The 140224-nt window shown below is 48.1% G+C and overlaps 1 protein-coding gene across 1 annotated transcript; it reads left to right on the forward strand.

The window, feature by feature from the left end:
• Positions 1-58178: 58178 nt before the first annotated feature.
• Positions 58179-121489, forward strand: STUM (stum, mechanosensory transduction mediator homolog). The gene is made up of 4 exons (XM_065936752.1): positions 58179-58569; positions 108853-109032; positions 114343-116801; positions 117047-121489. The coding sequence occupies exons 1-3, from the start codon at positions 58371-58373 to the stop codon at positions 114375-114377; spliced, it is 414 nt and encodes a 137-aa protein (XP_065792824.1). The 5' UTR covers positions 58179-58370; the 3' UTR covers positions 114378-116801; positions 117047-121489.
• Positions 121490-140224: the final 18735 nt, after the last annotated feature.

The raw sequence follows: 140224 nt of genomic DNA on the forward strand, positions 1-140224 counted from the left end.
GTTACCAGGCATGGGGTGGGGAAACTGGAGAGGGGGCGGCAGGACCAACACACAAATTGCTTCCTACTCCCTCATTCTGTGCTTTATCAGAAAAGCCTTCCCGTGCACTCTATGAGAAAAGGCAGCTCTCCTGTATGAGTCTGGGTAGCCTGGGAAACAGGAGGTCCATTCCATAGGGATTTTGAAGAGCATTAATGAAGAGTTGGGAGCAGGGAAAGGAAAGTAACCAGTGACAGTGAGGCACCCGGGGACGAGCATCATCGCGAAGCAGTTCCCAATCCCAGGCCTGAAGCGGTGGTAGAAAGGCACGAGAGTATCAGCATCTCATTGAAGCTGGGGTGGCCCGAGAGGCACTGTTGTCTAGAGCTGCAGTCCTGTAGGGCATGGTGCAGCCCCTGCCAGGGCTGAGGACAAGAAGAAGCTAAGAAGATGCTCCCACGCTTCCCTCTGCTCCCATCAATGCTGTGTTGAATCCAGTTAATATTTCATGAGGGCCCACTGTATTCAACTCTTTTAAGCTCTAATATTAAGCTAGTTTGAAATCTCTCAAGGTGGAGTATTTGCACCACAGAAATGGGCAAATGCTACAAATCAGGATGTTTTTCTTTAGTGAGCTGGCCGATAAACATTTGCTAGACTCCACTGCCTCCTGCTTTCTCATCTCCTTTTTCGGTCTAAGCCAACAGGAAGGCAGAGGGTGGGGGACCTTGGGTGAAAGAATCCCTATTGGCCAGTTCATGGGGCATGGAACAGGGTTGGGAGGGAGGGTGGTGCAGGAATTGTATGGGAGGAAGGGGCAGCAAACAGAGAATAAGCAGCACATCCCACTGTCACTTAAAAAAAAAATTGGCTGTGCGGGGTCTTCCTTGTGGGGTGAAGGGGCTTCTCTAGTTGTATCGCATGAGTTGCAGCCCACCAGGCTTCTCTGTCCATGGGATTCTCCAGGCAAGAAATATTGGAGTGTGTTGTCATGCCCGCCTCCAGGGGATCTTCCCAACCCAGGGATCAAACCTGTGTCTCCGCATTGGCAGGTGAATTCTTTACCACTAGTGCCACCTGGGAAGTCCACTGATCCTCTTATCCTGCTCTAATTGTTTTAAGAAACTCATCTCCATCTGCCATATTACAGGCTCACGTTGACCCGCCCCCCCCCCCCGGCTCTCTCACTAGAAGGGAAGCTTTGGAGCGAAGGGAGGGTTGCTCTTGGAGAGAAGGGACTTTGATTTTTTTCCTACCAAGTCTTTAGTACGTCAAACAGCTAGCAGATTCTCAATAACCTTTAAAAAAATTTTCAGATTATTTATTAATCAGTGTAAGCCCCAACACAATACACCAAAATGATTTTGTGCATTTAAGGGGATATATTCCCTGGCTAAGCAATAAATTGTGCAGATGGCTTCTGGAAGACCTTCATTCTAAGCAACTTTATAGTGAAACATTTCATTTAGGAATCTGGACCGTCTATCTTCAGGTTGCTGTAATCTACATTCACTGGGTGGAACTTGTACTGATCATTGGGACCCAGTTTGTTCCAGGGTTCTGGGTTATTCTTTCTGTCCCAACTGACATCTGGATTGAGCAATGCCAGGTGCAGGATATCTGCTGCTGCTCCAGTACCTCCTGCTCTAGTAAATATGAGAAAGGGAATCAAACGAGGATGCTCCTTGACCTAACTAATCTGAAGATGAAAGTGAAAGTCACTCAGTTGTGTCCGACTCTTTGCGAGCCCATGGACTTTACAGTCCTTGGAATTCCCCAGGCCAGAATACTGGAGTGGGTAGCCTTTCCCTTCTCCAGCGGATCTTCCCAACCCAGGAATTGAACTGGGGTCTCTGCATTGCAGGCAGATTCTTCACCAACTTAGCTGTGAGAGAAGACCAATTATCTAGTGGAGTCAATAACTTTTGTTGAATGAAAGAGTACACGGCAGAATTTAAGTGACTTAAGAGAAGTGCTGAGCTGTACAGAAGAGAGATTCCACATAATGTGGCATGTCAGGTACCTGTTCAACACCCAGGAGGAAAGGTCTAGCAGACAGTTGGAGAAACAGAGGTTGGAGTGGAAGATTTGTTGTTGTTGTTCAGTTGCTAAGTTGTGTCTGACTCTTTGTGACCCCATGGATTGCAACACACCAGGCTCCTCTGTCCCCCACTATCTCCCAGAGTTTGCTCAAATTCATATCCTTTGAGTTGGCAATGCTATCTAAGATACAACCTGATTATGTTCTATCAGATTGACAGCCTAATTGTGGAGGACACCAGTCTGCTGATATCACTGGAAGAATGTCAGAGAAGGGGACAGATGCCAACGACAAGCCTTGGAGAGGGGAATGGAGAATGAAAGAAGCAGACAGAGATAGCCCAGACAGGGAAACAGGAGAAGGAGCATGAGGTGTGGAATCTAAGGAAAGGGGCATATCAGGGAGAAGGAGGTGAGTGATGCCCATGGAAACTGGCATTTAGTTAACACTCAACCCATGTTTGTGCTGAATGAGGTCAAAGTGAAGCCTGAGAAATGACTGCTATACTGTATAATGAGGAATCACTTGTAGCCAACACAAGACATTTTAATAAAGTGATAGATTTAGAAGCCAGATTCCACTGAGTTGAGGGATGAATGGATCACTTTAAAAATTCAGTGTATAATGCTACAACACAGATGAAACTTGAAAACACGCTAACTGAAAAATGTCAGTCATAAAGGACTGTAAATGGTGTGATTGCATATCTCTGTGAATATACCATTGAATTGTATACTTCAAATAGGTGAATGTATTGTATGTGAATTATATGTCAGTAGAGATGCTACTTTAAAATATGCTATGCTCATATAACTGAATATAAAAAAAACAGAGCAAGCCAATCAAAAAATGGGCAGAAGACCTAAATAGACATTTCTCCAAAGAAGACATACAGATGGCCAGTAGGCACATGAAAAGATGCTCAACATCACCATTAGAGAAATGCAAATCAAAACTACAATGAGGTATTACCTCACACTGATCAGAATGGCCATCATCAAAATGTCTACAAATAATAAATACTGGAAAGAGTATGGAGAAAAGGGAACCCTCCTACACTACTGGTGCAGCCACTATGGAAAACAGCATGGAGGTTCCTTAAAAAACTTAAAATAGAGAGCTGCCATATGATCCAGCATTCCCACTTCTGGGTCTGTATCTGGAGAAAACCCTACTTAGAAAAGATACATGTACCTCAGTGTTCATATCAGCACTATTTACAACAGCCAAAAAGTGGAAGCAGCCCAAGTGCTTGAGAGGGTAACAGGCAGGAAGGCCAGGAGTCTCCAAACAGAGGAAATAGACTGCAAGTGTCCGACATTTTTTCCTTTCTCCCTTAAGATGCAGGAAGAAACAAACTGCAAGTGTCAGATTTTTTTTTTCCTTCTCCATACAAAATTAAAAGTAGGTTTCTCTATGGAAATGTTTTTCTTAAACATTTCTTAAACATTAATGAAACTATGTATTTGCTTTGGAATTTGTCTTTCTTCAAAATGGTTCCATCTAAGACTAACTTTTTTTCTTTTCTCAAACCTTGGGCTAATAATAGCTCAACAAACCAGTATTCATATCAATTGTTTTATGGGTGGGGGATGACACACCTTGTACCATCCTATCTCAAAAATGCATATTGTGGGAGAGGGGTCTGATGAAACGCTGTCAGCCTTGAGGTGTTTCTCTTATCTGATGAACAGCTTTCTAACAGACATAAAACAGCTTGGTAAAGACTAGCAGGGGTGCACTCTCCGTCCCCCTTCTGATGTCTATATCAGAAGCTTTCTCTGTTCTTTTTCATACTTTAATAAAACTCTGCTACACAAAAGCTCTTGAGTGACCAAGTCTGGTCCCTGCTCCCAAAGCTAAATCTTCTTCAGAGATCATGAATCCAACATCGTTCGCCATATGCTATCATGTTCATCAATAGATGAATGGATAAAGAAGATGTGACATATATATATGCTTATATATGCCATAAAAAATGAAATAATGCCAAATCCAGCAACGTGGATGGACCTAGAGATTACCATACTAAGTAAAGTAAGTCAGACAGAAAAACCAAATATCATATGATATAACTTACATGTGGAATCTAAAATATGATACAAATGAACCTATTTACAAAACAGAAACAGACTTACAGAGATAGAAAATAGATTTTTGGTTACCTAAGGGGAAAGGTGAGTGATTAAGAATAAACTAGGAGTTTAGGATTAGCAGATACAACAAGGACCTACTGTGTAGCACAGGCAACCATATTCAATATCTTGTAATAAACTATAATGGAAAAGAATATATACATACATACATACATATATATATATAACTACCTGAAACTAACACATCGTAAATCAACTATGAAGTGAAGTGAGGTGAAGTCACTCAGTCCTGTCCGACTCTTTGCGACCCCGTGGACTGTAGCCCACCAGGCTCCTCCGCCCATGGGATTCTCCAGGCAAGAATACTGGAGTGGGTTGCCATTTCTTTCCCCAGGGGATCTTCCTGACCCAGGGATTGAACCTGGGTTTCCCTCATTGGAGGCAGACGCTTTAACCTCTGAGAAACTAGGGAAATCAACTATACATCAATAAAAAATAAATAAAAATTTATTATGAAATATTTTTGCTTACATACCCTGTATTTCATCTACTCTTAGGCACCATCATCAGAAGTATCTTTTTTTTTATTGGTCGTGCTGTGTCACATGCAGGATCTTAGTTCCCTGACCAGCGATTGAAGCCATGCCCCCTGAAGTAGAAGCACGGAGTCTTAACCACTGGACATCCAGGGAAGTCCCAGAAGCATTATTGTTTTACACACCACAGAGAAAGATAATAGCCTACCATGTAAACTATGGCACAAAGATATTTTTCTTACCACATTGATTATGAGATGCATTTTGATTTCAGAGAGATTAAATTTTTTAAGATGTGTGCTTTAGAACCCATGAAATAAGGTGCATAGTATACATGTGTGGTTGCAGAGGAGGCAGGCAAATACAGGCAATGTATATAGGCATATATAGGCAGGCTGGATATAGGCAATGTACTAAACAAGTATAACAGTCTGAGTACCTGGGTACTTGCCCTTGGTACAGTTGTAGCCCTTTCTAGCCCTTTCTTTTTTCTCCTCCTGTAGTGGTCACCATCTTGTCTTTTGGTTTTTTTTTGTTTGTTTATTTTTTTAATGTGGTACAATATACATAACATAAAAGTTTCCATTCTAATCATTTTTAAATGTACAATTCAGTGTCATTAATAACATTCACATTGTTGTGCAACTATTATCAGTATCCATCTCCAGAACTTTTTCATACTCCCAAACTAAAGTTAAAATAACTGAGTTAAACAATACTTCTTCATTCTTCTCTTTCCTAGCCTTGGTAACCACTGTTTTACTTTTTTTCTCTATAAATTTGGCTACTCTAGGTATTTCACATAAGTGGATTCATACAGTGTTTGTCCTTTGGTGACTGGTTTACTTTTACTCAGCATAATGTCATCCAGGTTCAATCTTGTTGTAGCCTGTGTCATAATTTTCTACTTTTTAAAGGCTGAATAATATTCTATTGCATGTTTACATCTTATTTTACTATTTATTTATGTATTCACCCATTGAAGAATGTCTGGGTTGTTTTCACCTTTCACTATAGCAAACAATGCTGCTATGAACACTAGTATATAATAGTTGAGTCCCTGCTTTTTTTGTGTGTATATACCCAGAACTGAGAATTGCTGAATTAAATGTTATTCTAAGTTTAATATTTTGAGGAATTGCTGTATGGTTTTCTGCAGTGACTGCACTATTTTACATTTTCACCAGCAACACACAAGGGTACCAATTTCTCCACAGCAACATTTGTTTTTCTCTGTGTGCTTGTTTTAACAGCCATTCTAACGGGTATGACTTCCATCCTGATTTTGAGTGTGCAACTCTTTGGTTCTTCTTTATCATCGTACTAAATACATCTACCTCTAAATAATACATTGTTCAATTTTGCAAGTTTTAAAACTTCATTTCCAGAAGAGTCAGGCGGAGTAGGATGTAAATCACCGAGTGCAGGCCCCAGCCGCAGTGATTCCTGCCTTTTTGCAGGGAAATTGGAGGGGTGGCTTTTGGAAGCAGGAGGCAGTAGGTGGTTCTCAGGATTCTCAGGTGGGGGCCTGAGAATCCTGCGCTTATTAGCCCTGCAGCCTCACTCCCAGGGGCCTTTGCGGGATCTCCTGGAACTCAGAAAAGGCAGACCGTGAATGAAGACGCTCAGCTGCAGTGGACTGAGGGATGCAGGGGAAGGGAAGTGGCGGCATCCACAGCCGGAGTCTCTCACCACCGCTGAACACGACAGAGGAGCCGCTCCACCCACGCGTGCCATCTGCCGCGTGGTCACCCTTCCGCCTCGTTCTATTGATAGGCTCGGGGAGAGTGTTCCACCTCAGTACAAAACAAGTTGAGTCCAGTAAAAATCTGGACTCAAAAAATCTGGAGTTCATGGCACTCAGAGTCTTACCGTCAGGGCAGGAGTTAGGGCCAGGGCTTCCCGGCCCTTCCAGTGTGCCCCAGAGCCTAAGGCGTGGAGCTAGAAGGGAAGGTCAAAGGCATCCTGAGACCAGGTGCTCAGAGGGAAAACAGCACGTGCAGTATAGCTCAGTGGAGGGAGAGTTCAAATCCTGACTCCTCCACTTACCTGCTGTGTGACCTGTGACAAGTTACTTAACTTTTCTGAGCCTTGCTTGTCTCAGCTGTAAAGTGGAGATTCCCATTCTATTTGCAGATCAATTTGAGGACTAAAAAAGATAATGTATGTGAATTCATTAGTACAGCTCCTGCTGCATGTTGTTGTTTAGTTGCTAGGTTGTATCCAACTCTTTGCCACCCCCATGGATTATAGCTGGCCAGGCTCCTCTGTCCGTGAGATTCTCCAGGCAAGAATACTGGAGTGGGTTGCCATTTCCTTCTTTAGGGGATTTTCCTTTTCCAGGTATGGAACCCCCATCTCCAGCTTTAGTAGGTGGATTCTTTACTGCCGAGCCACCAGAGAAGTCCTTCTGGTGTTTAGGAAATACTTAATAAAAAATAATTACGTTCCTATAATGGAATGCCACTCAGTAATAAAAAGGTATAAACTTAATATAAGCTGCAACCCTACTTCCTGGGAGACGCTCCCCACTCCCCACCCCCAAGTCCACCCATGGTTGAGGGACAGACTGCAGGGTACTGAGGAGTATCATTGCACCCCTTTGATTTGGCAGTTTCAAGCAGGTGTGGGAGTTCTCTGGACCTCCTTGCAGCTGTGCTTCACTTGCTTTGTTTATGTTTTGACATACCTGTCGTGACCATGGCCACCCTGCATTCACAGTGGTGGTCACTGAAGTCAAGATTCTAAGGCAAGAGGGCATCAGAGAGGGTGGGAGGCAGAAGGGACCTATCTGATTCAAGCTCATTTTTGCTCAAGGGGGAAGAGGCCCAAGAACTGGGGAGCCACTCATGGTCCACGGCTGGCTCCTTCTGCTCCTCCTCCAAGCAGAGGCTGAGCCCCCAGTGCTGTGAATGAGCATGGACCCTGGGTTTCTCCCTTGAAGACTTTTGTGTGAACCCTTCTTTCCCTGGCTGGCCACTGTTCTCCCTGCACTCATCCTTGCCAGGTGAGAAGGGCAGCTGGCCCCTTGTTGGACTCAAGGGCTCATGTAAAGTCCCTGGAGTGCTTCCAGAGTCATGTGTGTGTGTGTGTGTGTGTGTGTGTGTGTGTGTGTGTGTGTAGGGGTGTGGGACACAAGGAGGTTTGGAAGACTGTCACAACCATGTTCCTAATCCCCAGAAGTCACAGGATCCCTGGCACAGAGCTTCTGCTGCAATCTCCAGGGCTGAGCACGTAGGTCTGAGGGTGGCCCATGACTGATTTCATCTGGTCCACGCAGCCATCGGTTTTTGTTCTAATTGCATTAGTTGCCAAATGGAAAAAAGGAGAGATTTTTAAACAAAACTCCAGATTTGCAGCTTCTTTGACAAACTGGTAAATCTAGCATCACTACATCTGCCTTGTGGAAGGACAGTGGTTGTCTGGGGTTGAGTCACAGCTGCTTCTCTAATAATAGTGATAATAATGCTGATGATGATCTTAATAATAATAACAATAACTAACACTTGGGGAGCTCTGCTGATGTGCCAGGCATACTTTGCATGCAATTCATTTATCACGTCCCCCAGGACCAACTTTGCCTATTTAGAGTCTTGGCCTGACGCCTACAGGCTTCAGTTTGTAGCCCTGCTCCAGAGAAGGAGGAAGAGCTTGGAGGGAGGAACCTGGGGCCCTATTGCATCTTTCAGGCTGCCGCCCTGGGTTAATGGGAGAGTGTATCTCCTTACCGCTGTACCAGCCCCTTTCTGGGCCCATTTTAATCTCATTTCTGCCACTTGGCAGCAGCCATCACACTTCACACTACTTCGTCCCACTGCCCACTGTTGCTTCCAAACCCCACCAACCTTTTTGATTTGGTTTTCAGGAGGGTGGAGGAGCACCTTGATCAGGGCCAGGTCAACTTGCTAGATATAACAGCACCAGAAGACTCAGGGAGGGGTGGGAAGGCTTGCTGGGTGTTGGTTTATTATTTTGGGGAGCCTTGGGAGGTAAAGTCTTGATGAAATTTCTTGTTGGAATGTAGCCTTGATTTTTGCAAAGCATCTGATGAAATGCCTCAAGTGCTTACAGCCAAGCTGAAGAAATGTGGGCAAGTTGATAGTGGACTAAGTGGATTTAAAAAAATATAGTTGATTTACAATGTTGTGTTAGTTTCAGGTAGGTGTAGAGCAAAGTGAATCAGATATATATATATATATATATATATATATATATATATATATATATTGCAGGCAGATTCTTTATCGTCTGAGCCATCAGGGAAGTCTATGTATATTTATAGGTAGGAGACTGCCAGTGACTATCACTCTGATGGAGATCAAGTTTATCATGGTGCATTGTTATGGAGAAATGAAGTACGAAGGCATAGTCTTTTCCCCAGTTAAAACAGGTGTGTGCCCTTCTCACGGGCAAACACTAGACTCTGTTACCTCCTGGGTCAAAGGGAGATGGCAGGTGGAGGGTCACAGGGTCTCAGCGCCCCGTGGACACTCAGGGATGTGGCTAAAGCCAAGATCCCTGGATGAGGAGAAGAAAAGAAGAAACAATTGTGATGAAGGAAAACAACTTGAATTAGAGGAGGAAGGGGGCAGTCGAAGGTGATGTCAACTAAAAAGATGCACAATATGAGAGGTGCGAGCTCAGTTTTATTTGGGGCAAAATGAGGACTGCAGCCTGGGAGACAGCACCTCAGATAGCTCTGAGAGACTGTTCCAAAGAGGCAGTGGAGGAAGGTCAAAATATAAGATTTTGGTGAAAGGGGAGTTCAATGCACTCAATCGCTTACTTAACAAAAGATTTTCTGCTAGTCACGGGGAGCTGATGTCACTATGAAGGGATTCAGTGCTTTTTTAGATATGAAGAGATGCAAGGATTAGGATCAAGAGATCAGTTCCTGAAAATATCTGTCTGAAGACCTGTTCTACCAGTTTCCCTAAAGCACAGAGTGCCTCACCCTCCACCCTGAACTCCTTCGGAGGATGCTAAAGTTCCACAGCTGCAGCAGCACAAGAATCAGTCTCTGCAGAAGCAGATGGCAATTGCCCTTGGCAAGCACCAAATTGTAGTTGACAGTGAGGGGCAGGGAAAGAGGGAGGCATGGAGGGTCTCTCTAGCTTTGCCTTTTTATGGGGGGTGGGGGAGGACATCAGGTGACAAATGGGGACCTCCAGGGGGCTGGCAGTGTTCCAGAAGTGACTGCTGGGGCTGCAGAGGAAGGAGTGGGTGACTGTGACAAGGGAAGCCGCGGGCACTGCCCCTCACACCCGCTGGAATGTAGAACTTTAACAGCAAACAATCCCCAAGCTCCCCAGCGTGGAGGTGGCTGCTGCCCGCATTCTTCCTGCAGTCTGGAGCAGCTCTGGCTCTGGCTGAAGGGGCTGGAAGCCCGCTTCTCTCTGAGAGCTCAGGAGAACTGTGTGCCTGCTCACTCTCATATATTAAAAGGGGCAAGTGGAATATTTTGCCTGGAGTGAGAAGTGGAATTTTTCTCTGGAGCTCCAGTCTCTGGGTTCTTGGTATGCAGCAGATGCTCAATAAGTGCGAAGGAAGGAAAAGAATGAAGCCTGAGTGGGAATAAGTACTGGCAGCTCAGAGGGACTTGGAAGCTTGTTCTGAAGGTCGCGAGGGCAGGAGGAGCCTCCCATGGAGCCAGCCTCACCCCTCGAACAGATCACACAGCCTTCTTAAACAGTTACCCAGGTAATATGTGCACACGGTTAAAAAGATCAAGTGGTACACAAGGCTTAACATGAGATCAATAGATCCCTGCCCTTTCCTGCCCCACTCCCCACTCCCCAGAGGCAACACTATCAGTAAACTGACCTCCCCTCAGAGGTCATTTTTAAAAATATTTAGGAGTTACTTGGACTGCAAGGAGATCCAACCAGCTCACCCGAAAGGAAATCAGTCCTTAATATTCATTGAAAGGACTGATGTTAAAGCTGAAACTCCAATACTTTGGCCACCTGATGCGAAGAACTGACTCATTTGAAAAGACCCTGGTGCTGGGAAAGATTGAGGGCGGGAGGAGAAGGGGACAACAGAGAATGAGATGGTTGGATGGCATCACTGACTCAGTGGACAAAAGTTTGAGTAAACTCTGGGAGTTGGAGATGGACAGGGAGGCCTGGCGTGTTGCAGTCCATGGGGTCGCAAAGAGTTGGGCACGACTGAGTGACTGAACTGAACTGAACTGAACTATTACTATTTTTTAATTAAATAATTTTTGGCTGTGCCGGGTCTTCGTGGCTGTGCTCGGGCTTTCTCTGTGCGATGCGGTGGCTTCTCTCATCGCACAGCCGGGCTCTAGAGGGTGCGGGCCTCAGTAGCTGCAGCACGGAGTCTCAGCAGTTGTGACGCAAGAGTCAGTTGCCCCTCAGCAGGTGGGGTCTTCTCAGACCAGGGATCGAACCTGTGTCCCCTGTATTGGCAAGTGGGTTCCTAGCCACTGAACCACCAGGGAAGTCCAGTCCTCAGAGATATTTATTGCAGCATTAGAAATATCTAACTTCACAATAGAAAAGCACTGGAAATGACCTTACTGTCCATCAAAGGGTCAATGAATGCTATACCACAGCAGAAAAAACAATGAAGAACCTCTTCATGTACCAATTTAAAATGATCTCAGGGTATATGAAGCATAAAAAGAGATACAGGTGTGTTTGTATAGCATCCTACCAGTTACGCAAAAAAGGGAAAAAAAGATATGTATGCATCATCATTTTTATAGAACGCTTAGGAAAGACCTGGTACATTTGAGTAAAGAGCTGAAAGAGTGAGGAATAAAGTATGCATGTGTGCACACTTTATATACACAGAATCATTTGTTAAGTTATGAGTGAAACTGATTATATTTGTTGCCTCCCAGGGAAGAGACAGTGTTGGCTAGGAAATGGGTGGGAGGCATTCATTCATCCTCTTTTATGTAATTTGCATGACTTACTTATCAAAAAACATTTAAGAATCTCTTTGCGGCAGATAGAATTTAGGGTGATCCCAATGGTCTCAGCCTGCTGGAGTTCACATCTCCTGCCTCCCATGGCAAGATGATGGGAGATTACTCCCATGATTATGCTGTGTTATATAAGACTCTTTCTTGGCAGCCTGGAGTCAGAGTCTCTCTTTATGGGTTTGATAGTCAGTGGCAATGTTGGAGAAGCCCTCATGGTAAGGAACTGTGGTCTCTAGGGATTTTAGGTGGCCTAGAAGCCTGAGGATGACTGCCAGCTAAGAGCCAATAAAAAGCAGGGGTTTTTGGTCATACAACCACAAGGAAATTAATGCTGCCAGAAACCTGAATGAGTTTGGAAGATGATTCTTTCTTTGTTAAGTTTCAGATAAAACACAGTTCCAGCTGATGCCTTGATTTCAGCTTAGTGAGACTCTATAGAAGATTCATGCCCAGACTCCTGACCCAAGGGAATTGTGAGATAACAAACATGTTGTTTTAAACTGTTAAGTTTATGGTGATTTGTTATGCAGCAATAGAAAACAAATATACTCTTTGAGCTGTTTCTTCTGGTATTTATCTTCATATTTCTAAGTAATGTGCTTATATTTCTTTCCTTGATCTACCAAATTTAGAATTTATTCACTGATGTTCTGATATGGCAAAGATTTCTTCTCTTCTCATGCCCTTCCTTCCCCTTCCCCTTGCAGGATAATGGCTTCGATACTTTCAATTAATATAGGTAGTCAGTGTTTAATTATTGTACTGTGTAAATATTGTTTATAGCAGATCAAGTAATATACATTGATTATATTTCCTATCTTCCTTTGTTTATCCTGGGATTAAAAATGATCTCATTTAAAAATTTTACCTAGTGCTTTTTTCGATGGAATGGCCGCTCCAAGCGCTACAGCAAGAAGTGTCTTGGCTTGGCTGCCTTGGGCACAGAGGGCAGCTGCCCTGACTGCTCCATGGGTTGCTTGGAGGTAAGAAACTATGCTTAATGGATATTCATTCATCATGGCTTAGAAAGATGGAATGTTTTCAGGCCATTCTTATTGGAAAAAGACAGTGAACCTTTAAAGTCAAAAGTACAGACCATAGTTTCAGGTGGTACTACAGTTTTGTTTTGTTCCCAAAGGTGATTTGACGAAGCAAGGTTGTTAAAGAAATTTAAAAGTATATTTTTAAAAAGCAGCACAGTAAAATGTGCCACCCTAACTCAGGAAAGCCCTGTTTCCTGTCACTGGCCTAGACTGCCACACTTGGCTATAGTTGGCCCCTGAATATAGCTACATTCTGCTAACCCAGTTCCTGCCATGGGGATCAGCTGAGATTTATCTCTGGGATGCAAGATAGTTTGTTGTTGTTGTCCAGTCACTCAGTCATGTCCGACTCTTTGTGACACCATGGTCTGCAGCGTGCCAGGTTTCCCTGTCAGCTGCAACACAGTTGGCTTCCCTGTTCTTCACTATCTCCTGGAGTTTGCTCAGACTCATGTCCATTGAGCCGATGATGCCATCCAATCATTTCATCCTCTATCGCTCCCTTCTCTTCCTGCCCTCAAGCTTTCCTAGCATCAGGATAGTTTAGCATACATGAATTAATCAATGTAATATGCTGTGTTAACAAACTGAAGAATAAAAAACATATGAACATCTCAAGAGATGTATAAAAAGCTTTTGACAAAATTAACATAGATTTATAATAAAAATTCTCAACAACATGCATATAGAGGGAACATACCTCAACATAATAAAGTCTGTATAAGACAAGCACACAGTGACTACCATACTCAAAGGTGAACAGCTGAAGGTGTTTTCTTTAAGATCAGGAACAAGACACAGATGCCTGCTCTCATCACTTTTATTCAACATCGTATTGAAAGTCCTAGTCACAGCAATCAGACAAGAGAAAGAAATAAAAGGAACCCAAACTGGAAGGGAAGAAGTAGAACTGTCACTGTTTGTAGGTGGCATGATATTATATACAGAAAATCCTAGAGACACCACCAAAAAACTACTAGAACTCCTCAATTAATGTGGTAAAGTTGCAGGATACAGAATTAATGTATATAAATCTGCTGTATTTCAATACTCTAACAATGAACTGTCAGAAAGAAATTAAGAAAACAATCCCACTTATAAAACACTATATTATTAAAAATAACTTTATTTTTGTAATTATATTTTGAAATTAAGAAGTATGATTCCTCCTGCTGCATTCTTCTTTCTGAATATCACATTGTGTGTTCTGGGTCTTTTATGGTTTTATATGAGTTTTAACATTCATTTTTTAATTTCTGTAAAAATTGCCAGCATGGTTTTTGATGGAGATAGCACTGAATCACTTTGGGCAGTAATAGACATTTTAATAGCATGAAGTTTTTCAACGCCTGAACACAGAATGTGTTTTCCTTTATTTCTGTCTCCTTACCTTGCAGGGGAGATTGAAGCTGTAATTCTAGGGGGAAAAATCTGGCTTTTTAGGTGACATAAATCTTACTCAAATCCCAGCTCTACCAGCTAGTATTTGTCAGTGAGTATTTGTCAGAGCTTGGGCCAACTCTCCTCTTAGTCGCAATTCTCCTTTTTGTAAAACAAGGATGATAATAACTAAAAAGGATTTAGAGGAATAAATTGAGATAATACTTGCCAATGCATGCAAAGTAGTATAGTGCTTGACATACAGCAGGCAGTAGATATTATTATCATAGTTCAACAGATGTTTTCAATGCCATTTAGCTCTGTATAAATACTTGCTACTCAAAGTATGACCCACAGACAGCAGCATCCACCAGGGGACTTGTTTACAATGCAGTATCTCAGGTCCCACCCCAAAACTACTGGATCAGAGGCTATGTTTTATGCTAAATGTTTCATATGCATATTGAACTTAGATAAGCACTGGTCTAAACCACCTTAGATTACAAGTGGGGTTCATGTTTATATATTTATCTTTTCCCTTATAAAAAAATATCCATTTACCTTCTTTCTCCCATTCTGGACATGTAAATGCTTAGGACAATATTGTCAGGTAAAAATGTTCATTTTGATGAAGAAGCATTCACCATGGCTGTGAAGAAACTTGAATCTGTGGAATGAAATTGGATGGAAAATGTATAAAGTGAGTGTATATTAGCTGTCTGCCTCTATTAAAATATACCTGCTTTATTATCCACTCCCTAAAAAAAAAATTCACCTACTTTTCTGTGTACCTTGCTCCTTCAGTTCTGGCAAACGCTTTAACAGCGTAATTTCTGACTGGTAAGACCTATCACTTAATGCATGGATCCCGTTTTTCCCCTGGTGGGTTCCCTCCTGGAGCAGCTCTTCCTCCGTCTCCAAACCACAAGCTTGCTCTCCAGCCTGCTGCACAGCTGTCATCCAGGGCCTTGCCTTCAATGCTCTTCTCAGTCCCAGCTCTGCTGTGTCCTTGGGCCCATACCTTCTTTCTTGATTTACCGACTAGTTTCCAGCAGCTTCTTATGACAGGGTACATGGGAGGCCAATTTGGTTGAGGCTGTTTACATCTGAGAAATCTTTTGTTCCTGCCTTCCCACTCCCTGAGAGTGGCTGAACATAGAATCCAGGTTGAAAACAATCTTTTCACCCTGAGGATGCTAAAGGCATTGTTTCCTTATCTCCTGGTTTCTAGTGCCGCTGAGAAATGGGTGCCATTCTGATTCCTGTTTCTCTTATTACTGTGTCCTATTTCAGCTTTCACGTCCAAACTTTTGGAATCCTCTCTTTATCTTTGGTGTTCTGATATTTCAAAATTGGTTGCAGGTATTTTTTTCACTTGTCATGGTAAACTCTTAAGTGGCCCTTTCAGTATGGAAATTCATGCCCTTCTGTTCTAGGAGTATTTGTATAGATATTTTAAAGTTCTTTCCTCCCACTTGTCTTCTTTATCGCTTCTTTGATTCTTTAAATGTTTAGAAAGTCTCATTTGTCCAGTTTTCTCTCTTTGTCTTTTAGTTTTCTTTTCTGGAAAGTTTCCCTTTATTGAATTTTAATTTCAACTACTATGTATATTTTTAATCTCCAAGAAGTCTTTCTTGTTTTCCGATTATTTCCTTTGCAAGCGCAATGTCTGCTCTTGTTTTTCAGAATTTTCACTAGACTTCGTTTTGAAATTGCCCTCTGGCCCTTGCCTCATCTCTGAGATGCTCTGATACCTACTTTAGGCCTGCTTTTGTTTTGATCTCTTTTTCATGTTGGAGTCTTTCCTCAATTCTTTCCTCCACTAATCCTTGATTATCTGTTCATATTTCCAAAAGGCTCTATAAAGAGGATTGAAAGTTCTAAATGCTTGGGTGGAACGTGAAGACCAGTGGGGCTTTTTACATTGGAAATTGCCAAATGTCAGTATTTAGAGATCTTTTTCTCTGGGGTAGTTCAGCTACTCAGGAGGAGAATCCTCTAATCACTTGCCTGGGAGCAGGATGTGTGTAGCAGGACCAGAAAATGGACCCAGAAACCCACTGTGCAGTGTTTAGACTGCAGTTCTGAGCCCCTCTCCACCCCTCGCTTTGCCTGGCCTCCCCAAATTTGGAAATTTCCCTCTGCTTCACCAGAGAGCAAACCTTGGACATCTTGCTCGGGTAGGGGTGAACAAATCATGTGACCTGCCCAGTTGTACGGGGCAAAGGAGGGTATCTAGGGAGTCTTGCTCAGTGGAGATGCCCACACCAACCTCCTCTTCCCAACCCCACTCTTGTCCATAGCTTTCTGTCCCTGTTTTCTCCACGTGCTGAACATCCCCAGTTTTCTGCTGGGCAAATGTATTCACTTCTCATCTGGAACCTCCTTTGCAGGCATTTCAGCTTCTATTTCCTCTGCTAATTTTCCTTCTCCATCTGCTTTCTGTCTTCTAAACTTTGTAAAAAATCTGTCTATAATTGTCTCCTCTCAAATCTTCTAAGTCTTTGGGTTTATACTTTCAAAAAATGCATTTGCTTTCATTTCAGTGGGGTTTTCAGAGAAAGACAGGATAAACATTTGTAGTCATGTTTGGGAGGCAACACATTTCTTGTTCCTTGGCCTGGGTTCCAGGGCTTCTCTGTCACCACCTGGTAGCCGAGCTCTTGGGGGGTCAGGATAGCTGCTGGCCCAGGACCAGAGTTCTTCCTTGCCTTCTGGATGGTATCCTGTCTTTGGAGTCTCATGTCAGAGTGTTAGAGCCTGTGGAAAATAAAATACCACCTCTGCTCTCACCCTGGGGACATTGTGCCATTGTTTAGCAGAAGCCAGAAGCTTTTCTCTGTCAGGACCACTTTTAGGTACCCTTTTGTCCCACAGCAATGACAGGGTTGCTCGGGAATGTCCTAGTCTGGGCTTAGGGTGGCAGGTGGGGCTGGATGGGGGAAGATGGCCCCAGAACAGGTGATGTGAGGGACCCTGGCAGCAGGTGGTAGCGAGGCTGGGGAGGCAGGAAGCTGACGGCCCTCAAACACTCAGCTGTCACAGGGAGGCGGGGGTCCCAGACAGCAGGCACTTGATACGGAGTCAGGCACATACGGCAGCAGGCAGGACCAGCCGTTTGGGCTGACAGTTGTTCCTGAGGAGGTCCAACCTCTGGGAGCCAGCTTTTGCTAGAGGACTGAGGTTTGAGTTGGGTGAAGTGGGAAGCCTGTTCCCAGGCGATGGCTCAAGGCATGGATACTGAGGCAGACTGTGTTAACAGAGGGGACAGTTCTTGAGACTGAAGCTGTAGGAAGGGGAGGGACAAGGGGACAAGTGACGAGGGCCCTGGAATTTGAGCTGAAATAACAGCAAGTCAGGCAATCAGGTCTTCTTGGGACAGACCATTCCCGAGCACATGTCCATCATGACCCTGGACGTGATGTCAGGTGTGTACAAGGCCATGGGAGCCAGTAATCACAGAGGAGTTTCATTCACCAGCAGGACCTAGATGCAATAGAATTTGCCCCTCACAGTGGACCATTCTCCAAGTGGGAGCAGACTTTGACCTCTCACTAGCTCCGCAGCAGAGCAAACAGGTGGGAGACGCACCGTCTTCTTGTCTGTCAACCCCGAGAGCAAGCTCCCTGGGGTGGGCTTGAGCCCGGCCCCTCCCCACTGCACCCCCTGGAGCGGTCCCACCCAGGTCCTGCCACCCACCAGCTGCCCCAGTTACGGGGCTAAGCATAGCCGAGTTCCACGATCTCACACTCTGTCTCTCTCTCCCCACAGACCCTTCCCTGTAACCACATGAGTCCTGGCAGCACCCATGACTGCAGGACCCCCAAGCCATAATTTATAATCCCTTTCAGCAGGTTTCGCTGCCCTTAGGACCTCAGAGCAACAGAAAAGTAAAAGGATGATCCTCTTCAGCGATACTTGGATGATGGGAGAGAGACCCTGGGTTTCAGCTTTCCTGAGTTCAGTGGTGGTCCTGAGAGCCTGGCCCTGGCCCAGCCCACCACGTCTCCTACCTGTTGGGGGGGAGCGAGTTGCCTCTGAAGCCCCCTCATGGGCACGAGCTGGGGGAGGAAGCCTCAAAGGGAAAGGCTGAGAGGAACGTCGTCACCAGGCCCTGCTGGGTGCTTCAGTACATCCTGCAATTCTAGAACCAGACCGGCTCTGTTATTTCCTTTGATTAAACTTCTGTTTTCCCTCAACCCACTGGATCCATCTTTCACTTATTTAATTCCAACTGTAATAAAAAATCTATTGAACTGCACACGAACACAATATGAGGCTGGGAAGCGAACAGCAGGCCTGTGAGGGTGGTAATGAGCAGAGAGGAATCCACAGGGCTTTGTCATCTTTATATGCTCTGGTGCAGAGCATATGAAGTCTGATCACACTTTGACTCAGAATGCAGGGATGGGAGACGCACTCAGTACAAGCTGGGGGCTTGGGGCGGGGGCAGGGGAGAGGCCTTCAAGGACCTTGCTGATAGCAAAGTGTTGTCCTTTTCCTCAGTCACAGCTCCCGTCCTTACAGCTTGGCTTGCGTCCAGGTCCTGGGCCTCCACCCAGCCTGCGGGCCACATACCAGTGCCATGTGAAACAGGCCTCAGGTCCCTTATAATATTTATATCGTTAGACTGAAATTATACGCTCTTGAGAGTCCCTTGGACAGCAAGGAGATCAAACCAGTCAATCTTAAAGGAAATCACCCCTGAATATTCATTGGAAGCACTGATGCTGAAGCTGAAACTTCAATACTTTGGCCACCTGATGTGAAGAGCCAACTTATTGGAAAAGACTCTGATACTGGGAAAGATTAAGGGTAGGAAGAGAAGGGGGTGACAGAGGAAGACGGTTGGATGCCATCAATGACTCAATGGACATGAGTTTGAGCAAATTCCAGGAGATAGTGAAGGACAGGGAAGGCTAGTGTGCTGCGGTCCACGGGGTCGCAGAGTCAGACACGACTGAGCCACTGAACAACAACGACAACAGCACGTGCTCTGACCCACCTCCCAAGCCTCTAACCGAATTGTCCTTACTCTTCCAGCTTCTGTCTTTGAGGCTCGTTTCTCTATCTGGCCTTGCCCCACACCCACAGACCCACACGCACAGCTGATGCTCCAGCTTTGACTTCCTAAGTGTTTGGTCCCTTCTGGGCCACCACAGACTTCTTCCCTGGACCATTCTTCCAACCCTCCTGGTTCACCAGAATCCTGCAGTTGGTTCAGGCATGCTTGACTGTTGCTCAACCTGGTTGTGTGGGTCTCTGAAGGAGCGATGGCTGCCTTGGTCAACTCTTTACCTTGAGGGCCACCCTTCTGTGTTGGCAGAGCCTGACCCCTGCCATCCCCCACCAGATGCAGCTTCCCTAGGGGATCTGGGTAAGAAGGACTGTTTTATTCCAGGGGCCTAGGAGATGCTGAAGATGCCCTTTCAGACCAGCAGTTCCCAAGAGAGGACAGAATCCAAAGGAGAATTCCCAAATGATGAAAAGTGGTATGCACAGGAATGGACCCCACATTGACCAAGCCCCTCCTCTGGAGCAGGACCTGGAGACCCCATGCAGGGCCAGGCATTAACCCTGTGGGATCAGGGGACGCTTCTGGGTTCCCATAGGGGCTCCCGAACCATCGGGGTGATGTGGCCCAGGCAGAAGGCATCAGCACAGAATCTATTTGCCAACATGTGTGAATGTATTTCAACATTTTACCAACAGGTACAGCTGTACCGGTGCACACCAGCTGGTTAGCAGTCCTGGTTGGTTCTGCTGAATGACAGTTGGGTAGAAAAACAGGCCTCAATCATAAGACTCCTTTGTGGAGGCAGATGCTTTGTCTGAAGCCTTGGAGCCACGTTCCCTCAAGGCTTTCCCAGGGAGTGGTTACGTTGCTGACCTCAGGTTTCTGGTCTTGCCCCTGTTTGTTCTTTTCTGAGAGGGGTGGGGGTGTGAAGGGAGAAGTACATCAGAGTCAGAAACTCAGGTTCTGGGCTCAGACTGCCCTGGGTTTGACAGTATGTCATAAGCTGTGTGACCTTGGGAAAGTTGCTTAACCCCTCTGAGTCTAAAACATGAGACTTAGAACATCTTTCTTCCTAGTGGGTCCATAAGGGTTCATCATGTTAAAAGTCAGTATAGAGTCAGTGCTTGATTAATGGTAACTAATATTATTTTAGAGAAATTTTATTTATTTCTGGCTGCAGTCTTTGTTGCTGTGTGCAAGCTTTCTCTAGTTGTGGCCAGCAGGGGCTACTCTTTGTTGTAGCATGGTTGTTTCCCACTGTAATGGCTTCTCCTATTGTGGAGCACGGGCTTAGTTGCCCTGAGGCACATGCCCATACCAGGGACTGAACGCACGTCCTCTGCATTGGCAGGCCCATTCTTAACCACTGGACCACCAGGGAAGTCCAGTAACTAACACTATTGTTATTAATAGGACTCTGATGGATCAAGCTGACAGGTTACCCCCTGCCCACCTGATCATGCCTACATTCAGGCCCAGCAACTCCTGGGAACTTGCCACATGACACGCACTGTGCTAGGCCCTAGGCTTCAGAAATGAACACTACAGGTTACATACTAAGTGCTATATGAGCTTAAATAAACGAACGAGGTACTGGTCATTCACCCCTCCCTCTCCTCACACCAACCCCTCTGCTATCTTGCGTTGGAATACCCCTACCTATTATGATTTATGACCCTCATTCCCACATAGAGGCCTAGAGGAAAGAGGACCCGTGTCACACATGGCAGATACCTACACAAAAAGGCAAGGGCCTGTTGCCACAGAGGGGTCTTTGACCCTCCTCGAAGGTTATCCATCCTCAGGGAGAGGGCTCTTCACGGCTGAGGCAGTGGTACAGTAGGGTTCCTGAGCAAAAGCCAAGGATAGACCACTAGTATTCGTGCAGGGTGGGGGCTAGCCTGGGGGTGGGGGCGAGCAGGCTCTCTCTGCCCTGAGGACAAGAGGTCTATGGATCTTTGGGTGACAGCCAGACATTCACTACATGGAACAGGCTCTGTCCCTGGGATTCTCCAGGCAAGAATACTGGAGTGGGTTGCCATTTACTCCTTCAGGAGATCTTCTCAAGCCAGGAATCAAACCAGTGTTTTCTGTGTCTCCTGAATTGCAGGCGAATTCTTTACCTGCTGAGTCATGGGGGAAGCTGTTTCAAATGGACACTTATGTTAGAGTTCATTTTTCTTTTTTTAAAGAGTTTTTCAAATGCATGCCCTTTAGTGGACCATCTCATCTGTCTTCCCATCTACTTACCTATCTAAGGTTCAAGTAGGGATCATGACTCAGATCTGGTCACCCTGCTGAAACTGACAGGGTACGATCTGCCATGTCTGAAAGAATAAAAACCATATGCCTGGCAGCACTGCCCTTATAAACTCAATGTTGTTGTTCGTAATAGGGATGAGAGGACTTCTCGTACCTTTGAAATGGAGATAATTACTTGATTTTCTAATACTGATAATTTGTAAAACAAGATTTGTACTCATTGCCGGAGGCTGATGTCACAAGTTGACCACATCATTTTAGAGACGCCCTCATCACGGCCTGCCGGTCCACCTGTGTCCTTGGTGTGGTGCACCTGCAGGAAGGCAAGCCAGATGGCCCACACGTACACAGAGCCGGTCTGCTTCTCCCATGAGGAATGTAAATAGATGAGGCTGCATCTTCTACTTGTCAAGCACTAAAGCTTAATTGGGCCAGAAATACTCTCTTGGTTCTTGATTCTCGGAGACAGATCTCAGCCTTCTCTAAGCATCTGTGGTGCCTGGAAGGGACGAGTGAAGTTCTGTGGGCTGGAGGCTTTGAGAAGGAGATTTTTACCTCTGTGCCAATTATGTGCATGGCGTTTGGTTTTCTTTGTCTGAACCATCACGTCTGAACCTCTGGCCCTGGGGCTGACATTCTGTGTACATCTTAGTCCCCAGCACTGCTACTGCTGTGTCCTAAAGGGAAGCCAGTGATTGTAGCCTGGTCCTGCAGGCATTAGAGTGAAGGTGGGGCTCAGAGCTGGGGAGGCCTCCAGAGGCAGGTGAGGGGAGACCTGAAGAGGTGATGATCTTGGATCTTGCAGGGGCATGGGGGCAACAGCGCAGCCATGAGCACTGAGGCACGGGGTTATCTGTGGAGGACTCACTGTGTGTTGCAGTGATCGGGGTGGACCCTGATCCTGCCATCTGAGAGGTGAGACAGGCGGACAGCAAACTCATAGACTTGGTGGTGTCCGGTGGTGAAGTGGGCTTTGAGGAAAAATAGAAGAAGGTAACGGGGGAGAGAGGGAGTAGGAGGCTGGTTTGGAGGGGGCAGAAATAGTGGCAGGCCTGAAGGGGGGCTGCCAAACTAGCAAGGTGTTTGGAGGACAGGGGAGGGGGTGGTTAGCAGGCTGTAGTTCTGGGAATGGGATATAGGCTGGAGAATTATGGGCTTGACGGGCAGTGTGGGGTCCTTACTGATGTTACCCACAGGCCAGGGAGGGTGATGCCAGCTGTTTGGACTGAGCCCTCTACTCTGCGAAGGAACTGTTACTTTATTCCACCCAAACCCTCCAAGTCAGCCCAGAGGTGTCCATCTGTGACAGCATCCAATGAGCCCACCACTATTTAATGGAGGAGGGACCTGAACCCAGAGAAGGGAAGTGACTCACCCAAGGCCACTGGCTCAGAGAGCTGCCCTTACCTGGGAGGAAAGGTGCTGCTGGCCTGGCTCATCTGCTGAAGAAGGTGGGGAGCGAGGGGAGTGGCTGTCTTGGAGCCTGGGGACAGTTCTGGGTGGGGTTACAGCTTGGCGTTGCTTGGGGTGAGCTTCCCCACTGGACCAGAGGACCTTCCCCAGTCCCCTGCCCTCTGCCCTTTGCCTTCCTTAATTCTTGCATTTTCCTCTTCTCTCTAAAGCCTCTTCCTGAATTTCCCACCTGAGGGCCCATGGGTATGGTATGGTGGGTCCAACACGTGACTGGATTCCCTTGGCCCCTCTGTGAGGAAACTCCCAGATTCTAGGACTTCTGAGGGGAGGGTCTGCCAGGAAACGCCAGCCCCACCCTGGGCCAAGGAGGAGCCTGTCCCTGGCGAGTCTGCAGCCCTGAGTGAATGGTACAGAGTTCCAGGGGTGTGCATATTCCCAGCAGGTAGAGGATCAGACTTTTTCTCTTTATTAACTCCCACGGGGGCCATTGAACAGAGGACCTACTCTGGTAGAAATTGCTGATGTCTTGAAGGGCCTATTAATGCTGCCACAGGCCTAAGGCAGGTGGTCACTGGCGTTGTAGCCGCCCACTGCGGCGATCCTTCAATTCACATGAAAGTCACAAAGCCTCTCCTTCGAGACATTCATTAGCCTTCCATTACTGTAAGACAGAAGCTCACTCCAGGTCTGGAGCCTGTCCCTCACCCGCCTGCCAAGGGCCCAGCGAATCATGACGAGGTCTCAGTCCTTCCTTATCAAAACAGCCAGATAACTGAATGCCAAACTGAAAGGGCCTTTGGACGTTCATTTACGTCTTAGGTCTGTCATCGGAGAGTCCCATCACTGTGGGCCCAGCCGCGCCTCCGGCTTTATCCCCGCTCCTCACTATGGCCTCACCCCAGCATGCAGACAGCCCTCATGTGCAGCAGCTCAGGGCTCTAAATAGCAGTTCTGGAACTAATTAACGCAAGGGACATGGCAGGGTTTCCCTAAGAATTATCCTTAGCGGGTTGTACCAGAGTATCTGAGGCGAGCGGGGCTGTTGTGGTGACCACTCTGCCCCCAAGAAGAGGACCTTGCTGGCCAGTGCGGGCAGCTGGGATGTGAGTGGGGAAGAGAAACCAAGACGTGGTTCCTAAGTGGGCTTCCATTCACACCTCAGGCAGCCCTGGGGTTGTGAGTGGCTGGGGCACGAAACAATGAATCAAGTTGCCAGTTGAGGAGAGCCGTCAGCCCTACACAAAAAGGACATGGGGGAGGCAGAGGCTGATGGCAGAGCCTCACACCACCTCTGCTCTGGGAGGACAGGATGAAGTTGGCCAGCTCACTCAACCCTTCTTTCTCTTTATCTCACCCCAGGACTGTGCTGTCAGGACCATGGTCTCCTAGGGTGCAGGGAAGAGGGACAGGAGCCGGAGATTCTGTCTCCACTGTGGACAGAGGTGCAGCTCATGTTCTTTCCCACCTGCTCCCGCCCTAGCAACCCAGACCGGAAGAGGCTATGGGGCAGGAATGGGGCAGGGCCTCTAAACACATGAATAGTTAAAGGCACAGAAGTGGGAATGGGAAAAAGGAAAAGGTCAGGACAATGAAAGGACAGGGTGTGTGTGAGACACAATCCTCCCTCCCCTGACTCTCACTAGCACTCCAACATGCACACGCATGTCCCTGTGTACACACTGCATACACGGGCGTGCACACGCGCACATACTCAGATACAGAGGCGGGGAAGGGAGGAGTGCGAAAAAAGACAGAGAGACAGGAGGAGGATGGAAGGCAGAACGACGGGATAAACACTCGTTCCTCAACAGTCACTCAAGCTCTAAAAACACAGTAAATGTGGCCCCTTTATCAGTGTTTTGAAATATGACTATAGGTAGCAAGCATCAAGAGTCTTCTGGGCTGGCCTGCTAAGAGCTGGGTAACAGAGAGCTGCCCTGAAGCCATCTGCAGTCTCTCTGGGGGGGAACTGTCCGTGGAGAGCTAAAGTAAGTCCTCTACATTCGAACAAGTTCCCATCTGAGTCCAACTTGTTTGTAAGTCCAACAAAGTTACCTTAGATACCCAAGTAACACAATCTACTATATAGTATGGAGCTGTAATAGGTCTATAATCCTTTTCACACAAATAATACATAAAAACAAACATAAAAATTGAAGAAAACATTTTAAACTTTACAGCACAGTACCTTGAAAAGTACAGTACAGTACCAGTTACATCACTGATGCTTTCATGCTTGCTTCCAGACATTCTAGGCTTGAAATAAAGATACTGTACTCTATCCAATACTGAATAGTAAGGTACACAGAAGCACGGCCACTTGTAGAGGATGCGTCTATGTGACAATGTTCGCCAGACACGTGAACTGACTTACTAGACTGGACATGCATCTTTGAAAGTTCTCAACTTGAAGGTTCGTATATAGGAAGTTTATTGTATGTACAATCCAGCCCATGGTGAGTGCTGAACAAGTGAGGCTTAATCAACTAAAAACATGACTTGTGCATTGAAAAATAGCTTGTCTGTTTGCATTTTAATATTTTTGGCATTTAGTTTTGAATTAGAGATTTATTTTTCAATTGAATTCTAAAGAAAGGTTTGGGTTTAGGTAGTTTTCTTGGGCTGGGAGGGCCTGGGTCATTTTCCTCCTTATCATGACACTGTAGGTGTCTCAAAGCCAAGGACAGGGTGGGGGAGTTTGGAGGGGGCTGAGTGTTCCCTGTCACCACCTTTAGGGTTCAGGTCATTGGTGGCCCCAGAATTGGAAAAGGGAAGGGGAATCACCTCATTTAGAATTACTTCCACTTTCTTTCATCTTGCACCCAGGTAATTTAATCCCCCCCAATTATTTCATCTCTTAGAATACTGTTAGCATGGGAATTCCAAACAGCTTCTCATCTTACAAATACAGATCCTGCAACACTCAGGCAACCAGCCTCATTGCTCAGATGAGGTGTGCCAAATCTCTTCCGGGCTGACTGGAGAGCATTTCTACTCTTTAAAAAAAATTGGGAGTATGTAGTGATGCTGCCTGTGCAAGAAGCTATGCGAATAAATAATAAGAGATTGCAGATTACGAATATAATACAGATTAATACATACATTTTAAATAAATATAAATACATTTTATACAAATGTAATAAAACACCCTAGTTAAAACTAGGATTGGAACAAGTCTGTAGGGGATGCTCTCATACCTCACCACGCACCCTCAATCATTCCAAACAAGAAGAGATGTACACTTACATGTCCCACAGGAATTTCTTGACTACTTTACTTTCTATCAGAAAGAAGACAATTTCTCTTTATTGGAGGGCAGTCAAGCCAATCAAAGACTGCAGCAGTCCAACCAATAAGAATCCTCCATACTTTGGACTCCTGGCTCCTCCAATGGACTCTTTGGTTATTACAGTCTCTTCTAAACTCCTTCCGCATTCTGTATAAAAGCAAGTTCCCCTTTTTGTTCTCTGGATTTGTATGTGGTCCGCCATAGTTTGTATATCCAAGTTCCAGTTCCTCTGGCTGTTTATGAATAAGCTCATTTTTCCTGGTGAAATAACTGGCTACTGTATTATTAAATGGGGCAAAAGCAATGCAACATTATTCTAATACATATTCAATGATATGTGGGTGTGTGAGCGTAATAGAAACTTTCACATGCTTAGTTTAGTACTTTAACCCTCACCCTAGGGGTCATTTAGTCTCCGTCACAGGCTCCTGTCATGCCCTACCCTCTGGGCTTGATCTGTCTTGTTCTGGGTTGGGGCATGTCCAGAGCTTGGATGCCAGTGCAGGAACCCCCTCCAAATTGGATCTGGGTTCTGGAATGTGCCCCTGCTGTTCCTAAGCTTAGGAGTCTCTTGTAACGTGAGTTAGTAGTTAATTTTCATTATTGATGAAATTGTCTGATGATCTTGTTGTGTGGCAGTCCCAGGGCAGAAGCCTTTCTGTTTTTTCTTTTTTTTTTAATTAATTTATTTTTTTAATCGAGGGTTAATTGCTTTACAGAATTTTGTTGTTTCCTGTCAAACCTCAACACGAATCAGCCATAGGTGTACATATGTCCCCTCACTTTTGAATGGGAGGAAGCCTTTCTTCACTATTGCCAGCCCCTTGTTTTGTCCTTAAACACCCCTCCTGCCCCCTCCTCAGGCCTGAGACCCTGCGGCCAGTGGAGGACAGGTTTCTTCCCCAAGGATGTCTGAATGTTGCCTTATCTCCTGGAGGGAACCCCATGACTGTTCACCTACACCTATTTGCAGTGACATTATCTTCAGTTTCTTGCGATCTGCCTGTTTGCGTGGGCTCTTCTCTGTGCTCAGCAGTTGAGCTGGGCTTCTTTTCTCTGCCTGTGCTTTGACCACTGGGCCTAGTCCAGTCCTCTTGGTTAGTACCTGATCCAGTTTTTGCGAGTCCTTCCTTCCCAGAGAATTAGATGCCACCTTCCTCCTGCTTGAGTCTGTAACTCGGGTCTGATGATGTTAATGATGGCAGCTACCACTGTGCATACATCGATTCTTTTTTCATTCTCTTATGAAAAAAATTTTAAAAGAGAGAGACTAGTGTAACAAGCAGCTGTGTGTCCATTACCTAACTTCAACAGTCATCAACTCATGGACAGTCTTGTCTTTATTCTATTGACTTCGGTTGCTTCTTCATTTGTTTACTGGCATATTTTAAAACAAATCCTAGGTGTCATGACATTTCAGTCAGAAATAATTTTAGTCATTTTGAACTGACTTTATTTTTGTTCAGACATGAAGTTGTGTTTGACTCTTGTGACCCCATGGACTGCAGCATGCCTGGCTTCCCTGTCCTCCACTATCTTCCACAGTTTGCTCAAATTCATGTCCATTGAGTCAGTGATACTATCTAAACATCTCATCCTCTGCTGCTCTCTTCACCTCTTGCCTTCAATCTTTCCCAGCATCAGGATCTTTTTCAATGAGTTGTCTCTTTGCATCAGGTGGCCAAAGTATTGGAGCTTCAGCTTCAGCATCAATCCTTCCAATGAATATTCAGGGTTGATTTCCTTTAAGATTGACTGGTTTGATCTCCTTGCAGTCCAAGGGACTCTCAAGAGTCTTCTCCAGCACCACAATTTGAAAGCACCAGTTCTTCAGTGCTCAGCTTTCCTTATGGTCTAATTCTCACATCTGTACATGACTATGGAAAAAGTACAGCTTTGACTATTTGGACCTTTGTCAATAAAGTGATGTCTTTGCTTTTTAATATGCTGTCTAGGTTTGTCATAGCTTTCCTCACATAGCGTCTTTTAATTTCATGGCTGCAGTCACCATCCAGTTATTTTGGAGCTCAAGAAAATAAAAGCTGTCACTGCTTCCACTTTTTCTCTTTGCATTTTCCATGAAGTGATGAGACTGGATGCCATGATCTTAGTTTTTTGAAAGAGATCATTATATAATATGAGACTTTATATATACATACAAAAATATATCCATCATGTTCTTATCACAGCTAGCATAGTTAATTACCTTTCTACAATTATCTTTAACCAGTTGGTTTGTCCAAATCAGGAGCCACATGGTCTGCATATTCGTTCATTTAGTTACGTCTCCTTAGATGCCTCCATTCCTCTGTCTGTAACAACCCCCCTTCCCTCCCTTCCATGCTTTTGATTTTCTAGAGAACCTGGGTGATTTGTCGAGTAGAACGCTTCTTATTCTAGATTGGGATGCATGCTTCCTTATGATGTCATTTAATTTGTTCTCCCATATTCTGTATTTTCTGTAAACTGTTATTTATGTCTAGAAACTTGATTCGTTTCAGGCAGTGGTGTATCAAGGACAGAGAACCATTAGGAACAGACAGCTGGGAGGAAAGGGGTATTTTATCACTGACATTGTTTTGAATTGCTGGTGTCTGGCAGTAACAAAAAGCAGGTTGACTTTTAGTTGGCTTTATTATTGATTAAAAATTCTCTTCAAATTAACATTGCACACAGGTGGACACTTCCCTCTCCCAACCTTTTCTTTGACAGGCCACTGGATTCCTTGTTTTAGGCAAGAATATTTCAAAGGTGGTGCTCTACACTTAAAATTGCATGACTGCATTAAGGCATCCGGTCTGGTTTGTTTCTTTCTGTTACCAAGTGGGTTCAAGTGGTACAGCCTGATTGTTGTAGCAACTCAGATTCATTATTTGTAAGGGTTGTGAAGTAGTGACTTTTTAATTTTATCATCTCTTCTGATTTATTATCTAATTGTTACCTTCTATAAAGAAGAATTTCTCTCCTTTAAGTTAGTTATCTGAGTAAGGAGTTGGCGCCTTGAAAGTGAATGTGTTAGTCGCTCAGTTGTGTCCTACTTCTTGTGATCCCATGGACAGTAACCCGCCAGACTCCTCTGTGCATGGAATTCTCCAGGCCAGAATACTGGAATGGGTAGCTATTCCCTTTTCCAGGGGATCTTCCCAACCCAGAGATCAAACCTAGGTCTCCTGCACTGCAGGTGGATTCTTTACCATCTGAGCCACTAGGGAAGCCCAAGAATACTGGAGTGTGTAGCCATGCCCTTCTCCAGGGGATCTTCCTGACTCAGGGATTGAACCCAGGTGTCCTGCATTGCAGGCAGACTCTACCATCTGAGTCCCCAGGAAAGCCCTGGGCTGGATTAGAGAGGCAACAAATTCTTAGTTGCTCTCCCCCTTGAGAGATGCAGTGTTCTCCCCCTCGCCTTGAACTTGAGTTGATCCTGTGACTGCCTCAACCAATAGAACGCAGGAGAAGTGACCTTCTGCCAGTTCTAGGCCTATGAGGACTGGCAGCTTTCATTTCTTCTTGGCACATTTACCCTTGGGATTTAGGATTCAGGATTCAGTTGCCAAAATATAAGTCCAAGCCAGTTAGGTGGAGATTGAGAAGTCCAAGCCTCTCATCCATCCCTCCAACACACCAGACATATGAGTGAGTCATCTTGGACCATTCAGCTCAGCAGCCATTTGACTGTGGCAGCATGAGAGTCCACCTCTCCCCCCACCCCCCCAACCCAGGAAAAAATTACAGAAGAATCACTCAGTGAACTCACAGATTCATGAGAGATAATCTAATGTTTGTTGATGTGTTAAACCATTAAGTTTTGGGAGGCTTTGTTGCACATTAGTAGATAACCTCCTTGGAAGGAAAGTTATGACCAACCTAGACAGCATATTAAAAAGCAGAGAAATTACTTTGCCAGCAAAGGTCCGTCTAGTCAAGGCTATGGTTTTTCCAGTGGTCATGTATGGATGTGAGAGTTGGACCATAAAGAAAGCTGAGCGCTGAAGAATTGATGCTTCTGAACTGTGGTGTTGGAGAAGACTCTTGAGAGTCCCTTGGACTGCAAGGAGATCCAACCAGTCTATCCTAAAGGAGATCAGTCCTGAGTGTTCATTGGAAGGACTGATGTTCAAGCTGAAACTCCAATACTTTGGCCACCTGATATGAAGAGCTGATTCATTTGAAAAGACCCTGATGCTGGGAAAGATTGAAGGCGGAAGGAGAAGGGGACAACAGAGAATGAGATGGTTGAATGGCATCACCAACTCAATGGACATGAGTTTGAGTAAACTCTGGGAGTTGGTGATGGACTTCCCTGTCCATCACCTGTCCATCCCTGTCCCTGAAGCCTGGTGTGCTGCAGTCCATGGGGTCACTGAGTCAGACACGACTAAGCGACTTCACTTTCACTTTTCACTTTCATGCATTGGAGAAGGAAATGGCAACTCACTCCAGTGTTCTTGCCTGGAGAATCCCAGGGACGGGGGGAGCCTGGTGGGCTACCGTTGATGGGGTCGCACAGAGTCGAACACGACTGAAGCGACTTAGCAGTAGCAGCATGCTGTGCATGTATGCTCAGTCGTTCAGTCGTGTCTGACTCTTTGTGATCCCCATGGACTGTATCCCACTAGGCTCCTCTGTCCATGGGATTTCCCAGGCAAGAATACTGGAGTGGATTGCTGTTCCCTTCTCCAGGGGATTTTCCCAACCCAAAGATCAAACCCGCATCTCCTGCATTGGCAGGTGGGTTCTTTACCACTGAGCCACCTGGGAAGCCCAATGAATGCTAGATATCACTATGTATCACATACATTGATTCTTATCTTTGTGATGACTCAACTTGTGCATGGAGATCTGAGGTTCTGACAGGGTGAGTGACTTGCCCGAGGCTGCGCAGCTGTTGTATTAGTTTGCTAGGGCTGCCATGACAAAATACCCACCAGCCAGGGTGGCTAAACAACAGCAATTTATTTTCTCACAGTTCCAGAGGGTGGAAGCCCAAGTCTGAGGTGTCAGCAGGTTTGCTTTCTCCTGAGTACTCTCCCCTTGCCTTGCAGATGGTTGCTTTTTCCCATGTTCTTTCCTGTGCGTGGGCACATTCTGGTGTCGGTGTGTGTCCAGACCTCCTCTTCTTATAAGGACATCAGTCATATTGGATTTGGGCTTAAACTAATGACCTCATTATAACTGAATCACCACTTTAATGGCCCTGCCTCCAACACAGTTTCTTTCTGGGGAACTGGAGGTTAGGAATTCAACAGGTGAATTTTGGGGGGGCATAAAAATCTGTTCAAGAATTTGTGCCCATCTTCAATCTGCCACATTGGGTTTAACTTGCACATTTGCATAAGACCTGCTTTTTGTGAGGCTACTGGAGATATTAGAGAATGAAATTGTAAACTCTCAAAATAATATGATTATGATGGGACAGAAGTCAAATAATAAATAAAGAATTGATTTGGAACGCATGGGAAGAGAGAGCGAGAGACTCTCCCCTCACCATATGATAATAGTTCAAGAGAATGAATTTCAGGGAAAACTTAGCTGGGAGGTTAATAAGGATAGTTCCTTTACTAAGAATACCTCTATGTTGTGATAATTGCCATTTTACTTAACACCTGTTTACCTCTATCCTCTTAAACCAGAAGTAAAAGATGTTAAGTGAGGCATACGTGTTCCCAAAATATTAATGTCAGTTGTCTCTGAGTAGTCAAACTATGGGTAAATTCTTTCTTTTTAAAACTTTCCTGTACTTTGCCATGCCTTCTTTTATAAGGGAAAAAAAAAAAAAAAAAAAAAAAACATCACAGACATGTTTTGAGACCAATGGGACCATTCCCTTTCCCATTCTTTTGTGCTGATGAAGTCTGCTGAGAGACCCAAAAATAGCACCTGGCCCACAGCTATCATAAAACCCCAGGGCAAGGGGTGTCTGTGGTGATGGGCAACCCTGGTCAGGAAACAGGGCCGTGATGGATGCTTTCATGGGGGAGCTAGTCGCGCTCATCCAGCACAAGGCAGCCTCAAGGCTGTGTGCTCGGCCGTCCCAGGGAGGTGTCCAGGGCCCCCTGATTTGTGGCAGCTCAGGGCGGCCCACGGCCAGGCGTGGCACGTCCACATAACATAACAAGCTGCCACATGTTAACTGGCTTCGACCCCCGCAGCCCGCTTGCCTTCCCACCCTCGGAGCTGCCTCCATTTCCTCACACTACCCTGACTCCTGAATCTACTTCCTGTTTTCATAGGAACTCAAGATGTGGTGTTTTATTCGCTTGATGTTTTCTCCCTCCCTTCCTTCTTTCCTTCCCTCCTTCCCCTGTTCCCATTCTCCTTTTTCCTTTTCTTCTTTCCTTCTAGTGGGGAAGGAGGGAAAGGGGGAAAGAGAATGGGCAAGCAGGCAAAGCACCAACCCTTTCTCTGTAAGGAACGGGCCACCTAAGCTCACGATCCCTCTGATCTGGTGCTCAGACATCCCTTAGGGTCTTGTAGAGAAAGTTTCCCTGTGTTTAATCCAGAGCAGGGCCTGGCTGGCCTGTCCAGCAGAAGGGGCCTCTGAGACTTTCCACGCAGGAGCCAGAAGGGGCCCCGTGTGATGGCGAGGCAGCCTGTCTGGCTCAGGCCTGTGCATCCAGAACAGGAAAGAAGCAAAGGCAGGGATGCTGTGCTGGGAGGCAGCAGGCACACAGGATTTCTTACTTTTGAACTTCGCCGCTGGACCTTACCCCGAGGGGTTGCTGGAGCCCACTTGCTGACTGCCGGGAGCAACAGAGGAGCTGGGCTGGGAGGATGAGCAGAGCACGCTGATGGAGGCGAGGCCCTGCCGGAGGGGAAAGCTGGCCACGAGACGCTCCTGCCAGCCGTGACAGTGATGCCTTGCTCCTGAGTGGTGCTGCCTGGCCACCAACAGCTCTCACATTGGGCTGCCTGCCCAGAAGCCAATCTAGAAAGTTCTGTTTGAATGACAACATGAGAGCACTCACCAGGAGCCTGCAACTCATGATGCCTTTGATGTAAAATTTTTCTAAGAAGCTTGGGAACCTCTTAGGCTGTGTAGAAAGCACATGTCACACACCTGCTGGCTCTTGGGCTTCTCTGGAGCCATGTCCTGGGGCATGAGGCAGGGTGATGGCAGCACAGGTGTGCTGGAGGCACTGTGGTCCAGGTCGTGAGGCAGGGTAATAGGGGCACAGGTGTGCTGGCAGCACTGTGGTCCAGGTCGTGAGGCAGAGTTGCAGGGGCACAGGTGTGCTGGAGGCACCGTGGTCCGTGGACCCTGAGGAATGACAGCAAGCAGGGAAGGTGCTGGAGGAGTGGAGCTGGACAAACCCATCCAGCTCTTTTTAAAGGGAACAGGATGGATTTTAACATCTACATTGAATACGATGTCAAGCCACAAGAAAATGCTACCAAATATTGCTAAGTTAGTTGATTTTTTTAAAGTACTTAGTGGGTTAAAATCAGTCCTCTCTAGGTACCACTGATTAATAAAAATGAACTTCAAAGATTTCTGTGTAAAGATATTTAAGCCAGATTACAGCATCTTCCTCTTCCAAAACTGATACCAAAACCAAAGATTTTAATCAGGAAAGAAAATCATGGTCCCAATTCACTCATGAATACAGATACGAGAACACTAAAGAAAATATTGGCAAATAAAACACCAGCAGGGCATTAAAAAATACCACATTTAGTTAGGTAAAATCCCAGATGTTGAGGATGTCTTTTTTACTAGAACATGGCCTGTACAATTTATCATATTAACAGATTAAAAGAGAAAAACCATCTAAGCATCTCAAGGGGTGCAATAGATTTAGTTTTGATGAATTTGAGCACTATCATGCTAAAAATTGTTTCTAAAGTAAAGACAATTTTTTTCCTGAAAATAAATATCCATGAAAACTAAACAGATAAAATCTGAATACAGAATATATAAGAAGCACTTCCTTTTAAATTGAAGTATTGTTGATTTATAATGTGGTGTTAACTTCGGCTGTATAGCAAAGTCACCGAGTCCACTTCTTAAACATCTCTCAGAGCTGCCCTCCCCAGCTTCTCCCCCTTGCCCCTCCTACTCAGGGCTGTATCATCTTTTACCTGGATTGCTGCAGGATCCCTTACCAGACTTCCTGGCCGCTAGTTTCTACCTTTACATTCTCTTCCCTGCATTGCCATCTGAACTTTAAAAAATGTTATTTTATTTTATTTACCTACTTGACTCCTTTGGGTCTTAGTTGCAGTTCATGGGCCTTTGCTGTATCATCTCAGATCTTTTGTTGTGGCACATGGTCTCTCTAGTTATGGCATGTGGGCTTAGTCACTTTGAGGCATGTGGAATCTTTCCAGACCAGGGATCCAACCCTGGTCCCCTGCCTGACAAGGTGGATTCGTAACCATTGGACCACCAGGGAAGTCCCACCATCTGAATTCTTTTAAAATGTGCATCTGGTTAAGGGCCATCTGCATCTATGGAGTGGGGATTCATTGTACCCAAAAGGGACAGGGAAACATGCTGGGGAAACACTACAGTTCACAGCAGAGGGAAAGAGTCCTATATATAATGGAATATTACTTAACCATAAAAAAGAATGAAATAATGCTACTTGCAGTAACATGAGTGGACCCAGAGATTATCAAATTAAGTGAAGTAAATTAGAGAAAGACAAATATCGTATGATGTCATTTATATGTGGAATTTTAAAAAATGGTACCAAAAAACGGTACATACTTACAGAACAGAAATAGACTCACAGAAAGAAAAAAAACCTATGGTTGCCAAAGGGGAAATGGGGCAGGGAGGGATAAATTAAGGGTTTGGGATTAGCAGGTACACACTACTATATATATAGTAGATAAACAACAAGGACCTACTGTAAACCACAGGGAACTATACTCACTATCTTGTACTAACCTATAATGAGATAAAAGGACATGCAGAGATTGTCAATAGGGAGCTCTCAGAGACTGGAGACCCACGTGGAGGTGTGAAAGTCAAGGAGAAGCCTCCTGCCTTGCATAATAAATACAGAGAATGACCTATGATTTTATAACCCTTTCTTTTCTACCTCCTTCTTTGCTATTTCTATCGGCTTCCTAGATGGCTCAGTGGCTAAAGAATCTGCCAGCAATGCAGGAGATACAGGAGACGTGGGTTTGATCCCTGGGTCGGGAAGACCCCCTGGAGAATGAAATTGCAACCCATTCCAGTGTTCTTGCCTGGAAAATCCCACGGACAGAGGAGCCTGGCAGGCTACAGCCCAAAGGGTCTCAAAGAGTTGGACACAATTAAGCATGCAGGCACCGCTTTGCTCTTTGTTTCTGAGACATTCAATTCTAGTTAACCTTTCTGCTGGGTGAAGGGAAAGTGAGAAAAAAAGGTGGGGAAGAAAAAAGAATTAATTAAGATAAGTTAACTAGGATAACCATCATTAGAGGGGTTTTAGAAGAGTTACTGTAGTGGCTGTTGCTGGATATGGAGAGCTGGAGAGTACCAGTCCCCGCTTTGCTGTGGACTCTGTGGCCACCAGATGTAAAGAGTCCACTTGTTGAGAAAGACCCTGATACTGGGAAAGATTGAAGGCAAAAGGAGAAGGAGTTGGCAGAGGATAAGGTGGTTAGATAGCATCACTGACTCAATGGACGTGAATTTGAGCAAACTCTGGGAGATAGTGGAGAGAGGAGCCTGGCATGCTGCAGTCCATGGGGTCGTAAAGAGTCAGACAAGACTTCACAACTGAACAACTACAACTGTGGTCTTAGGAGGGTGCTCATCCATTCCTATGTCACCTCAGATACTCAGCGCTTCCTTGATCATCAGTGAGTCCATGAGAAATGAGCATAGATGGCTGTTACAGTTTTCCTACGAGGATGTTTTTGAAGCTTTACTTTCAAAAGGAAAGCATTTGGGAAAAAAAGTTTGACTCTTATTTTTTTAGTAAAAATATTGTAACATGCCTGGGGCTGGGACTCAGAAGAGTGAGTGTAGTTGTTCACGGGGACCTTTTCCAGGTAAGGACAATGTCCTAAAATTCAATTGCGGTGATGGTCGCACAACTGTTATTCAAAGACACTGAATACAATGCAAATGATACTTCAACAAAGCAGTTAAAAATGATGACAAAATTCTGGAAACATCTACCCTGAATAACCCAGTTGCCTTACAGATAAGGCAGTTTGTGGCAGGCATTCTGGGCAGGCAGTGCAAGCAGACTGTGAAAGAGCACCTGGTGACCCAGCTGGAACAGATAGGCCCAGAGTGGCCACAGGGAGGGTCACACAGTCACTGGCCATTTGGAGTGCCTGCAAGGCTGGGCTTCAAAACAGGAGGGACCAACACAGCATGCCTGCGTGCTAAGTTGCTTCAGTCGTGTCCAACTCTGCAACCCTATAGACTGTAGCCCACCAAGCTCCATTGTCCATGGGAATCGCCAGGCTATAATACTGGAGTGAGTTGCCATGCCCTCCTCCAGGGGATCGTCCCAACCCAGGGATCGAACTCACGTCTCTTATGTCTCCTGCATTGGCAGGCGGTTTCTTTACCACTAGCAGCACCTGGGAAGCCCAACCAATGTAACATTTTAAAGCAATTACCTTTCAATAAAAAAAAAAAACTGGGGAGGATGAGGTTTTGCCACTTACTCATCAGCTGCTGCTGCTGCTGCTAATTCACTTCAGTCAAGTCTGACTCTGTGCAACCCCATAGATGGCAGCCCACCAGGCTCCCCCGTCCCTGGGGTTCTCCAGGCAAGAACACTGGAGTGGGTTGCCATTTCCTTCTCCAATGCATGAAAGTGAAAAGTGAAAGTGAAGTCACTCAGTCGTGTCCGACTCTTAGCGACCCCATGGATACCACTTCAGTCAAGTCTGACTCTGTGCAACCCCATAGATGGCAGCCCACCAGGCTCCCCCGTCCCTGGGGTTCTCCAGGCAAGAACACTGGAGTGGGTTGCCATTTCCTTCTCCAATGCATGAAAGTGAAAAGTGAAAGTGAAGTCACTCAGTCGTGTCCGACTCTTAGCGACCCCATGGCCTACCAGGCTCCTCTGTCCATGGGATTTTCCAGGCAAGAGTACTGGAGTGGGATGCCATTGCCTTCACCACTCACCAGCTAGTAAGTGGCAAACCAGGATTTGGATTCTAGAAGTATGGTTCTCGCCCTTGGCCTTCAACCACAACCCCATGTTGTCTGTCTTACTAGACAGGAAACCAAAGCTCAGAGAGGCTGATTGAGCTACCCAAGGTCACACAGTAGAAAGTGGTAGGACTGAGATCGAGCCCAAGTCCTCCAGTCCCATTGCTGAGGCTGATCCCACTAGTCCCATCTTCCCCGTGCCAAGGGGGACACGAGGACTTGGCTCATCCTGCTTTCCTCCCGCCAGGACCATGGCTGCCTGAAGGGGACTATGGCGCTGAGGGGGAGGGTCATTCTTCCAACTGCAGTCAGGGAGCTGGGGAGGGGGTGAAGAAACCCTTGTCAACATGGCTCTCTATAAAGAGGAGACTCAAATCTCCTTCAAATACCCCTGCTAGTCATTCTCCCAGCAGGAAATGACTTGACAGGCGCCTGTTCAGCATCTGAAAAGACTGCCAGCTGCCTGACCAAGAAGAGAGCCTAGGCTACTTCAACCAGGGAAAAGCTTTCCATTTTCCTCCTCCAGGCTGTTCTTTCTCTTATTTGCTTAAAGAATTCTCGTTCCCTTATTTAGTGTGACAACACACATTGACTACATTCTAGAGTCAATGTTCAGTCACGGCTCGAGGTTCACACTTAGCCTGGAACTGGTGAGGGTTCCCAGCCAACGGTACCAGCGTTGGGCACAGCATCCCTCTCTCCTGGGTGTTCTGGGGAGACAAATGGGGCAGTGTGTGAGGAAGGCCTCGGACGACCCCACAGGGATCCGGAGAGCAGTGTTATCACCCCCGCTTCATATGAGGGTCACGATTCGTCCCTTGCTCATCCTCAGGTCCCTGGTACCTGATGCAGCACACCTGGAACCTCTCTGAGTGAAGCAGAATGGCCAACGGGAGAGGCTGGTTCAGCGAGATGCCCCCACCCCATTCATACTCCAGAGCAGCTCAACAGCTGTCTCCTGGGCTACATACGCTGCTCAGCTGGCACCAAAACAGAGAAAATTCATCCCTGCTCTCTGCATTCTAAAATCCTATGTCGGGAGATGAAACTCAAAATGCAGGCCATTCAGTCCTCTTCAGGGAAGTTTCCATGGTGACAGCACTCCTTGCCGAGTCGGGGCAGCCCGCCTCACTGGAGCAGGCCTGAGTCCCACCTGTGATAACAAGGGCCCCCCGCCCTCTCTCCACTAGGGCAGGTGTTCACCTGTTTCCAAGTCTCTCGTCTCCTACTCCACACGCTGAATAGCAGTTAAGACCGTGAGCCTCCCCACAGAGTCGAGAGCTTGGGAAAGGCTGGCACTAACCTTGAGGGACAGGCGTGCCGCCATGCACCCTAGACTCCCTTCAACACCACGTGAGCCGGGTGGAGCCAGGGGCCGTTCAGCCTTTTCTTCTGTGATGTGGTCTCAGGGAGATGTGTCAACATAGTTGTCACATGTTTCTCACCCCTAGCCCACCCCTCTGGGATACGGGTGAGCTCTGTGGCCAAGAACTGGCCCTTTGGGGTCTGAATGGTCTCATCTGAACCCTGAAAGTGTCAAATGCAATGTTAGTAAATTGTAATTACACTGTATTTCCATGTCTGCCAGCTCCCTCTCTACCTCCCTTCCTCCCTACCCTCCTCCCTCCTCTTCATTCTCCCCGCTTCCCCGTGCCCAACCTTCCTTCCCATCCCCCTTTCCTACCCTACTGGTTGCAGGTGGTCCAGACCTTCCAGTTCTGCCCACTGACCTCCCAGTTTCTCGGGAGTGAAGTCCTGGGAGTCTCTTCGTCTTTCTCCTGGGTGTTTGGACCCTAGTCCATCCTCAAATGAAGAAGAGGGTAAGGGAGGAAAGTGAACAGACCAGGCTGGTACCTGGCCAGGGTGCCCACCAAATTATAAAGAAATCTCTCAGGGTGCCCGCCCCTCAACCCCAACTCAGCTGCACCTCTTTCTCTTGCCTTTCCCCACCATCTCCTGTCTCAACATGCCCTGCCTGCAGGCTCTCTTGATGGTCATTAACCCCGCAGGGGCCAGCTCAGCACCCCTCTCTCAGGGATGTTTGTCCTGTGAGTCTGGGTGCTTTCGTTCCTGCCTTATATGGGCTAAGAAGGTTAAATGAGATGATGCTTATCTGGTGCCAGCTCAGGGCTAGGGAATGGAGCTTGGCACTCAGTGGGCAAGAGCTCTCACTATTTGGCATCCTCTTTACAGGTGGGTTTAAAGCTTTTGTGGAAGAGCGTGTCTCAGGCCACCCTGTCCCCCCCACCCTCACAAGGGTCAGGAAGCCCCCCTTGAAGACCGTTTTGGGGATGGAGGCTGAAAGAGAAGCGAAGGGCCATGGGGCTGGGGGGCAGGGGACAAAAGCAGACACAGTCAGGATGCCTGAGATGGGCTTGGGCTGCTCTATCTCACCATGGCTCTTTGTGACCTCTTAGCACTGTATCTTCTTCATCTGTAGAAAAAGCAGATAATACCTACTTCACATGGTTGTCTAGACAGAGACTTAACAAGATGACAATGAGAAAGCACCAGGCATAAAACCAATGTCTGAAGTCCAGCTTTTAAACTTCTTCTCCGAGGGGAAGATTTCAGAGAAGACATGAGCCAGAGGACACCCTCAGGTGCTCAGCAATTTCTCCAGCCCCAGGGGATCCTCCAGCCCACATAGAGACCCTGCACAAGAGAGAGTGGCAAAACAAAGGCCAGTGGCCCTGGGTGAGGACCAGAGTGGCCCCCAACTTGGGAATTCACAGCCTCCCTGTCATGTCATGACTGCTCAGCTGTCTCTTGTTCAGGTCTTGTCCACTCTGTAATGATTGGCTGCTCCAGCCTCTCCCACTCTTATATCCCATTTCATAGCTGAGCAAACTGAGGCACAGAGAAATTAAGTAACTTGCAACTAGCAATTGGCAGAGCTGGGATTCAACCAAGGCTGTCTGATGTCAGCACTGACGATCTTAACCACTATGATATTTTGCCTATGCTGGGAAAAAAAATGGCTAAAAAGAAATTCATTTTCCCCAGTTTCATTCTCGAGTCACCTTTCCTTCTCTGACTTTCCTGCTGGTTCTCTCAGCAGAGGATGGCTGAACTTTCCCTCCTCCAGGCTTTGCAGTTTGGGGATAACCCATGACTTCTGGAGAAGTATATGAGAACTTACTCCAGTATTCTTACCTGGAGAATCCCATGGACAGAAGAGCCTGGGGGCCTATAGTCCACGGTTGCAAAGAATCGGACACGACTGAGTAACTGACAACCAACAATCAACATGACTTTCCTGAACCAACTCCCTTGAAAACTCCTTTGATATCAGCTCCTTTAATATTCAAAGTCTTTTAAAGTCTGCAAACTACAAAACCCAATGGTTTTGCTCAGTTCTCATCCTTCTCAAGGAAGTGGCATCTTCTTTGCCTCACCCAGCATTGTGTAAAAGAGCTTGTTGGACTCCGAGAACATGCCCACATGCTTTCTGGAATATTCTTGCTGCTATTCCCTCCCATGCATCCCTCACTCTCTTCAACATGGTGTTGTCTCTGGAGGACCATATCCTAAGAAGCCCTGCTTGCTCTGCCCTGCAGAGACCCCCACAGCTGACCAGCAAGGACAGAATAAATTGTGGTTCCCAGTGCCGGAGTGGAAAACTGCTGCTCTTCCTGTTTCCATGACATCAGAGTCATCACAGACTAAGCTCCTTCTCCTCTTCATCCCCCTCCTCCTCCTCCTCTTTCTTCTTTAGCATCCTGGGATATATTTACTCAGAACAGGGTGGTTTCTTTCTATCCTTATCTCCTCCTTGAGTTTTCCCTTTCATTTTTCAGTTTTGAAATAATGAATTGGTTTATTAGCATCCTCAGCGGATAACCAATGAGTTTCTCTTTTTAAAAAGATATCACTACAGACTCGAAGACTTAAATGTATTTTACTTGTTTCAATCTCTCAAGGTCACTATCCTTACTGATACAGACTGTTGTGCCTCTGGCCAAGGAGAGCCTTTCAGCCTGACTTCCAAGTCCTTCAGCCCTGGTTCTCGTGGTCTTTGATCCCTTCCTTGCTGTCTGCTGTGACAAGTTGCTCAAGGCTGCACCGTTTTCAGGGGCCTCTTCTGCCAGTGATGGTGGGCGGTACCTAATTGAGTTTTCAAGAGTTCCTTACAACATTCTTTCCCCCAGGGCAGGGAGAAAGGATTGAAAGGTTGGAAGAAAATCTCTTTTGTGACTGAAGCTTACTCAGGATATTCAAGCTGAGTTCCTTTGGGTTGGAGGAGGGGCCAGAGCTGATGCTAGGAGGGGTTGGTCCAGAAGGAGGTAAGGAAGTTTCCCCAAGGAAGGTGAGGGACTGTTTGGGGATTTCTGAGGGTGGCAGGGAGCAAGGCCTGCTCCCCTTGGAGTCTGGGCACTATCAACCTCTGCAGGGGAAGCTCATGGTTGCAAGAGGCTGTTGACAGTGAGCTGTGGCCCTGGGCTCCTCCATGAGCGTCATTGTTCCCAGGCTTTGCTGGGCAGAAATGAAGCTGCCCGTGGACCATGCCAGCCTGGCAGTGGGCATCTCAGATATGCTACCTCAATGGAAGGCAGGAATTCTTGCTGGTTTTCTGCAAGTTCTGATCTCTAATTTTTTGCCTCCCTTGGGAAAGGGAGGTTGATGACACGACTCTGGAAAAGGGCTCGGAGCCACACTGAATGCAGCTTAGGAGAAGTCACGAGGGCAGTCATCTGTGTCCAGGTCTCCAACTTTGAGACACACTTTGACTTAGGACATTTTGTTTCTGAGAAATGGAACATTTCCTGACATATCAGAAAACAAAGGGCATCACATGTGTGTGTTTATGCTAAATTGCTCTAATCGTGTCTGATTCTTTGTGACCCTGTGGGTGCATCAGCAATTGCAGTCACAACAGAAGGTGAGCTGGTGAGCCGGGTGGGGGGTTGAACTCAGGAAGGAAAGAAGCCCTGTTATCTAGCAGCCATCAAACTGTAGCCATTCCCCAAGGCAAGTCCTGAGGAAGCTCAGAATGTGAAAATCACAGGATACTGGCCCCAGATAGCTGAGGTGCACATCAAAGGAATGACTTCAGTGAGTCCAGACTCTTGCATCTTCCATATCGGTTAGGACTTGTTATGCTGCAACAACATAGCCAATAAGTAGTTTGAATATGGCATTTATTTCTCTTGCATGTGAAAGAAAGTCCATGGGAGGCTCTCCAGGGCTGGCCCAGCTGCCTCACAGTTGTCAGCGACCCAGACTCCTTTTAACTTTCTGTTCTACCATTCTCAGCTGTTGGTTTTCATCCTCAAGTTTGCTTGATGGTAAAAAAAATGGCTGCTGGGATTCCAGCCATCAGGTACATGTTCTAGGCAGGTCTTAAGTGAGACAGAATTCCTTCCAAGAATCTGTATAAACTTCCATTTATATCTCATTATTCACTACTAGTGACAAGGGAGTGTTTTAGCTGGACACGTTGCCCACCATGACAAGGTGATAGTCTAATCATAAGGATGTGACAAATGGATATTGGACAGGAACTAGTAATCTTTGCCACCAGTAGTCTTTCTCTTTGTTCAGCTATTCTATTGACCCTTTGTTCTCAGCTTAGATAGAGCTTCTTTAGGAGTCAGGCTTCATCTAGGTGCTTCCCTAACCCCAACCTGTTACCACATCAAAATGCTTCTGCTGGTTCACCTGTCAGTCTTTCCCCTCGAACAGAGAGCTCGGGGAAGGCAGGGACTATAGATGCTCAAATAACGCTTATGGAGTGAATGCATGGAGGTTAAGGAAGTGTTCATTCTAGAACATTTTACACTGATTTTCCCTATTCAAAATGCTGTTATAATCCCCAATTGATCTTGCTGTTTTTTCCACTTCTAAGTCATTACCACAACATGTACCCAAATTGCTTTTTTTGAAAGAGAAGGCATTTCTTCCCAAACCACTGGGGATGGCACATGATTTGCACCTTCACAGCTTTGGAAAGAAACTGGCGTATCCAAAACAACATTCAAGCTGGGCTGGATGGCGGTTAGGAGGGTAATAAAATGAAAAGCAATTTATAAGTGGCAAAGAACTTGAGCTGAAACATAATTCCATTTTGTGCAGAAAGCCAAGCTGCTCTGCATAATTTGTCATCCAGCCAGGGCTCTCTGACTTGTTCAAGCCAAAGGCTCCTAATTCCTCCCCTTCTCTGACCGGTTCCTTCTAATTTAATTCCAAGTGGCAGGACTCCCAGTGTTCCCAGTGAAGACGCTTGTTATCTCCTAGCTGAGCCAGCTGGTCTCTGTTCTTTGTAAATGTCTGACCTGGGATGAAGACTCATGGCTATTCTATCTCAGAAACTTACTCCCAGAAAAAGCCTGTTGGTGGTTTTCAGTTACCTCTCACTGCATAACGACCGCTCCAAAAAGCAGTGGCTTAAAGGAATGCGTTATTATTTCTCACGGTTCTTTGGGTTGGCTAAGCCCAGCTGGGCAATGCTGCTCCATGTGTATTGTTTAGGTCACTTGTGTGGTGGCACTTAGGTGGAGGCCCACCTATGGCTGGAACATCCAAAATGGCATCCTGTCCTCCAGAACTTCTCTCCTCACGGCCTCGCATCATTCAACAACCTATCTTGTGCTACCGTCAGCATGGTAGCTGACTTCTAAGAAGGAACTTTGTCAGAAGGCAAGCCCCAATCAAGCCTCAGGTGGCTAATATCTCAATTGGCCAAAGCAAGTCACATGGCCAATCTGAGAGTCAGTGAGACAAGATATACAGACCACGGATACTGGGAGTCATGGTTCCTTGGGCCACCAATGTACCAGTCTATACAGAAGTCTCTGAAGAGAGTGGTGTAGGAGAGGAACAGACTGGCCTGAGTGAGCTATGTTCCTTTTAGTAAAGGTTACATAACTTATTCTTTGAGCTCCAGATGCAGGGCCATTGGGGGAGTGGTACAGAGAGACCAGCTGGAGTTTTAATAGGGGCTGCCCAACAGGGAGATGCCTGCTTTGTGAGAATAGTGAGCTTCCCATCATGGGAGGTGTCCAAAGAGAGTCTGGCGGGGATGTATAGTGAATTCTTTCCTGAGTTGGGAGCTGGATTAAGTAATCATATGCTTCCTTTCAACGCTGAATCTATTTAAAACTGTCCTTGGGAGGTCAGGAAGAACATTTGTCTCATAGGTAACAAGTTCAGGTGTCAGGTCACCTGTGAGGCAGGTGAGGGGACAGGGATCATAATCTTCCACATGAAAAATATCTTTTTTAAAAATTGAAGTATAGGTCATTTACAATGTTGTGTTAATTTCTGTTGTAAGGCAAAGTTATTCACTTATATATGTGTGTGTATATGTACATTCTTTTTTCATATTCCTTTCTATTATGGTTTATCCCAGGAGACTGTATATAGTTTCCTGTGCTACACAGTAGGATCTTGTGTTTATCCATTCTAAATGTAATATCTTGCATCTGCTAACCTCAAACTCCCAGTTCTTTCTTCTGCCTCCCTGCTCCCCCTTGACAATCACAAGTCTGTTCTCTATGTTTGTGAGTCTGTTTCTGTTTTGTAGATATGTTCATTTCTGCCATATTTTAGATTTTACATATAAGTGATATCACATCTCTTCCTGACTTACTTCACTTAATATGATAATCTCTAGTTGCATCCTTGTTGCTGCAAAAGGCATTATTTTGTTCTTTTTTAGGTTGAGTAGTATCCCGTTGTATATGTATATTACCTCTTCTTTTCCATCCATTTGCTGATGGACATTTAGGCTGTTTCTATGTTCTGGCTGTCGTGAATAGTGGTGTTATGAACATAGGGTGCATGTATTTTTTTGAATTATAGTTTTGTCCAGGTATATGCCCAGAAGTCGGATTGCTGGCTCATATGGTAATACTATTTTTAGTTTTCTGAGGAACCTCCAGAGTATTTTCCACAGTGGCTGTACCAACTTACATTCCCACCAGGTGGAAAATATCTTGGTGGCTGTTTATTTAGGAACTCAGTCTTTATGGACCTGAACATTCTTTGTGTTTATTGATTGACAGTTGTGCTGGGGATGAGAGGGTGGAACTTCCTGTCCTGGCCAGCCCTGAAGAAGACAAGCAGGAAGTCCTGACTGGGTCCTGGGCAGAAGGGTCTAAACCACCTTCCAAGAAGCACTTCAGCTGAAGTTGGGGAGGGGACAGGACTGTGCATGGCCTCTACCCACTCACCTCCCTTCACTTAACCAGACTTGCTCCACTTTTGTGTCCCTGCAGATTGAGTTTTCTTGTATGATTTTGTGTATGTGTGTGAAGAAAGGATTCTAAGGCTAAGAAAATAAAAGCCTAAAAATCACTCAGAGAGATTTCATCCATAAGAAATATGAAGTCAGGTCAAGGGAAATGTTGCCTGCGGGGACACAGGATGGGGCCGTGTCACATACAGGGTCCGGCATGGGAAGCAGGCTGCACAGGTCTTTGCCATGGAAGGAGGGAGGCAGACAGCTGAGGTGAGCAGGGTCCAGTGTCAGCTCCAGAACCAAGTGCTTGGCTACTTACCCAGGGGTGGCCTCGTGTCTACCTAAAGGAGGTGTGAGGTCTCAGGTGACAGAGCCCCAGGCCAGCAATGCTAGGATGACCACTCCTTGGGAGCACGGACACAGAGAGAGGCCCACTGGCCTGGGACCAGGTCTGACTTGGAGAATCTGTAGCTCCCCCTGAACCCCGGCACCTCCCTCCCTGGGTTAGCCTGGCAGTGCGGGCATTCTACCTCAGAGCATTTGGCTTTCCCTCAGGGCAAGAGGTATTGGCAGTGTGACTCCAGGGGCCAATCTCCTCATAGCAGATTCAGGAAAGGGTCCTTAGGGGGGCAGGCCACACAGACACGGTCCCTTTTCACCTCAAGTTAAAAATAGAGTGGGGCCAGGAAGGTGATCAGGGTTGAATATTTTGGCCCAAGCAGGCACTTCTTGGAGTCTTACAGTTGGATGCTGTCTTCAGCTCCAAGACATTTCCCTCCATGATATTAGTTTTCTGTTAACTATCACAGATCACACAAGTTTAACAAGATGAACAACACACACTATTCTATCACAGTGTTCATGGCTCAGGAGTCTGCGTGTGGCCTTTCTGGGTTCTTTGCTCAGGGGCCCATTGGGCTGCAACCTAGGTGTTGGCTGGCCTCATTCTCCTGTAGAGGATCAACTGGGGAAGAACCCACTTCCAAGTTCACTTGAACTGTTGGCAAGGTTTATTTTCTTGCAGTGATATGATCAAGGCTTCCTGCTTTTTGCTGACTTTGCAGCCTGCAGGCCCTAGAAGGTCAGCTCCTGCCATGACGGCCTCGTCAACATGGTCACTGACTTTACCCCCCAGGCTGCAGGGAGAGCATCTCACCTCGGGCAGGGCCCAGTCCCCCTTTAAGGGTTTCCACCTGATGAAGTCAGGTTCGCCCAGGACAATCTTCCTTTTATTCAAAATCAACTGATTTGGTACCTTAGTTCCATCTACAAAATCCCTTCACCTTTGCTTATACCTTGAGCTAGAATAAGTCACAGTTCTCATCCAGGTTCAGAGAGTGTCAACAGCAGGGGGCGGGAATCATGGCGGCCACCCTGGAGTGTGTCCCCTACACCCTCTTTTGGAAACCCCAGGCTCCATGACTTAGCTTGCTGGGACCCATACTCTCCCCAACCCAACTCTCCCCCTGTCCCCCCCCACCCCCTCCCCATGCCCAACTCCAGACCTGGTTCTGGTAATCAAAGACTGGTAATCAAAGACTCAACCCTCATCTTAGTCCAGCACAACTTTTCTCCCTGCTGCCAACCAGGCATCAATGATCAGATCAAAGATGAAAGGGCCCCAAAGATGACTCAAGGCCTTTTCTTTGTCCGGGGATCTGCCTCACCCCTAAGAAGTGACCTGTGATGGACATTTTAGGGACCCATGACTGGTGAGTGATAAAGATGGTTTATTGAGATGCCAGGAAGGTCACTCTTAATTATATTGCTTAGGTCACCACCTACTTTGCTACTTTATTGGGTTATCTCTTATAGGGTTCTAGGGTCATGTCTCCCTCCTCCCACTTCTCAAGAGGACAACGGGCATGATAAATCACCTGAACTTGTGAGCTTGTATTTTGGAAATAGGATGACTAACACTAATTGGTATCTGTCCCTTCTAGAAAGTGTCAGTAATGATAATAGTAATAAATACAATTTATCGAGCACTTGCTATGTGCAGGTGTTGCGCTAAGCCTTCTCTCTGCAGCCCTCGGGGCAACCTTATGAGGTGAATACTATTATTGGCTCCGCTTTACAGCAGAGTCTCTGAGAGTGTGTCTCTTGCTGCGAGTTGCACAGTGGGTAGGTGACAGAGGTAGTGTTGTCCCTCCCTGGAATGTCCAACTCCAGAGCCCATGCGACAGTGCCTCTCAGGGACCCTAGCATGTCCCCTCCTGGTATCTGGTGTGTGTGTGAGCCTCCCCTGGGCTCTTCAAGGCTCCCCGGGGACCCTGGGAGGCTGGGGTGGGGAATGGGGCCCAGGCCTGAGGGCCTCCTGGGGGTGCTCTTTGTAGCATGATAGCCCCTGCAGCCCTCTGAAGCCTCGGGGGCGCTGCCATCAGTGCGGGGTGGTTTAGGGAGAAGCAAAGCAACCTACGCCCGGGAACGAAGTGCAGAGGGAGACCAGCCTGTGATGTCTGCCAGGACAAGAGCCTCTTGTCCCCATGTGTCATCACAGGAAGCGTGAGACCAGGCAACTGTGCGAAGCAGCCTGGGCCCGGGGAGGGGCCCCTCGAAAGGGAAAAGCGGGCAGTGGAGAGCGGGAGCCAGCCAGCTGGGCTGCCGGTGAGGGGCTGCTGGGCTCGTCCTCCCCGCTTTAGGGCTGAGGGAATTCAGTTGATGGGCAAGGAAGCAGCTCAGTAGAAGACACAGGTCTCTGCCTGGCATCCAGTGTGCGTGGTTTGAGGGTGTCCAGGCTGATAGAGCCTGCCTGCTAGGTTGGCTGGACTTTGAGGTTGTGTTCCTCTGTTTTGTTTTCTAGTCTGTTACTCTCTTAGTTGTGAGTATAAGGGCACATGATTCACCCTTTGTCCTGGCTCAGCCCACCTTTTAGGTGAAAGGCAATATCTCTCCATCTCTGTCTCAGCTTTCCTCTCCCAAACCCTCCTCTCTCTTTCTTTCTCTCTCTTCTTCCCTTTTTCTCTTTTGATTCCTCCTGGTTTCTCATCCTGTAGCGAGTCATCAGTCCTAGGACTCCCACTGCTTCCGAAAAGACATCAGTGAATTGGGGGATGTCTAGGACAGCTGAATAATAAAAACTGCATGTGGATATATGAGTTGATCAGCGCCTGAATGAGTAGGCAATTCAATTCACATTGATTGAACACCCAGGATACGCCGGCCTCTGTGTATGGGTGTGGGAGGGTATTGCAAGTAAGAGGAGTTGTGGGTTGGGGAGCGGGGCGGGGGAGGTGAAGGCTACAGAAGTCTAAGTTTGATGGTGAGGAACCTCACAGGAGGGTGAGAAGAAAGGTCAGCATCCCTGCCTGGACCAAGTGCTCTTGCACCAACCCCACTTGGGTCCCTGGAAAGAAAGGAGAGGCAGATGGATTTTCAGTTTCCAAGGCATCTCCACCACCTGTCATCCTAGCACCCCTCCCCCATCTTTGGTCTCCACTGTCACGCGCCCTGCTGCCTACCATCTCCTTCTGATTCTGTCAAAAATAGCCAAAATCAAGTGTAGAGTTTCCAGATGACTTGGGGGATTGACACTTCTCAAAAAGACCCACTCTCTTCCACTTCTTTACCCAAGTGGAGGGAGAGAAACCCCAGGAAACTAAAGGAGGGAGAAATCACCCAGACCCACAGGAGGAGAGAGGATGCACAGCAAGATGAGAGCTCTGGAAGATTCTGGCCCATCTTGGAGACCCCTTTTCTTCTGTGACCTTCAGGATCTTGACCTCCAGCCCAAGGTCAGAGTCTGGTCTGGCCCTCACACCCTCAGCCTTGGGGATGGTGGGGAGGGGCACAGCACTGAGGAAGGTCATCTGTGGTTGGGGCCTGGCCGGACAGACCACAGGAGAGGAGATGTAAGGTGTTTTGAGGTAACCCCATTTTTTCTGTCAGTCAATTTGATTCATTGCTCAGGTCTTCAGCTATAATTACAGAGAAACGCAAACCTAATCCCCACCAGGTTTCCTCAGGAGAGCTGATATATAGATTGATTACAACTTAACAGATTTATTAGGAGCTGAGTGAAGCCAGGCTGTTACACTGGAAGACAGAAAAGAATAACAGCCTAAAATCTGAGGGAGGGAAGATGGGTTAGGTGGGGAAGAGAGAGAGAGGCAGAGAAGAGAATCTGGGAAGAAGGAGAGACTTGCGCTGAGGGTGTGGGGGGGAGAGGAAGAAGCAGGTGAAATTTAGTGACTATGGGGAGAAAGCTTTCAGGACCAATCTAGTCCAGCTCATTATTCAACTTTCCTGAGTCACAATGTCTTCATCTGTCATATAGGTACAATTAATACCTCCCTCACAAGGCGGCTGTGATGGTAAAATGAGATTGTGTATGTGAAATTGGGGCATATGGGGCCTGCTGCATAGAAGGGGGTGTCACAGGGAGTGGGGTAGCAGGAAGAGGGAGGAAACAGGAAGGTAGAAGGATGGAGAACAGAGAGAAGGGTTACAAGAAAGAGAAAACTGGAAGAAATGGATTTCAGGGCTACATAACTGCCATGGAAGAGATGGCTACATGCCCCCAACATCCATACACTCCTTCTCCCATAAGAATAAACTTCTAATTTTTGACTAGAATAAAATTTCCCAGCTTCCCTTGTAGTTAGGTGAGGCCATGAGGAAAAACGGGGCCAATGGATTAAGTGGAAGTGATAGACGCTGGCCGAGGTGATGCCTTTGGAAGGAACAGGGATGCTCACCCCCACTCCTCTTCCCCGGCTGGGGCACCAGTCTCAACCCTGTGGACCAGGTAACACCCTGCTGCGGCAGAACATCAAGATGGAAGAATCCTGGACCCTTGACTCTGTGGATACCACATGACCATAACCAGTCTTGATGACTCTGGGTAACTGAGCTACTTTACTAACATAGAATTTTATAAAAGAGGGAAGTAAACTAATATCTGGTTAAGCCACTGGGTGTTGCATCTTTTAAACCTGCAGCTCAATCCTATTCTAACTCAAAGCTGTCCAAACTTTCTGGGATGAGGAAAATGTTCTCTAGCCACATCATCCAGGTGGCCATTGGGCACCTGAAAGGAGACTAGTGCAGCTGAGAAACTGAAGTTTAAGTTTTGCTGAATTTTAACTAGCTTTAAGTAGCAACAGGTAGCTACAGCTCCTATTTAAGCAGGATGTTAGCTTTTTCATGTCTGAGGTGGGCTCCAGGTTGCTCAGTCCTCTCTGGAGAAACCCTTTTTACCTTTACAACTACTTCCCCATGTATAGAAGAGGTCCCTGGGGTAGGGTTCTCTCCACCTCTTGTGGTTCAGAATTTGGTCCATTCTTCAGTGTGCAGGAATCTAGGAGTGCTTGGTTATTAAGAGGGTGTAGATCTGTCTACTTTTAGATCAGGAAAGCCTTTGCTAGCTCTTCTTGTTTCTCTTAACAACATTCTGCATTTTTCTTAGTAACCTGGCCTGCAGTACAGCCTGACCAACTTTAGAAAACTGTAAAAGTGTTTGCACAAGAAGTAGGACTTGCCAAGGTAAAGCTCTAGATACAAGTGTCTGCTGAAGACTCTTAAAGAGATATAGCAGTCTCCTTAGGACTTCCCTGGTGGCGCAGTAGTTGGAACTCCACGCTTCCAATGCAAAGAGTATAGGTTTGAACCCTGGTGGGGGAAATAAGATCCAACATGCTGTGTAGTGTGGCCAAACTTTTTTTTTTTTTAAGAGAGATAGCAGTCTGTCCCCTCCCCAAGTCTTGCTCGAGTTCATCTTAACATGTTTGTTTGTTTGTTTGTTTTTTCAGATCATCGAAACTCTAAATTCAATATGATAATAATTCTTCCCTTGATCCTTAAAGACTGTGTGGGGCAAGGAGCAAGATTGTTTAACAGTAATTCTGACTTCCAGGTCCTTCTTTCCCTACTTGGAGATGCTGTACCCAAGCTCACCTTCCTACCTGGGAGATAGGTAGCTTCTGCCATGCTTTATCCTTCCCTGGAGAGGGTGACTTCCTAAGAGCACTAGTTTCCAAATTCTGTAAACAGTCTCAAATCTAAACAGCCTGGTCTGGTTATCCCTCCATGGTCAAACTTGCTACCGTTACCCTATTAAATAAAAAAGAATCCCCATGATGGAGAGGACCCCTCCACTAGAACAAGAACCCTCACTGGAGTCCAGCAGAGAACACTGCCTCCAGCATGGCAAGATGGGAGAGTGGGGAAGCCCATACCTCCACTTCTCTGTTTGACCTTGGCATTATAAACATTCCTTTTCTCTCATTATGTTCCTCTGCAAACATTATACTATTATGGGGCTTCAGAGGAGGAGTAGGGAGGGCAAATATCACTTTAGGAAGGAGGATGAGAAGTTCCATATACAGAGGAAGCAGAGAAGTGATCCACCTGACCCCAAATTTGAAATAATACTGCTGTTCTAATGTATGATTTAGGGTCACATGCCTGGTCTTTTAGAATAGAAAATTCCTATTCAATAAATGGGTAAATGGAGGCACAGAGAGATGACTTGCTCGATTGACAGCACACAGTTAGCTAGAAGTGCAGTTATGAGTAGAAGCCAGGCTGGGCTCTGTCTTTAAGACCACACTTCACAGGAGTGTATAGTGCCTGGGAAAAGCAACAAGAAGTGTCAGTGGAAGTCCGCGTGTGGATGGAAGTTCAAACACATGACTCGTGTAGATCAAGATCAGTGATTTAGAAGGCTCATCACCAAGAATTCCACTAACCGTCTTTGTGGTAGACTGTGGTCACTACAGCTATGTTTGTCTAATAGGCATCCCGAGACACCTGTTTTGGTTACAGTAGTGCCTCTTCTGGGGGAGGTGCTTCTACCCACTCTTTAAGGCTTGCTGGGGACTGTCAATCACAGAATCCTACCTCTTACAAGCCTGGTCAAATTTAACACAGTATCCTGGCAACAGTGACTAATTCAAGAGATGGGCCAATCAGAACGCCTTCTCTGTGGGAAAGAAAGAAGTCTCTTTCTGCTTGGCTTGATTAGGAAGATGTGAATCTAAAGTGTTCAGAGGCCATCTTCCTCACCACATGGGAAGCACCAGCCTACAGAATGAAGCCACCACACACAGAAGGAAGCAGAGCTGAGAGATGGAGGGGGGTGGGAAATTGATTTGATGACTGATTGTTATAGTCTGAACCCTTCCCTGGACTTCCCAGACTCACAATCCCATTGTATCAATTGGGGTTCAACCAGAGAAGTAGAACCAGCAGAATCATAGATGATTGATAGATTAAGGATGTAAATATGGATTTATTACAAGGAATTGGCTTGCACAGCTGTAGGGACTGGCTAAGTAAATCTGGTAGATGCAGGTTCAACCCCTGGGTCGGGAAGATCCCCTCGAGGAAGAAATGGCAACCCACTCCAGTATTTTTGCCTGGGAAATCCCTTGGGCAGAGGAGACTGGCAGGCTACAGTCCATTCAGTTGCAAAGAGTGGGACATGACAGAGCACACACACATGCAAATCTAAAGTCTAGGCAGACAGGGTGAGAAGATCACAAGCAAGAGCTGAACCTTGATGTTCACAGGTTTCAGTCACAGAGGAAGATCTAGAAGGAAGGGAGTGCAATTGCTGACCTAATAGTCACTGTGAGTTTCTCCTTCAGATAAGGCCTTAAAGCACTTGTAATTGATGAAGTCAGGCCCACCCAGGATACTCTCTCATAGATTAACTTAAAGTTGACTGATTAGGGACTTTAATCACATATGCAGAATTCCTTTAACACAAAACATCTAGATTAACATTTGATGAAATACCCAAGAGAAGGTGCGTGTATGGTATAAAGTGGCCACTGACTACTGCTGTCCTTCAATTCTTGAGAGAGATCATCACCTTTAGTCCACTCTAAATGGAAACAAATTAGAAAGGGAATTCTGGAAGCTGAAATTCAGCTTTGCCAAATTCATATATCAAAAAGCCATCATATCCATGAATTCCTTGTCTTCCCTGTAAGTTATTTTGAGTTAGGATTTTCTATTTTTGCTGTTTAGTGGCTAAGGCATGTCTGACTCTTTGTGACCCCATGGGCTGTAGCTTGCCAGACTCTTGTGTCCAAGGGATTTCCCAGGCAAGAATACTGGAATGAGTTACCCTTTCCTTTTCTAGGGGATCTTCCCAATCCAGGGATTGAAACCTTGTCAGCTTGGCAGGCAGATTCTCTACTGTTGAGCCACCAGATTACTCCTTGGAATGAAAGTCTCCTGACTCAGTGGCCATTTATTGAGTAGCTTGCACATATTTTCTCCCTTAATCCTGACACATACACCAATGAGATAAGTATTATTTACAGTTCTGGAGACTGAGGCTCAGAGAGGTTAAGAAATCATTCAGACACAGAGCTCCAAATAAGGTGTTTTTCTACTGCCAAAGCTACAATATAATCTTTGCCAAAAGGAGCCATCCTGGTTGATATATGAATTCCTTGTACAGTTTGGAAGCTGACTTAAGCAACAACAAAAAAAAGTTTTTGGCTAAAAAGAGGTCCAAAGCTGAAGTACTTTATTCAGCTGATGACAGAACAAGGCCAAACCACAGATTTTATCTTTATGACCCAATGCATGGCCCAGATATATTTGGCTGATGCAATCACTGATTTGATTTTTTTCCATTGTTATATTTGTGTCTGATTTTGGGGGGAGATAATTTTTTAAGGTTTTAACTTTTTTGGAGACCTCTTCCTATGTGAAATAACTTAGATCTTAAACTTTGCTTCAAATACCAGTTGTGGTCACAATGTCAAGCAGAAGAATCCCTTGCAAGAGGGATTAAGAAGAAAGAGAAAGCACAAATATCAGGACTGAAAGAGGAGACATCATCACAGATTTCACAGACATTAAAAAGACAATAAAAGGATATTATGAATAATTTTATCCTAGCAAATTCAACAGTTTAGATGAAATGGACAAATTCCTTGAAAACAGACACAGTGGGTGAGATGTTTGAGTTGGGATTCCAGGGAGCTGAACCTCCTAACTGCCAAACCCCATAGGTAATTTTGAGGTCTTCCTTGGTCCTTCCATGGCATTTGACACTGCTGACCACTCCTCCTTAAAAATCTTCCTCTTTGACTTCCATGAAACACTCCTAGTGTTTCTTCTTTAAAACCTCCTCCTTCCTCCTTCCTTTCTGCTTAATTTCAGTAACTTCTGATGGCTCTCCTAGACCTCTACTGTTCTTAGTCCATGTCTGTTTTACTCCACAGGGCTTTAACTGTTATTCATACGCTGATAGCTCCCAAAGCTGCAGCCCAAATTGCTTTACTGAGCCTCACAATGACTGACAGTTAAGACAACTGGTTATTTAATCAGCAAGTGCCCACTACCCCTTGGCTGCCCTCAGTGCTTCACACTCAACTTTTCCTTTTGGTCTATTAATGAAAACCATCCCTGCCTTGTTCCCCATAGTGGGAGGTCAGGAAGAGGTTCCCCTCTCTTGAGACCTAATTTTACACAATCAAGTGAAAAAAAAAAAAAAAAAGAACCTCAACCAACCAAACAACAACAACAACAAACAAAATAAAAAACTTCACAACTTGAAAGTTGAGTTATGTTGTATTAGGGGACTTTCCTGAAGACTAAAGCCTAGGAAATAGCCTCTCAGATAACTCTGAAGAACTGTTCCAAAGAGGTAAGGAAGGAGCAATGATATATAGGATTTTTTGCTAAATAAATAAGTGTAGTTGAATATCAAAAGATTATGGCAAATCACAAAAAACAGGCATCTGGAGTTAATAACGGAGTTAATAATTTTAGTGCTTATCTATGTATGGAAGATGCAAGAGTCTGGGCTCTTTGAAATTATTCCCTTGTTATGCATCTTAACTACCCAGGGCCAGTATCTCACTTTTTCTTGATCCTGAATCCTCAGGGCGCACCATCAAGTGGCTGCAGTAGCTGACCACTTGATGGAGACTAGAGTTTGTTGTTGACTGAAATGGCAGGCAACATTTTTTTTTTGTCCACAACCTCCTAGAATCCATCCTCCACACTGTTGACTGAGCAGTACTTCCAACAAACCATATCTCATTTGTTACTGTTGTTGTTTAGTTGCTAAGTCATGGCCGACTCTTTGGTCTGCAGCTTGCCAGGCTTTCCCATCCTTCACTATCTCCTGGAGTTTACTCAAACTCATCTCCGCTGAGTCAGTGATGCTATATAACCATCTTACCCTCTGCTGCTCCCTTCTCCTTCTACCCTCAATCTTTCCCAGCATCGGAGTTTTTTCCAATGAGTCAGCTCTTCGTATTAGGTGGCCAAAGTATTGGAGCTTCAGCTTCAGCAACAGTCCTTCTAATGAATATTCAGGGTTGATTTCCTTTAGGATTGACTGTTTTGAACTCCTTGCAGTCCAAGGGAGTTGAGGATCCCTTTGGAAGTGGATCCTTTAGCCACAGCTATTCCAGCTGTCACTGTTTGAGTCCTCTCAGCTCCAGACATATTTTAAAGCAATGAAGACCTGTCTCAGTTGTGTTCTGTCCAATCTGACCCAAAGAATTTGTCATCTTAATAAAATAGCTATGTCTGGGGGTAGTTTGTTACATAGTAACTGTAACACTCAGATCATGCCACATGCCTGCTTAGAATGTTGCACTGATTCCATATAATCCAAATTGTTCCCAGATCATTACTTAGTTCTTGCCCATCCCACCACTACCATCTCCAGCCCCAGCCCACATCAGTCCTAGTCCTGCCATACTTCTATTTCTGGACTGTTCCTACAAGTCTAGGTTTCCATACCTTTGTACATGCTGTTGCTCTATCTATATATCTTTCTGACATCCAGATATTAAGCACATCATTTAAAAAATTGGAAGATGTAAATCCATTTCTCTCCCTGAAATCCTTTCAGTGGCCCTAAAACCACTTAGGTACTCCGTGAAAGAATGTTCAGAGAATGCTTACTTAACCTTTCTGTGTACCCATGGCCCCACTGGTAAAATGGGGTAATGAATAATACAGGATAGAGTGTGGTAAGGCTTAAATGAGTTAAAATGTGTAAAGTGCTTAGTGGCTGGCACAGTGCTTGGATAAATTGTGTTTATTTAAAATAAAATAAATGTCCTGCAAGCAATTAACTGCAGTCATTTTGCAAGTCTCATTCACTATCACCATCTTTGGGAGACCTTCTGACGCCTCCCCTCTCTAGCTGGTTTCACAGACGGGTCCATGTTCTCTCAGCACTTTCTGCTTACCGCAGCTACAGCACTCATCACCATCTATAATTCTGTCCTTGTAGTTGTTAGTATCTGTCAGTTCATCTATTAGACCCTTGAGGTCAGAGGCTGGGTTTTACCCCTCTCCAGAATCCAAGTTATATTAGACCTCTGATAAACGGATATTAAACTGAATATTGATTTGAATCACAGTAACTCAAGCCCATAAAAGGCTTGATGAGTTCTTTTGAGTCATACAGGTAGTTAGTGGTCAGAGATAAGTATTTCACTTTTGTTTACTTATGACTGCCAGTCCTAACTAGTTACTAGTATGTGCTCATAGTATCACCACTATCCCCTGCTGACCATCTACTTTTAAAATTATTCTATTCAGGACCACCACCCTGGTGGTGGTCCAGTGGCTAACACTCCTCCTTCCCAATGTAGGGGGCCCGGGTTCCCTCCCTGGTCAGAGAACTAGAGTCCACATTCCACAACTTAAGATCCGCTCCACCAGCCCTCCCCACCACCCCTCCCAACCCCCCACTCGCCCCCTCATCCACGCCCCACTGCAACTAAGACCTGCCCCAACCAAATAAATATTTTTTAAAAATAAAATAAAATAATTTAATTCAGATACCCCCAAAATAATACACGGTTTTTTAGTATCCTTCCCCAGAGTCTCTGGGCTGTTTGGGGATTATTCAATCACCATTTTTCCTGGAGAAAGAGGGTTGTTGGGAAGGAAGTGGGTTTGCATCCTTCCAATTATTCAGACGATTTGCTGAATATCAGGATAATTCTGATGCCTTGAATCCCTCCCTAACGTAAGTAGCGGTTGCTTTCATCCCTTCACTTTTTCCGAGTGTGGAGGTGAAGGCGGCGTTATTCAGAAAATCTGATTAAATATGGGGTCTCCTGTTGACCGCTTGCACTCGGCTGGCCAAATCCTTCTGCTTCTACCAACTGCGGCATCATCAACAGCAGAGGGCGCTGTGTCTTCGTTGGCTTCTTCACCAGGCCAGCTCACAAAAACCCCAGGTTTTCCCCAGGACTGCTCGGGGACAGTTCCCAACAGCCCCCCTTCAGAGCAACAGGCTCATTTCTTTTAGTTTTCGCGTCTCAATCTCTCTCTCTCTCTCTCTCTCTCTCTCTCTCTCTCTCTCTCTCTCTCTCTCTCTGTGTGTGTAGGGAAGGGTTCCATTTTAACTAGCTTCATGGAGACCTGTTTGAATAGCTGGGTCTCCTGCTTTCAGCCCGATCGATCCTAAAATCGCTTTTTCACTGACTTGAAATCCATTCAAATCAGAATGAATTTAAAGCACAGGAGGCAGCAGGCGCGGCGCGTTCCTTGCCTCCATCTCCCTAGCGTTAAAACGCAACCTCCAGATTAGAAGACTCAGTCTCGAAGCCTTTCCCCTCGGTGCGAGCCAAACGCACGCGCCCAATTCACTGTCCCCGGCGGAGGTCCCCGCTCGGTTCACCTGTCTGGGGAGTGAGAGGTGTGTCCGTGCCTCCCAGTATCTGGACAGCCAGCTCCCTCCACGGTCTTCTTCTGCTGGCTTCCCTCCGCCCAGGTTTGTAAGTGGTATTTGGGGGGCGGGGGGATGTGGGGGAGCGGAAGGGAGGGCGGGGAAGGGGCCTCGCGGGGAGGGGCGTCGGAGCGCTGTCACCGGGTGTCACGCCGCCCTCCCCGCCCCTCCGCCGGGGGTGTGGGAGCGCAGCCGAGCGCGCGGCAGAGGGCCGGGCGCGTGGGGACGCGGGCGTGCGGGGTTCCGGGCGAGCCGCGCCGCACCCGGAGCGCGCTGGCCGCCTGAGCTCGGCGCGGATCCCAGTGCCCGGAAAGCCGCCCGCCACCCGCCCCCTGTGCATAGGGCGGCAGCACCGGCCGCGGCAGCCCGGCTCCCGGGGAGGGGAGCGCGCCCGGCCATGGAGCCTTCGCACAAGGACGCCGAGACGGCGGCGGCGGCGGCGGCCGTGGCGGCGGCGGAGCGGGGGGCGTCCTCGTCCAGCGGGGTGGTGGTGCAAGTCCGCGAGAAGAAGGGCCCCCTGCGCGCCGCCATCCCCTACATGCCCTTCCCGGTGGCCGTCATCTGCCTCTTCCTCAACACTTTCGTGCCGGGACTGGGTAAGACGCGACGGCCGCGACCCCTTGCTCCCCGGACCCAGGGAGCTGAGGGCGGCAGCGGAGGGGTTAGGGAGGGACCCTCGGGCCGCGCCCACGGGCTGCAAGTGCCGCGCCGGCGCTCCTAGCGCCCTCTGGCAGGTGGCAGAAGCGCGTGGAGGGGGCGCCCGGAGGGAAGAGCAGGGCTCCCTGACACGCCTTTCACCTTCTCCGACCTGGGAGCCAGGTGATCCGGCCTCGAGGAGCCGGAAACTTTGACGGGAATGTTGGAGTCTGCCCGCAAGCCGCCCGGGCGGCTCTCTCGGCCCCGGCTATCCTGCCTCTTCTCTCCGCCGGGCGCGCCCTCCCACGAGCTCCATCCTCCGAGGGGCGCGGGGCCCCAGCAAGACCAGCGTTGGGGCCGCGGGTGGGGATGACCAAGCTCCTGGGCATTGGAGAAGTCTGGTCGAGCTGGGGATAAAAGGGAGATGAGTTGGGACAGAAGACACCCCTCAGCCCCGCCTGCCTTCGCGCGGTGAGGGGCGTGTGGGGGCGAGAGCTCTTTAGCCAGAGTCTCCTCCACCGCCTTCCGGCGTCAGGGCGATTCCACCAGCACCCCCGCAGGACACAGAGGCGAAGAGGGACGATTTTATTAGTTTAGATGCCTGTGGCTTTGAACCGCACTTGGCCAGAGCTGACCCCATAACTCCCCCCATCGCTTCCGTTCCTGAGAACGTGGAGCGCCCGCGGGTGTCGGACTTTGGCGGCCTGGACGGTCTCTGATGGCACCAGTGTCCCAGATTTTAAAACAGAGGCCCATTACAGAGATAGGAGTGCCCAGTGGGGGCATAAAGGGAGGAAATGCGAAGTTTTCTTGACCCTCCCTCTCCTAACCCCACACCCAAATCTGTCTGCATCCCCTCCCCGCTCACTCCCAGCTTGCCAACTTGGCACTGGCTGTTCTTCCGAGCTAAGAGCACCCCACCCTCCAATTCCGCGCGGGACTGGAGAGGCAGGCACCTCTGTGCCCAGGAGAAAAGCTTGCCGCTGCAAGGCTCCAAGTTCCCAAGAACAGAGGTCAGCTAGAAGTGGCTTTCTGTTTTGCTTTGGCCTTTCTCACGGCCCCGCTCTTAACCAGCTTTGCAGGGGTTTCTGGGGGTGCTGATAGCGAAGATCACACCCACCCACGCAGGTCGGGTTCACTTTCCCCTTCCTGCTCATCTTTCTGCCCCCGAGGGGGAGGTGGGGGGGGATGCTGCTGGAGAAGTGTATTTGTCTGAGCAGATGGCTAGGTGGCCTTCAGTTGGGAGTCCGCTAGTCGCTGCCTTCAGCAGCCTGGTTGGTGGCATCAGGCCGGCTCTCTGTGCACGTGCAGACCCTGTGAGAAGGCAAGCCGAGACTAATTTAGCTGTGTCAGAAATTCCCACCTGCTGGAGTGAAAAACACACTGCCAGTCCATCTCTCTGGGGATGTGAAGATCACTGGCAGGGATGTGTCTTGATTCTCCTTTTCTTTAAGTGGTGAGGTAAATGCCATCCTATGGTCTTTGAGGAAAGAAGCCCATTGGTGCCAGGTGGGCAGAGCTACATCGAGTCTCTGCTGGGTCAGGCCACAGCCCTGTTCATCTGGGCACCTCCTGGGTCTGCCTGACTAGGTCCCCTTCCCACCCTTAGGCCCGCTGCCACACCCCCTGCCCTCCTGCCAACTCCTCCCCCCTTTCCCCCAGTTTTTCTATCTTTACATAGGTGACTGGGTGATAAAAAATCTTACCTACCAATGCAGGAGGCACAGTAGATGAGGTTCCATCCCTGGGTTGGAAGGATACCCTGGAGGAGGAAATGGCAACCCACTCCAGAATTCTTGACTAGAGAATTCCATGGACAGAGAACCCTGGCTGGCTACAGTACAGAGGGTCACAAAGAGTCAGACATGACTGAGCATGCATGCCCGTGCCCTTGATAACATTTTATTGCTGTTATTGTTAGATCAGAATCCTATGGGATTTTTGTAAGAAACCTTTCTAAGAAGCCAGAATAAAAGAAGGAGACAGAGAGAGAGAAAAAGCAAACTACAAAAGTAATAAAACAGGCTGAGGTGAGCCATGGGTACACAGACTTCCGAATTTTCAGTGACTGAAAATCCAGGCATTTTATTGTTTTGTATTGGCTGTCACTGTACAACTAACTGGGTGCATGGGTCCCTGCCCCCCCCCACCCCCCCACCTCCCCCAAACACACTGAAGGGAATTCTTGATCTTTGCTGGTATTTCTCATCTGTCAGTCAGGGATGCCTGTCCCTCCGGGATGCTGGGAGGATAAAATGAGATTACATAAAGCTCGGGGGCTGGCCATTAGAGAGTGTTCTGGAGACCGTGGGTCCCTCTTGCTCTTTGACCCTCTGCAGAGCTGAGCACTGATCCCATCTCTGGTGTATGGGGGGGGGGTGCCCTCTGGGACCTTTCTTCTGAGTATTTATTGACCTCTCTGCTTCCCTTGACCTGCAGTGGAATCCTGGACAAGCACAAGCAAAATCTCCAGGCTTTTTTTGTTGTTGTTTGTCACCCCCCCCCCCCAACTGACCCTGTTGGGGTTTGAATGTCCCCAGTGCTTAGAAAATTTTCCCTTAGCTCAGATCCACTTCTCCAGGTCCTCCAGCTTATCTGATGCTCCTGTGAAAACTGAATATTCATGTCTGGCCCTGCTCTTTGAGGATATGAAGCTTCTTTTAATCTGTTCACTCTTTCATTCGACAAACACAGAGAACCCACTGCGTGCCTGACACTGGGGATGTGATGATGACTAAATCAGTCAAATGTCATAGATTGTTGAGGAAAACTGATGCAAACGTTGTTTAAATTTGTTATTGCTATAATGGCAGCAGGAACAGCATTTGAGCAGTAATTGATTCTTCCAGGGCTGGGATGGGGGTTCAGAGGATGCCTCCCAGAAGGAATAGTATTAGGTTAGACCCTGCTAAGAGTTTCCATCGTGTGGCTCCAAGCATTTGCCATCCTCACATCACTCCTGCTCTCTGGAAACTGGTAGCAGCACGGGCCCGAAGAGCTCTTCTTTTTTCTGGAAACTTCCTTGCCTGCAAGTGTTCTCCTCATTCACAAATGGGATGGGTGTGCCAGTGCTGGGCTGAATGAAGGCACCATTTTTCTCTGACAGCATTTCAGGCTCATCCAGTCTGCAGGACCCACCATGGAGAAACCTAGTCCTTACAATTCCCTGGTGCTGCCTTGGTCCAAGCAGAAGGGCTGTTGGGGTAACATACCATCAGAGGGATGTTTCCTCTCTTGGGGAGTCAATGGGAAGGGGAAGTGATTTATGGTCATTCTGGATCCTCATTGGAACAATACAAAATGAATTTGAAAAGTGAATGATGGTAGTTTCCTGTTCAGTGAAACTCTACTAACAAAGACCATGGCCAATACTTCCATAGTCCAACAGGTATGGCATTTATAAGTATACACAATTGCTCATACATGTAGTGGAAGTTCACTGTTATGCCCCAAAGTGGCCAAAGGGTTTATCTATTTGTTTATGAGAAAAACTATACTTTCATATTTGAAAATTGTTTCTATCTTGATTGACTTGGTGAAATGAAAATGTTGATAACTCTGTGGCAGGGAAAGTGGGACAGAGGAGAATTTTCACTGTTAACTATTCCATGAGGTTAATGTTGGCTATTAGTCTACTGTTGAATATTCATAAATAATTAATCCCCCCCTAATATATTGCCTGCTCTTTGGCACTCAGCTAAGATCTCCTTTTCCTGGTCATCACATCACAGGCTGGCTCAGCTTCTCTCTCTTTCCTTTAAGTTTGAGCCTCTAGTTGATGATGAATCAAGCCCTGCCTTGCGGCATCTTTTGTGTTGTTACCTTTTTATTACTGTTACAAGAGTTTATTCTTTGTCTATCCAAGTAGATTGTAAGTTCCTTAGAGCAAGAACCATTTAAAGTCTCTCCTTGATATAGTATACTATTTATAGAATGCACACTGACCAACCAGAATTATATTCCTTGAATAGGCATTAGAGATCATCTGGTTCAAGGCCTTTATTTTATATAGAAGTGAGGCAGTCCCAAGAGTGAAACAACCAAGGAAATTTACATCCTAGTCAATCTTTTTAAGGAAATCATTTGAGGATGTATCTCAGCAAAACAAGAGAGTAAACCAAAAAAGAAGGTATGAGATCCAGGGAACAGTGTATCCAGCTGAGAGCAGCTGTGAAAAGCAACCCAGGATAAAATTGTTCAGCAAGCCTGGAGGGCAGTCCATCTTCACTGCTGTAGGCGAGCAGAAGGCTCCAGGAGTGAGGTTTCTGAGGAAGATGGGAGAAGGGGACATTCCACAGAGTAGAGAGTATCATTGGTACACTGTCAGAGATTAAAGTGATGATACAAAACAGAAAACAAGAAAAACAGAAGGCAATTAGCAACTGCAGGAAAGACAAAAAGCTATGTAAAAGTATTAAGATCTCCAAGTGAAGCAACCTACCCAATTACATCAGGAAGTCAGTAGGCTTCAAAAAGAACAGAAGATTCCAAACATGAAATGAGAAAGAATTTGAGGATATTAGGGATATGATGTAGAAGGCAGATGTTTCTTCTATCAACAATTAAAAAAAAAAAGAAAAAATAACAACTTTGGGAAAAACATAAAACACTGTATTAAAGGTATAGCTTAAATAGGAAGCAAATCAAACTGTGACCTGATTTTAGGCAAGTGGTGGAATATAAGAAAGGCTCTTTTAAGTGCATAGAGTCTGTCTGTGAACAGTGGTGCACAATATGGGTCTCTTTGATTCTGTAGTGACGAATATTTGCTTAGTCATAATGATATAAATGCATCTCAGTGGTTTTTAACTTCTAAAACCAACCACAGGCAAAGCCCTGAAGGCTACTTAATAATAGCTATAAAGGTGGATGTAAGATTTTTTCCCTTGGCCAATATAAAATTAAAAAAAAAAAAACAGCTTATAGAAATTGACAGGTAAACTGTGATAGAATCAATTGTTATTTCCATTTATCCACTGAAAGATAAGCTGTGACTTTATGGATAAGCTATGACCAAACTAGACAGTGTATTAAAAAGCAGAGACATTACTTTACCAACAAAGGTCCATCTAGTCAAAGCTATGGTTTTTCCATTAGTCATGTATGGATGTGAGAGTTGGACTATACAGAAAGCTGAGAGCTGAAGAATTGATGCTTTAGAACTGTGGTGTTGGAGAAGACTCTTGAGAGTCCCTTGGACTGCAAGGAGATCCAACCAATCAATCCTAAAGGAAATCAGTCCTAAATATTCAATGGAAGGACTGATGCTGAAGCTGAAACTCCAGTGCTTTGACCACCTGATGCGAAGAACTGACTCATTGGAAAAGACCTTGATGCTGGGAAAGATTGAAGGTGGGAGGAGAAGGAGATAACAGAGGATGAGATGGTTGGACAGCATCACCGACTCAATGGACGTGAATTTGAGTAGGCTCTGGGAACTGGTGATGGAGAAGGAAGCCTGCCATGCTGCAGTCCATGGGGTCGCAAAGAGTCGGCCAAAACTGAGCGACTGAACTGAAAGATGATGTCACATACCCACTTAATGCCATGATTCCTGTGGGAGGAGACTATTTCCTTCCCTGCCCAACGTTATCAGGCCTGGCCATGTGACTCACTTTGGCCAGCTGAGTGAGTGGAAGTGACATATGCTGGGCCTGAGCAGACATTTTCAGAGGCATTGTGAGGTTCTGCCATTGTTCTTTTCTTTCTCTCATGAGAATGGCAGGTCTCAGATGTGCTCTTCTACCTGGTTCTCAGAATAAAGAAGACAACGGAAGCAGGGCAAGACCTGTCGCACGAGTGAGAAATAAACCTGAGTCACTGAAATTTTTCTGCTGTTGTGTTAGTGTTGTTATTTCCCAACACAACCCACCACAACTGACTAATGTGTAGAGGGTAGGGTAGAGGTGTGAATACCCTCATAGGAAGTAAGTGATCAAGACATGCTGTCTGAAGTTGATAGGCCAAGAAATAAAGGCTACCAAGGAAATCAGCAGATGCACTGAAATAGGAATGTATCAGGACAGTGGGGTCATGTTGAGACAGGAGTGGAAAGGAATAAGGAATGATAAAAGTAAGCTAGCTCTTACACATCATAGCAGAAAGTCAATAAATGACATCTATAGTTGATAAGGCAGAAAATGCAATATAAGCATACTTCGGAGATTAGGAAAACACCAGAAGAGTTGCCACTCTTTCTGATATCATCAATTTTCTTTTGTTGAATGACTCATTCTTAGCACATATACATACTGAAATTGTCTCTCATCTTTTAAAAAGAGGCTCTCTTGATCCTACCCTCACCTCTGCCCTTTGCCCACCTCTCTGTTCCCCATAAAGGGGTGCAGTTCCCTGGAAGGGTTGTCTAAATTTGTTGTCATCAATCCCCCTTCAACCCACTCTAAGCATGTTTTTACCTCCATCACTTGCCTAAACTGTGCTTATCAGGATCACCAGTCTCCTCCAAATTTGCTGAATCCGGTGGTCATTTCTGTCTTCATCTTCCCACACTTTGCAGTTGCATTGGACACAATTGCTCACTCCCTCCTGGAAAACACTGTCTTACACTGTCTTTACTTGGCTTCTGGAACACGACACTCCCTAGTTTTCTTTATACCTTGTGAATCCGTCTCCGTTTCCTTTGCTCATCTCATCAGCTTTTAAACTTGGGAGATCCCCAGGCACTCGATCTTCTTGATCTTGATTTTCTCTTTGATCTTGTTCTCTTTTCCGCCCCCACTCACTCCTCTGATGTTCTCGCTCAGTCTCCTGGCTTTAAATTAAATCCTCATGATGATAACTCCCAGATCCAGATCTCCAGCTCAGACTCTCCCCTGACCTCCAGGCTCTTATATCCACCTGACTTCTTCTCAACGTCTCTCCTTGGAAACCAAAGGGCATCATAGACTTAACTGATCCAAAACCAGCCTTCTGATTTTCTTCCCCAAATCTGCTTCTCCCTCATCTTTCCCCGTCTCAGCAATGGCATCCTTCCAGTAGCTCAGGCCAGAGTCTGGGATTCATCCTTGACTCCTCTTTTTCTCATACCTCACGCCCAGTCTGTCAGGAAATACTTGGCTCTGCTTTCAAAATATAATCAGTATCTGATCACTTCTGCCTACCTTGTGTCTGCCTTGCTGGGCCAGTCCTCCATCTTCTCCAGAATGCAATGGCCTCTTAATGGGCTGCTTGCCTTTACTGACCTTGTTGATAGTCTGTCCTCAATACGGCAGTAAGAGCGATCCTTTTAAAAATCCAAGTGAATCAGATCCTGTCACTTGGAAACCCTCCAATGGCTCTCATATCATTTAAGTAAAAGCTCATGTCCTCATCATGAGCCACCAGACCCTAGGCCAGAAATTTTCAAAAGAAATACAACATGAGCCACAAGGATAATCTAAAATTTTCTAGTACCTATGTTATAAAAAAGAAAAAGGTGAAATTATTAGTATACTGTACTTAACTGAGTGTATCCAAAATTTTATCCTTCAATGCATATCAATATAAAAATTATTGACAAGATATTTTATGCTTCTTTTTTTTGTGTACTAGGTTCTCAAAAATCTGTTGTGAATTTTACACTGGCATTGAATCTCAGTTTGGACTAACCCCATTCAAGTGCCTACTAGCCACGGTGGCCGTCATATTGGATAACACAGCACCATTGTGGTGTGGGGACAGCATCTCTCCCATTGTCTTTCTGATTTCATCTCCTTTTTGCTTACTATACTCCAGCCCATTGGTCTCTTCATTATTTCCCGATTACTTCGGAAGCATCTTCTCACCTCAAGGCTTTTGCATTTGTTGGAGTACTTGTTCTACAGACATCTATGTGGATTCCTTGTTCATATCCTCTATCTTTGCTCAAATGTCACCAGCTCCCTGAGGCCTGTATTGGTTTGTTCGGGGTGCCATGACACATACCTTGGACCGGGTGGCTTAAAGAAGAGAAACTGTCAAAGATCAAGGTGTTAGCAGCACTGGTTTCTCCTGAGTTCTCTCTCCTTGGCTTGTAGGTGACCACTTTTTCCATGTGTCTTCACAGGATCTTCCTTTTGTGTGTCTTTGTGTCCACATCTCTCTTGTTACAAGGATACCAGTCATATTGAGTTAGAGCCCATCCTAAAAACCTCAATTTCAGTTATTTACCTCTTTAAAGACCTTATCTCCAAACACAGTCACGTTCAGAGGCACTGGGAGTTAGGACTTCAGAGGGGACACAGTTTAGCCCATAACACCTTCCAGATGATCTTAAGAGTGTGGCTTTCTCTGTCCTCCCCAGACTTCCTTTCTTTGGAGAGCTTGTGTTCCTTAAGAGCACTGTCTCTATCAAACATACAGCGTACAGGGACCTCATCTCCGTTGACTTTGCATCTCAGCTGGAGCACAGACCTGCCAACAGCAGGAGGAGCATGCTGTAGAAGGCACCGAGTCCGTTCTCCTCTGCTCGGCGCGCTCCTGGGTCTACACTTGAGTCTAACACAGACTTCCTCAGGATCACCTGCTGACTGACCATGTCTGCTCCCCACAGCAGCTCCGATTCTTGCAACATCTCAGAAGAAACGTGGATGCAATTCATGTTGTTGAACCTGACCTGGTCACTCCCCAAAGTGTCACTGCCCAGGCTGTGACCCCACCCGCGAAGGGATATGTCCCACCGGAGACTCGCTGAACAGGTGTCACTTGCCACAGTGACTTTTATACATTGGCTTGTGAGCGGTCCTGCAATGTACAGGTCAAGGGGAAGGGCAAATACAGCGGGCACTGGACTAAGTCACATCTCTGGTGCGTCAGAGACACAAAGCCCCAGGGAGTGAGGAGGCCCCGGAGCTAGATCTGGTTCTTCATGTGTGTGTTGTTCTGAGCCCCTTCCTGTCTGAGCCTGTCTCCCAATCTGTGAAATGGAAATAACCCCTGCTCTACCATCTCACAAGGCTATTGCGTTCTGTCTAACCACGAAGCACTCCATGGTCAGAAAGGGGGTTATCACTACCAGCTAACATGAACAAAATTTCCTTTGTTTCCAAGATCAGTCCTGGAGTTTTCCTCTCAGTGTCATTAGGGCGGGCAGCCGAGCCCTAAGCAGGGCAGGCTTTATCAACCTCTGGTCCCATGTAGCTCAGAGCCAAGACCTGGGACCTCCTGCTGGGCCCACACTTGACATGCTGGAGGCGAGGGAGGAACAGTGCCTGGCCTCTAGGGCTTGGTTTACTATTTATGAGAAGGTTCTGCCATTATAACCCCCACACCCTGGGCCTCTGCGAGGCACATGTCTCTGAGGACAACTTTACCATTTGCTAAGAGGCTGTGGGACCATCAGGTTGGTGTGTGAGTGTGCATGCAAGTGTGCACACACACACAGGCACACACACAAATTCCCCAAAAGTTTTACCTGATTATCTTACGATAAAAGTTGGGCAGTTCTTAGGTTTGTGCTTAAACTTCCCAGTTCATGAGTTCAAGGAAACCATTCATTCATCTTGGAGGCCATATTGGTGGTTTGTAGCCATGAAACCCCATCACCTGGGCAAGAGGTAGGCTTGGCCTTGGGAGAGTGTATTTTTATTGAAGTATAGTAGATTTATAATATTATATTAGTTTCAGGTATGCAAAATAGTGATTCAGCATATTTATAGATTATACTCCATTTAAAGTTATTGCAAAGTGTTGGCTGTATTCCCTGTGCTGTACAATACATCCTTGTAGCTTATTTTATACATAGTAGTTTGTATCTCTTAATCCCCTACCCCTGTCTTGTCCCTCTCCCTTTCCCTCTCTCCACTAATAACCACTAGTTTGTTCCCTCTGTGTTTCTGTTTTGTTATGTTCATTTCTTTTTTTAGATTTCACATATAAGTGATAATGTTACAGTATTTATCTCTGACATTTCACTAAGCATAATAACCTTCAGGTCAATCCACACTGTTGAAAATGACAGAATTTCATTTTTAAAATTAACTTTATTGAAGTATAATTGATTTACAATGTTGTGTGAATTTCTGCGGTACAGAAAAATGATTCACATTCTTTTCCATTGTGGTTTATCAGAAGATACTGAATATAGTTCTCTTTGCTATACAGTAGGACCTTGCTGTTTATCCATCTTATATTTAATAGTTTGTATCTGCTAATCCCAAACTCCCAATCCTGTGCACACCCCCCATGAAATCACAAGTCTGTTCTCTGTCTGGTGGATATGTTTGATAGATATGTTCATTTATGTTGTATTTTAGATTCCACATATTAGTGATATCATACAGTATTTGTTGTTCTCTTTCTTACCTACTTCGCTTAGTATGATAATCTCTAGGTCCATCCATGTTGCTGCAAATGGCATATTTCATTCTTTTCTCATGGCTGAGTAATATTCCATCGTATATACATACCACATCTTCTTCATCCATTTGTCTGTTGATGGATACTTATATGCATTTATTTTATGAAAGGTCTTAAGTTCATTGAATAAGTCATTTTTCTTGCAAAGAATAAAATGACATGAGACTAGGGCTGTCCTAGAACCTGGAATGTGTAGGGTCCATGGCCAGGCCTTCTGTAGGCTTTGATCTTTACTGAATGAGTTTAACCCTGAAGCCGAGAATGATTTGGTGTTTGCGGAGAAGAGCCTGTCACTTGTCCTGAAACTTCAATAAAGAAAATGGTCCACCTTTCCCAGGGTCAGGAAGCTTTAGGGCCATCTGACCACTTCAGTTTACAGAGGATAGGCCTCCTCCAGGACCCGAGGTTTTTACCCACAACCTCACATCACTTTCCCCAGCCCCAGGCCTTCCTGCCCACCTTGGTGCCTGGCGCACGCACGTGTGTGTGTGTGTGTGTGTGTGAGCTCACATGTGTGCTCAGTTGTGTCCAACCCTGCAACCCCATGGACTATAACCTGCTAGACTCCTTTGTCTATGGAATTTTCCAGGCAAGAATACTAGAGTGGGTTGTCATTTCCTTCTCCAGGAGATCTCAACCCAGGGATCGAACACACGTCTCCAGAGTCTCCTGCATCGGCAGACAAATTCTTTACCACCGTACCACCTGGGAAGCCCTATGCTAGAGGGTTAATTACTTATTTGTCAAATTAAAAGAGTGTGCAGGTATTATAAAGACTTGATGAGGGCTGCAGGGGACAACACGTGACTCGTCAGTGACCACATCCAGTCCCATCACCCAGAGTCCCTTCTCACTGCCCCAGCCTTTCCCCCCATAAGCTTTACTGAGATATAGCTACATACCATGAATATCACTTTCAGCATGGACAGCTCAGTGCTTTTTTAGCAAATTCAGAGCCTCTTGCTCCTTTCCCTGCCCTGCCCTCCAGTCTCGTCATTTGGCCACTTTCTGTTTAGAACCTCGGAAGCTTCCTGTGACAGGAACACCTTCAGGCAGGTGCTTCTGAGGAAGGGAGATTGTTGGGGCACCTTTTGGTCATGACTGCCTCCAAGTTCTGCTAGTCAGGCATCCGCGTCTCAGAAGGCGAGGCCCAGATGGGCGAGACGCGAGCCACCTGGAGGCTTCCGGAACAAACACTGTTTGGGAGGTTGTCGTGTTTTATTTTCTGTTTTGTTTTAAAAAGAAACATCTCACCAAGAAGGAAAACTTTCTCAGTGAAAACACAAAAACACCGCACCGGTGGTAGAAGTTGAAACGTGGGCCGTTTCTGAGGTGGAAATGTCCCCGCTCCCTGGGGACACATGGGCTCTGGCCCTGGTCGTGGATATTGCACGGGCCTGAGAAGAGTCACCCTTCGGCCAGGCGGCAGAAAGGCACGCCCATAGCACCTCAGATGGATGTGGGTCTTCCTGGGCTACAGCCCAGTGCGCCAGTGGTTTTAATAGAATTTCTATGTTAGCAGATTAAGCCCATCTCTGCCCGTAGCTCAGCTCTGCCCATTTCCTTCTGCTTCTCTGAAACCTGCAATAGCTCTCTATTGTCCATGGACTAAGTTCACATTCCACCTTGGACCCACCAGGATTCAACAAACTTCACTTCTTCTTTCCCTCCCTTTAGTCAAACTGAACCACATGGTTTTATGGTGCCCCTCTGTACCCCTGCCTGGAGCATCCTCCCACACCATCAGGTCTAAATCCTGCCCACCTCCCAGGCCCATCTCCAATGCCCTGCTCTTCCAAGTCCTTCTTGACCATTCCCATGTGGGGTGCTCCTCCTTCCTGGGACTGTCAGGCCATTTAGGACATTTCTCTTGTTTTCCTTAAATTCTGTTCTTCTGTTGTCTTAATCTTTGTACCTGAATCATCTCCCTGAAGAGTGGGGCCATGCTGTATCGCCTTCCACCTCCCACAGCACCTGGCAGGGTCCAGTAGGCACTTGTCGGAGGGGAGATGTGTGTGCGGCTGACTTCTGGGTGTGAGGTGGGGTCAAGAGCACATCCTTACTCTCTTAACCTGGTAAATGTGTCCCTTACCCAAGGGGACACAGGCATTCATGTCAGTTCTTAGCCTTCCTGGCTCAGAAGGAAGGGATTCAGTTCCCAGGTCTGAGACGGGACTAGAGGAGGGCGGTCCCACAGCAAGTGTGTCTCTTGAGGGTCCTAGGTATTCCAGCTACTCAGGAGAGGGATGTAGGGCAGAGGCAGGATGTTGGCCTCCCCATCACTGGGCCAGAGGGCTTGCTCTGGTGGATTCATTGAGGACAGCCACCATGGGACTGGGATGAGCCGGGTCAGCAGCCAATGATGGCTACGTGTAGGTGGGGAGGGAGGGGGGAGCAGGGGAGGCAGTTAATCTTAGTAAACCATTTTAATAAAGATTTGTTTGGGCAATAGCCATCAAATTAAATCTAGGGGAATATTTTGATGAGAAGCAGGATATCTGCATGATCTTAGAGTGTTTCTCCACAGAGTGCTTCTTAATTGCAAGAGGAAGAATCATACAGTGGAGAAACCAGACATCCTCTTGGCTGGGTGAACAAAATAACATTACCTGGACCTTGAAAACCTGCTAGATGAAAGAAGCCAGTCACAAAGGACCGTACACTATGTGATTCCATTTGTATGATATGTCCAGAATAGGCCAATCCGTAGAGACAGGAAATAGTTGTGGGGGAGGAGTGATGTGGTTGGGAGGTCAGGGGCAATAATTGGTAATGAGTATAGGGTTTCTTTTGGGAGTGATAAAAACGTTCTAAAATTGATCAGTGGTGGTGGTGGCACTACCTGAATATGTTGAAAGCCATTGCATGATTAAATGGGTGAATGCCACGGCATATGACTTACATCTCCATAAAGCTGTTTAAAAACTAGCATCATCAAGGATGGACAGACAGACATTGCATGCCTCTGGACGTGATATCCTGAGAGGGACGCAACATTACTTTTGTGGTATTCTAACCAGGAATGCATAATCTGAATCTATTCATGATGAAATATCAGATAAAAATGTCCCAAATTGAGGGACATTCTACAAAATACCTGTCATGTGGTATTTCACAATATCATCATTGTGAAAGATTAAAGGATACAAAAAAGCATGATCATTAAATATAAGGTATAATTTTAAGGGTATTTGATTCTGTACTGGAAGGAAAAAGAATACCAATAAGGACATTACTGGGACAATTGACAAAATTGGAATATGGACTGTAGATTAGAAAAAAACATTGTATCCATATTATGTTTCCTAAAATTGGTAACAGTGCTGTGGAAACCTAAGAGAATACTTTGTCTTTGGAAACATACTAAAGTATTAAGGAATAAAAAACCATGATGTATGCAGCCTGTTTACAAATGGTTCAGAAAAAAAGATAATAATATGTAAAGATAAAGAGAGAGAAGGACAAAACAAATCTAGTCCAGTGTTAAAAAAACTGGTCATCTGGGTAAAGGGTAGACAAGATTTTTCTGTATTATTCTTGAAACTTTTCTGTTAGGTTTGAAAATATTTTAAAATAAGAAGTCAAAAATTATACGGTTAAAAGTCGAACGTTCTGAACTCATATAGTTTGGGTATAGCAGCTGCACCTAAAGCCAGGTGGTTACACCCAATGTGAGTGCTTTCCTTCACTTGAGGTCTGCCAGCTCTGCCTCAGTCAGGGACCACCTGGGGCCATGGGAAAAACAGTCATGGTACGAGGTGGGAGGTGGGGTTGGCTTGCAGGCCCCAGAACTCCAAGAGGGATTTTCTCAGGAATGCCAAACATTAAAACCCCAAGGTGGTGCAGAAGCTTACTGCAGCCATTTGGAAGTGCGAGTCATCTCTGCTCCACCAGCACATCAATCAGGAAATATAGGCTTGGTTATAATGAAGTGAGTTTCTGGGGAGGCTGGGGCCGGTGGGCAGTGCACATGACCAGCCTGCCCTGCAGTGGCTCGTTGAGACTGACCGGCTGCCTTCCCAGCCTTCCCTGGGGGCCCGTCAGGCATCTGAGTGCTTCAGCCGGAGCTGGAGTAGGTCCCAATGCTGCAGAGCTATTTTGGAGAAGTCTCTCTGGTATTGGTAATTCCTCTTTTTGACCTCTCAGTGTGAAGTCCAAGAATCACTTGTGGACCTCAAAGAAACCAGCCTCAAGCCAACAATCAATGATTGCACCATGCTAGGAGGGCATGGGAGAGCCGCCCTTCGCCCTTCAGCCTGGGCTGCTCTGAGAGGTCATATGGATTGAACGTAGAAGTGGAATCTTTCCAGGGATCGTGCTGTGGCCTGACTCAGGAGGAGAAAAATAAACATAACCATCTTAGGCCCTACAGCTGGGGTTCTGTGGTTCAAGGCAGAAAGGGGGACAGTGGCTGATGTACGAAAACTCCCAGGTTGGGCGTGGTCAGGTTTCCAAGGTCTGGGGCCTCAGTGCCTGTGTTCTCTGGGCACTTGAGTCCATTCCGAGGAGAGGTGCCTCACCCTGGGGCTTGGGAATCGATTTGGGGTAAAGGAAAGCAAAGAAAAGCCATGACCTTGGCAAGATGCCTGATTGCTTGGGCCCACACTTGGGTGGGATGGCTGTGTGTTTTATTTTCCCTGCCGGCTTCTCCTCTGAGCTTAACGCAGAACCTCCCACAAGGTACCATCAGTGTTCCTGAGGACTAAGAGCTGGTCTGCCCCGTGCCAGGATGTAAGGACTTGGAGGTAGACTCACGCACTCCTTAAAGGAAGACCCAGGAAGGAAGGAGTGAGCAGTTACGTCTCCCAGGGCTGTTTGCATCCCATCATTTCATATTCTGCATGGAGTCCGTCACCCACCACTCCTAGGCGTCAGGGCATTGGCACTACCACCAACCACGGGGGAGATGCACGTGGTTCTTAGTGTAAGTCTGAAGATGGTCAACACAGACTGGAGGGGGAGGATAGGGTTGACGGGTAGAATATGCATTAAAATTGAGAATTTATTTACTCTTTTGGACTAGCTGGCCTACCCATCACTCAAACTTTGGGTTTTTTAATCTATCACGTGCCGACATAGTCAAAGCTGTGGTTTCTCCAATAGTCATGTATAGATGTAAGAGTTGGACCGTAAAGGAGACAGTGCTGAAGAATTGATGCTTTCAAACTGTGGTATTGGAGAAGACTCTTGAGAGTCCCTTGGACTGCAAGGACATCCAATCAGTCAATCCTAAAGAAAGTCAACCCTGAATCTTCATTGGAAGGACTGATGCTGAAACTGAAGCTCCAATATTTGGCCACCTGATGCGAAGAACCGACTCATTGGAAAAGACCCTGTTGCTGGGAGAGATTGAAGGCAAAAGGAGAAGGGGGAGGCAGAGAATGAGATGGTTAGACAGCATCACTGACCCAATGAACATGAATTTGAGCAAACTCTGAGAGATAGTGGAAGACAGAGGAGCCTGGCGTGCTGCAGTCCTTGGGGTCACAGAGTCAGACATGACTTAGTGATTGAACACCAACATATCTATCACATGGATTAGTCTTGTCTCCTCAACTACTCCTCTCTTATGTCCCCTGGAGTGTGGCCCAGCCCACAGCATGGAGCAGGATCCCAGCCACACCAGCTGACTGATAATGAGCTGGGAAGGAGCATGGCCTCTGCCAGGCTGCGATCCCAAATCCTGGCTTCTGGTTCCAGATCTGTGTAACTACACCCTTGGCCCAATGGTGTTCCCCCACCCCCACCACCATGGGCCCCACTTTGTACTCAACCAAAGGAAAGTGATTATTGTTCTTGCCTCTTTGTTTGTGCCGAGATAGTTAATGAAATAAGATCAAGCTCCCACGACATGTGCCTGTCAGTCAGGAAGTGAATGGGGGCTCTGTTCCAGCAGCCTGTCTGGCTCATCTCACTCCTGCCACCTGGCTCATCTCCTGCTTTCATTCTCGGGGGACTGAGTGAGGCTTGCCTTTGCCGAGGTGGGCAGGACAGGAGGCTGCCCCCTCCTCTTCCCCCACCCGCCACCCATTCTCCACCCATCCCTGGCCTGGAGGCTGACCTCCATGTGACCTCACCTGCTCAGGTGTGTCGGCCAATGGGAGGCACTGGCAGGGGTCAGGGGAAGAGAGCGGTTGGGTGTTGGCCCTTCCAGCGCCTTCTGACTTGGCTGTGACCGCAGCTTCAGTCCAGCACTCCCTCTGCCTGTACCCAGCCCTCTCCAGACTCAGAGAACACCCCCTTCTGCTCCTTCTGTTGCAAAACAGCAGCATTTCACTCTCCCTGTTGGTCCTCCTGGTCCTGCCCAGACCTCTGTCAATAGGCCCTGACCCCGACTGGCAGAGACCCCCACCTGGGCTGTGGGAACCTGAGCCACCAGCTTGGCACCACTACCGCCTCTGTCCACATCCCGCTCCCTCCACAGCCCAGTTTTGCTAAGAAGTTGGTTTCTGACACAGTCTTCCTCCTGGAAGCTCTGGAACAGCCAGTACACGAAGCCAGAAAAGCGTGGGCGTCCAGCTTCCAAATGGCTCTCGTGCTCGTGAGATGCCACATTCCTGAGAGTGTCGGGGGAGGGGGTAGGCCAGGGAGGGGGTGTTGACACGGTGCTGAGTGGCACCCCCACCCCCCACCCCAGGTCCAGCAATCTGCCTTCCGTGTTTTCCTTTATGGGTTTTCATCAACAGACACCAGCCCCAGCTCCTCCCTGGACAGTCGCGGGCCCTGGCTCAGAGATCTCTGGGCTGCCCCGCCTTCCCCAGCAGCAGAAGCCACGGTTCTACCTTCCCCTCACCCCCACCTCCCACCCCTCCCTGCTTTCGGTCCCCTCTGCAGACTCTGATTGCTGGAAGCATCATCGCTGCCTCGGGAACCACCACCCTCCTTTACCCTGGAGCCTGTTGGCCACTCAGCCCACTCTCTCTCTCTCCCTCTTTCCCTGATGTGAGTCTGAATACTGTCCGCCTTTTAAGAACCAGCTTCCCATTCACAAGCAACTTTTTGCTGTTTCTCCGTCTTTATGATCACTTTGGAAGATGCAGCGTCAGGCCAGGCTGTTGGAACAGCTATTCTACCTTACTGTCCTGTGTCCTGTGAGAGTTGCTCAGTCGTGTCCGACTGTTTGTGACCTCATGGACGGGTAGCCCGCCAGGTTCCTCTGCCCGTGGAATTCTCCAGGCCAGAATACTGGAGTGGGTATCGGTTCCCTTCTCCACCTTTTGCTTCTGGCTATAAGTGGAAGACACGGAGAGCAAGTCATCGCTTGAATCCAGTGTGTGTTCTGCTCTGGAGGACCCATCATTTTGCTTTTTGCACCGCCCCCCACTCACAATTTCATTTGTCTATCCCTGCTCCCCTCCACCACACTTTGGAGGATGAGACCAGCTAAAGAAAGAAGTTGTCAGGTACATGGTTTGATTGTTCTTCCTCCACTCTCAAAAAGAACCTCCACTGTTTGAGTTGTTAAAACCCTCATCGATTCCTTGTTATGAGAAGAGTCATCAAAATACGCCTATTGCGTTTTAAGTCTTTACGAAAGTCACCAAAACTTAATGCATCATCTACTTAAAAGGATCCCCTTTGATAGCCATACCAATTACATTTTTAAAAAGAAAAAAGGTTTTGGTTGGATACCTCTGAATATGGTTTTTTTTTTTCCCTCCTCCTCTGTGATTTGTGTGCAGACTTTTGAGAAGCAGGTTTTATAATAGAGATTCAGCCAGGCTAAATCACAGCAGCAGAAGCTTATGCAACTGTTAAAAACCTATGAGTTAAAAATGGAATAGTCTTGCAGAGTGGGGAAGGTAATAATATCAGTGATGTGAAAATAGAAAGTAAGAAATTAGTATTTCAGCAATTCAGATCTGTTTCCCATATTTTTCTGCACCAGAAGATCTTGGTGTTATTTTCTAGAATATATCCAAGGTGCAACCTCTTATTAGAAAAATCAAACTTAGCTCTCACAGATCCAACCCTCTGTCCTCAGTTAATCCAAGATCAGGAGCACTTTTTACAGACATTCGGCCATTATGTCACAAAACACAGTTGGTATTTGTTAGAATCTGTGTGTTCACTAATGCCCATAAAGGAACAGATTTTAGATTTTTATGAGTGGGTTTTGTTAATTTGCTATTTTAAAAATACTTGTGAGACCTTTACAGTTGCCATGGCGATATAATTTCCATAAACATGATTTTTGTGGAGATTTTTGCACATTGAAGGCTGAGGTTGATATGGCTGGGGGAAAGTAGGAGGTGAATTTGGCAGCCACCCGTGGCTGCTCCCTCAAATGCTACAAATCTGATTCCAAGAATCCATGTGATGGCAGAGACCTGGGTCTCTAAACAATGCAATTGACTTGAGAGGCTTCTGGGAAGTGGATGTGGTTAGCGGAAAAGCAGGCCAGTCTGCTCTCCAGATGAAACCAGTGCAGTGGTGGACTGTGGGCATGGTCTCCGCTGGTTAGTGGTCCTGTCCGGGTCGCGCTGACCTGCAGTCTCTCTAAATGTGGATTTCATGAAACCTTTAAGAACTGGGCACTCTGGAGCTGCCCAAAGATTGGTGAAGAGCCTGAGGGCTCTTTTATTCCTTTTATAAAATCAGATTTGTTAAAAATAAAAAATCCCATTTAATGCACAATACTGTTAAAATGCTGAAGTGTAATGGAAAATAATAGAAAGTCAAAACAAAGCAATATTCCTGTTAAACAAAAGAAGAACATATTGAACCAGAAATAGTTTTATAGTCATCTTGAACACTAGCAGTTAAGGAAAAGCAGATTTAATTAGAAGAAGAGGTAGAGGGTCCCAGTGGCACCCAACTTTTTACCAGTAATGCGAGATATTTGTTCAGCTCACAAATGGAGGGGCTTCTCAGTGAAACTTCATCTCCCAGAAAATGAAATATACAAAGCCATCAAGGGAGAAGCAGAATGAATAAGAGAGGATTTTCTAGAAACTAAAAATATTTTGGAAGAGAAATGACCAGTGAGAAGAGTTAAAAGTGGAAGTGTGTCAGCGTGAGATGAATTCCACTGAGGGCTCTCTAGTGAGCAGGCTGGGCACTCGGTGCCAGGAACTGCCTAATCGAGCACCTGGACACAGCCGAGGGGTTTGAATCACACAGAATTATGAATCACAAGGAATTATGAATTACTAGAAAGCCATTGTGTTGACTGTTATTATTTGTTTAGCGCCGGAAATACGAACAGGGCCACCCAGGGGACGTGCCAGACTCCCTGTCTGGCAGAGTGCTGATCTCCATTCCTTGAAAGTCGAACTGTGATGCCCGGAGCGGGCTGTGTCTGCTCATCCGGTGTGTGCACCGTGAGCCTGCACAGGGGTGCCCCAGTGTGCAGAGGACAAGGGCACGTTCAGTTTGCACAGGCTGGGAAGGTGCAGAGCCCCAGCCACACCACCCATCGTCTCCCCCTCGCCCAGCGGGCTGTCTGTGTGCAGACTGGAGACAGCAACTGCTGCTCCCTTGTTAAGGGTGTTTATTGAAAAAGAGTGTGAAGGAGAGATGTGAAGTGCCCTTTGGTGCTTCTAGAGTAAGCGAGGCTTGGGGCAAGGCTCGTTCTGGGGGGTGACTTGGGCTGGGTCCCCTTGTGGATGCCAGGCGGAGAGCTGGCACTTTTGTGGCTGGGACTTCCCTGTCAGGTGCCTGGGATGTGCCTAGCCGTCAACCGTGGGTGGAGTGACTTGTTTAGGACCAGGGGACCCTCCTGCAGTGATGCCTTCCAGGACTGCCCAGAGGGCTTCCCAGGCATTCTTATTTGCCCTGAAATAGCCCAGAGGAATTTGGTTTGGAGAGCTGCTGGAAAGTGGCTCACTGCCCCGTCCAGAGTAGGAATCAGAACCAGGACGGTGCCCGGAGCACTGTTCCAGCCTCTTCCCTTAGCACATATTTAATTTAGAGGTTTTTTTTTTTCCCCCTCTTTTCTTTTAACAATGCATCAGTAGCAGGCAGCATGGCAGGGGCTGGTGGGCGGCTTGGAGAGGGTAGGAGCCTGCTGAGCCAAGAATGCAGCAGCCGCGGGACCGGAGCCTTTCTGCCCCTGGCCCCCTCTAGCGGCCGCTGCCCTGCTGTGGGGCGGAGGCCCAGGTGCGCACTGCAGTGGGGAGCTTTGCCCTGGGGCTTTGCCATCTGAGATGCTCAGGGTGCAGGAAGGCCAGGCTGGCCCTTACTCTCCCTGCCAGGAATAGGGAGATTTCACTCTCAGGCTGCGAAAAATAAATTAGAAGCAGAATCATCTGCTACACTGCCCAGAAATAGGGGTGTGGGAGGGAGAGGCCTCTTTGGATTGGGGAGCAAGAAGGGCATTTGATGATGGGGAGTTGGGGATCCCCAATTCTTTGTGTGTGCTTTCCCAAATCCTGGTGATCCTTTTCAGGGTATTGCTTCTTTATTTTGCTGAGGGCCAAGATTCCACTCTACCATGTGATACCTGTGTGACATTGAGCAAGTTACTTAACGGCTTGTGCCTCAGTTTCTTCATCTGCAAAGTGGGGATAATAATAGTACCTACTTCGTAGAAGATGAAATGAGCTATTACACATAAAGTCTTAGAACTGTGCTTGGAACACAGTGAGGATTACATTTTCCCCCAAGCTATAAAGGGATTAATGTTTTTTACCTCTCCTTTTCTCCTATGTGCCAGCCTTTGGTAACTACCATTCTCCTCTCTTATTAGGAATTTAGTTTTTAGTTTTTTATGATTCTGTGCATAAGTGAGACCACACAATATTTGCTTTCCTGTGTCTGGCTTATTTCACTCAGCATAGTGCCTTCATGTTCCATTCATGTTGTCACAAATGGCAGGATTTCCTTCTTTTTTAAAGGCTCAATAACATTCATATGTATATGTATATATATATGACATTTTCTCATCTATTCAGTCATTGACAGACATTTAGGCTATTTTCATATCTTGACTATAATCCTGTGATGAATATGAGAATGCAGCTATCTCTTTGAGATAATGATTTTGTTTCCTTCAGATAAAAACACTGAAGTGGAATTGCTGGATCATATGGTAGTTCTATTTTTAATTTTTTGAGGAACTTTCATATCCATAGTGACTGCACCAATTTATATTCCCACCAAGAGTGATCAAGGGTTCCCTTTTCTTCACACCCTCTCCAACACTTGTTATCTCTTGTCTTCTTTATAACAGACATTCTGACAGGTGTGAGATGATATCTCATTGATTTGCATTTTCCTGATAATTAGGGATATTCAGCACTTTTTGCTGTACCTGCTGGCCATTTGTTTGTCTTCTTTGGAGAAATCTCTAGGGTTTTTTTTTTTTTTTTTTTTTTGCCTATTTTTAAATTGCTTAACAAAATAAATATTATTGTCCTTGGAATTTGTACTGGGATGAAGCCAATCCTCCCATTCCAGCTCTGAGAGGACTGATGCTGTGTGAGCCAGCAGGCCTCTAGACTGTGCGCCTACTGAACACAGGACCCGTCTTCACTCAGCTCTGACCTCTGGGGCTGGTATAATGCCCGGCTCCCAGCAGGTCCTCAGTAATTTAATATCAGAACAGCCAGCTGGCGACATGGCTGGTGCATGGTCTTACATGGTGGTTCTTCAACCTCAGGGTGTATCAGAAACCCTGGAAAGCTTGTGAGCTGTCACATCCCAACTCTTGTCCCCAGAGAGTTTGTGTTAGTATTAGTAGGAGTCGGGTGGGGCTGGAGAAGTTGCATTTTTAAAACAGAACCCCATTTGATAAACTCCTGGGCAGCCTCAATCTGTGGTGTCCCTGGAGCCAGGCCTGGGGGAGAAGAAGGGAACTGGGGCGACCATTACCAGCAGGGCCTGCCTGCAGGACCTTCTGCCTTTGGGATTGGGAGGGGAGGGTGGTGTCGTCCCTGTCTGGAGCCCTTGCTCTGCGCTGACTGGTGGACACACCGGGGAAGACTGGAGCCTTCCAGGGAGAGAGATTGTGGTTGAACTCTGTCTAAAGCCTGTTTGACTTGGGACCGCTCTGCAGGAAATGGTGAGGTCAGGGGTTTCTAGAAATCCTAAAAGAAGCCCCCAGATGTAGGTGGGTATATGGGTCCCTCAAGGCGTTTCTGCACGTCAGGGCCCTGTTCATCCCCTCAACCTGTGCTGGTCCCTCCAAGGAGACCTTTCTTCACCAGCCACCAGCTCGGAGTCTGCAGACAGCTTTGGCCAGGGTGGTGCCTTCCTTTCTGTCCAGGGCCACCACCCTGAGCACTGAAAGCAGTTCCCCTGTTTGGGTCATTGGAACAGTTCAAAGGGTTATCCTTGAGGCTCAAAATGAGGCCTTTGGAAAACAGCTGCTAGTTGAACCTAAGCGGCCCCGAGAAGAGACACCCTGGAGTCGAGCGAGGAGGAATGTGCTTTTACGGGGCCGTGTGTTTAAAGATACCTCTGAGGTTTGTTTCTTAGCAACAGGGCTCATCCAGAACATGCTGGCAGTGTCGGAACATCCAACGATGCCCACAAGCACCGTAGAAAACACAATAAAAATCTGTAGAGTACGTGAGGAAAGTCTGAGCGTAGCGCCTCCAGTGGGTAGAGAAACTCAGAGCCCAGAACAGATGCAACAGCCCTTGGTTTCCGTTAGAGAGCTCCAAGGAAAAAAACCTCCTATCCAGGAACACCAAGCCACCTTCCTCCAGGCGGCTTCATTCCGAGCAGTGAATCAAACATCACCTGGAAGGCTCTCCCCTCCTCACACCTCCCTCCTTCCCCGCCACCTGGAGACCCAGCTTCCAATCAAATGGCTTTCTATAGTTTGTAATCGGAGAGTGGCATATTTGTGCCTGGAGGGGGATATTAGACCCAGATCCAGGGGTTCTGAAGCCGTTGGACCCTTTAGCAGTCTGGTAAAACCTTCAATTCCTTCTCAAAATGATTGTAATACACTTTTAGTACACAGACTTATAAAGAAAACAATGCTATTAAAAAACAGTTATCAAAATATTAAAAACACATCTGTGTAGAGAAACAGCATGCTTCTGTATTAATACACTAAATAAGAAGATCCAGCAGTGAGTCTAATAAGGGCTATAACTTTGAAATAGTAATAACTGTCAGTGATAGTTTGAGAAATCTACCTCTCAGCCTCAGTGTGGTATGGAAATATCCGTGATTTCGATTGATGATGAAGACCAGGTTCTGCTAATATTATTGTAGCTGTCATCTACATTTATAATGAAAGGAAATGCTAAAATTAAGTTGAAGGTTAAAGCCTGTTTGACTTGGGACCGCTCTGCAGGAAATGATGAGGTCAGGGGTTTCTAGAAATCCTAAAAGGAGCCCCCAGATGTAGGTGGGTATATGGGTCCCTCAAGGCGTTTCTGCATGTCAGGGCCCTGTTCATAAAATAAAGAAGTAAGTTTTTCCAGTCCTAGTTCATGGGTCCCCAGAGGGTTTGTAGCCCCCAGTTCACCCTTGAGAACCTCTTCCCTGTCTAAGCTTCCTACTTTGCACTTCTGTGTACAAGCAGCAAGACACTGTTGAACAAACATCGTCAATAAGTAAGTGTTGATGTCATGGCGGTGTTAGGGCTGCTATGAGAACCTGTGACCTGTGTCATCAAGGAGGCTGGCGCCCTCACTTTCCTCTACCGAGGGGCATTTACAACACAGTTGTCCCGGGTCAAGGTCATTGAGATGTAATTTGACCTTGGAAAGAGGAGAGCTTTTGACTATGATTCTTGAGGGACAGGTATGGGGCTTTTTCAGTTTTCTCTAATATTTACTATATGCATTTAACAGTTTTGAATATGTGTATGAAGTGCCAAAAATTTAGTCACTCAAATAAATCCTGGGTCTGCAGTACTGGTCTCGTGAAGCTGGGTTTCAGTTCTCCAGGGGATCTTCTTCTCCAGTGAATCCTCCTGACTCAGGGATCAAACCTGTGTCTCTTGCATTGGCAGTGGGTTCTTCACCAGCTGAGCCTTTGGGGAGGCCTCTGGGTTTCAGTGGAAAACAGGAAAATCAAGGTGGGGAGGTTGACAGCGCTGTGTGGCCAGGTGCCACCAGGAGATGGAGAACAGAGCCAGTCGGGAGGCACCAGGAGCAGATCCCCCCACGGCAGAGCTCCTGAGACCTGGGGGTCAGAGGGGGAGATGCTCTTTCTTGAGCCGTGCCCCGTGCAGAGGCCTGCAGGTGGATTAGGCGGGCAGGGAGACCTCTCCGTGTTCCCAGTGTCCCTGAGTCAGTCACTGGGCAGAGTTCCTGGGGCCCAGGCACTCTCTGCCAGCCACAGGGAAAACCCATGTGTAGGTGACCCCACCAACATCTGAGCAAATGTGCAAAAGCACCCCTCCCCATCCCAGTGGTTCTGCCGCATCACTGAGCAGGAAAGTCATGGGCCCATGGTGTCGGTTCTGCCAGAATGACTTTCTTCAGTTTCACAGGACCAGGGCCACCAAAAGTTAGACCTGAAAGGGCTCTTGAGGAATGTGCCATCCAAGCATCTCAATTTACAGACTCAGACACCAAGGCTCAGAGGTGAAAGGGTCTCTTCCAGGCTGTGGGGCAGTGGCAGCAGGCAGGGGGAGAGCCCAAGTCCCCTGACCGCGAGCCCTGAGCAGTGAAGTGTGACCACACCTTCCTCCTCTCGCCCCACAGGGATGCAGGATGGAGGTCACGCCTGAGTCCTGGACCTGTTGCAGGTTATAAAGTTCGGCTTGCTGTTTTAATACAACTATCTGGAAGTCAGTTCAGCACCTGCAGCAGTGTTACATGGACTGTTCTGATAAGATGATCTGGATTCCCCCCTTGGTTACTTATTGCAGACTGAGGTTCTCCCAAGTGGTGCTTCAGCTCCCCACTCCTGCCTCTGCTCTTCTTAACCTCATGCAGGTCACTTAAGTTCTTTGTGCCTCAGTTCAAGCCAATTCAACTGGCTTAAGAAGAAGAGAAAATGTATTGCCTTGTAGAACTGTGGAATCTTATGGTACAGTGGATTTCAGGCCTTGTTGGATCCAGGTGCTCAAAGATGTTCTCAGGACTCAGTTTCTCTTCCCCACTCTTGGCCCTAATTTCATTCCTCTATGTTTGATTTTTAGGTGGGTTCTTTCTACACGGCAGCTCCCAGGTGTTCTGCATTGATGTCTTTTACACTAGCAAGTCCAATCAATAGAGGATCTTTTTCTTCCCAGTTGGTAGTAATCTCCTGGAACTGAATCTCATAGACCTGGTTTGAGTCATGTGCCCATCTCTGTGGCCCAGGGAGTAGAATCTCTGGATGGTCCAGTTGTGTATCACGCTTCTGCCTTGGGAGTTGGGAGGGGTAGTCAAGGTTAGTCCCATCCTAACTCCAAGGCCTGAGTGTGGGAGAGAGGAAGGTCCCAGAGGAAGTAACAGGCACTGTTTCCAGAAGAGGAACTGATATGAAGTAGGTAAAAATTACAGATGAGCAGACAGGTGAGGGATGCGGCGACCTCGCAGGAACATGGTCATCTAGGGTGCGAGAATGGGGACGTTACCACTTGAAACACTCAGAATGAAGAGAGCTGAGTGGAGGAAGGGGCCACGGGGGCTGCAACCGACTTGCAGGCCAAGCCAAAGGACAAAGTATTAGAGAAATTGCCCCGATGTAAACCCGAGGCAAGGTCAAGGGGTTTCCTCGGGGATTTATTCATGTTGGCTAGTAGATTTGGGTCCATAAGTCCAGTTCCTGTCTACCAGTCTGTGCCCTGTGTGACAGGAAGCATCTTTCTGGAGGAGCTATGGGCAGGCAGCTGGTGAGGTGTGCTTCAGAAATCTGTTATGGAGTCTGAAGACTAAACATCCCAGGGCTGCACCTGAGCTGGGGCTGTGAGAGGACTCCTGAAGCCCAGAGCGGGTAGGAGTCAGGCTCTGACAGTGAATGAATCAGAGAAATGGAAGGGGGCACCAGGCTGGGTATCAGGGGACCCTGGGGCTGCAGACCTCATCACCCTCCAGGGGAAGGCCTGCTGGGCACTCACAGGGGACAAGCTCACAGAACAGGTATGGACTGTCACCCCCCATCCCATGTTGTGAGTCAAGTGGAGAGTGTGCCAGGCCTGGCACAGGTGAGCCCCAGGTGAAGGTGAACACTGTGCCCTACCCCATTGCACACAGGATGGGGAGATGCAGGAAGGGGAGCAGGAAGTTAGCAAACACCCCGGCTGGGAGCTAAGGGTTCTCAGAGAGACAGATTGGCCTGGCCTGGGTCTCTCACAGGCCACTCTCCAGCCCCCACCCCAGCAGAGCACCCAGGGTGGGTAGCATGAGAGAGAGGCAGGACAGAAGAGAGCCAGGCCCCTGAACTCAGCAGCCAGGTCTGGCTGGTCCTTGGGTAGCAAAGTAGGGGATGGCTAAGAGGCAACAGGGAAGTTTGAGGCAGCGGCCTTGGGCCAGCCTCCGCCTACACCACCCCTGCTGGGGAGAACGGAATGGGGATTCCTGGGAGTCCATCACATACAAGGTTTCCCAAAGTGCTAGTTCCAAAGGAAAAAAGCAACCAGCTGTTTCTACAGAACTGTATGCCTTACCCACTTACCCGTGTTCCAGTCTCCTTTTAGGTGAGTGGGACCTACAGTGGCTAGTTTGAACTTCCAAAATATCAGAGGCAACTGCATAGTGACCACAGATTCGGCTTTTCACATCTGCAGAGCCTTCTTGCCCTAATAGGCAATGTCTGGTGGTGAGCTGTCCCCAGAGCCCGCCTGGGAGCTGGCCTGGGGCCGAGTCCCGCCCCCCAGCTCCTGGGCTGCCCACTCCATCATTCTTCTGCTTGTTTAGACTGGGAAAGAGAGCCTCCTGCTGAGGATGCAAAGCCCCAGATAAGACTCCCTCCACGTGATGACTTCTGCTCCCAGAAATCCATGAGCTGCAGAAGCAACTCTGTCTGACCCCGTGCTTTTCTCCTTGGCTCGGTAGTCAGACGGGGATCACCAGAAAAGAACACGACTCCTCTCCCAGCTGCCTCTGGCAGGTAGATTGATGGTCTCTTCTTGCTCCAGGTCTCAGAAGCACCTCATTAAAGGGAGTGACATACCATCTCCTGGAGCCTCTGAGTAGGGTGACTGCAGGGGAAGAGTTAGAGGGACTGAGCTATACTAGGGGGCAGGGGGCAGGCCATGTGTTCTGGGGTCCCCAAGCTGTGAGTGCCCCTATCTAGGAGCCCTCATTTTGGCATTCACATGCTGCCTCCCTGTGTGTTGGGCCTCGTTAATCAGCATGGCATTCAAATCAGAGAAGAAAAAGGGATTCTTCCTGTATGCCCAAAGGCGTGATGAAATTAAACTGTGGCGGGATTACAAGAGGATCCCAAGTGGTTGCTCTGTGGGGTGTGAACGTCCCTGGTAAAGACTCAAGTCTCACTAAGGCTGCCAGCGACTAGTGAACTAGTAGACATCCAGAGGGCACTTTTCTTGTTCTGGTAAAATATCCATAAGATTGACCATATTAACTATTTTTACATGTACAACCCTGTGGTGGTAAGTATATTCATGATGCCGTGCAACCTTCAGCGCTCTCCATCTTTAGAACTTTATCATCTGAAAGCGAAACTCAGTCTCTATTCAACAGCTCCTCCCCATTCCCGCTCCCTTACTCCCTGGTAACCTCTGTTCTACTCTCTGTCTCTGTGTCAAATCATACCATATTTGTCCTTTTGTGACTGGGCTTCCTTGGTGGCTCAGACGGTAAAGAATCTGCCTGTAATGCAGAAGACCCGGGTTCGATCCCTGGGTCAGGAAGGTCCCCTGGAGAAGGGAATGGCTACCCACTCCATTGTTCTTGCCTGGAGAATCCCATGGACAGAGGAGCCTGGCGGGCTGTAGTCCACGGGGGTCACCAAGAGTTGGACACCACTGAGCAACTAACACTTACTCAACTTAGCATAATGTCGTCGAGGTTTATCCATGTCATAGCACGTGTCAGCATTTCCTTCCTTTTTAAGATTGAATAACACTCCACTGTAAATACTCCACATTTTGTGCCTCCCTTCATCAGTGATGGACACTTGGGCAGCACATGTTTGAAATGCAGTGGTGGCACTGAGGGACCCTGTAGACGTCTGGCTGTGACATTGCACCCCGGTGATCTCTGGGGTTGATTTGGCGCACCTGGCTGCCTGGGAGGAGGTGTGCCCAGAGGTGAAGAGGAGAAAGGCCCACTGCTCCAAGGTAAAGGCCTCGTGTGATGGGCAGGGAGGTTGACCCCCAGCATCCTTTCCACCAAGATGACTCATTCAAGCCAGTTTTGTGACTCCAACCTCTTATGGGTGACTGATTCAGAAATTGACAGGTGACTCAATGATCATTAATCAGGGAAATGTTTCCTCATGCCTGGGCTACAGGAAGAGGCTCTCTTTATTCTTGCAGACATTGTCATATCTGGATTGAGATTCCTGGAACTGCTGCAGCTGTCTGGGTATGGCCTTGGGTTGAAGTGTGGCCGTGCAGAGATGGGAAGAGCCTCGGGGACACAATTGAACTGCTTTGGATTTCTTATCATTTGTGATGATGTCACTCAGGCTAGTTTGAGTTGACTTTGTGTCACATCCATCCCAAAGCAAATCAAGAGGTACCGTCTCTGGTATATGAGATGTTCCCCAACTAGACTTTCCAAGTGGTTATCTTTGGAAACAAAGCATACAGGGAAATTTACAAGCCTCAAGAATGACATGAGCCTGCCATTAACTGTAGGCATAGATACACTGTAACAAATAACCACTTGTGGTTGGTACCTCAGCCCGTTGCACTGTCCACCCACTGTGATATCCCCAGGACCTTGGTTGATGTGCCTGCCATTCTGTCAGCCTGGCTTCATTCCCTGGGTCAGGAAGATCCCCTGGAGAAGGGGATGACTACCCACTCCAGTATTCTTACCTGGGGAATTCCATTGACAGAGGAGCCTGGTGGGCTTCTCTCAATTTGCACTGCTTCTTCCAGCCCTGCAGAGGTGAGCTGGATCACTGCAACAGGTAATGTCCTGGGTCTTGGAGTGCAGGATAAACCTGACTCTGTGCTGATCTCATCTCTAGAGATGAGGTTGGTGATGCTGAAGTTGGCAACTGCCCTTCAGTATCCAAATGTCCAGGCACCTATCTCCACTGATGAAGCACAGGAAAGGGACAATAAGGGAACAAGACTGCATTTTTAACTAACACTTTGTGCTCTGCTTTGGGACACCATTGCCTGTGAGGGGGTGGCTGGGAAATGAAATAAATTCTCCTCTGTTTATGGGTGAGTCTCTTGTCCTCCATGTCATCGGTCTCCGAGGGGTGGCTGCTGCTCAGAACAAGCTCATCCCCAGGGATCTGCTCTTAAGGTCAGCAGCACATTATTATTATTATTTAATTTCAAATCACTCCCAGAAAGCACACTCAAAGAGGGTGAAGTTCATTTCTGGAAAGAGTCAATTTGCAGCCAAGTGAAGAAATTAATAAAGTGGGTGATGGAGCCGTATTCTGACTTCTATCAGGGTGAACTGTGACCAGAACCCATGAGTCTGAATCCTGATGTGGGTTCTGGGGGGCTGCTGCTGCAGAGTTTGTGCCCTGACAGTGTGGGTGCAAGAGTCACAGCCTTGCAGGGAAAGAAACATGTACTTTGGGGCTACTGTCTGTGTGGATTGGTTGTTACATATCTTGAAATGTTCCTGGCATTTCATTGCAGGGAGGGGGCTGTAGTCCCCTAAACCCTTTTTTTTTTTTTTTTTTTGTGGTCCCCTAAACCCTTTAAGGACATTTTCCCTGATGTGTGCTTGGGTCTGTTTGTGTTCACTTTGGGGGTGTGGGGTGCTCTGGGACACAAAGTCCTTATGCAGTTCACGTAGCTCCTTCTCAACAGGACTTTGGTCCCTTGTTGTCAGGCTGTCCCCCAAGGGCTTCTGTCCTTTCCCTGTCCTGTTCTCAGACCCTGATGGGTCTGCGGGAAGAATGGGAAAATACTTTGTGAACTGCACATCCCCCCCAAGAAGCTGGGTCATTTCCATTTCAGAAGGCAAAGTGATTAAGTATCCTGGGGACTGAATCCTGCAGGTGCCAAAGACAAGAACATCAATAATAATAACCACCCCGAGAGTGGAAGGGTGCCCAGAGAGGGGAAGTGCTGGCCGAGGTCCCGCAGTGAGTGCTAAGTGTCCAAGCCGGGCCAGAAGGCCACAGTGCGACTCTGCTCTCTTTTACCACTTGGCCTTTCCTAAGGAGTTTGGAGCATGTATAGGCAGCTGCTTTGTCTTCCCAGGACCTCAGCCTGTCTCTTATCCATGGGGCTGTGAAAAGCAGATCTGTCTCTTCAGCTTGTATAACCATCAGCTTCTCAGCTAAGGCGGTCCTGCGAGGGTTCTGCTTTAATGTGAGCTGTGTACAGACTGCAGAAGCGGGTCAGGGCGTGGGATGGGAGCCCAGTGGAGATGAACTTACCTGTAAGCTAACCACCCAGGCTTGCCCTCAAGCAGCTCATGGTCCGTTCAGGGTCAACCACGTGATCCCTGAGAAAAGACAGGAGGGCAGCAGAAATGGCAGAAACCCACAAACACACCTTGCACAGTTCTATAGACATACGTCTTTGGGCCTTAGCTGATGCCTCTGTGGAGATCTATTTATGTAATAAACTCTTACTAAAGGCCTGCCACGTGCCAGGCATTGTACTGGTGCCTGGAAGATACAGGGGAGAAAAATGCAAACCCTATTTCTAGTGTACTGATAGTTACAGCACTTTCATAGCACTTACTGGGAGCACCAAAGAATTGATGCTTTTAAACTGTGGTGTTGGAGAAGACTCTTGAGAGCCCCTTGGACAGCAAGGAGATCCAACCAGTTGATTTCCTAAGGAAATCAACCCTGAATATTCATTGGAAGGTCTGATGCTGAAGCTGAAATGCCAGTACTTTGGCCACCTGATGCAAAGAACTGGCTCATTGGAAAGACCCTGATGCTGGGAAAGATTGAAGGCAGGAGGAGAAGGGGGAGACAGAGGATGAGATGTTTGGATGGCATCACGGACTCAATGGACACGGGTTTGAGCAAACTCTGGGAAATAGTAAAGGATAAGAAAGCCTGGCGTGCTGCAGTTCATGGTGTCTCAAAGAGTCACACATGACTAAATGACTGAACGACAACAATGAGTGGGTGTCCTGCACTGTTCTAAGCACCAAACGCTTCCTGTAAAGTTGATGACAACACAGGAGAGGTAGAGATTTTTGCTCTCATTCTCAGATGAAGAAACTGAGGCCCAGAGAGGTTGAGAGATTGTCCAAGGTCACACAGGTGGTAAGGGGCAGAGCCATGGCTCAGACCCAGGGAGGCTGTGTTCAGAGTCAGCTTTCTTACCTTTTGGCTACACCCTTCAAAATGCTCGTAGCTTCTGCAGGGGGAGAGTGTACCTTCTTAGGACCACTCTCCACCCAGGAATTGTCCTCCATTCAGATTCATCAGATACTTGAGTGCCTTCTATGAGCCAATTATGCTTCTAGGCAATGTAGAGACCTCGAAGGTGGACCAGACGAGGCTGGGGCCCCTGAAGGCCTTCCACTGTGGTGAGAGAGCTACATGCAAGTGGTACATAGTAGCGATCAGAGGCCTGTGGGGGCCCCAGTGGAGAATGGGCTGGCACCCCTGGGCTCTGAGCTGGAGTGCCTGGGGAGGTTGTACAGCGAGAGGGAGTGTAAGCAGAGAAGACGGTGGGGGAGGATGGACAGCGAGCCAGTGGGCGGGTGAAGAAAAGGAAACCAGCAAAATCAGGTGAGAAGAGGTGGCCCGTAGGTAGGAAGCACAGCATGTGGGGCGGAGCCAGTGCTGCAGGGCTTGCCGCCCATTAGTGAGTTCTCTCCTGAGCCTGGCCTGGCCCCTTCCGGTCACAGTGGCTTGGGCAGAGCCTTCTCTGGACTGATCATGCCCAGTCTCCTGGTTGGTAACACAGACGTCCTCTCCACAGCTGAGGTTTCTCTGAGATTCCACTGAAATCTCATTTCCATTTTCAACCCCCTAGCCTTTCCTGCCTTTCCCTCCCTCCCCACTCATGTGTCTGCCCCATTGAGCATCACAGCTTCCGCGTCCCTTCCCCGTGGCCCCCTCGGCTGAGTCAGCCTACAGTCACCATAAGAGTTCCCAGCCTTCTCTTGGAAGCTCTGGTCCCAGGGGTGCCACTGCAACCCCACTGATAACCAAGGCTGCAGCTGGAATGATTGTGTGACCCCCTATACTATAGGGGTCAGGTCCAAGCCCCCCAGACCTACAGGAAGGCCTCCATCAGGCCAGCTGGTTTAAATTCTTGGCCCTTTCCTGAATTAAGTAGATTTATTAAATCCACTATGCTCTTTGCCCCTTTAAGAAACTAGCAAGTGGTGCAAAGTGCAGCCCCAGAGGTGGTCTCTCTAGAGAACAATCCATGGGAAGCCAGACCAATTCTGTCTGGCTCCTGTTTTCTGGAAAGGCTTTCTCAGGTCCTAGGAGAGGGTTTGAAGCCAAAACCTGGGTCCATCCCCTCCCTCCTGTTCTCTTTATGAAGTAGAGAGTCTCCAGTCCTCCAGCCTCTCATTCCCCTCTCCTGGTGGCCACTGGGTTTCTGAAAACAGGCCCAGTTGGTGTTTGGCTAGCTTTTACTGTATAACAAACCTCCTCTAGATGTAGCAACTTAAAACAGCAGCCTGTGGGTTGCAATGTGGGCTGGGTTCAGGAGGGCTGCACGGCTGGGGCCTCCTCCATGTGGTCGCATCCCCCAATGGATGGACTGGGCCTGTTCATGTGGTGCCTGGACAGAGCTGTATGAGAGCAAGTGCGGGCGCCTGTGGGTCTTGCCCTTGGCTTGCAACTGGTATGATGCCACTTCTAGCACATGTATCAGCCCGTGAAAGTCACAAGGCCAGGCTGTATTCAAAGGGTGGGGAGACAGGTTCTTTTCATGGGAGGAGGTGCAAAGCACATTGCAAAGAACATGGGTTCAGAGAGAACTGGGGCCCCTCCACAGCTGCTGAGGTTTATCTGAGATTCCACTGAAATCTCATTTCCACTTCCAACCCCCTGTCTCCTGCCTTCTACAATTGTCTACAGTTGGTTGTGTGTGTGTGAGTTGCTCAGTCGTGTCTGATTCTTTGCGACTCCATGGACTATAGCCCACCGGGCTCCTCTGTCCAAGGAATTCTCCAGGCAAGAATGCTGGAATGAGTTGCCATTCCCTTTGCCAAGGGATCTTCCCAACCCAGGGATCAAACCTAGGTCACCTGCATTGCAGACAGATTCTTTACTATCTGAGCCACCAGGGAAGCCCGACTATAGTTGGTCAATGTGACTTTACTCTAGGTCCTGTCTGCTAAATGAGGATAAAGATGTGGATTGTTGTGGGAATCGGGTGAGGTAATACATTGAAATTTTAATCTCTAATGCATGCTTGATACATTATAGATCCATCATCAGAGCTGTTAGTAATGAGTGTTGGAGGGTTGGGAAGGGATCTGTCTTTAGACATCAAGCACACATGTCTGGCCAAAAGGAAAGTAGAGGCATTTCTCTCTTCTTCCTCCCCAGTGCTTATTAGTCTGTCCCTGTCCACTTGGAGTGGTATCAGGGAGACCCTCCTCACTGGCCCCGTCATCTGTCTTTCCCATGGCCTTGTGGTCACCATAATCCTGCTCTCTGTCTCTGACTCAGCCTGTCATCCCTCAATGGGAGGTGGGGCAAGAGACATTAGTTCTGTGTCCAGAGGCACAGAAGTCAGATGGCCCTGCTACAGGGCCGATGAGCCTTTCTCGTCCTAGGCTGCTGCCTCCAGTTGTGTGGGTCAAAGGTGATACCACACATGGCTGGCACCTCTATGCTTTGGTAATAACATGTTCTGTTGGCCAGCCACAGAGCACAGTTTAAGATGAAGGAATGTAGACCTCCACCCCTTGATGGAAGAGTGTCAAAGAATTTGGGGTTACCTTTTGAAATCACACCTTCATTTTTAAAAAGATGGTCCAATTTGTCATTTCTCTGCTAGATTTTGTAACACATTTCTTCTCTGTTAGTGAACATCATGGACAATTTGCCAGCCTCATATTACCCTCTTTTTACTCCCCGCCCCCAAACTAAGATTTTCACTCAGGAATCCACACCCCAATGCAATCTGGGCATTATAAAGAAAGCTGACCCTACTTCTGGCTCCAGGGGTGAGCCCAATTGCTTAAGACAGTAAGTACCTTCCATCTTCTGCCAAATCGTTGGTTCAAAGGCGGGCATGTGACAGTCCACTCTGGGTAAACTTCAGGACTCTTGATTGGAATATTAGGACGGAAATGTCCTGTCTTCTCTGGGCAAGTGATATGTGAATGTGAAAACTGGCACTGCTACAATCATTTTGTCACCATGAGAGAAGTTGGTCTTGCAATAAAGTTGATGCCATGGAAGACAGAGAGGTGGAAGACATTGGGTCTGTGTTGAATCACTGAGTCATGGAATCAAACTAATCCTAAATTCTTATTAATAATAATACAGTGAACAGTGGTTAAGGACTTAGTGTGTTCCAGGCACCTTAAATGCATAATTTCTATTAAGCGTTACCAAGAGCCTGGATAAGGGTATTATTATAACTCCTACCTTACAGATGAAGAAATAGGTCAACAAATTTTTGATTAGGAGATAGGCCTCTGGAGGCAGAGTAATTTGCCCACGTCCCCACAGCCAGAAAACAATAATCAGGAATCGCGCTCAGCGGTCTGACCCTCAAGCCCACTTTTTCTAACCACTGCTCACACTGCCTTTCTGAACTTTTCCAATTATGTAAGCCAATGACTCCCTTTGTCCTTTGAGCCTATTGAGTTGCTTACTTCCAAAATGAAGAACTGCAGCAGACATCCCCTCTCTGCAGGCGTGGGATGCTCCCATGACGTGAGCTGCAACGTCAGCCCTGCGTGGGGAGAGCTGACCTGAGCCCAGCCCCAGGAGCTCCAGCAGGAAGCTGTCCCTGGCATGAAGCTCGCATTGGGGCCACTCCGCAAGGCCCAGCTCCAGGAAGGAGCAGGTGTGTCTGACTGCCGGGCCTATGGGGAGGCCCCAGCCAGACAGGGAGCACCTGAGCACCAACCCCAAATAGGCCTCCTGCTGCCCTCCCTCCTCCTCCCTGGCCCTCTGGGAGGCTGGGGCACCAGCTCAGCTTTTCCACTGTTACTGTCATGTGACTGCTGAATCCACTGTGGCTTCTCCAGGTCTCTTGGGACTAGAGTCCTTTCCTGGTTTCCAAACAGGAGCCCTCAGCTTCCTCCTTCTCCTCCCACCTCCAACAGGTGAGCCTGACCCTCCCATCTAAGAGCCCGGCTTTGCCAGCTTCACTGGGAAAGATGCTCTAGGACTGGGGGCTGCATTCCAGAGATGTTCCTGGATGTTCAGGGGCTTTTGTCGCAGCCCAGGTGTAGTCACACAGCATCATTTCTTTTCTGTGTTAGGTGTCTGCATGCCATCTGTCCTCTGGTTTAATTGACTGCAACATGATTTTCCCTGTCACCAATCATGTTACCGATAGGAATATGTGAAATCTGGCTGCTTGCTGAGCAAAAGCCAAGAAATAGGCCAGGTTGGTGGAAAGGAAAGTTTGCTTTACTTCAGATGCCAGCAACTGAGTAGGGGGTAGAGGATGGTGGACATCTGCCCAAAGGCCGATTCTCCCTGCACACCACCCTCCCGCCACTTGCCGCAGCAACCAGCAGGGCAAGAGCTTTTGTAGACAGAGTAGGAGGGGAGACTACACGCATAAACAATACAGTCATCTCTGACCATCATCTTCAAATTGGTCATCAGTGGTCTGACCAGTGTCATCTTGATTGTTTTAGATACAGTTAGTCTTCAGTTCCAGGGTCCATTTGTTCCCATTTCTCTGAGGCCAGTTCTCAGAATTGTGACAGCTTATATCATGAGTACAGTCTGGTCATCATGCAGTTCACTTCTCCTCCTGGTGTTTTAGTGTCTGGCTCAGAATATTAGCTATAGCCCTTGAGAACTGAAGGTCCTTGACTGTGCTTAATGACTGCATTATTATTATCTAGTCTCCTTTGAGTGTTTTCTTTGTTCCATATTTCTCACTTCTCTGGTTAAATTTATTCTTTGACTTAAGTGTTCCACAGACAAAAGGCAGGCAGAGGACATGGCAGGGGGCTGCAGGGACCATAGGGTCCTGCTCCGTTTCAGTAAGACACTGTTTGGTGGGCAACAGAATCAGATCTTAAGAGGGCCTGAAACTTTTTCTAACTGAAAAAAGGATTTGTTTTTATCTATTTATTTTGTCTGTGCTAGATTTTCATTGCTGTGTGTGGGCTTTTCTCTAGTTACAGCAACCAGAGGCTATTCTTCATTGAGGTGCTCCGACTTCTCATTGTGTGACTTCTCTTTTGTTTCAATGCATAGACTCTAGGCGTGCGGGCTTCAGTAGCTATAGCACATGGGCTCAGGAGTTGTGGAATCTTCCCGTAGCAGGAATCCAACCTGGGTCCTCTGCATTGGCAGGCAGCTTCTTATTCACTGAGCCACCAGGGAAGTCCCAAGAGAATTTGTTTTTGAAAATAGAGAAAAAGTTACCTCAAATTCTTCCCTGTGCTTTCTTGGTAGCTCAGACGGTAAAGAATCCACCTGCAATGCAGGCGACCTGGGCTCAGTCTCTGGGTTGAGAAGATCCCCTGGAGGAGGGCTTGTCAACCCACTCCAGGAGTCTTGCCTGGAAAATCCCCATGGACAGAGGAGCCTAGTGGGCTACAGTCCATGGGGTCTCAAAGAGTCGAACACGACTGAGCGACTAAGCACAGTTCTGCCACGGCGAAACAATTTCCATCTGCTTAATAAAGCCGCTTCAGTCCTTGCCCACAGATGTAAATAGTTTAAAATAGACCACTGTACAGTATACATACTATTTTTGTAGTTTCACGTAAAGCACTTGTCTGGCTTGCTGCAGAGTCATCATAATTGTAATTTTACTGGCCGCATAGTACTGTGACATATGGATGCATACAGAGCCTCCGTCTCCATGAGGCTGACATCGGGAACTCAGCAGTTATAATAAATCGTGTTTTAAGGTGGAATGAAGAGTAGTACCATTGGCTACACGCCACTAGGAGGGCAGGATTCATTGAAATTTTCAGCTTCACTCATGTTCAAGAATAACTCTTTGTTCATCAGGATTCTGCTCTGGCATCACCTCCTGGGGAAGATTCTCTGGGTCTCCCTGCCTGGAGTGAAGGTTCTCCCCTTGCTCCTTGTTCCATGTACTTTACATGCTCGAATTCAGTCCTCACATCCCTATGAGGCAGGCTACTATCATTACTTAACTTCAGATGGGGAAACTGAAGCCTAAAGAGGTTCAGTCACTTGTCAGGATCTCATGGCTTCTGCGGGGGGCGGGGAGGCGGGGTGCAGTCATTCTGGCTCCAGAGTCCCTTTAATAATGTGGGGCTCCCCTCCCTCTGCCCTGTCCCCCAGGACTGACCTCACGGATTGTGTCCATGACTTCTGTCTCTCACCACCTTGTGAGATTCGTCAGGGCTGGGACACTCCTGTTTGATGCATGTGGTTTTAGCCCAGTTCTTGGCACCCAGCAGGTGCTTCATAAATGCTGCCTGAATCCATGGAGGAAATGAGTGGATGAAATGAATTGGTATGATTTTAAGGGAGGGGCGACTTTGCACCCGGGAATGTGTGCCTCCAGGCCTGGGTGTCCTGATGGGGGGAGTTCCACCACCCCCTGTAGTGCACAGGTCAGGGGTCCCTGAGACCTCTGCTGCCGAGGGCTTCAGGCAGGATGCCAGGCCGAGCTGTCCTCCCTCCCGCCCCGTCTGGGGGGGCCACCTCGGGGCACCTGGGTCGGCTCCCCCAGCATCCCAGTGATGAGCGCCCTCGGGTGCTGGCACACCTGACTTCCTGCTCACTTGGGTGCCACAGGCCCAAGACAGCCTTATCCACTCACTTGACTCAATGAGGAGAGAGTGACTCCAATTCAACAATCTCAATGCAAGCAGATGGGAGCCGCCACAGAGATGTTATTTGTCATTTGGGTGATCAAATGAGGGTCAGCCATGAGCCCAGAGGCCTTGCCCATGTGGATGAGATGCCCGTTGAGTTCAGGGGTGGATGCCGAGTTCCCGAGTCTGTTGCTGCAGCAGTGTCCCCGGAGCAGCGCCTCAGGTTTCACCTCATTGCAGGTTCTCACCGCGGTGATCTCAGAAGGGCTCCCCAGCAGCTGTGACCCTGGGCAGAGCCCCTCTCTGTTTCTAACCTCAGTGTCTACCCATCCATGGAAATTGCATCTTGTCAGGTTGCAAATTCTGAAGAGATGGAAGCTGTGTTGTCTCCTTCAGCAAATGTCACTGCTGCCGCCGTTGCCCATCCGTCCACCGGACTGACCACCCTGAACACCGGTCCTGCTGGAAGGCAGGAGGGATGAAGCTCGGTCCCCTGGGGCCTCTGTGCCAGCCCGGGCTCTTTGCCCTGGTCAGTACACTGCTGCCCTCCTGGTCCCATCCCCACTTCCTTGGTTTATCCTCTGCCATTTAAGTCAGAATCTGTTGTGACAGGGCTCAAAACTGAGGAACTGAGACATTGCACGTGGTTATGTTTCTGTTCAGGCTGAAGATCTTGGGGAAAGCCTGGGGCCCCCGAGAGTCCAAGGGGTCCAGTTCAATCCTGCAGCTTGTCCAGGACTGGGAGTGTGTCTTGGAGCACGTCAGGGATCTGGCAGGGGAGGCTGAGGGCAGATGAGATTTGCTAACAAGCACAGGGAGGCTGATGCAGTGCCCAGTGCCATTAAAATTAATTACCAGTTGCAGTCAACCTGCCCTCTCACTCCCATCAGCTTGATGTCACGGTGGCGGCAGTAAGAGGGACAGAGGAGGGAGCTGGTCTCGTTTTCTCTGTCCTCAAAGGAAGGATGACAGATTTATTAGTGGGAGACGTGGGGGCTCCCTGTCCTCCTTCCTTTAAACCATGGAGCCTTTTCCATTGGAAAATCTAAGGCCCCATAGTGGCTGTAGTCTCGAACCAGGACTGTTACCTGCGGAGGTCTCACTTGTAAACCCCTTATCCACCCGAAGGCTTCTTCCTGGCTGCCTTTCCCCGAGTTCCTCAATCCTCAAGTTCCCCAGTGACTCCTCAGTGTTTGCCTGAGGCCCAGGGAGGAATACAGAGTGGGTGTCCTAGTCCTTTCTGACTAGGGAGAGGGGAGAGGAGGGGGCCCTGGGTGTGGGGTAGCACCTGGGGCTAAGGGCAAAGTGGTCCTGGGTACCTCACACCTACTCTTTACTGGGGGGACTGAAAGCTCACCTGTTCACCCTTCATTATTTTTCTTCCTTGAAACTGATGCTCGGAAAGGTTGTAATAAACTCATTTTCCCATCTCTAATTGGTCAGAGATGGATAGAATGTCTGCTCAGAGCTGCTGACAACAGGAGCAAACACCCCATTACTGCACTGAAATGATTAGCTTCCAACTTATAAGCCACCTTCTGATGAATTGCTGCCACCTCATTAGGGGTGGAATGGTGAGAACAGTTCACAAAGCCTTTTGCCACAAGTCCAGGATCTATGGGGCAAAGACACTGGCAGATTTTTTTTTTAATGTATTTTTATTTCTGTTGTATTGAGATATAACTGACATACAGTATTGTATAATGATTTGACTTACACACATCATGAAATGAATGTCCATCCTCTCATAAAGGAAGAAAATTAAAGAAATAGAAAAAAAATATCCTTTGTGATAAGAACTCTTAGGATTTATTCTCTTAACAACTTTCATATGTAACATGTTGTTGTTGTGTAGTTGCTAAGCTGTGTCCAGCTCTACAATCCCGTGGATTGTAGCCCACCAGGCTCCTCTGTCCATGGGATTCTCCAGGCAAGAATACTGGAGTGGCTTGCCATTTCCTTCTCTAGGGGATCTTCCTGACCTGGAGATGAAACCTCCTTCTCCTGCATCTCCTGCATTGGCAGGTGGCTTTTTTACCACTGAGCCACCTGGGAAGCCCCATATATAACATAGGTCAGGGTTAATTATATTTATCACATTGTACATTGCATCACTAATACTTATTTATCTTATAACTGACTGGAATTTGGTACCTTTTGACTACTTCATCCAGTTCCACCTTCTCCCACTCTGTCTCTGGTAACCACAAATCCCATCTCTTTTTCTGTGAATGTGTTTGTTTTTGAAGTATAATTGACGTATAACACTATATTAGTTCATGTTACACAACATAGTGATTTTATATTTCTTACATTTCAAAATGATCGTGATAAGTCTAGTTATCATCTATTGCCATATAAAGATATTATATAATTATTGATTGTATTACCCACAGTGTACATTTCATACCGATGACTCATTTATTTTGCAACTGGAAGTTTGTACCTCTTAATTTCCCTCACCTATTTCTCTCCTCCCCCTCTGGCAACCGACAGTTTGTTCTCTGTGTTTTTGACTCTGTTTCTGTTTTGTTATGTTTGTTCATTTGTTTTGTTTTAGATTCTACATATAAGCGAAATCACACAGTATTTGGCTTTCTCTGACTTATTTCACTTAGCATTAATACCCTCTAGGTTTATTCATATTGTTGCAAATGGCAAGATTTCATTCTCTTTTTATGGCTGAGTAGAATTCAATTTATCCATTCCTTATCCATTCATCTATTGGTGGACACCTAGGTTGCTTCTTTACCTTGGCTATTGTAAATAATGCTGCAAAGAACATAGACTATATCTTTTCTGATTAGTGTTTTCATTTTCTTCAGATAAATACTCATAAGTGGAAATGCTAGCTCATATGGTAGTTCTATTTTTAATTTGTTGAGGATCTTCCATACTGTCTTTCACAGTGGCTGCACCAACTTGCATCCTCCCAAAGAAGAGTTCATGAGCGTTTCCTTTTCTCCACATCCTCACCAGCACTTTTTTTCTTTTTTTTTTTTTCTGATGATAGCCCTTCTGACGGGTGTGAGGTGATATCTCATTGTGGTTTTGATTTGCATCTCCCTGATGGTTAGTGATGTTGACCATCTTTCCGTGTGCCTGTTGGCCATCTGTATATCTTCTTTGGAATTCAGTCTGTCCAGAAATTTCCCAGATAAGAATACTAAAGTGGGTTGCCGTTTCCTGACCCAGGGATCGAACCCACCTCTCCTGCATTGGCAGGTGGATTCTTTGTCACTGAGCCGCCAGGGAAGCCCTACTTAGGCCACGGGCGCTTTGAAACTATCTTGATTCTGTCTTCCTAGGGGTTTTGTCCAGAATCGTTTATGAACTTCCGGTCACTTCTTTTTCCTCTCCTTTTCCATTTCCAGTTGAAATGGTTGGATAATGATGAAAACTTGATGACCAGACCAGCTGAATTAGAATCTCAGTGTTGTTTGACCCAGGAAGATGTATTTTCAGCACAATTTCCATTGCTTCTTATGCTGCCCTCCCCGCCCACCAGGTTTGAGAAATGGAATCTTATAGAACTGGGTTTGACCCTGAACGTGATCTCCCATTTATCTCATTCTGGCTCTGAGTTGGACACAGTCAGCAGTGGGCTGTGTTCTGTAGGGTGTGGCTTGTCCTTTCATTAGGCTGTGAAGTCCAGACCAGAGCTTCCCTTACATTTCTTTCTTGAGGCTCACATTCAAAGTTTTGCAGAGAAAGAGCTGTGCTCAACCAACCCTCCCTGGAGGAGTGATGGAGGGCATCCAGGTGTAAATCTCAGTCACTGGTGAGCGGCACATCTTAATGATCACAGAGCCAGCTGCAGGTGATGCCTGGAATCCAACTGGACTTCCTGGCCTCCGTTCCAGGGGAGCACATTTTCTTGGGAGCAGCTGCTTCAGAGGAAATCTTTACCCTTCTCCCCATTGTGACCCTCCCCATTCCCCCGCCAACCTGCTTTAAGCTCAGAACCTTCCACCACCTCCTTGTGAGTCATGAGAAAACCTGAGCCTGATGGGACTCCTGAAGGATAATTTCAGCTCCCAGGCTCCATCCTGATGGGAGACTGCCAGCTCGCTTTGCCTTGCTTCTCCTCCTCCTGTCCCCATCACCTCCCCAGGACCATTTGGGACATTCAGGATGGAAGTGAAAGAACCCTTCCCTCCCACTGCCCACTCCTGGAGCCTCAGCCCGAGCTCCTTGGGGAAGCCAGTGATCTCAGCAGAGCCCTGATGGCCAGAGAGGACTGTGGCTGCAAAGCCCTCTGGCGTCTTTGCTATAAGTCTCTATGGGCTGGGGGCAGCGTCCTCCTCAGGCTTCTCCACCCATCTGTCTCCATGTAGGACACAGAGTGCATATGTCTGCACCTAGCTTCCAGGTGTCTTTCAGCAAACTGATTATTGTAGTTGACAGCTCAGTTCATTACCATCCTTTTCCTTTGTGCCAGTCAGTGTTTGGCTGGACCTTGTTGCTGTTTAATCAATCAGTCATGTCCAACTCTTTGTGACGTCATGGACTGTAGCCAGCCAGGCTCCTCTGTTCTATGCAATTCTCCAGGCAAGGAAATACTAGAGTCGGTTGCCATTTCCTTCTCCTGGGAATCTTCCCAACCCATGGATTGAAACTGCATCACCTACATCACACGTGGGTTCTTTACCATTGAGCCCCCAGGGAAGCCCTGATTGGACCTTGGCCCCTGCCAGAAACATTGTGGCCAGGCCCCTGCCTCTGCTGTGGAGGACAGCTTCCCTGACTGAGATCTGAGTCTTGTGGGGGATGCTTTGGGACAGAGTTAAAGGCCAGAATTGTGGGCTAATTTCCTACCAGGTTGTGTGTTTCTCTGGTTCTCTATCTGGGAGGTCAATCTGTCCACCTATCAGGGAAGGATTCTCAAGCCTGATTGTGTGTTGGAATCAGCTGGGGGAATGCTTCTTTTCTGATCTCAAACAAGCAGTCCCTGGACCCATCCCTGTGCCTCTGGTGGCCTGGAGGCACCCTGCAACCTGCGTTTGTTTAAACCTCAGTTCAGTTCAGTTCAGTCACTCAGTCGTGTCCGAATCTTTGTGATCCCAAGGACTGCAGCATGCCTGGCTTCCCTGTCCATCACCAACTCCTGGAGCTTGCTCAAACTCATGTCCATTGAGTTGAGGTGATGCCGAACAACCATCTCATCCTCTCGCCCCCTTCTCCTCCTGCCTTCAATCTTTCCCAGCATCAAGGTCTTTTCCAGTGAGTCAGTTCTTTACATCATGTGGCCAAAGTATTGGAGTTTCAGCTTCAGCCTCAGTCCTTCCAATGAGTATTCAGGACTGATCTCCTTTAGGATGGACTGGCTGGATCTCCTTGCAGTCCAAGGGACTCTCAAGGGTCTTCTCCAACCCCACAGTTCAAAAGCAACAGTTCTTTGGCACTCAGCTTTCTTTATAGTCCAACTCTCACATCCACACATGACTACCAGGAAAACCATAGCTTTGACTAGATGGACTTTTTTCAGCAAAGTAATGTCTCTGCTTTTTAATATTCTATCTAGGTTGATCATAGCTTTTCTTCAAAGGAGCAAGCATCTTTTAATTTCATGGCTGCAGTCACCATCTGCAGTGGTTTTGGAGCTCCCCAAAATAAAGTCTCCCACTGTTTCCATTGTTTGCCCATCTATTTGCCATGAAGTGATGGGACTGGATGCTATGATCTTAGTTTTCTGAATATTGAGTTTTAAGTCAACTTTTCCACTCTCCTCTTTCACTTTCATTAAGAGGCTCTTTAGCTCTTCTTTGCTTTCTGCCATAAGGGTGGTGTCATCTGCATATCTGAGGTTATTGATATTTATCCCAGAAATCTTGATTCCAGCTTGTGCTTCACCCAGCCCAGCATTTCGCATGTTGTACTCTGCATAGAAGTTAAATAAACAGGGTGACAATATACAGCCTTGACATACTCCTTTCCCAATTGGGAAGTAAATTTCCATTTGGAAATAAATAAACCTCAGTTGGAGAGTTCTAACGTGTGAACCAGTTCACCTTTTCACCTGGTCAAAAACCTTGCTACCTGCTTCTCTGGTCTGGTTATATCTTCATCCTCTCCCTCCCTGCCAGCTTCTCCTCAGCAGCCATACAAGCTTGAGTTTCTCCCAAGGACTTTGGAGAGAGGGGTCCTCTCCCATGTTCTCGAATCCTCACCTCTTTTTCTCCCTGAAACTCTGATATCCTGCTCCCTGATCTCAGCCCCTCAGCTTCTCAGACTCTCCCTGAGGCCACTGGTGACTTAATTCGACCCGGGACCCGCCTGTCCCCACTCCATCTCTGCAGCAGGTGACCCTGTCCACCAGCTCCTCTTCCTTGAGACTCCTCTGTGTCTGGGACACACACTCTCACCTCTCTCTGATTGCCCCCCCCCCCGTCCCCTTGGTGGTCTTGATGTCCCCTGGTTCTTTCCTTGAATTCCACCCCCTCCTGGGTAACCCTATTCATTTTGATGACTTCCGCTACCTGCAGGCGACCCTCCTGAGCCTGTCTCCAGCTCGGCTCTGCTCAGCCCATGGGTACCGCCCTCACTGGGCTCCCCCCCTGGTTTATGGCTCCACACTCACCACATAGTGTGGGAAACCAGACCCCCAGACCCAACTGTGCCCCCTTCTCCCTTCTCTGAAGTGAACAGGCCCCTCAGTCCCCAGGACACCCCCTCCTCCTTCTGGGGGTCCTTCTCTTGCCTGCACCCACTACCGTGCCTCCCTGCCCACCTCATCTCACCTCACCTCCCAGACTCTGCCTTATCCCTTCTGCCCCGTCCTCCCCTTGGGGGTCTCAACCCTGACCTGTGATTCCCCACTGAAACCAGCCTTCTCAGGCTGCCTGGTTGCCTGGAAGAGGAAGCCAGGCCCCATAGCAAGGCCCTCAGGGCCCCTCCAGTCTGACAGCTGCCCACCTCCAGCCCTGTTTTTCATCCCTGCCCGGCACGTGGCACCCTGTGCTCAGCGCCCTGTACCCGCAAAGTCCCCTGCCACCCTCTGGGCTTCTGGACGGACATGCTAGGTTGTCTCTGGGGTATTCTTCCCTCCTCCCCTTGACTCTTTCCCACTGGCTTTCTAGACCTTTCCCCTCATCACGTTTTCTTCTGTGACTTTTTTCCTGATAAACCAAACTTGATTCGTCACTGTTCTTTCTGGAACCCAGTGTCCCCACCAGAGCGTGAGCTCCCCGCAAGGGACCCAGCCAGCCTCCACCACCAGCCTGCGCTCTCTGTTCCAGGGCCTGGCACTGGCTCGGGGTTGGGGCTCATGGAATAAACTAGAACTAACTGGTTGCTGTTGGGAGTGGGGGGCTCTTTCTTTAGCAAGTAAGACTCATTTAAATAATACCTCTTCATATGCAACTGTGCTAAAATCATTCTTTTAAATTCCTGTTGAATAGATTAAAACGATGTTTGTTGTTGTAAATCCCTTCGCTTAATGCTGACCTTCTATGGCATGTGCATGCGTGTGTGCTAAGTCGCTTCAGTCGTGTCCAACTCTGCAGCACTGTGGACTGTAGCCCACCAGTCTCCTCTGTCCATGGGATTCTCCAGGCAAGAATACTGGAGTGGGTTGTCATGCCCTCCTCTGGGGGATCTTCCCAACCCAGGGATCCAACCCACATCTCTTGTCTCCTACATTGGCAGGTGGATTCTTTACCACTAGTGCCACCTGAGAAGCCCTTCCATGGCATATATTACCTTATATGGCAAAAGGGGTGACATCACCAACTCAATGGACATGAGTCCGAGCAAACTCCAGGAGATGGTGAAGGACAGGGCAGCCTGGTGTGCTGGCAGTCCAGGGGGTCACAAAGTGTTGGACGTGACTGAGTGACTGAACAAAAACAACAAATGGCTAAAGGGACCTACCACCATTGTTTCCTAGTAAATGAAATTATTTATCCAAATTGATAATTTGGATAATTAATAATTTATCCAGATTGATGCAACTGCAGGTATTGTATGTACATATTGTACAAATTGGTATGTGAATAATGTGCTTTTATTTTTATACATGTCTTAGTTTGTCAATGTGGGTAAAAGAATAGTGCCTGAAAGTCCTTCCCACACCACACCCATGTTGTCTTTTAAATAAAATGTGGGTCAGCCCAGCTTCCCCAGCAGATAAGCCTTCCTTTTTGCTGATGTTGCTTGTCTCCAGGGCAGCAGGCTGGCTAGGCCTCCCTGCCTCCATGGCAAGCAACTAGATGCATGAAGAGGCTCACTGGCCTCTAATCAGTTTAGTAATTCTGGTGAGATTCCATTTTTTGGCAGAGGATGGATTAGATGAACTTTTAACTAAGAATCTCTGAGTTCAGGGGTTTCCTTATGCTCAAATTTTTCATATCAGATACATGTTAGGCTAAGCCATATGAAATTTCTGTTATTCAGCTACTCTGACCTACAAAGATGGTGATTTCTTATGGTTCAGTCTAGCAAAAACTTGTTCCCATTTCCTAGGCAGGACGACCATGGCGAGGCCACAGCTACAAAGAGACAGGGGGTCACAGAACCTCAGCCAGATCCCACTGAGTCAGGACACTGTTGGCCAGAGTCAGCGCAACGTCTGCTTCCATGAAGGACATTGGCCGGGGCAGGACTGGGGGCATGTGGAGAGGTTCAAGAGTATTTTGAAAATCATTGAGGATGAAGTTTCTTTCCTTTTCCCCTCCAATTCTTTTTATTGTAGTAAACTACACAGAATGTGAAATTTGCCATCTTATCCATTCTTAAGTGCACAATTCAGGGGCATTAAGCACATTCAAATTGCTGTGCACCCATCACCACCATCTGTCTCCAGAACTCTTTTATCTTACAATACTGAAACTCTGTACACATTAAACAATAGCTCCTCATAACCTCCTCCCCCACACCTTGGCAACCAGCATCCTATTTCCTATTCCTACGATTCTGACTACTCTAGGTAACTCATATAAGTGAAATAATACATTTGTCTTTTTGTAACTGGCTTATTTCACTTTAACGTAATGTCATCAGGGCTCATCTATGTTGTAGCATGTGCCAGAATTTCCTCCCTTTTTAAGGATGTATACTATTCCATGATATGCATAGATCATGTTTTGCTTGTCCATTCATCCATCTATAGACACTTGGGTTGCCCCCATGTTTCAGCTATTGTGAATGATACTGCAATGAACACAGGCATACTAATATCTCTTTGAGACCTTACTTTCAATTCTTTTGGGTATATACCCAGAAGTGGAATTCCTGGGTTATATGGCAACTCTATTTTTAATTTTATTGAGGAAGGGCCATACTGTTTTCCATAACTTTCCTTAATTTTTAATGTAAGGCTGGAACACCCTAGACTGAAAAGAGCTCAGGCTTCCACTGTGGACAAATCTGGGTTTAAATCTGGGTTCTACTCTGTGGACAAGTCATTTAGCCTCTTTGATCTTTGGTTTCCCCATCTGTAAAGTATGGATAATAATAACCATCAGGAACTGTCATAAGAATTAGAGATAGTGTGGGTCGGAGAGGGTGGTAGCATGTTGTAATGTCCTATAGGGATGCATTAAATGACACCTGTGTTAATTTTACTTAGTATTTCCTCCACATGCTCCTGTTCACCTTCTACCATCTTGCCGCTTTGACTGTGTTTTTTTAATGGTGTCATCTAGTGTTTATCTCATGTCTCACAGCATGATACATAAGCAGAGGCAATGGATGGTGACATATACATTCTAATGGTCCCTGCATCCTATTTCCTTCCATGTCCACTACTAAGCCCTGAATTCTTGTCCCCATCACTTTTCAGTTCTCCTTTCTCCAAGTTTGTCTTTCTCATCAGATAGTGGTGGGGTCAGTGCCTACCCATGCGTGAGACCTTGGACAAGATACTTAATCCTCTTTTTAAAATTAATTAATTTATTTATTTTTGACTGTGCTGGGTCTTTGTTGCTGTGCAGGCTCTTTCACTAGTTGTGGCGAGTGGGAGCTACTCTTTAGTTGTGGTGCTCAGGCTTCTCATTGTGGTGGCTTCTCTTGTTGTGGAGCACTCAGGCTCTGGAGCTCAGGCTCAGTAATTGTGGGGCCCGGGCTTTGTTGCTCCAAGGCATGTGGGATCTTCCCAGACCAGGAAGCAAACCCGTGTCTTCTGCATCGGCTCGAGGATTCTTAACCACTGGACCACCAGGGAAGTCTGAGATACTTAATTCTTGACTCTGAGTGTGTGTGCGCACTTTAAAATGTAGGTTTTGTCATTATTAATAGTGAGGTATGGTGAGGCCAGCAGATCAGGAAATGACAGTCATTGGAAAGATAGTTTGTTACTCACAGTTCCTAAGAGGAGAGGGCATACCACACTTTGGAGGTACACATGTGGAAGGACCAGGGACCATTAGAAGGCAGAGGAAGTTAGGGGGAGACTTGGGCAGGAAACTTTGCTGTGATTTCCATGGGAAGGAATGTTAAGACAGGTCAAGCAGGCTTAGGATGGGCTGGTGTTCCCCAGGGTGTAGGGACACCCTGAGCTGTCTGGTGCCTGGCTCTGAGTGATTAAGACAGAGAAGAGTGACCCAGAGGGTGATAGTCTGTAAAAGAGCAGTCTGGGTGTGCATTCTCAATTGTTTGTCTTGCAAAAGAAAGTCATTTGCTATCCCTAGGAATTGGCTAGCCCTGGGAGGCAGATCTCTAGAGAGTCAGAAAGTCTCCAGATACCAAAGCATCAGAAACTCCAGGTTAATGCAATATGTAAGATAGTGTGATAGACAGAATGATGCCCACCCCCAGAGATATCCATATCCTGATCCCAGAACCTGCAAAGATGCTACCTTACATAAAAAGGAAGGACTTTTCAGATGTGACTAATTTAAGGATCTTAAAAATATGGGGCTTACCCTGGATTATCCAGTGGGCCCAAGATAATCAGAAGGGTCCCTATAAGAGAGAGACAGGAGGATCATAGTCAGAGGGAGAAGATGTAAGGATGGAAGCTGAGGTCTGAGAGGAGAGATGTACAGCTCCTGGCTTTGATGACGAAGGGGCCATGAGCCAAGGAATGCGGGCAACCTTGAGGAAATGGAAAAGGCAAGGAAACCATTGTCCCCCAGAGACTCCAGAAAGGACCCAGCTCTGAGGACCCATTTCAGACTTCTGATCTCCAGCATTGTGTTGCTTTAAGCCACTAAGTTTGCAGTAACTTGTTACAGCAGCCATCGAGAATTCACACAGATAGGAGGAAGGCCAACTAACTTGCAGCGTTATTACGAGGCTCAGAGCCCCTGTAGGAAAGAGCCTGGCTTGAGAGAAGTATCAATAAAAATGTAACGATATTATTAATACCTGCAGGGCTCTGGGAAACGTGGGATGAGGTAAGGACCATGGACACACCCACCACGTTGCTTTGTGCCTTGTGGCTGCTCAGAAAATCTCGGGCTCTCTGTCCCTCCTCTTACAGGTCTGGGGTGTCTGGGAGAGCCCCTTGAAGGAAGGGTTCTTCTCCCGCCCCGACCACCACGGGCCCCAGCCCCCCAAAAAAGAGGCTCAACAGGAAGGGTTCTGGGAGATGCACCTTGGCATGAGCTTACTCCCCTCTGCAAGCACTGTGGTCAGTGTGTGTGCTGGGAGTCATTTCCTGAATTTACCCTCTGAGTGGCTTCCCTGTCCCCTCAATGACTCCAGCTCCTACCTCTGGACTCTTAGGCCTTAAGGATCTTTGCCACACGAGGTTGGTGTCCTTTCCACCTGTTGCCTATTGTCCTATCAAGGGGCTGCACTGTGGCTCTTTAATGGCAGGGATGGATTGTTAGGTGACATCTGTGTTCCCCTGAGGCCTCAGGACTATGCGGGGTCCTTGGCCATCCAGGGCCATGCCTCCTCCAGGCTGGTACATTGACATCTCTAGCATGGGCACCAGTGGTCTAAGCAGCCAAGTGCTGGACGTGAGCTGTTCCTCTCGGAGCTCCCAGAGGGCGAGCCGCTGGGGCTCCAGCTCGTGATGGGCACATGTGCCGCTGTGTCTCCCAGCGCCCTCCAAAGGCTGTCCCTACTGGCCTCTCACAGGGACGTTCGTCTCGGCCTTCACCGTGCTGTGTGGCGCCCGCACGGACCTCCCGGACAGGCACGTGTGCTGTGTCTTCTGGCTGAACATCGCCGCGGCCCTCATCCAGATCCTCACGGCCATCGTCATGGTGGGCTGGATCATGAGCATCTTCTGGGGCATGGACATGGTCATCCTCGCCAGTGAGTAGCTGCTGGGGCCCCACCTCCCTGTGGGGCTGGGGCTGGGCCGGGGTGCGGGGAGCAGGGCTGGAGGAGGGGCGGGGGCTGGTCGTTTGTTTGTGATCCTGTTGGGGGGCAGGTGGGGGCTTCTCAGGGAGATCTGCATGGCTGGGCCTGCTCCTCCCCCAAGGGCTCACTGGTGTCTGTAGCCGTCTGGCCTAGGGGACTCTCCCCTCATGCCCAGCCCTGGGGCCTACAGGGTATCATGAGACCACCAATCAGAGACTTGAGCCAGAGGGCGTGAATAAGGGAGGGAGAGAGTGCCTGTTCAGCTCAGACGCACCAGGCATCACGTTTGTCAAGGAAACAGCCCGCTTGACAACACTGGGGTAGCAAGGGTGTAGCCCATGTGAGCTCAGTCCCTTGTGCCTCCATCATGCCATTTCCAGAAAGAAGGAACAGGCCACCGGGCCTGCTTGTGCTCAGGAAACCCTGTAACTGCTTTTTACTTAACAGCCAGAACAGCATAATTTCAACTTCTTTTAAAGTAAGATCTTTGTTCCTTGATGCCAAAGCCTTCCTCTTCCTGATTTGTATTCAGTGGACCTTCACCAGTCACTTAACACAAACTTGATCCCGACACAAAACTGACGAAGAAGTCTTGATTAACATTTTAAAAATAACCCAGCGAGATCTTAAGACAGACACACCTATTTTAAGCAGCCGCGCTTGGCACCCCGTGCCCCCGTGCGGGTCCCTGTGTTGTCACACGTGCTGTCTACCTCATTAGGCCGAAGCTCCTCACTCACACGGAGCACGTCCTTGCAGGCCGTTGGCCCTTCTCCCCACAGCCCACGCTCCTCCTGTGCCCCACACCTGACTAGAGCATTTGCAGGTGGAGTGCCTGTGCCAGAGGTGAGCTGTGTCAGGGAAGAACAGCGGGGGCAAACCACCAGGCCAGAGAAGAGGCAGGTCCCTGAGCCTGAGCAAGCCCAGCAGAGCCAGTGGATTGGTTAGACAGGCTGGTGGAAGCAGCCCCTTTCCCCCCAGGGTGCTGGACTGCCAGGGCATCTCAGAATTAGAGCTGGGAGACAGGGGCGGCCAGAGAACGGGGAGATGAACACTGGGCAGGGGGAACTCCGGGGGAAGCTGAGGAACAGTTGGAAGATGGCCAATCCCTCCTGGGGAGAGCTGCTCCCAGGGCAGGGGCTGCCCATCAGCAAGGGGGTTGGTGAGCCTGCAGATCAGGCAGAGACCGAGGCAGGTGCGTCCAGCTCCCTCGGGGAGCGCCGCCCTGGGGGCAGGTCCACGGACCACTTCCATTTGTGGGGAGTGGGGAAGAGTATTGCTGATAAGACAGGCATGCCGCCAATCATCCTGTGAGTCCAGAGAAGCCAAGTCTGACCATTTCCCAGAGGGTGTTTGGTGCTTCCCTGAGAGGCCTGTTCCCATCTGTAACCTGGAAGGGGCCCTCTGCTCTCAGAGGCTTCCTCAGTGGCTGATGGAAAGCCTGGGAAGGCTGCCCCGTCTCCACCCAGTATGAGCCCTGGACCCCTCTTACTGAGTCATCTCATCACTCAGCTGTTGGGCCAGGCACCCAGGCATGTTAGTGAGGAGACTTTCTGTTACAGTGGCACAAAACTATGTCACAATAATTGTATTGATGCCTAACCTGATGCCTAGAGCTTTCTGGCATTCTCTTTTTGGGTCACGCTTGATACTAGACCCCACAGGGTCTGGATCTTAGAGATAGCTTCAAGAACTCCCCTTTATCACCTCCTAGAGGAGGAAGCAGAGACCCGAGAAGGGCAGATGGGAACCTGTTGCTTCCTCACCTTCTACCACCCTAGCTGTTGACTCAGCATCACCCCCTCTCTCATGGCTGGTGTGGGGGCCATAGCTGGGCTGCAGGCTATTCAAGTGCTGGAACCCACCACCACTTCCTTCCTGCCCCCTTCCTCCCAGCCCACGCCTTCACGGTGGGTCACCTCCTTTGTTCCAGGAATGCTGTCTTTATGTCAGACTTTTTAGAACACTGTTTGGGGGATGGACTTGAGGGCTGCACCAGAAAACCCACCACCCCTCACTACTACCCACTTATCCCACCTAGGCTCCAGACTCGCTCACCCATCTCAGCAACAGGTGCCTCTGCCCCTTTTTCCAGAAAGTTAACCCACCTGCAAAGGATCAGTAATTGCCACTGTTGAGATGGTGCTGTGGGCTGAGATCACCCCAAGCAACAGTGGAGTGTGCACGTCTCAGGAATACTACATTGAAGAGAATAGTCACAATGGACTGTCCTGGCACAATGTCTGCCCTAGTAGATAGTTGGATAAGTGGCTATTATTCTCGTGTCATTCCAACTTCTTCCTGTAAAAATGAAGGAGACTTTCCAATTGTCACAACACAGGGTAATTTTTTTTACCTAGCATTGCGTGAGTGTCCCTAAGAAACATACCACGGGAAAGGATAGATTGGGAGTTTGGAACTGACATGTACATACTACTAAATTTAAAATAGATTACCAACAAGGACCTACTATGAAGAATTTATTAATTAATTAAAACAATAACAACAAAAGAAACACACCATCAAGAAAAACCTCCTAGGGGAAATCAGAGAACTCTAAATCAAAGTAGCAGTTAAAATTAGGAACTTGCAAGGCTATTGCTCTGTTTATATTAATAAAAATAATCAATAACAGTTAACAGTAGCCTGTATTGGTTGTGAGTCAATAAATACTTGGTAATTGTACAGGAGCCTTTTTCAGCTGCCATACCCATGGCTGCTGCTGCTGCTAAGTCACTTCAGTTGTGTCCGACTCTGTGCGACCCCATAGACGGCAGCCCACTAGGCTTCCCCGTCCCTGGGATTCTCCAGGCAAGAACACTGGAGAGGGTTGCCATTTCCTTCTCCAATGTGTGAAAGTGAGAAGTGAAAGTGAAGTCGCTCAGTCATGTCTGACTCTTAGTCACCCCATGGACCGCAACCTACCAGGCTCCTCCATCCATGGGATTTTCCTGGCAAGAGTACTGGAGTGGGGTGCCATTGCCTTCTCCGATACCCGTGGCAGACATTGGTAATCTATCGTGACACTTTCTGCTGAATAGTCTTACCTGTTTTCAACACAGGGCTTCAGGCAGTCACTACTAATGGATCCAAGATGTCTACAAGATAAAAGTCTGTCTGCCATTCCCTGCCTGAGTCTTTCCCAAAACATTAGGTTTTATATATGTGACTCCTGTCCACATAAAAGGTGAACCCCATGGCTTAGACAGGGGCCAGGATGGGTCACTTCAACAGCAGGTTGTCACAGTCAAACCTGTCCTGGAGCTGTCCCTCCTTGGAGCCATCCAGAATTCATCTCGCGGCACACATGGGTTGGGGGCAGAAGAAGAGTAAGGGGTAGGAGGTGAGCAGAAGAGCGACCTTGGCTGAGATTCGGAGGGAAGAGGAGAGAGCTCCTTGGCGGTGTCTCACGGAGTGTGACCCCCAGGGAGGGGAGAATGCTCACTCTGCACTCCTGCCCACACACCCTCTGGGGCTGCCCACTGGCCGCAGTGGCTGGTCACTGTGAATGCAGACTGCAGCCCTCTTCCATCTCCCAATCCCCACCATGCAGCCTCTCCCTTTTTAAATTTCAGGCCGTCCCTCTGTTACCGACCAGGGTTCTTGGCCTCCTTAATCAGTAGAAACTGATAAGAAGCCAGATGAGAAATCAGGCAAGGTTTTACTGGGGGCCCCTGTTGCAGTAGAGGGGAGTGAGAACAAATAACAGGTTCTCTTGGTCGCACCCTGAGCAAAAAGGTGAACTGATTCCTTACACGGGATGAAGGTAGGGGCAGGTCCAGGGGTCTGGCTGGAGGGGTGGCTTGGGTGGTGTGTGTGCAGGGGACATGCATGATACTCTGCTTTTGCTCCAGGCTCTTCAGAAGTGACAGTTGGTTCTTTTGGTCTTTTTGTATCTTCTTGTCCATAATTTGCCCCTACTGCTCACGCACATGCGCGCAGTTATTTTTGATCCCTCATAGTGTCTTTGCATTTTGTTGCTCAGAGAGAGTTTGTCCAGGTGCCAGCACTGCAGCAAAGGGTCCCAGGTGCCAGGTCCCAGCTTGTCTCACATCTGGCCTCTTTTTTTAGACTGTTTTCTCTTTCTCTTTTTCTCCTCTTCCTCATGCTGCCTCATATTCCTGTGTTTCTCCGAAGTTTCCCAAGGTGAGTCTGTTGGCGTATGCACAGGTCTCATGCCTGGGCTGCCTGGACCCTCCGCTTCACTGCCCTTCCCCCACCTCACACTGCTACCCTCCCCGTCCCCTGCCTACCCCCCACTCCCCGCACACAAACACCCCCTCTCCCAGTTGGTCAACAAGCTTCCATTTTTAGTTTTTTACTTTGGAAAATGTTTAATCATAGACACAAAGAGAAGGCCTAGTATAGTGAGTCTCTAAACGCCTATACCAGCTTCGACCATCATCCACTCATGGCCACTCTGTTTTCATCTATTACTGCCTGCGTCTGCCTCCATCCCAACACCTTAACTTAATTAGTAACCTGGTAAATAAAGAGAGAGAGAGAAAAAAAAAACAAGTCCACTGATGCTCCTCTGTGGGCTGAGTTACCAGTTAATAGGGGTAACTACTCAGCAAACCCAGATGAAAATTTCACCCTTAAATATCCCAGTAGATGTCTTAAAAAAAAAGGAACCACAGTACCTTTTCATGCTCAAATAAACTAGCATCAGTTCCTTAATATCAACAGCGATCGAGTTTTTCTCATGTCCTCGTAGTCACCACCAAGGCTTTAAAAGACTCGAAGCCAGCAGTCACCTTGGCCTGTGTCACCGACGTCCAGCTGATGGAGCATGCCGGCTTGGCTCCTCCCTTCTCTATGCGGTCTTCCTTTTGTCTTCCTTCCTCTTTTCTATCCACACGTACCAGATGCCCATCACTTGGGGGAGTCTTCCTGGCACCTTCTCCCAAGGCGCCGCGTTAGGAAATGGCAGCAGGCCAGTTGCCAGGGCCACGTTTGTGCAGTGGCTTCAGGGGTGTGGATTCAGGCGCGCATTGATAACCTTTCAACCCCCAGCAGGTCTGTAACAGAAACCCTCCTCTCATGTCTCCCCCACTAAACCCCGAAATCCACTCTCTCCACTCATCCCCTTGTTCCCCATTAAGAAGCCAACGCCCTTGGGAAGAGCTGGACCACGGCTGTAGCAGTCATTCACACGTCTGTGTGAATAAGTCCTAGCATGTTCGAGTCCGGGGGCGCCGCCTGGAGAAATGGTGAGGGGAGTGGGTGTCTGACCGTCTCTCCTCTGCTTCTCCCTCACAGGCTACAAGGAGCAGGGCGTCCCGCAGCAGCTGTGAGCCCGGGCGAGCCGCTGAGAAGCCCGGTGCCCAGGAGGGCCACGTCAGGCAGCGGCCGGCCCGGGGTCTTCACGTGTTCTCTTCTGCCGCTTCCTGGGTTTGGAGTGGAAAGAAGGGGATTTGAGAATACTATTTATTTTGAAAACGCACCTGCTTTTCTCAGCAGGCTCTGAGAGCTGCCCGCTTCTCCTGCTGCTCCAGAGAGTCTTATAGCGCAGACGCCCAGAGGGCATCTGGGCTGGGTGGGGAGTCGGGTGGAGGTGGGAATGCTGATGCAAGAAGCTGGAGCGCCCCAGGCTCGGGCCACCTGTCCTCGTTCGCTGCCCACCGTGCGGACGTGCGGGGTGGCCAGGCCAGGCAGCAGTGACCCCGTCCAGGCGAGCAGGGCTCGTCAAGGGGCAGGACTGCAGGGGACACCTCCTCCAGGCCCCTGTGGGAGTGGTCTCCTGGGGGCAACGCCGGGGTGTGAGTAAGGATAGACAGATTCCTGCCCGGTGTGGAAAAGCCTGCTGTGCCCTCAGCTGTCGACGGAGACGGGTCCCTACGGGTGTCTGCTGGCCCCATGGCTGCCCCCATCTCCTCACCACTGAAGTCTCCAGGTGTGGGCGGATCTGACCTTTGTTTCCCTGGGAAGGAAGGCAGTGGCTCCATTCCTGGGGCAAAACTGCTGGAATTGCCAGATGCTCATGTACACATTCACCAAACCAGGTCTGCGTGGGCAGCCTTCCCCGTTATACTCAACACTGTCTGGGGCCTGCACTCCTTTCTCTGAAATCCTTAAGGCCGACAGGTCTCTGACTTCACACGTTTTAGATCTGAGGAAGAGAAGAAGAAACGTTTGCCATCCATTTCGTGACAGCCCAGCGGAGTCTAGACCTGCTCACACCGTGAAACACGGGACCATTTCTGCAGAGGAGCATGTGAATAATCAGGCTTATTAGGATCAATAAAACTGTAAATAGCTTCGCCTCAGTACAGGTCAGATTTTGCCACTAAATACGTAAGGGGAGAAAACTCACCATTTGAGAGCTTTAGGGGTTTTAGAATTGCAAAAAAAATAATAATAATAATAATTGCAGGGTGTGGTGGATCCCTCTCTGAAAATCCTTCTGCAAAAATCCTGCAAACAGAGGCATTCAGGTGACCTCGCTGGTGTTACACGGGGATTCCTCCTGTTGCAAAGGGATGATCGGGCCCTTTGTGACACCTAAATGACTGTTACAGAGCCACAACCACCAGAAGATGTCTGATTCAAGATCAATCAGCAATTAAGAGAAAAGAGATCTAAATGACAGTGACAAGGTAGACATTCACATGCCTGCTTTCTTGTCATTTTCATTCTAACGTAGGGGTTGTTAAAATGTGGGACTGGCCCAAAGCCAAGTTTCTGGCCTCACTGGACTTTGTGCCATTGGGTGTGTTTCTCTGCAAGGGGCTTTTCCTATCTATCAGGGACTCAGTCAGAATTTGGCCAGGGATGGAAGAGTGGCCTGTGGCACTAGTGGTAAAGAATCCACCTGCCAATGCAAGAGACAGAGACGCAGTTTCAATCCCTGAGTTGGGAGAATCCCCTGGAGGAGGACACAGCAACCGACTCCAGTATTCTTGCCTGGAGAATCCCATGGACAGAGGAGCCTGGGGGCTGTGGCCCATAGGGCCACAGAGATTCGGACATGACTGAAGCAAAGCAGCACAGAAGAGCGGCCTTTTCTGGTCGTTTTCCCCTTAATGGATGGGAAGGCTTGGGGAACCGGCAGCTGGGCAGGCCCCTCGCCCCACCGTGAGCCCCTCTGGGGGCCACTGCATGCTTGGTCTCTGTTCCTGAACTCTCCACCTGGGGCAGTGGCCCACCCACCCCATCCACTGAACTTTCTAGTTATAGTCCTGTTGGGAGGTGGGTCTCGGGCTCCCTGTGGCCTGGACAGCAAACCGGCATCCTTGAAGAAATGGAATTCCCTCAGCCACTTGCTACCCCGCACCTCCACCCCGGGCCCCGACTCAGAGGTGGGCTCTCCACTCCTCAGTCTGATCCTACCCGCCTCCCACCTCCCCATCTGATGAGCTGCCTGGGGCCAGGTTACATGTCCTGGACGCCTGGCAGTGTCTGTCTCTTACCCCTCCTTTCTTCCTGGCCCCAACCCAAGCCTTTGCAGCTTCTTTCACGTTTGGAAGCCTCTGTGTTGTCAAGGCGTGGGCTCGGATTTGGCTTTATCCAGAAAGTCAGAACCTTCCGCTGTGAGAAGACAGCATCCCCTGGGCCAAGAGGAGAGCAGGCTGGCGGCTGGTTGCTCTCGAGGAAGCAGCATCAGCGCACGGAGCCTCCCCTGGAGTCGGATAAAAACAGCTCCAGCGGAGGGAAGGGAGGCCAGCCCACAGCCGGTCACCCCCAGACAGCTCCCCCGAGTTTGCAATGACAGATGTCAGGTGGGGGCAGCACCCAAAGGGAGAGGTGGGTCTTATTTTCCTGCCATGGCTGGGGGTGGCTGCTGAAGGGGGTAGAGAAGAGCTAGCAATTTATGTCTCATGTTTAGTGACACAATTCATACATGGGGGAGGGGGGGGAGTTTTCTTGAGTGACAGGTATCACTACGAGTCCCAGTGTGGGTTGGCTTCATGCAGGGGTGTGTGTGCCTGGAAGGACATCTCCCGTCCTACGCCCTCTTCCCCAGATCCTTCCCTCACCTGTGGCTGCTCTCCCAACTTGAGAACACACCAACCTCAGCAGGCCGGCCCTTTCCAGGTAGACCCCCGCCCATCTTCTGAACAATGAGTCTGTGAAGACTGCCTGGTGGGCGGATCAGCGCAAAATAGCTTCTTTCTAAGTGAGACCACAGTCTCAGCATCATGTTGTCGTTAGATAAGGAACAGTGGCCAGTGTACTCCGAGTCCTCTGAGCTGGCTGCTCAGGTTGTTAGCTTGTCCAGTCGCCAAGTCATGTCTGACTCTTTGCAGCCTTGTGGACTGCAACATGCCAGGCTTCACTGTCCTTCACCATCTCCCCGAGTTTGCTCAAAGTCATGTCCACTGACTGTTAGATGGCTGGAGTTAATCTATGAAGCACTGGCCAGTTGAAAAGCAGGAACCTTGTATGAGCAAGTGCTTGGTTGACACCCAACACTCTGGTTGGGTCTTGTCTCAAGGATGATGGCCCAAAAACCCTAGGGTGCATTTCAGGTCCAGAATTCTGTAGGACATTCCTAGGCCATGGGTACTCAGGACAGGGATCACAGGCACACAGAGAACCTCATAGTGAATGAGAAACTTGGATCACAGCGGCAATTCCCTCGGGCCAGAGCAGGATCCTACAGCCAGCATGAGCCATCTGGCAGCCTGGGAGTGTCCTGTGGACAGTGGAGACAGTCCACCTGGATCTTAAGATCTGAGTACCAGACAAGACTTTGGGAAGGGCGGGGTCCCTGTGGGAGCCGCAGGGACAGATGGCTCCTGGTGCTGGTCCAGCACCCCTCCTGCCTTCTGTGGTGCTGGGGTAACAGGCAGGAGCTACCCTGCTGTGACCTCGAAGCCAGCCTCTTGGCTGCATGTGAGGGGAGGGGAGGAAGGGACACAGGGCCCTCCCCTGCTGCCCTGGACCTGCATGTCTGCCCCCTTGACAAGGACAGCCTCCAGACACTGGGCCCTTGCCAGGCACTGTGTGCAGGGTTTTCAAATGTCAGAACTGAGGCACCAAGAGAGGACGCCGTGGGTCCCCCATCACACGCTCACAGCACGGAGCTGACTTCAGTGGCCAAGAGGGAGTCCTTGGCAGGGGGTGGGTGGTGCCTGGCCCACTCAGCAGTAACAGGGTGCCAGCCTGCTCTCAGCATCCCAGCTGGCCCTCAGACCCACGCTCCTTGTTGAAGGCAGGCCCGAAGGGCGCCCCATATGGCAGTGTAAGAGAACGGCGGGCCTGATATGAGGGGCTGCCTGGTCCTAACATGCAGGACCACTTCAGTTTTGTCGCTATTCAGCTTGTCTGAGTCCCTGGGCCTGAGCTGGGGCGGATCCCCTCCTGGGAGGAGAGCAGGCCGTGGGCTGCAGGCCCACCTCGGGATTTAATGACACCAGCTGTTTTTATCGTGTTAGTGATATTGGCAAAGAAAGCCTCTTGCACTGTGTAAACCGCTTGGGGATATAGAATTTAGATGTAAATTCTCCAGTTGGTGTCTGCAGGAGCTGTTCACTGTTGTTATTCCTCCCTGTTGCTGGTTGGTTTAGAGGATTTTCAACAGGCAGGCTGGAGGTGGCTGAGCCCTTTTTTGCTATGTTTTTTTAAATTTATTTATTTTTAATTGAAGGATAATTGCTTTACAATATTGTGTTGGTTTCTGCCAAACATCAATATGAATCAGCCATAGGTATACCTATGTCCCCTCCCTCTTGGACCTTCTCCCACCACCCTCCCCATCCCAAGGTGGCAGAGCACTTTTAAAGGACCAGTCCCCGCTCCCCACAGACCATGTCCTCGTCTCTGGGATGAGCAATTGAAGCAGTTGCTGACCATTTGCTGACACACCCTCCTCCATGGAACCCAGCCTTTGTCTCCACAGGCTCCCTGTGCCAGCTTCCTGCAGTCCTATGTGTGGGGGCTCCCTGTTTTGCTTTTGTGCATCAGCAAGTCCTCAGTGGGCACCAAATGGACCAAGTAGGTCCTGAGCGTGGCTTTGGAGAAGCTGATCAAAGGTGCTGTCTTCCTGGTGAGCAGCATCCCAAGTGGGATGGCGAGGTGAGTGGAGGTCAGAGAGGGGAGATGCTCGCTAAGGCCTAGGGCTGAGCCCCCAGAGAGTTTGACATGTGCTAGAGGAGATAGGAAGCCAGACTGTCAGCAGAAGGGAGGCCGAATTCAGCCTGAGTAGGTGGTGATGCTTGGGGACCTGTATTTTTCATCACTTTTGTTCCCTTCAGATTCTTAGAGCTTCAGAAAGTTCTTGAACTCACAGAGCGTGAAGGATTATGCTCAGATTTTCATGGATCCACCCCAAATCCCATGTGGAGAGAGGATGAGCCCCTCTGGTGATGGGTGGGGAAAACCCCAAACCAAGGTGACCCCAAATGCCCCGCAAGCCTGGAGAGGGTGAGTTCCACCCTCAGCACTCTGTCTCTCCTACTGCCTTGTGTCTCAGTTTAACCATCTGTAGCTTGGGTACAAGGAGGGGCTGGGCAGCTGTCGTTCTTCCCGTTTCTTTCAGAGCAAAGGGCTTGGAGGATGAGCCTTGCCAGGTGAGGGACAGGGAGAGGGAGCAGCAGGCCCCATGGACTCTTCCTAGTAAAACCAAAATACTGCTCCCCCCTCCAATTCCACTCTCCCTTCCTGATCCTGTCCAGGGCAGGGAGGGGGGAGGTTGACAAAAGGGTCCCACTCGTGCGTCCTGACTTCTGGTACAAGTTGTCTCTTGCCTTGGATCTAGCTGTGAAATCTCCATTCCCCACCCCTCTTCCTCCCTTCCCAGATTTGTCGAAATGCCAGCCACCCAGGCTGGTCCAGACTCCACGATCTGCCTCCGCACCTGCACTTTCACCCTGGAGCTAGCAGACGCACCCACACATGCACACCCCCGCCTGTGCACACACTCACACCCACACACAGCACACACGTGCACACACAGCTCTCTTCAGGCTGGGAGGAGGCAGGCCAGGGTCTGTCTGGAGACTCAGGGCTGGGAATTAATGTCTCCAGAGGAGCCCGGTGCCCCATCTGGGAGCCGTCTCCCTCTAGCGTGGGCTCTGGCCGATGGCACATTTGTCCTCATCACCCCCGTCCCATGCCCAGATACCCACGCTATTTCTTCTCTCTCCAGGACCCCTGGTCTTGGGTCTTTTCCTCCCAGGGCCCATGGGCTCAGCATCCCCACCTTACCAAACCCGGCCGTGCTCACCCCCTCACTCAGTTTGGCCTCCTGCAGGAGGGGGGCGGTCTGCTCAGAGAGGAGGAGACAATGGTCTCTATCCCAGCTCTTGTAGGGCTGCATACAACCCTCTCTTTTAAGGTCCTTTTCTGTTCCCACCTCCCCCCCGCCGCCAGCAGCCCGGGTACAGGAACCAGTAAGAAGAGAAGGGGGACAGAGGTCACATCTGCCCCCACTTTCTGGGTTAGCACTTGACCCCTGTTCCAAGCGGTGAGTGTTGGTGGTTGTAAGTGGCCTGGACACCCTGTGGGAGCACGTGACTGCCCCCCTACAGGCTAGGCTCCATATTGCTGTACATGATACCATCTTTAAAAAAAAGCAACATACATAGAAAAAAGACTGGTTCTGTGTGTCTCGGCAGAATCCATATATGAATAAGTGTTGTATTTGATTTGTAATTTCTGATACCAAGACTGGCTTTGTTTGGATCTCTCTTCTTTATGTTAGATGAATCACCGTACATTTTTCTTGTTCTCCAGCAAGACCCACTCTCTGATCTCCCAGGGCTTTCTTGTCTCACTTCTGCCCAGATCACTGGGAGCCCACCCCACCACCACAGACTTCCCCTGGGGTCCAGTGCTCCTATATTTTCCAGCCCACTGCAACGACTGCAGCCTTCCTCCCTTCTGAGAGAGGAAGAAAGCTTTAATGTCACAGACTTAGGGAAGTTTCCAGATTTACCTTGGCCCAAACCTTGCAGCCTGGGGCCCAGCCCTGCCTGCAGCTTAGCTCCCCCATATCCTCATAACCCTGCCCCCTCTCCCCTATGCCCACCTTGGCGGACCTGCCTGACCTGACTGAGTCTCCACAGCGCCCTCTAGGCGCTCACTGATGAGGGTTCCAATTTCTCCAGCCTTCTCCCGGCTTTAAATGCGTCCTTCAAGCACCATTACTGTACATGTACTGAAAAATACCATGTATGACAATAAAAACTTGTGTATATATCTCCATGTACATATTTATATATTCCTATTATAAATATAGAAAGCATGGCATCTCTTTGACATTCTAAGTTTGTGGTTTTTTTTTTAAATCCCAGAATTATGGCTTTGGAAACCTTTTCTTCCTTTCCTTCTTTTCTATGTAATAAACATTCATGTGACCTTTCTGTTGGCTTCTCACCTGCCTGTGTCCTCTCGAGCTCAGAACTGGACAGATCTCTGGCCTCTGAGTGCCTCCCTCCCATTCCCTCGGCAGTGTTTGCTGCTGGCGTCCTTCCTGCTGTGAAGGTTGCCCCTCTCCAAGGTGGGTCTTGCCTTCCTTCAGACTTCTTCCTCAACCCCTTCTCCTGGGAGGCTTGGGCAAGTTAGTTCTCAAAGGCCCACATGTTTGGTAATCTGATCGCTTTGCAACCGCAAGTTGGCGAGTTAAATTGAGCCTGGGGCCCAGACTGGGTTCACCAAGAATAAGGGCACAGATGAAACTCATTTCCTTCCCTTGATTGGAGATTGGAGACCGGTTGATGAAGGACGTGTGTGTGGCATACTCATTCGTCCAAGTCTCCTATGTAAATGAGAAGCAGAGTAGGGGTGGTTAGGAGAACTTACAACTCACTGTTGAGCTGTAGCAAGGGACTGGTTGAACTGATGTTACTTACCTTGGAGGGAATTTAAGGGCATGGCCAGTGGCCTTGCCTATGTTCTTTTTAATAATTGGATGAAGACCTGGAGAGCTTATCAAATTTGTGGATGAAGGGAACTAAATCTATTAGACAAATCAGAATTCAAAAAGCTCTTGGCAGGCAGAGGCCATATAACAAGATGAAATCTAATAACGTTAAATGAAGAAGTCGTGCCTGGAATTAAGAAAGCTCCAGACTCTCCCTGGTGCTCAGGGAGGCATACGACAGGTGGCGTGACATTCAGGAGCACTGAGTGTGGATGATGGAACAGACGGTCTGATTTCATACGCCTTAGGAGCAGCAGGCTGGGGTCCAGAGAGAGCCTGCATCTGTAGTGCTGCATTCAGTCCCAGAGGCCATGGGAGGTGAGTCCCCAGATGTCACCCCAGTACTCACACCCAAGGGCAAGGCCTTGCCTCTCACTCTTTCCTCACATCACTCCAGGACCCTAGGGGTCGCCAGTCTGGTCCTGGTCCACTGGCTGCAGCTATTCTTGTGTGTCCACCGAGAGATGCTGCCATCTCAGGGCCTTGGTGCTGCTGTTGCCCCAAAGAGTGAATCTGCTGCAAAATACAACTTTGCAAGGAGACAGCAGACTCAACCTCAGGGACCCTTCAAGGCCCCAGAAATGGCATCTGAATCTAAGGGTTGATTTTTGTTTATTTTTTGCTTATTTTTGTTTACTGTTGTTTAGTCACTAAGTCATGTCTTTGCAACTCCCTAGACTGTAGCCCACCAGGTTCCTCTCTCCATGGGATTTCTCAGGCAAGAGTACTGGAGCAGGTTATTATTTCCTTCTCCAGGGGAATCTTCTTGACCCAGGGATCGAACCCATGTCTTCTGTATTGGCAGGCAGATTCTTTACCACTGAGCCACCTGGGAAATCCAAGGGTTGACTTTACTCACTGCTAAGCCTGAGGCAATATAATGACCCAAGATACATCATGGTCACCCAGACCCCACCCAGGGAGCATTTCTTGACCATGTGCATCTTCCGGTACTTACTATGCTCCGCTTATGCCAGGAATGTTCTTGGCCAGAGACTTCTTCCTGCAGAGGGTTCCGGCTTCAGATGGGCTGTCGGGAAGGTACAGTGGAGATGAAGCTAGCAGCACCCTCCAGCCCTGCTGCATCATCACAGGAAAGAACCCTCAGGGGCAATGAGATCTCTCCCCTCCCAGCCCCCATCTGTTCATGTTCAGGAGGGGTGAGCTGGTTGAAGCCTCCAGCGCTTCTCCTGGAGGGTGAGGAAAGTGATCCCCCACAGAGACAGTCCTCCTCAGACCCAGAGGGAAGGGGCTGTGACAAGCACAAAGGCAACCGCTCCCCAGAAATCTCCGCACTCGCAGACCGCAGACTCTGAGACAGATTTGTGGTTGCTGCGGTCAGTCCCAGCAGGGGATGTGGGAAGATGCGCTGGGGACTGGTGGGGTGGGAGGGCCATGGCTGGGTTTGTAGACTGGGTTTCGGATCTATTCTGAAGATGCATGGCCTACAGAGCCAGAAGGGAGCAGAAACCTAGGGCAGAGTGTCCTGGGAGCAAGGACTTGGCTAAGATTTCTTATTACCGGTAAGAGGGACACCACTTAAATCAGTTTATGGGAAAGAAGAGTGGAGTGGAGGGAGGGAGGGTGGAAAGCAGCAGGCCTGGGCAGCTCCTTGAGTAGGAAGATGCGTCCTAAATGCACAGCTCCTCTCAGTCACCACCAGCTGGCCAGTGGCCTGAGGTGCTGGAGGATGGCTGCCAGCTGGGTCACTGAGACCTTCTCACACAGTGAGATAAACTGGGAATTACTGAAATGGTCACTTGGCTGGTAGGAGGAGGAGAAGCGGGACCTTCCCTCCGAGAAAGGAGACAGAGCGATGTCTGGCCATGTGAGTGGGGTACTCTTTCAGGGTAGCCCCGTGTCCTGGGCTCAGGACACCTTGGGCACTTCTGGTGTCCACCCACTTCCTGGTTCCTCCAGGGCACAGCGGTGCAGCCGCTCCTGTGGCCTTGTGGCTCTGAGAGTCCTTGTGGAAAGCCTGGAAACCTGAATGGCCCTTGAGTAGTGCTGCCTCCAGCCACAAGTCTGAGTCCAGGCCCCCTGATGGGTTCTGGCTGGCTCTTGGAGGGTAATGGGGGTGGGGGCTGTGCTAAGGGCTGGAGCTGGCAGCTGTCTCTCTAGTCAGCCTGGTGGATATTTATACTTTCGTCAAAAATAGCTATGTTAAAAAAAAAAAAAAGACTCTAGAAAGCAAAGAAACTTTTAAAACTAGGAATGTTGTCAGTGGAGGAAATAAGCTCTTTCCAAACACTTAGAAGCTGTCTCCATCTCCTGAGGTTCCAGGCCAGGAGGGGAACCCAGCAGTCAGGGGAAAGAGCATCCGCTTCTGCTGTGGGTTTCAAGTTTCTGGGGCAACTTGACACAAGTCCAGAGTCTTTAGAAGGAGCTGAGGTGGTGATATATAGATTTTATTTTGAAGAGATCAGTGCTGTGGCTTTGGGCATGGCGGTGCCCCTAGAGTCTGCAGCCTGCTCCCTCTCCTTGAGCGGGGAGCCTCCCTCCTCCCCTCTCCGTTCAAATCCTCCCTGGCTCTCAGGTCCCAGCGCAGGCACCGCATCCATCATGGTGAGGATGCAAGACTGGGATCTTGTTTGCTCTGCTGTCCACTCGCCCTTCCCAGGGGCCAGCTCCTCCCCTGCTTGGCCCATGGGATTCTGGGAAAGATGTTCACTCACAAAATCCACCCCACCCCAGACAGGCCTGTCCTGCGGGTTAGGGACAGGCTGTGGTGGACTTATCCGCAGAGATCCGGGTCCTTCCTGCCTGGGGCCCTCGGCAGGGAAAGTGCGGAGCTCTAACCACTGGACCGCTGGGGAATCCCCCTGAGATCTTCCTAACTAGAGTATGGGAAAGCTTTTTTCCCACTCTGGTCTTCAGGCGGTGGTTTGTCAGCCCAAAGCGACCGATGGCCAAGGCCCCCCACCCCGTCCCCCAACATGGAGTCATGAGGATGAAGCAAGACGTCAGCAGCAAGGGGAAGAGCAGAGATGAGAGAGGGAGGGAGGGTGTCACCTCCATCACCCCCAGGCGGCAGCAGCCCTGCCCACAGTACAGTTTAAGTGCCGGAGCCAAATGTGAGCGCCTCACAGATGAGGAGTGTGAGCTCCTCCCCCTCCCCCACTCCTTGCATTTTTTTCCCTTTCTTCCTTTCCATAAACTGGTTCAAGTAGAAGTTCTCTAACAAGAAAAAAGCCCTAAGTAAATATTTGTTCCCAAAGCCTCCTGTGACTCATCCTGTCCTCACTGATCTTCCCACCCATGAAGAGCCACCATCTACCAAGCTTTTACAACGTGTCACACACAGACAAAATCCTTACGTATGTCACACGTTCACACACACACACACACGTGAGCCCACACCAGGCCTGAGCACATGTGTGGTTGCTTCCTACTTGTGACAAGTGATGCGTCTAGCTCTTTCGTGTTTCAGGTTTTCATCTCTTCCAGCCCCGTCCTCCCAGCTCCTGACCCTGCCTTATCTCAACAGTGACAGAGAACAGTCTTTAGAAGAAAAAAGTGTAGGTGTATATATGCACATGATTTTAATGAAAACTTTTTCATGTCAATAAAAGTTCCAGGGAATTTCCTGGTGGCCCAATGGTTAGGGATTGGTGCTTTTACTACTAGAATTCATGTTCAAGCCCTGGTCAGGGAACTAAGATCCTGCAAGAACTGAGGTGCTGCCGAATCAATCAGTCAACAAACAAAAATTAAAAGTTCCAGAAAAGGTTAACATACATGCAAAAAACCCCTTTCTCTTCCCACCTAGAAAAGCTTGTAAGTGTGGCCCCTCTGGGTGGGTGCAGGGCCTTTGAGGATGTGACGAGGCACCAAAAGATAGCACCAAAAGAGTTGCTATCTGGCTAGCAAGAGGCCAGATAAGGAATAAGAAACTAAGGCTGAAGGCTCAGGACTTAGGTCTAATTTCCTCCTTATTAGCCCTTCTGAAAACTGAGCACAGAGGTCAGTTTTCCAAAGTCCCTGGGAATTCTCTGCAATTGTAGACCCTCAGCTAGTATCATGCCATCCAGCCCCACTAAACTCTCCACAAAGCAAAGCCAGTGGCCCAAGTGACTTCACAGAGGGAACTAGGTTTCTCAGACATGACACTCTCCCCCAAATAGCACCAGCTCCAATAATATTTTTATTTCCTGCATGCCATCTCTGGCCCTGTTCCAGGGAAATTTCTTTGCAAGGGGAAGGTGGAATTAGAAGCAGCAAGCTGCTAATTGACATGAGGCACACCTGCATATTGGCCCCCTCTTCCCACCTCCCACCTTCTACCTAAAAAGGGAAATATTCTGTGCCAAAGATCCTCTCAGAACCCAGTACAGAAGCAAAGTTTGTGTCCATTGTCTTCCTGCCCATCTGAAGTGCTGGATACTAGCCATGAAAATAAGAACAAACCAATAGGCCTAGGGGCTCAAAGAATTTCATTTGGACAGGAAAGAATCAAGACAGAAAGACAGCGAACACATGGAAGAAGGTCAACAGCCAAGCACCAGGAAGCGGTGGTGGCCTGATTTCAGAGGAAGTAGTAACCTACAAGCTCCGTTCTCTCTTTGTCGTGAGACCCAAGAAGCATTGTTTGCTGTGGCCATACGGCAGCCCTGAGTCGTGAGGCCCCAAGTCACTTGGAGGGGAATCTGGGAACTTCTAAGGGAGTCACACTTTGCACATGTGGGGAGCGCTGCGTGTGCCAAGGACCACAAAAGAAGATCATTGGCCTCGCCTGCTGCCTTGACCTCGAGGTCTCAGCCTGGGAATGGGTCTGGCCTGCCCTGAGGAAGAGGCCTGCCCTGAGCACCCAGTTGGAATGATCTAATTCTCTACTGACAGTAGTGTGGTTTGAGTGGTGAAAGTCAAGACCATCCCATTCAGTCTTCCCTGGTGGCACAGTGGATAAGAATGCACTGCAAGAATGTCAATGCAAGGGACATGGGTTCGATCCCTGGTCCAGGAAAATTCCACATGCCTTGGAGCAGCTAAGCCCATGAGCCACAACTACTTAGCCTGCATGCTGCAATTACTGAAGCTCACTCGCCTAGAGCCTGTGCTCCATAACAAGAGAAGACACCCCAATGAGAAGCCTGCGCACCGCCACAAAGAGTATCCCTGCTCACTACAACTGGAGAAAGCCCGATGAAAGTAACTAAGGCCCAGCACAACCAAAAGTCAAATAAATGAAATTTTTAAAAAAGACCATCCTATTCAAAATCTACCTCCCCAGATTGCTTTCCAGATTGACTTCCTGTCAGTCACTCCATTATCACATCCTCCTCAGAACCCAGGCAGCCCAGTTGGTTTTGCAGGATGTAGATAACTTGAACCTTTAAATGTATCTTTTTTAGTATAAGGCAGGTAACATAAAAGCATATTTGTTAGTTGAAAGCCATGAATGTCAAGTGGCTCTTCATAAAATCTTAGAGTTGGGAAGGAGCTTGGAGGTCATGGTACCCAATTCCCTACCTCTTCTAAGAATTCTTGCCTCCCATCTGCCAGATGATTGGTCAAGGGACTTTTATGTAAATTCCTCTAATGACCAGGGACTCACTAGCTTGTTCCTCTGTGGGATGGAAAGAGTTGGTTGAGTTGTAACCTATTTCCCTGTAACTTCTCCCCATCAGTCCCAGTGGTCCCTCCAGAACTAAAGAATGAGGATGAGATGGGATGCAGGAGGTCCTCTCCCTCTTCGAGACAGGCAGCCCCTCAGTCATCTCAGGGTGTCTCTCTTGTCTCTATCTCCCCTTCTCTTCTCTTCTGCAGAGTGTATGCCTTAGGTCCTTTCAACCATCACCCATATGACCTGGATTTCTGGACATGCCCATGTTTTAGATAAGAAATCCTAGTTCCTCAAAAAATGTGTTTTGGGCTTTGCTGGTGGCTCAGTGGTAAAGAATTCTCCTGCCAATGCAGGAGACAGGATTTTGATCCCTGACCCAAGAAGATCCCACATATCTCGAAGCAAATAAGTCTGTGGGCCAGAGCTATTGAGCCTGTGCTCTGGAGCCCAGGAGCCACAACTACTGAGCTCATGTGCTATAACTACTGAAGCCTGCATGTCCTAGAGCCTGGGCTCCACGACAAGAGAAGTCACTGCAGTGAGAATTCTGCTCACTGAAGCTAGAGGGTACCCCCACTTGCTGCAGCTAGAGAAACGCCCAAGAAGCAGCGAAGACCCTGCACAGACCCCCAGAAACAAATAAATAAGCTTATTTCTTTTAAATGTGTTTTGATTGTTGATGAGCATATGTGGGGGGGGGGGGGGGCGGGGCGGTGTACGGATTGGGTACCTGCAGCTCTGTCTTACAACTCACCTCACTGCCCAACACAGGTTTAGATACACCCACAAAATAATGAGTTCCTGGTACCCACCTTGGCCTCCCTTCCTGAGTGATCGCAGCCCCAGTGCAAAGCAGGTGCAGGTCTAAGACCTGACACACGACCCAACACCCCCAGCTCTGAGGAGCCTGAGTCTGCAGATGCTAGAACTTTCAGCCCTGCCACTTCTGGAATCTTCACTTTGTTCTCTCCTGGGTGAACTGGTCAAAACAAGGAGCCTCTTCCACAGCCACTGTTGCCTGCCAGAGGCTGGTGAGAAAACAGCGACGGTGGAAGAGGGGGATGACAGTCGGGAGGACTCCAGGTTGTCTCTGGAAGGCCCTGCTTCGGGAAAGCCCTTGGCAGTTTCACCAGAGGAGGGGCTCTAGTCAATCTAGTGCAGGGGGAGCCAGACACTGGGTGGGGAGAAGGGTGGAAGCTTAAAAGTAAGAAGGGGCCCTGGAGAGAGAATTCACAGCCAGGGATTTTGCAGAGGAAACAGGGTAGGAGGGAGGGAATGTCCAGGATCCTATTCCTTTTTTTTTTAAACTGAGAAGCAAGTAAAAATGTTCCTTTCTAATAATCTGAAAGAGAAGACAGGTTGAGGTGTGAGCGAGGTGAGAAATCTGGGGCTAAACTCCCTGAATTAGATTATCTCCGCTTCACAGGAGAGAAATGCTAGTACCTCCTTACCGGCTCCAAGATAATTCTGATGTCAAATCTAGAAAAGGAGCTTGAGGGGGGAAAATTGATGTATTCAGGCATTCATCGCAGACAGATAGGCCCAATTCTCAACTACAGAATTGTGTAGTATTTTAACAATTTAAACGTAATTCATTTAAATAAATAAAAAAAGGAGGCATATACAAAACAAACAAAACCCCCAAATGTTCTTCTCTCCTGTCTCTGATTGGGGTAACACAGTGGGAAAGAGCAGGACCCATGAGCTACTAACTTGCTGGGTAAGTCGATGCCTGTCTGTGACGTCTCTGAGTATTGGTGTGTCTTTCAGGTGTACCAACCAGAGAAGCAGAACCAGTGGGACACACAGGTAGCAAGGAATTGGTTCAGGCAATTGTGGCAAATCCCATAATTTCAGGGCAGGCTACCAGGAAGGACAGGCTGGAACTCTTTGGCATGAGCAGAAACTCCCAGGCACAGGTGACGTTTCTTTCCTGGAGTCTCAGATCTGCTTCTTCGGCCTGTCAACTGATCGAAACTGGCCCTCCCAGGTTATCCCAGGAGGAGCACATGGCAACCCACTCCAGTATCCTTGCCTGGAGAAATCCCCGGGCACAGAAGAGACTGGCGGGCTACAGTCTATGGGGTGACAGAGTCAGATACGACTGAAGCAACAGCACACACCTAGGTTATCGAGGATAGTCTTCCTTACCCTAAAGTTAACTGATGATGGACTTTAAACACATCTATAAAATACCTTCACAGAAACATGAGATAGACTCACAGAATATGGTTTCTGTAATTAATAACCATGTTTAAGGATAAATGAAATAACATGTGCACACAATACCTAGAACAGAGCTGATTTAGAGCAGGCACAAAAAAGTATGTAGAAGGAGTTAGTGCAAGACACTAACAGTGACACTGGCTGATTTATTTATGTTTCAGGTGTTTTTTATTCATAAGGGAGATCAATTAATTTTTCATTCAGGTTTTTTGAGAAATAACTTACATAATTCACCCTTTATAGCAAATAATTCTATATACAAGCCTATGTACAGTTTGTCAAACACATACAGCTATACAGGTTTTACATTTCCAGGATGTTATATCATGAGAGTCACGTGTGCCTGCTACATCCCTTGTCACGTACGACTCTTTGTGACCCCAAGGGCTGTAGTCACCAAGCTCCTCTCTCCATGGGGATTCTCCAGGCAAGAATACTGGAGTGGGTTGCCATATACTCCTCTAGGGGATCTTTCCAAACCAGGGATTGAACCCACATCTTTTATGTCTCTTGCTTTGGCAGATGTGTTCTTTACCACTAGAGCAACTGGGGAAGTTCATATATAATTATAACTAGAATCATGGTTGCTTTCACTTAGCATAATGCATTTCTTTCTTTTTTTTTTTTAAGTATTGAATCTGTTACAATATTGCTTCTGGTGTTTTGTTTTGTTTTTTTAATATTTTGGCTTTTTCATCCTGAGGCTTGGAGGATCTTAGCTCCCCAACCAGAGATCAAATCCACACCCCCTGCATTGGAAGGCAAAGCCTTAGCCCCTAGACTTCCAGGGAAGTCCCAGCACAATGCATTTCTGCTTTATCCACGTTGTTGCCTGCACCAGTACTTTGTTCCTGTTCACTGCTGTGTAGTATCCCACTGTAAGAATAACCACATTTTCCACGTATTCACAAATTGAAGGAGATTTGCACAGTTTTCAGGTTTTCATGATAATGAATAAAGCTGTTATACACATTTGAGAATGTTTTTATGTGAACATAAAACGTTCATTTCTTGTGGGTAGATACCTAGGATTGTGGAATTGTTGGATTGTACAATAAGCATATGTTTAATTTCTTTTTTTTTTTTTGCACATGTTTAATTTCATATGAAGTTGTCTTCAACTTCACTGTTTTCTAGAGTTACCATGTTATTCTCTTCAGCAGTGAGTCAGAGTCCCCCTTGCTCTGTATCCTCACCAGCACTTGCTATCATAGTTTTTTTTAAACCTATCATTCTAATGCTTGAGTGTTAGCAGCTTACTGTGGTTTTAACTTGCATTTTCCTTATGACTAATGAAGCTGAGTAGCTTTTATGTGCTTATTCCCTGTCTTATTTTGTGAGATGTCTGTTCAGATGTTTTGCCCATTTGGTGGAAGGTTGTTTTCTTACTGGTCAGTTTCTGATGTCTATCAATGGATAAATGGACAAAGAAAACATGGCATATACATGCAGTGGAATAGTATTCAGTCTGAAAAAGTAGGAAATCCTGTCATGTGCTATAACATGAATGAAACTTGAGTATATTTTGCTAAGTAAAATAAGCCAGTCACAGACTGACAAATGCATGATTCCACTTACACGTGGTATCTTAAGTAGTCAGACTCACAGAAGCAGAGCATAGAACGGTGGTTACAAAGGGCTGTATGTAAATGGGTGGTTACAAAGGGCTGTGTGGAGAAGGAAATGGGCATTTTTTGTTGAAAAAGAATTCATGACGTGTATAGATCTCTTTCTGAACTCTCTCGTGTCCTATTGCGTTGTGTCAATTCCTTTTTGTCTGTTTTTAATTGAAGTATAGTTGATTTACAATGTTGTGTTAATTTCTGCTATACATTCATATATACATACATATATACATATATACATATATATATATACAGCTTCCCAGGTGGTGCTAGTAGTAAAGAACCTGCCGGTCAATGCAGGAGACATAAGAGATGCAGGTTCTATCCCTAAGTCAAGAAGATCCCCTGGAGGAGGGCCTGGCAACCCACTCCAGTATTCTTGCCTGGAGTATCCCATGGACAGAGGAGCCTGGTGGGCTGCAGTCCATAGGGATGCAAAGAGTCCGACACGACTGAGGTGAGTGTATATATATATGAACACTCTTTAAAATGCTTTTCCATTCTGGTTTACCAGAAGCTATTAAATATAGTTCCCTGTGCTGTACAGTAGGATCTTGTTGTTTATCCATTTTAAACTTGATAGTTTGCATGTACTAATCTCAAATTCCCAGTTCATTTCCCTCGCACCCACCCGCATCCCCGTGGCAATCACAACTCTGTTCTATATGTCTGTGAGTCTGTTTCTGTTTCATAGATAGGTTCATTTGTGTCATATGCATTGGAAATGGTTCATTTAGCCTGGCCCCACAATGACATGGAAGGCATTTGCAATCTTTGGCTGTCCTGGATTGAATTTTCCTGTGCCAGTGTGATCGGACATATGGGCTATGGCATCTGTAAATAAATATCTGGACAGTTTTGCTTAGTCAGTGGATATGTGCTTTAAAAAGGTGAGACTATTTACTGCCAAACTGTCCTCTATAAAAGTAGTCTTGCTTTTTATGAGCTCATTTATGAACTAATATATTATTCATTGCTGATCCTTATAATTAATATTAGCATTTCATGAGCATTTACAAATAGTTAGATTTTTTTCTTTATAAACAGATTTTGCCAAGGATTGAGAGCTCCATGACTAGCAAGTTCCTGTCCCCTGCCTAGCCTAAGATCCTGCAGGCACTTTCAGGGCTCCTGGGGGCCCCTGGTCTTGTCTGGCCATCTGGGTACATGCTTTGTGGTAGGCCTTCTAAGTTTCATTTTTCCATTCATGCAAGATTTCTCATTCTGCCTCTATCGGCCAGGCTCTGGACTGGAACTGAGGACCCCAGGATAACGAGGACTCAGGCTTTCCCACAGGTGAACAAATATAACAGTGTGTGATAAGCGCCCAAAGAGCAGGGCTCGGGGGCTCGGAAGGGGGCACCCACCCCTGCCGGGAGGGCTGCGGACACTTTGGTCTCAGAGGTAGTGACTAAAAACAAAACACATTGTTGTTCATTCGCTAAGTTGTGTCCAGTTCTTTGTGACCCCAAAATACATACACAGGTACCTATTTCTGATTATGAAAGCAAATTATGTCTGCTGGGAAATTTTTGATTAAACTGAAAACTGTAAGGAAGGAAATACAAAACACTCACAATCCCATCACTCAAAAAAAGCACTGTGAGTAATCTGAGGTTTTCCTTTTAACTCTAAAACCTGGGCCAAATAGCATATACAATTTTGAATTCTGCTTTTGTCACTTAACACGATATTGTGAACGTTCTCCCCGCTCCAGCCTCCCTGGGGAAGCCCACAGTCTATTCCCATGACTCCAGAAGCCCGTTCCCCACCCAGGCCTGCTCTTGAACTCCAGGCCCGTGTGCCCAGCTGCCAGCCGACAGCTCCCCCTGGATATGTCACCAAGGTACCTCTACCTCAAGTCATCCAAACTAAACTCACCATCTGCCCTCCTCACCCACCCCCATCCTGCTTCTCCTCCTGCCTTTCCCCTGAGGCCTTTCCCCTGCCCCAGTCTACCAGCTGGTCACCCTTGGGGACCCAGGCCCAGTCCTCCCACAGCCAGGTGTGGATGGGCACCCAAACTACACCTCTCACATTTCTTTAGTCCATGGTCTCCACCTCTTTTCAGGACCCCCTGGCTTATCCTAACCTCCTATTGAGTTCCCTCACCTCGTCTGTCCCCTCCACTCACCCCCAAGGCACAGGCAGCCAGAGCCATCTACCACTACAAATGTGATCTCATCACCTCCTGGCATAAAAGCCTCTGGTCGGTGGGAGAAAGTCCACACACTGCACCAGAGGTGTGCCTGGGTCCTGCCCTTCTCCCCATCCTATCCCCTCGTGTTCCCCCCACCCCCACCCCGGGCTCCATACAGACCCTCTGCTCCTGCCGCCTGGAGTGACAGCTGACCCGTGTCCTCCTGTGTGCCTCGTGGCTCTGCAGGTTCTATTCCGTCTATCTGCCCCCAATCCTTCCGGATAATTCCTACTAGGTCTGTCAACACACCTTGGGTGGCACCTCCTCTGCAAAGCCTCTGTCCTGAGGGTTTCTTGCCCCTCTCCTGGAGCAGGTACCCTCTCTGTGTGCCTGTAGAGCCCCATGTGTTCCCCTGCCCTCTTCACACTGCATTGCACGTGCCTGCTCATCTGCCCACCTCCATACCTCGCTTTACACCTGGCTTTGGTATTTTCTTGCCATATAATCTTGGTTAAATTATCTAACTTCTCTTAAGCCTCAGCTTTCTAATTTAGACAACACGGGCAAAAATACTAATAGTACCTCCCTCAGCTGGGTGTTGCAGGGATTAAGTGAGGTAATGTATATTCCATGGTCACCATCATGCCCCCCAACCGGCCCCAGCAAACCCTCTGTAATGGCCACTGGTGATTCCTTCATCACTGCCACGGCCACTGTGTCCGCGTTAGTTAAAGACATAACTAGGCTGGAAGAATAATGAAAACAGTGAGAGACTTTATTTTCTTGGGCTCCAAAATCACTGCAGATGGTGACTGCAGCCATGAAATTAAAAGATGCTTGCTCCTTGGAAGAAAAGCTATGATCAACCTAGACAGCATATTAAAAAAGCAGAGACATTACTTTGCCAACAAAAGTCCATCTAGGCAAAGATATGGTTTTTCCAGTAGTCATGCATGGATGTGAGAGTTGGACCATAAAGAAAGCTGAGCGCCAAAGAATGATGCTTTTGAACTGCGGGGTTGGAGAAGACTCTTGAGAGTCCCTTGGACTGCAGGGAGATCCAGCCAGTCCATCCTAAAAGAGATCAGTCCTGGGTGTTCATTGGAAGGACTGATGTTGAAGCGGAAACTCCAATACTTTGGCCACCTGATGTGAAGAGCTGACTCATTGGAAAAGACCCTGATGCTGGGAAGGATTGAAAGCAGGAGGCGAAGGGAACAACAGACGATGAGATGGTTGGATGGCATCACCGACTCAACAGACATGAGTTTGAGCAAGCTCCGGGAGTTGATATTGGACGGGGAAGCCTGGCGTGCTGCAGTCCATGGGGTCACAAAGAGCTGAGCACGAATGAACAACTGAACTGAACTAAGGCTGGAAGAAGCCATGAAAGGAAGGGGACTTTCTCTTCTCCAGGGCATTCCTGGAGGACAGCAGAGGAAGGAGGCTCGCTGAGAAGCTGGGCTCCCAGACCTGTAGGTTGAGTGAACTCCCCACCCATCTCCCATCATCTCCATTTCTTCCTGTACATTGTAATGCACATGTCTGTCCAGAAGGGGGCACCCTCCTCTGATTGCTCTCTACTTCAGGAGCCTCTGTAGGCTGCAGTCTTGATTTCACTCCAGCACGTGTTCTCTAAAGCATGACTAAACTTGGGCATTTTCTCCCATTGAAATAAAACAGGGCTGCTGTCAACAGCAAATTGTCTCAGTAAGATACTGCCTGTCCATGATTTGCAGAAACTATTTTAAAAATAACCCAAATACATGTTGCCACATTGCAAACCACAGAAATTAGCATTGCATGCCCAGTCACTACCCCTCAAACTGCTTTATTCATTCAGGAGTTTGGAAGGTTCGGGACTGGAAGGTGGAGTTGGAAATAGCCCCAGATGTTAGGTAGCACAGGAGCTCTGTTATGGATTAAATGTTTGTGTGTTCCCACCCCCCACACCCCCTCACAGCACCCCCACCCCACCCCATTTATTTGCTGAAGCCCTAACCCCCAATGTGACTGTATTTGGAAATGGGGCCTGTGAGGACCTGATAAAGGTTATGTGAGGTCATAATGGTGGGGACCTCATCAGATAGGGTTGGTGCCTTTAGAAGATGAGAAAGAGACACAAGAGCTGACTCCTCCCCACCCGCTGCTCGGGTGAGGACACAGAGAGAAGGCAGCTGTCTGCAAGCCAGGAAGAGAGTTCACCCCAGAAACCAGTCCCTGCCAGACCTTCATCCGGGACTTCCAGGACTTGGATAAACTCCTGTTGTTGAAGCCGCCCTGTGTATGGCTTTGGGTTATGTTTTGAGACAGGCACCTACGCAGGTAAGCCCTTCCCATTCTTATGTTATCATTGTTGTTAGTATTATATCAAGCTAGTTATTTTCTCATTAGAAAAAGATAACCTCAAGCCCTCACCTTTTGCTAAAGTGTGAAAGCCCTCTTCTCACTCAGCACTTTCCACTCCCTCCCTGATTTCTCGGCTGAATATATCATCTCAGGCCTCCGTGTGTCACGCTGAAGCCAGGAGCGGGCCAACGCCATCACAGTAAAGAGACAAAAATGACACGTGAGCGGTTTCCTGGTGTTTTCAAAAGTTAGGATGCATTTTCTGCTTTTCTGTGGAAAGGCCCCCTGTGAGCCAGCACACCCACTTGGCCCTGCACAGGCTGCTGGGGTGGGGTGGGCCGAGCAGTGACGTCATGGTGCTGCGTAGGCTGCACTTCCCTGAAGGGTCACTTCGAGTCTAGAACAAACAGTACCTCATCAGACAGCTCCTGATCCAGGGACCCCCTGCCAACCCCCCAAGGCTGGCTGGAGAGCAGGTGCAGCCTCTTGGTCTTGGGGGCTCTGCAGCCCAGCACCCACCCCTAGGAGAAGCCATGCTTGGGATGAGCATCCCCAGGGCCTGGTCAGGTTTATAGTCACCGAAACCAGGACTCACGGCTTGACAGCAAGCCATCCCAGCAATCCTGTGATGCAGCCAGTGTGGGGACAAACGTGGCTGCTTGGGAGGCTCGGTCATGTAGGGTCATGGAAAGATCTAGAGCTTTGGTTCAAAGGCTGATTCAACTGCGTGACCTTAAGTAAGTTATTCACCCTCTCTGTGCCTCTTGTGTACAAAATGGGGTTAACAAAGCCCATTTTGTGAAGTTTTTATAAGTTTTTATGTAGCCTTAAGTCACCTGATATGGTGTCTGACAGGTAGCAATTTTTCAGCACAAGCGTTGGAGGACATTTTGGTGAAGGGCCAGATAGTAAATATTTTAGGTTTTGCAGCTGTTCAGTCTCTGGCAACTGCTCAGCTCTGCTGTTTGGTACGAAAGCAGCCATATGCAGTACATGAAGGAACGGGCATGGCTGTTTCCCACAAAGCTCTGCTTAGAGACAGATGGGCTGCGGTTCTAAGATGACGCCTGTTTAGAAGGTCGCCTGGTTAAAGGAGAGGATGGAGGGGGTACAGAGGCCGGGCAAGTCTCCCATGCAGAGACGTCCTTGCAGTGAGGGGAGGGGTGGGACACATGCCCATGATGTATTGTTGGGAAGGGCAATTACAATGCAAGAGTTCTTAAGCCAGGGCCCACATACTATCTGGGAATTTTTCAAGGGGCGCTGTGGAGTGTCTATAAGTCCCTGCATTCATATATAAATTTGTCTGTGCGTTTGCTTATGGACATTTTTCTGAGAAGAGGGTTCATAGTTCCCTCTAAATCAGGGGTCCCTAACCTCTGGGCCATAGACCCTTACGTCCTGTTAGATTAGTGGCGGCATTAGATTAAAGTGCACAATAAACGCAATGCACTCGAATCATCCTGAAACACCACCCCCGAAGTCCAACCGCACCCCAAGTCCCTGGAAAAATTGTCTTCCGCAAAAACTGGTCCCTGGTGCCAAAAACGTTAAGAGTTCACTGCTCTAGATTATCTCAGGCATCCATGATCCTCAAAAGGTGAAAAGCCACTTTGTTAAGCCACATGAGTCCCCTGATTTCAGTGGCATTCTTGGGGGGACCCCAGGGCCATGTCAGATGTGGGAAGAGAGGTCCCTTGGCTAAGCAGGCCACATCTGCTTAGGGGGCAGATAGGGGGTTTCTTGTACCTTCTGCCTACACCCCCCAAGAACTTCCCCTAACTGTTGGGCCTCATACTATCTCAAGGAGGTGTCCTGCTGGCCCCTGGGAGAGAGACAGCCTCCATGTTGTCCAGACAGCTGAAAACTCTCCAGCCCGCCCTCTGTAGACTCTCAGAGAGCTCTGTTCTTTTCAACCTCTCTCGCCTCCCCAGACCTGGAACACCTGCAGGGCGGTTTGACGTGTCCAGCTTCCTGCCCAGGTGGGTGTGGGGGTAAGTCCCTCAGTCAGGGAAATGCAAGAGAAAGAAGAGAGGACTCTCAGACGGGAGCTGCCCTGCTGGTGTTTATGGAAAAAAAGCTCCTCACCAGACTTAGTTCCCACAGCACCCCAGAAACTGGAGCAACCCAGCAAAGTCCTGTGTTGCCCCTCACAGTCCAGGAGCCACGACGTCCCCCGCCTCCCACTCCTACCCAGCGCTGACCCAGCACGGGCACCTGTGCTCAGGTTGTTGAAGGAGCTGGAGTGTCACTCCAGAGATGCACACGGATAACCAGTGGGAATGTCCATTCCTCCCTGCCCCCTAGGACCGACCCCTGACCCTAACGTGAAGGCCTCTGTAAGCTTCCCTCCTGTTCACGTTGCCCTCATTCCTGCCTCAATTACCCCACCCCCACCTTTGCCCTCAGGGACTACTCTTCCCAATGAAGTGTTAGCACATCAGCCTTTACCTTGGCGTCTGTGTTTCAGGGAAGCCAGCCAGGGCAGCTGGTATCACAAGTGGTTCTTGGAAGCAGCAGGGTGACTGACCTTCCAGTTCCCCACCACACAGGTCCCTGACATCTGGTGACCCTTAGGAAGCAGAACCTCAGGGTGGGGTGGTGATATCAGCTTGCCCACCAGGCCATGTCTGTGCCCAGGGCTCTCCCGCTTTGTTCCGGTGGAGTGGAGTGCAGGTGTAAGGTGAGCAGGGGCAGGCTCCTGTGACTGGCCGAGGTATGTGAGCTGACTTAGTTCTGGAAGGGTCCGCACTTACCCGCTGCGCCAAGGTCAAACCCTCCTGAGGCACTGGAGTGATGCCCGCCACTCCCCTGACGCCTCATCCTGTCTCCACCTATGAAGTGTGTGGCCTGTAGGCAGCAGGGTCCCTGAGCTCCTCTGGTTCACGTGCTGACTCTCCCTCCCCAGGGCAGGCAGGGTTTGACAGGCCACCTTGGCCACTGAAGTTTGTCTGAAGCGGGCAGAAAGACCCAAGATCCCATTAACTGAGTCGGAGGATGGCTATTCCCCATCCAGGGGCACATGTACCCTGGTGGTACCCATGCTCGTCTAGGAGTGTCCCCATGGCCTGGGGTCTGGTCCTTTCTCTGTGGCCCAAGCCTCTAGGGGACATGCAGGGTCCACTCCAAGTCAGCAGGATGAGGAGTGCAGAAGCTGAGAAGGCCTGGATGCTCCTGGTCCCCTGACTGCAGAGCTGGAGAGGAGCCCTGGTTGAGTGCGTGGCCCAGGTCCCAGGCAGAGAGTAGAGATAGCACCTCTGGTGGGTTGTAGCGATGTCTCCATCAGTCTATGCAGGAGACACTGGAGGCTGAGTAGGGAGACCAGGTGGACACAAAAGGCCAGGGTTTCACGGCCACAGGAGTTGCACATGGGTTGGGAGTGATCACAAAGCCTGGTGGGGGGAGGGGTGATGATGGTGAGGAGAGGGAGTGACACTCATCCGTCTCAGAAAGTGCTTGTTGAGGGCCTTCGTTGTTCTTTAGTCACTCAGTCGTGTCCAACTCTTTGCAACCCCATGGACTAGAGCCAGCCAGGCTCCTCTCTATCCATGGGACTTCCCAGGCAAGAATACTGGAGTATTCTCCATGAGTTCCTCTACTGGGCAATTATTGGCAACGGCAAAATCTAGAGAAAGACACTGAGAACGGATGGCTGAAAGAGGCACAGACAAGAAGGCAGGAGAGGGTTGGAGGCCAGGTAATCCATGCCAGTTGGGAGCAGCTCTTCTCCTGCCCAAGGAGGGGCATCTGTGTGCCCAACAGCCATGATCACTGGGGGTGCTCAGGGACCCCATCAACATTGCCTGAGCACCTGCCCTGTGTCTGGCCCTGCAAAACGTCGTTAAAAGGTCAAGTCTCCGCTCTCGGAATGGAGACAGACCCCAAGTCCTGTAGACGGTCTGGAGCACTGCACAGCGTGCAGGAGATGAGTGTGGCTGGGGTCCACTTGCTTTAGCCAGGGGTTCAGAGACTTTTCCAAGGAGTTAACATGGGAGCCAAGAGCTAAAGGGTGGCATCTCTGCTGAGGTTCCCCAGGGAGCAAAGCCTGAGGAGGAGGCTTGTTTCCTGCTTCGTCAGAATGAAGCCCCACTGGATCCTCCAACTTATAAAGCTACCCTTGCCCCCGCCCCCAGACACCCCTCAAGGACGTGGGGAGGGAAGGAAAGCACACACAGATGGCACCCAGCACCATGGTCTCCAGGGCCTTTATTCAGGAAGGTACAGAGCGTGTGAAGTCTGTGTGACAGGCACGGTGCGGGGGTCTGTAACAGCTCACTTTTCTCCAAAGGTGTGGCGAGGAGAGGGGTGCAGAGGGAAGGAGAACACCCGGGGAAGTCGTCTTCTCCAGAAAAAGGCACTGGCAGGGGGTGAGC

This window comes from Muntiacus reevesi, chromosome 5 (assembly GCF_963930625.1).
Source record: "Muntiacus reevesi chromosome 5, mMunRee1.1, whole genome shotgun sequence".
In the NCBI taxonomy this organism is placed as follows: domain Eukaryota; kingdom Metazoa; phylum Chordata; class Mammalia; order Artiodactyla; family Cervidae; genus Muntiacus; species Muntiacus reevesi.

What these genes read in the sequence shown, in the direction of transcription:
- STUM (XM_065936752.1), top strand. Translation starts at nt 58,371, where the DNA reads ATGGAGCCTTCGCACAAGGACGCCGAGACGGCGGCGGCGGCGGCGGCC. An exon ending in CACTTTCGTGCCGGGACTGG is followed by an intron (nt 58,570 to 108,852) that starts GTAAGACGCGAC and finishes GGCCTCTCACAG; the next exon opens with GGACGTTCGTCTCGGCCTTC. An exon ending in GGACATGGTCATCCTCGCCA is followed by an intron (nt 109,033 to 114,342) that starts GTGAGTAGCTGC and finishes TCTCCCTCACAG; the next exon opens with GCTACAAGGAGCAGGGCGTC.